This window comes from Nicrophorus vespilloides, unplaced genomic scaffold, assembly GCF_001412225.1.
Source record: "Nicrophorus vespilloides isolate i.1.1-1 unplaced genomic scaffold, Nicve_v1.0, whole genome shotgun sequence".
Taxonomy (NCBI): domain Eukaryota; kingdom Metazoa; phylum Arthropoda; class Insecta; order Coleoptera; family Silphidae; genus Nicrophorus; species Nicrophorus vespilloides.
In genome coordinates this window covers 229,271-371,201 of record NW_017097600.1, presented here as the reverse complement: position 1 = coordinate 371,201, position 141,931 = coordinate 229,271, and the positions used below count along the sequence as shown (strand labels likewise).

At 33.0% G+C, this 141,931-nt stretch overlaps 18 protein-coding genes across 33 annotated transcripts in view; 6 read left to right on the top strand and 12 right to left on the bottom strand.

Annotated features, from left to right (window-relative positions):
* LOC108560534 (guanine nucleotide-binding protein G(s) subunit alpha) overlaps window positions 1-6,372 on the bottom strand; it is a 7,611-nt gene extending 1,239 nt beyond the window's left edge. The window contains exons 1-5 of one of the 2 annotated variants that reach the window (XM_017918118.1): window positions 6,060-6,372; window positions 4,803-5,299; window positions 1,556-1,902; window positions 1,215-1,465; window positions 527-654 (exon numbers count right to left, since the gene is read on the bottom strand). In XM_017918118.1, the coding sequence (XP_017773607.1) occupies window positions 527-654; window positions 1,215-1,465; window positions 1,556-1,902; window positions 4,803-5,072 (996 nt within the window). In that variant the 5' untranslated portion in view covers window positions 5,073-5,299; window positions 6,060-6,372. Of the gene's footprint in view, window positions 1-526; window positions 655-1,214; window positions 1,466-1,555; window positions 1,903-4,802; window positions 5,300-5,588; window positions 5,666-6,059 lie in introns of those variants that run through there. The other variant, XM_017918119.1, reaches the window with a different exon arrangement.
* Window positions 6,373-9,238: 2,866 nt separating this feature from the next.
* Window positions 9,239-13,094, bottom strand: LOC108560542. Of its 2 annotated transcripts, XM_017918133.1 has the most exons (5): window positions 12,890-13,094; window positions 12,364-12,724; window positions 10,185-10,507; window positions 9,492-9,996; window positions 9,239-9,455 (listed from the first exon to the last, which is right to left on the bottom strand). In XM_017918133.1, the coding sequence occupies exons 2-4, from the start codon at window positions 12,611-12,613 to the stop codon at window positions 9,520-9,522; spliced, it is 1,050 nt and encodes a 349-aa protein (XP_017773622.1). In that variant the 5' UTR covers window positions 12,614-12,724; window positions 12,890-13,094; the 3' UTR covers window positions 9,239-9,455; window positions 9,492-9,519. The 2 variants fall into 2 exon arrangements, with proteins under 2 accessions (XP_017773622.1, XP_017773621.1); XM_017918132.1 differs by having other exon boundaries at window positions 9,239-9,996.
* A 1,170-nt stretch (window positions 13,095-14,264) lies between these two features.
* LOC108560540 (altered inheritance of mitochondria protein 3-like) lies at window positions 14,265-19,498 on the bottom strand. Of its 2 annotated transcripts, none has more exons than XM_017918129.1 (8): window positions 19,125-19,498; window positions 18,649-18,707; window positions 17,352-18,057; window positions 17,052-17,257; window positions 16,735-16,991; window positions 15,216-15,789; window positions 14,896-15,156; window positions 14,265-14,833 (listed from the first exon to the last, which is right to left on the bottom strand). In XM_017918129.1, exons 2-8 carry the CDS (start codon window positions 18,676-18,678, stop codon window positions 14,387-14,389), a joined length of 2,481 nt encoding a protein of 826 aa, XP_017773618.1. In that variant the 5' UTR covers window positions 18,679-18,707; window positions 19,125-19,498; the 3' UTR covers window positions 14,265-14,386. The 2 variants fall into 2 exon arrangements, with proteins under 2 accessions (XP_017773618.1, XP_017773617.1); XM_017918128.1 differs by having other exon boundaries at window positions 17,352-18,050.
* A 14,965-nt stretch (window positions 19,499-34,463) lies between these two features.
* On the bottom strand, window positions 34,464-35,929 carry LOC108560508. Its single transcript, XM_017918078.1, has 2 exons — window positions 35,779-35,929; window positions 34,464-35,717 (listed from the first exon to the last, which is right to left on the bottom strand). The coding sequence occupies exons 1-2, from the start codon at window positions 35,779-35,781 to the stop codon at window positions 34,464-34,466; spliced, it is 1,257 nt and encodes a 418-aa protein (XP_017773567.1). The 5' UTR covers window positions 35,782-35,929.
* Window positions 35,930-36,164: 235 nt separating this feature from the next.
* Window positions 36,165-37,036, bottom strand: LOC108560522. The gene is made up of 2 exons (XM_017918096.1): window positions 36,785-37,036; window positions 36,165-36,729 (listed from the first exon to the last, which is right to left on the bottom strand). Exons 1-2 carry the CDS (start codon window positions 36,911-36,913, stop codon window positions 36,166-36,168), a joined length of 693 nt encoding a protein of 230 aa, XP_017773585.1. The 5' UTR covers window positions 36,914-37,036; the 3' UTR covers window position 36,165.
* Window positions 37,037-37,776: 740 nt separating this feature from the next.
* Window positions 37,777-38,911, top strand: LOC108560518 (dysbindin protein homolog). The gene is made up of 3 exons (XM_017918091.1): window positions 37,777-38,467; window positions 38,521-38,682; window positions 38,739-38,911. The coding sequence occupies exons 1-3, from the start codon at window positions 38,011-38,013 to the stop codon at window positions 38,834-38,836; spliced, it is 717 nt and encodes a 238-aa protein (XP_017773580.1). The 5' UTR covers window positions 37,777-38,010; the 3' UTR covers window positions 38,837-38,911.
* A 1,575-nt stretch (window positions 38,912-40,486) lies between these two features.
* Window positions 40,487-42,485, bottom strand: LOC108560541 (UPF0183 protein CG7083). Its single transcript, XM_017918131.1, has 7 exons — window positions 42,252-42,485; window positions 41,936-42,018; window positions 41,752-41,879; window positions 41,506-41,687; window positions 41,039-41,445; window positions 40,694-40,966; window positions 40,487-40,637 (listed from the first exon to the last, which is right to left on the bottom strand). Exons 1-7 carry the CDS (start codon window positions 42,313-42,315, stop codon window positions 40,557-40,559), a joined length of 1,218 nt encoding a protein of 405 aa, XP_017773620.1. The 5' UTR covers window positions 42,316-42,485; the 3' UTR covers window positions 40,487-40,556.
* Window positions 42,486-43,831: 1,346 nt separating this feature from the next.
* LOC108560527 (N6-adenosine-methyltransferase subunit METTL3) lies at window positions 43,832-45,777 on the bottom strand. The gene is made up of 2 exons (XM_017918108.1): window positions 45,093-45,777; window positions 43,832-45,036 (listed from the first exon to the last, which is right to left on the bottom strand). The coding sequence occupies exons 1-2, from the start codon at window positions 45,693-45,695 to the stop codon at window positions 43,993-43,995; spliced, it is 1,647 nt and encodes a 548-aa protein (XP_017773597.1). The 5' UTR covers window positions 45,696-45,777; the 3' UTR covers window positions 43,832-43,992.
* A 1,021-nt stretch (window positions 45,778-46,798) lies between these two features.
* On the bottom strand, window positions 46,799-50,902 carry LOC108560529 (ras-related protein Rab-1A). Its single transcript, XM_017918111.1, has 7 exons — window positions 50,680-50,902; window positions 49,113-49,185; window positions 48,529-48,576; window positions 48,420-48,467; window positions 48,127-48,354; window positions 47,791-48,062; window positions 46,799-47,168 (listed from the first exon to the last, which is right to left on the bottom strand). Exons 1-6 carry the CDS (start codon window positions 50,691-50,693, stop codon window positions 47,865-47,867), a joined length of 609 nt encoding a protein of 202 aa, XP_017773600.1. The 5' UTR covers window positions 50,694-50,902; the 3' UTR covers window positions 46,799-47,168; window positions 47,791-47,864.
* Window positions 50,903-51,145: 243 nt separating this feature from the next.
* LOC108560528 lies at window positions 51,146-53,578 on the bottom strand. Of its 2 annotated transcripts, XM_017918109.1 has the most exons (7): window positions 53,380-53,578; window positions 53,140-53,322; window positions 52,974-53,085; window positions 52,205-52,919; window positions 51,976-52,158; window positions 51,810-51,921; window positions 51,146-51,754 (listed from the first exon to the last, which is right to left on the bottom strand). In XM_017918109.1, the coding sequence occupies exons 4-7, from the start codon at window positions 52,352-52,354 to the stop codon at window positions 51,255-51,257; spliced, it is 945 nt and encodes a 314-aa protein (XP_017773598.1). In that variant the 5' UTR covers window positions 52,355-52,919; window positions 52,974-53,085; window positions 53,140-53,322; window positions 53,380-53,578; the 3' UTR covers window positions 51,146-51,254. The 2 variants fall into 2 exon arrangements, with proteins under 2 accessions (XP_017773598.1, XP_017773599.1); XM_017918110.1 differs by lacking the exons at window positions 51,146-51,754; window positions 51,810-51,921; window positions 51,976-52,158 and having other exon boundaries at window positions 52,325-52,919; window positions 53,380-53,577.
* A 628-nt stretch (window positions 53,579-54,206) lies between these two features.
* Window positions 54,207-60,235, top strand: LOC108560526 (anoctamin-8). Of its 7 annotated transcripts, none has more exons than XM_017918102.1 (19): window positions 54,207-54,564; window positions 54,853-55,096; window positions 55,159-55,400; window positions 55,470-55,586; window positions 55,690-55,796; window positions 55,866-55,904; window positions 56,068-56,253; window positions 56,383-56,535; window positions 56,618-56,753; window positions 57,083-57,138; window positions 57,465-57,539; window positions 57,629-57,883; window positions 58,160-58,171; window positions 58,383-58,580; window positions 58,658-59,191; window positions 59,271-59,387; window positions 59,444-59,633; window positions 59,699-59,910; window positions 59,970-60,235. In XM_017918102.1, the coding sequence occupies exons 1-19, from the start codon at window positions 54,432-54,434 to the stop codon at window positions 60,036-60,038; spliced, it is 3,075 nt and encodes a 1,024-aa protein (XP_017773591.1). In that variant the 5' UTR covers window positions 54,207-54,431; the 3' UTR covers window positions 60,039-60,235. The 7 variants fall into 7 exon arrangements, with proteins under 7 accessions (XP_017773591.1, XP_017773589.1, XP_017773595.1 ...); XM_017918100.1 differs by having other exon boundaries at window positions 56,356-56,535; XM_017918106.1 differs by lacking the exon at window positions 55,866-55,904.
* Window positions 60,236-61,970: 1,735 nt separating this feature from the next.
* Window positions 61,971-66,220, bottom strand: LOC108560543 (centrosomal protein of 104 kDa). Of its 2 annotated transcripts, none has more exons than XM_017918134.1 (13): window positions 65,963-66,220; window positions 65,740-65,904; window positions 65,461-65,684; window positions 65,133-65,349; window positions 64,871-65,082; window positions 64,519-64,817; window positions 63,641-63,991; window positions 63,445-63,582; window positions 63,254-63,385; window positions 62,990-63,203; window positions 62,617-62,939; window positions 62,314-62,561; window positions 61,971-62,260 (listed from the first exon to the last, which is right to left on the bottom strand). In XM_017918134.1, the coding sequence occupies exons 1-13, from the start codon at window positions 66,000-66,002 to the stop codon at window positions 62,109-62,111; spliced, it is 2,715 nt and encodes a 904-aa protein (XP_017773623.1). In that variant the 5' UTR covers window positions 66,003-66,220; the 3' UTR covers window positions 61,971-62,108. The 2 variants fall into 2 exon arrangements, with proteins under 2 accessions (XP_017773623.1, XP_017773624.1); XM_017918135.1 differs by having other exon boundaries at window positions 63,641-63,967.
* A 685-nt stretch (window positions 66,221-66,905) lies between these two features.
* LOC108560530 (bifunctional glutamate/proline--tRNA ligase) lies at window positions 66,906-73,533 on the top strand. 2 transcript variants are annotated; one of them, XM_017918113.1, is made up of 19 exons: window positions 66,906-66,974; window positions 67,044-67,121; window positions 67,184-67,534; window positions 67,595-68,173; window positions 68,226-68,397; window positions 68,455-68,688; window positions 68,741-69,133; window positions 69,197-69,401; window positions 69,513-69,740; window positions 70,061-70,342; window positions 70,397-71,030; window positions 71,091-71,512; window positions 71,571-71,864; window positions 71,921-72,073; window positions 72,133-72,517; window positions 72,573-72,814; window positions 72,871-73,031; window positions 73,096-73,239; window positions 73,295-73,533. In XM_017918113.1, the coding sequence occupies exons 2-19, from the start codon at window positions 67,085-67,087 to the stop codon at window positions 73,455-73,457; spliced, it is 5,079 nt and encodes a 1,692-aa protein (XP_017773602.1). In that variant the 5' UTR covers window positions 66,906-66,974; window positions 67,044-67,084; the 3' UTR covers window positions 73,458-73,533. The 2 variants fall into 2 exon arrangements, with proteins under 2 accessions (XP_017773602.1, XP_017773601.1); XM_017918112.1 differs by having other exon boundaries at window positions 66,943-67,121.
* LOC108560532 (NAD-dependent protein deacetylase sirtuin-2) lies at window positions 73,526-75,103 on the bottom strand. Its single transcript, XM_017918114.1, has 5 exons — window positions 74,973-75,103; window positions 74,708-74,908; window positions 73,963-74,512; window positions 73,749-73,896; window positions 73,526-73,687 (listed from the first exon to the last, which is right to left on the bottom strand). The coding sequence occupies exons 1-5, from the start codon at window positions 75,001-75,003 to the stop codon at window positions 73,604-73,606; spliced, it is 1,014 nt and encodes a 337-aa protein (XP_017773603.1). The 5' UTR covers window positions 75,004-75,103; the 3' UTR covers window positions 73,526-73,603.
* A 10,810-nt stretch (window positions 75,104-85,913) lies between these two features.
* On the top strand, window positions 85,914-106,806 carry LOC108560533 (RNA-binding protein fusilli). Of its 2 annotated transcripts, XM_017918116.1 has the most exons (11): window positions 85,924-87,083; window positions 96,069-96,441; window positions 97,940-98,029; window positions 98,198-98,252; window positions 100,736-100,846; window positions 101,423-101,693; window positions 101,752-101,967; window positions 102,050-102,283; window positions 102,371-102,587; window positions 105,365-105,585; window positions 106,554-106,806. In XM_017918116.1, the coding sequence occupies exons 1-11, from the start codon at window positions 86,934-86,936 to the stop codon at window positions 106,695-106,697; spliced, it is 2,082 nt and encodes a 693-aa protein (XP_017773605.1). In that variant the 5' UTR covers window positions 85,924-86,933; the 3' UTR covers window positions 106,698-106,806. The 2 variants fall into 2 exon arrangements, with proteins under 2 accessions (XP_017773604.1, XP_017773605.1); XM_017918115.1 differs by lacking the exons at window positions 105,365-105,585; window positions 106,554-106,806 and having other exon boundaries at window positions 85,914-87,083; window positions 102,371-103,393.
* A 5,185-nt stretch (window positions 106,807-111,991) lies between these two features.
* LOC108560519 lies at window positions 111,992-132,157 on the top strand. The gene is made up of 6 exons (XM_017918092.1): window positions 111,992-112,945; window positions 122,453-122,639; window positions 126,794-126,990; window positions 127,317-127,408; window positions 129,931-130,123; window positions 131,602-132,157. Exons 1-6 carry the CDS (start codon window positions 112,072-112,074, stop codon window positions 131,877-131,879), a joined length of 1,821 nt encoding a protein of 606 aa, XP_017773581.1. The 5' UTR covers window positions 111,992-112,071; the 3' UTR covers window positions 131,880-132,157.
* A 4,041-nt stretch (window positions 132,158-136,198) lies between these two features.
* On the bottom strand, window positions 136,199-137,551 carry LOC108560515 (longitudinals lacking protein-like). Of its 2 annotated transcripts, XM_017918086.1 has the most exons (4): window positions 137,439-137,551; window positions 137,067-137,261; window positions 136,788-137,006; window positions 136,199-136,369 (listed from the first exon to the last, which is right to left on the bottom strand). In XM_017918086.1, exons 2-3 carry the CDS (start codon window positions 137,250-137,252, stop codon window positions 136,815-136,817), a joined length of 378 nt encoding a protein of 125 aa, XP_017773575.1. In that variant the 5' UTR covers window positions 137,253-137,261; window positions 137,439-137,551; the 3' UTR covers window positions 136,199-136,369; window positions 136,788-136,814. The 2 variants fall into 2 exon arrangements, with proteins under 2 accessions (XP_017773575.1, XP_017773574.1); XM_017918085.1 differs by having other exon boundaries at window positions 136,199-137,006.
* Window positions 137,552-141,785: 4,234 nt separating this feature from the next.
* The window catches only part of LOC108560537 (neuropilin and tolloid-like protein 2), a 103,169-nt gene continuing 103,023 nt past the window's right edge, over window positions 141,786-141,931 (top strand). For both annotated transcript variants that reach the window (XM_017918126.1, XM_017918125.1), the window contains exon 1: window positions 141,786-141,931. This exon is cut by the window's right edge and continues 281 nt beyond it. The gene's annotated coding sequence lies outside the window, so the exon portion shown is untranslated.

Genomic DNA, 141,931 nt, shown 5'->3' with positions numbered 1-141,931 from the left:
ATCAGCGGGAGAGGATTGGTAGAGATTGCTAACTGTTACAAAGAAACAAGTAACACAAATAACTTAATTTCTCCATAAAAAATATTGAGCTCAGCTCATATTGAAATAATTAATATATATTAAATGGTATAATATTGTATGTATTGTATAGAGTACGAAATGAAATGACCGTTACCGGTGGTCAAGAAAATAAAGTTTTATAATCGCCCGTATTTCTGCCGCACCCCGTACACTACGTCTAATGAAACCTCCGAAACAATTAGTCTGTTGTGGAACATATATAATTAGCAGTTGTCGCTGCCTGCAATTTCATTGTTTCATTTCATAATAAAACCCCTTGTCCGACTTTATCCTCCCCGCCGATCCCTCTGCCACACGTTGCATCAAGTTTATTGGTCCCGTCATAAACGATAATTAAAGCCAAACAGATATTAAATGAAATTAATATAACAATTTCATTTCCGAACTTGTTCAACAAAAACAGCAAACAAAACAGATAATAACTAATAACGAAATCAGAACTCACCAAAAATTCGTCCCGAATGAAGTACTTGGCTCTTACTACCTCCGGTGGCTCGTTGGCATCGTTCGCCGCGTCCACTGGTGTTTGATACCTTTTGTAGTCAGGAAAATATTCTTCTAATTTACTCTTTCCTAAAAACAAGAAAATAAAAAATAAAATTAACGCATGCATATATATATATATCAAACAAAATGTAAATAGTTTTGTTTCATTCTTGTTTAAATGTAATAATCATTAAACGTATTTTAAATATACTTAAAGCCTAGTCATATTGCAGATAATTGGTCATGTATACAATAAATTATGTCTAACATAATTATAGTTAGTATTTTTCAAAACAATATCTACATATTGTAAGAGTTTGTTAAATGTAGTCTTCTTGGCCCTAATGGCTTCAATTGATTATCTACTGAAATGCCATGGTATAACCTTGAATATATAAATTGACACAAATTAAAATACATTAAAGATTTATATATATATATAATATATAAGATCCATGAAAGTTATAATACAAATATTGACGTATATTTATTTTAATGACAAAGAAAACAAAATAATCTAAAAAAATTGTTATTTACGATAGTAATGTGTGAATAATTCTCCGTGAACTTTTTGGGTTCGTACCAAGTATGAAAGTTCAGATTTTTTGTTGATGACGGTATAGTGTGTTCTACTTGCTTATGCTTACCGGCGAGTATCTTCTCCGCTAGCAGATCCTGCTTATTAAGGAAGAGGATGACGGAAATGGTGCGGAGCCACCTGTTGTTCCAGATGGACTTGAAAAGCTCAAGACTCTCCCGCAGCCTGTTCTGAGATGGGTCCTCCCGTAACACCATATTGTAAGAGCTGCACGCCGTCACAAAGATGATGGCTGTCACATCGTTGAAACACTGGATCCACTTGCGTCTCTCGTCCCTCTGGCCGCCCACGTCGAACATACTATAAAACAATAACAACAAGAAAATAGTTAATTTCCCGCACAGATAGACACTTTTCAATTAAGAAGAACATAAAGATAAAAGAGCGTACTGGAAGTTGACTTTGTCGACTTGGAAGCGCGTCTCGAAGATGCCGCTGGTCAGGACACGGCACCTGAGGATATCCTGTTCGGTCGGTGTGTAGTCCGACTGTTTAATGATGTGCACCTGGTCCAGAAAGTACTTGGCACAGTCTATCAGCTGGTACTCGTTACTCCGCTCGTATGTAGTTTGAATTCCTTTGTCTTTCCACAGAGCCTCTGTGTTCTCGTAGAACTCTTGAGGATAGTCGAAATCCGGGCCTGTCGCGCAATCCTGGATCCAGTCAACGCGAGCTTGATTTTCCGGATGCTGTAGCTGAACAGGTGGAGACAGCGTCGACATCGCTCCAGATATTGTCTGGAAAAAGAATACAACTTAAATTAAAAATGTGTCTCCATAGACTTTTCAAATTTTGATCCTATAATTTCAGATTTATAAATTAACAGATGCAACTTAATAGACTGTAAGAAAAAATGTTTTTTTTTTTATAATAATTTTAATTATGAATACACATATTGAGACTGAACTTTCATAGAGTTTATTATATTTTTACATGAAAACTGGCACTTGCGAATGACATACAAAAAATAATAATTTATTTTAATTATGAAGAAAAATTAGCTTTTTTTGCATGAAAGGTTCATACCCTCGTTATGCATTATTTATTTATATGTGTGCATGTAGCAGAATTGTTCATAGCTCGTCCTAGTGCATTATTTTTAAGATTTGTTATCCATGAAAAATGCAATTATATAATTATATAAAATATATAATTGAACTGTGTAGAGGTTATAATAATAACAAATAAACTACTAATATCTTAAGGATGATGAAACAAAAGTTGAGACAGTTTTATTTTACATTAGAGGTAATGAGTATAGATTTCGGTTAGAAGAACTTTTTCTCTTTTCGAGGCGATTAACTTATCCAATGGAAGTGTAATGATATTGCGGCGGGAAATGTCAATTTAAGTTGGGAAAAATGATTTGCACATTTAATGAGTTGGAAAGCACTTGCTTTTCTTTTAATATACTTTTTCAACTCACGGCGTTAATGTTTTAATCATCCAAACTATGTGCGATGATGTAATATACATGTTTTATACCGATAGCGGACACTTATTTTAAATAAGAAACGTAGGACAAAATTTTAAAAATACTAAATATATCTTATATAATGATATTTGTATATATTTAGTCATCAAAGTCTTAAAGTTATGAGTTTTATAATTGTTATATATATAGTAAGAAAATTCCATGTATGTACATACATTTATTTAATTGTAAAATTGGAAGATTTAAGACTATTAAATCTTCAAACGCAACAATGTTTTTTTTAAATTTTAAATTTTGTTAATTAGCTTCATATACATGTCCATACATTGTCTACCTTTCGTACTTTTCGAATACCTTTTCCGTCCATTTTCGATATTGTGTATTTCCGCTTTTAACATACTTTTGTGGCGCGACGTTAATACGAACGGCAAACACGAAAAACTCCCATTCAAATGTAAACATGATCCGCGCCAGAGATAAAATATTTAAAACATTCCTTAATTTACTCTACGTTTGTTTCAATATAGGTTTCTTTCTATATGCAATATAGAACCCTTGATTTAATTCATTCCATTTACCACAATGCTTTAAATGTATATTAAAACTTCATTGAGTTTTTCCAAAAACCAATATTGGATATTTGCTTTCAAAATTATAAATGATATTTTGAGTCACAGCTTCTTACTATGAAATCTGTTTTAAAATTACTTTTTACTTTATCTTTTCAAGTGTGTGTGTGTGTGTTTGTGTGTACTACTGGGTACTAAAAATAAACCACAAAATATTTCATGGCAATGTGTTAAATTTATATTTTATTTCAAAATAGCCGCATTTCATTGTATTGCAGATTAGATTTCGTTTAGTGGTTTTTAACAATAGCGTAACATTTTTAATCAATTTTCATCATCTTTATCAAGAAAAACAGATTTTCGTGTATCATTTTATTAATACTTTCTAATTAAAGCTATCAAATCGAAATGAATATGGAATTATTAGTTAAGTATAGATTTGGCACTTAAGTCAAAACGAAATGAGTACTCATTTATTTAATTAAAATATATAGAGTATTTTGTAAATTAATTGCAATACAAATTCGTTTATCAAGTTACTGCTGACCGTTGACTTACCATTCATTAAACTTGACTAAACAACATTTTAATTTCAATTTAATGGGGTTGCAACCCTTACATTTTTAATGGGTGGCGAACTGATAGCTGTCAAAGTGAGGAACTGTTGTAATACTGTTTCCAATTGGTTCGCAGTACAACAAATAGTTGGGTCGTGTGGCAAAAATATTGAGACACGCTGCTTGTTATTATGGTTTTCGAAATACGAACAAGCGACTATGCGTACAATATTGTAACGCAGGCGGATACTTAAAGCTATTCGCCAGCCTAATGCACATTATACATCTTTGATAATAATTGTGTTATGTCAATAACGTAGTTAGCGATCGAAGGAGCATATCGCTGGCACAGTTAATATCAAAAGTAATTGACTTAGTCATAAAAGCTCATATAGGTATCAAGTTGGAAATTTAAAAATATACATGCTATATAGACTTGTAACTCTAGTTCAGTTTACCTTTGTGCCACGTAAATCTGTTTTCCAATATATTTACAAATATTCGAACCAATTTAATTTACTTAGACGTTTAAATAATATTATATGCCGTATTAATTATCAATAATTATCTCTAAACTTTGCGAGTAATTGTCCGAAATATACGGTATTTTATTCGGCACACAGTAGCAAACTTAATTTATTGTGAAACGTGATCTAATTTATTAAAAGATGAAATCGTAGTCTATATTGTAGACCTTAAAAAAAGAATATAAAACGCGGATATAAAATAAGTCGAGTAGATTAAATAGGAAACCGCAACATATAATAGTTAACTTTCGTAAACTGTTAACAAGAACAACGAGCGATTGTAGCCAGGATAATTGACAATATTTTTTTTTTAGTTATTGCAGGTGAGAGAATTATACTGTGTACCGCAATTTCAGTAGTATCATGTCAAGTTGACAGCGAGTCCCGTCGGGGCCAGCGTGTTCTTGGAAACAATAGCAAAGTATTACATTATCAGCAAGTCAACAGAGATTACTGTGTATTGTTTACATCTTTATGGAGCGAGCGCAAGGATTAGTTGGGTTCGAAGGTTAGCGAGCGAGGTGCTGCTATCTACGGTATACTACTTACAATGATGGCATCGCGGATGTTCTTTTTGATGTCTTCGATCTTCTGGTGCTTCTCGCGATCGCTGAATCCGTTTACGTGCAGGATCCGCATTTGTTTGACTATGGTAGACTTGCCGGACTCGCCAGCTCCGAGCAGCAGCAACCGATGGGTGGCTCTATACACCTGCTTGTCTTTCTGCAGTTGCCTGTTGATCTGATCGCTAATGCGCTTCTGGGAGCGACTGTCGTCGGCGCCGCCGGCCGGCGTGTCTCTATTTCCGAAGCAGCCCATGGCCGCCAGGGAGGACCACCAGCAACCGGCGCCCTTCTCGGCGGCCCCGGGGCCGCACTCCGGGCCCGTCGCCACCGTGGCTGTCGTCGTGTCCGTACCACCTCACACCTTCAGAGCATTCATGATATCCCACACACTCACCACAACCACAAATGCGGATAGGTGGTTACCCGAGGAGCCCTTCAGTCCCGCCCGAAGGGTGGACTCTCTCTCGTACTCTTTTCGACCTGGTGAACAAAGATATCATCAATTACTACTACATACATACATATGCTTACAGAAGATATAAACAAAAATATAAAAGTATATAGAGAGAGGGAGGCAGAAAAAGTAAAATTGCAGTGGAATATGGTTCCCTTGCCCCAAAAATCTTCGTGAGAAGGTTATGTTGATAGTGGCGCTGCGCGCGGGGGGTCAACATCAGTTATGACACCTCATTGAGATTCAAAAATATACCATAAATATGTAAAAATGGCTCCACAATTTACTATGTTTAGATAGAACTGACACACTCACAGGTTATTTATACTTTATGATCATCGAAAATAGCATAGACCAGCAAGGCAGATAGACAGATATATATGTATTTACTGGTGGTACACACATAACACCACACATACTAGTATGCACACTCACACTAAGAAGTCCCATTTTAAAAATAGAACCTCTGCCGATTTGCTCTCCCTATACATATATACTGTAAACACATATATAAACTAACGTGTCTGTATGTGTGTGTATGTGTATTATTATGATTGTGCTGTTGGTCCACTGTTTCCCTTGGCCCATCTCTCCATCTCACTCTACACACAGAGAGGAATTGTCTCGAGTGTTACATTTCGTTCGTCCTTTTTGGAGATCTCGTAAAATGTGCATTGCTGATGATGATATACCATCACTTGCTTGATATATTTCCCTGTTACTCTCCCTCTCTTTCTTTTTGTATGTTTCTATTTCTTTATTATATATATATATACATTTCCTTACACTTTTATCGCGCGGCTCGTTCTCGCCTCTATCGGTGTATCGAAAAACTACTCTCGATATACACCCTGACGAACGTACGAATGGTCGGGCCTGGCCTGGGCCTGCACAAATCTCTAAGGTTTTCCCTTCAATTTCCACACTCGCGGCGGCACTGGGATACTTCCGAACCCATAGGATGGGACGTCCGTGTTCTTCGCGGCCACTGATTTCCACAGCAAAACACTCTTCACGGACACATCAAACGGGATTATCGCCGAGCCCTGATGACAGCGGACAGGTGAACTGAACATGTCCGACCCGCCGAAGTTGAGATCGTTCGTTTCCGTGTCGGCTTCGGCCCGAGCGCCATTTACACATGTTGCCAAATTAACGAAATATTCCCACTCCGGTCGGAGTTCTAACGATCCAATTGCAACTGCATCCCTCGCCATCCACCGCCCCTTCCCTCTCTCTCGCACGCAACTGCCGCACCTGTACACCTCACTCCTTTCCTCGCACCATCCGAACTTCTTTACTCTCCTACTCGAACTCGAACCATAACTCATTATCTTCTCTCACTCACCCGAAAACACCCAGGATCCACCCCTCCAACGACCCAGTGAAGGCGCACATGTCTATGAACTCTAATCGATCTCAGCTTGCACCCTACGCTACGCACCCCTTTCCTCTCAATTTTTTTTTCTTACACAGCATATACATTTATTCGTTTACCAGCAAAATCACCCTCCAACTTACACAAATTACGTTATCAATCACAAGTAAAGCGTCCTTTATTCATAATTTTATCATCCCCTTAAACATATAAAGTAAATCGTTATAAGATATATTAGATTATTTTATCGCAAATATTTTGCATGCAGTAGAAATCCTATTACAAGTGTTTGCCATCAAACACTAACTCTGCACCAATTCGCGAGTTTTAATATCCGTTCTTAGATGGAAACCAATTTCCTTATTTAAAAAAATCTCGCAAATTAATTCAATTATAAAATTTCATTATCGTATTTATTTATTTCATTTAGCTCATTGTTATCCAATAAATGACAGTAATTAATTATTAAATTTAATAATAACATTTATTGAAATAATTTATAAACATAATATTTTATTATTATGTATCGTTCTTTTAATATCTTTACTTTATTCATATCTTGAAATTATCTTTGTAATTTGTGTATATCAATAATAACATCTGCATCTTTAACAATTGTATTCAAGTATTTTTAAAACTAAAATAACTTTCAATATAATGTATAGATCTAAACGTTTGAAGCTCCTGTTTAAACAATGTAAAGTGATTTGGTAGCAAGTTAAACGGTGTCACATTGAGCCATATGAGTCTATGTGTTCATTGTATGTGCATTTGGCGATCCCCAAAAGCCACTATCACAATTGCAAATGAGCTACGTCTAAAAAAAACCTTGCTGGAAACTGAAAGGGTTGACCTGCTTCGTTAGTCAAACAACTGATGTTTATGTTAATGTTTTGCATATACTCGATTTATTAAAAGTTTTTTCAATATAATTATTCAATGGACTTATGAAATAGGAAGCAATGAAAGACCTTTTGCAGAATAATATATATTTTTTTTTTTGAAGAAACCATTTTCGGATAAACATATGCTATGCATTCATTTGTATTCCTTTCCGTTGTTTTTCTTTTTTATTATTTTCACCTCTATAGATATATATTATTTTGTTTTATACAGAAACAAACGAGAATTAAGTACAGACTAGATAGTGACGCATGGCATCTTAACTAACAGCAAAGTCCATTACATGGATATCTTTATATCATCTAAAATCTACAGAATACTAATAATAATAATCGTATTAATAAATCAAAATATATATCAAAAAGAAAAAATATATATAAAAAACATAAAAAAAGAAATAAATATGCACACAAAAAGAAAATCACAACATCTACACGTGTAACCATAGTAATTATTATTATTATTGTTTTACTAGTACGAGTATAAAATGTTACATGTAAAAAAAGAAGAAAATACACTATTACGTTTCTTACACACGTACATCATATTCTCTTACAATTACACATTTAAACGACATGACGTTGTTTCCTCTCTTTCTGTTACATATTTTTAGTTTGCAATATTGGGGCAAAAAAAACGCAAAACACATATTCTTATCCTCCGATCACGCTAATAATAAAAACATTCACGTACACATTTAATTACATTATTGCCAAACACAACTAATTACATATATTATATGTATGTACCTTATGTTTTTTCTCTCTTCGATTATATGTATTATTATTTAAATTATATCAAATATAATTGCAATAATAATAACAATAATAATCATCGACACTATTATTATTATTGTTTTTCTTTTTAAGATCATAATAACATCAGTTTTTACTTTGTTAATAACAAATAAATTAATAATATTCATCTTGGAACAAATCATATCACATATTTTCAAAATAATTTTGGTATTTATAACAAAGTAATATATCCCCTTTCCGGCGATTTGCACATTTATCCAGACAGCTAATTCTTTAAATATTTGTAAATATAACATATTGATGTAGTGGTGTAACCAAACAAAATACTTTTTATATAAACACTTTGTATGCTATAGTTACATCACTGCAATAAACTCGTTATAGAATTTTGAAAAACAATTTAGACTCATTTTTGATTATACATTTTTGAATACTGCTTAAATTGAACGCAAATGAAACCAATATTGGTCAGAATAAAACGATGTTCGCTTTTGTTATAATGATCATGTAGGAAACTCATCCATCGACTTGCATTTAATATATTCATGCAAGATATTTATTAAAAAAAACATTGTAATATATGTTACACTTAGTTTTGATGAACCCTTAATTATTTCATTGCGCTTTGAGAATAAATGTTTTACCTATAACATGAATAATATGAAAATTTCGATTACTACTAATAATAAATAGACTTTGAATATAATTTTGTAACAAAAACAATTTTGATTTACATAGCAATAAGGAATTTCCATCCATATAATAATACTGCTTCAACTAAGACAACAATAACTGATGAGGATTTCGAAACAAAGAAATTGATAAAACTCAGATTTCGGAGTAAAAGCAAGTAATTTTCCTTTGATCCCAAACACATTTCACGTTATAGTTAAATAAATATATTTACAGTTAATTTTTTTTTTAAAAAATCTTTAAAGGGGAGTTATTGATATCATTTTCAAATTTTCGTAGCTTTATTATGTGAATAGAAGTATTCGCTTTGATTATAATTGATTCCTGTCTAAAGTGTAGTGTGAAGATGATTTAGTTTAATTTTCTTTTTCGAGTGAAGGTATTAAAGGAATGAGCTTTCCTTGGGAGAATAAAGGGGACTGAAGGTGCTACTGGTGGGCGTGGATGAGGACGTGGTGGAGCCACTTCCATCTTCGACAACCAGCCTCGCCAGTCGCTCCTTGAGATGCATGTCTCACAACATCTGCGACTTGCGACAATTACATAACCATTTGATGATCCTCGCGTTTCGTTCGACAATGGAAGGCGGCTCGCTTGGCCTATAAGTGCTTGCAGACTGGCAATAATCTGCGCCATTGTCGAGCGGTCTGCTGGAATCGATCGTGGATACGTCGGAGAAGTACACCGGACTATCCGAGGAGCGGCTGAGGCTGAGCATGTCTTCGTAGCTGTCGCCTGTCAATCCTAGTTGCTCGAAGAATTGCTCCAAGTGGCTGATGGGTGGCTCTGGTGGCCTCCAATATCTGTCGCTGATGTCAGATTTCGAACGCAAGATGGGACGATCTCGCTTGTACCGTAAACACTTTTGTCGTTTAAACGTTGATGGAGGCGGTGGATAAGCCTGCCGAGATCTGCATTCTGGCTCTTGACAGCAGTAGTAAGAACTGCCGCCGCTATGTTGAGTGCTTGACCCCGAATCTCTTCTAGTCTCCTGAAACACCACAGAAGAAAACACACAAGTTTAGTCGTTTGATAATACATTCAATTATTAAAGATTTAATCGTCAACTTTAACAATGTTATAGGATTATAGAAAGCAAAAATCTTCATACGTCCAAATGCGTAAATATGACTAAATAAATATTATTTGTAAACAGATTTTACACAATATTCAACTTACTTGTCTCGGTGGTGGTGGTGGTTCGCTCCTCTGAGTATAGTGACCGCTGGAGCCGCCGCTATCTCGATTTGAGAGGCTCTTATTGCTGCTCTTATTAGAACTGGGCTCAACTCTGCAGTGCAGATCCGGTAAGCTCTTGTGACACCGCTGAGCGTACTCAGCAGGAGGACTCAGCGGTGCCATCTGCTCCACGCTCAACTCCTCGGCACTGTCGCAAACCAACAGCTGCCGCAGTTTGTTCTGAAGGAGATCGCTGCTCCCCGAATGCACCGATCTCCGGTGCGACAGCGGCGGCAAGGACCTCGACGGCGATACAGCCATATCTTCAAAACAAGAATAACATCAACAACTCGATTATTATTATTTTGCTTGTTCTCTACGCCGTCTATAAAGAAAATATATCATTTTAGAACCTCAAAAAATATCGTAGATATTTTATATTTATGCAGCTAACATTCCACATTTCTAAATAAAATAAACATTTCATTGTTAGCTTAAAAATAGTGCCTTACTAACTATAAATTAATGTAAATTACAATAATTCTCGTTGAATTCTAAAATCTTACTCTTCATTACATGTTTTAAAATACAGAAATATTAATATTATACTTAATTAAGTTGTGTATTTCGTCTCATTATTGCTGAAGGTATACTTCAATTATCCCAAGTAAAGTTTCGAAACAGGAACTTTCATTAAATTTTGTTTGTCCGAGATGTAATTTTTGCCAGGCGCATCCACCAACAATGTGAGTATAAATTGGCAAATATAAATTTGTGTAATTAATTATGTAAAGTTTAATATATATAATTCTACAAAAGTGTATATAAATTGTTCAAACATTCGTTATCTAAGCACAATTATTGAAATCAATTGGACGATGTAATAGTGACTCTTCGCTGATTGCAATAACATTGTGCGCTGTTGTAGGCGACGACTGCAATAACAATGAGCGTGGCTGTTAATGCTTTTAATATATGAGTAATGAATCCGTGCCGATTTCATGTTATATCTTCAGCAGCTGTTTTTGAACTCTGTAAACCGCATTCGGACAGGTCGCGACCTTCCCCTTTCATCCCATTCGAACACCATCCAACGAGCACGTCGAATTATACACTCGATCTATTAATAGAAACCTTACAAACAAATCATTTACTGGTAAAATCATAGAAAAAAACATTAAATATTGAAAATCAATTGACAGTTGTTAGTGCTAATTTAAACCAATGGGCTAACAACTTTCTGTTTATTAATCGATTCTCTAATTTAAACGTGTTTCAATTATATACAAAAATTGAAAGCATAAACATAAAACTAAGGGATTAAAACAAATATGAAATTGGAATATTATTAAACATATAAGATGAAAACAGTCTTGCTTATCCATATATGAAATGCAATATTTTCATTGATAAATAAATTCGATATCTGCTGTTTCCTGTTTAGACTTCATGAACCTTGGCGATTAACTTTATGTACAAAAAGAAGAAATTAAAATTGCTTCAGTGCATAAATTTACAGTTGATTATCGTCCATTTATTAGGATTTATTATATTTTAATCTTGAATAAATTAAATCTCTCATTCCTAAATAATAACATTTCATAAAAAAATGCATTCAAGTAACAATAACAGTAAAATCTAAACAATTACTTTTAGAATACCTTCAATTTACCAACTGTTTGTCATTGCATCTCTTATTTTGTAAATAATAAATATTTTTCAATATGTAACTGTTTCTATATACATTTACATTTTTTGATTACCATTTAAATACCTTAATCAAAATATATTTATTTTTCTATTTCAAAAGTCAATCATGATAAATTTAAACACAGAAAAATAATAATTGTAGTTTGCAATTAGTTTTTGTAGATTTGGAAATTATTAAAACAATATTTTTTGAAATTTTAAATTAAATAAATAACTAAAATAAGTAAATAAATAAAAAGAAAATATCTTGTCCGCAAATTGAAAGAAATAAACGTCGATTTTGGGTCAATTAATTTTGATTTCACGCTCTAAATTGAACGCGGTTTAATGACAGGAAAGTGCGCTAAATAAATCTTAAAAAAAATAGCTGGAGACACGAATAACTGAATGTAAGAGCAAATTATGACTAATTAAATTATTTATTCTCAATTATTTTAATTAACTAAGTGAGTATCAATATGTGACTTACATTGTGGAAGAGTGGTGGGTCTATAGTTTGTTGTGTGACTGGTGACATTCACTGACTTGCTCCTTGTATATGTCCCATATCCGACAGCAAAGTTGGGTGCAGGCCTAACTGGCAAGACCTGTGTATTGTCTCTCACAATCTCCGACTTCACATATAGGGGTTTACTCTCTGCCAGAAGCTCCACGGCTGATTTGCGTTTCGATCTCATGCTCTGAGATTTGGTCAGAGTGGGATACATCATTGTGGCCATATCCCAAATATATGGTTCTTTATGAATGCTTGTGAATTATTTTTCTTAAATATTGTGCATTGTATTGTTCTGAAGTTGTCTTCCAAGCAAAATGAAAAAATGATGGATTTCCTGTAAATATGGTAGAAGGTTTGCTTAGAAATGCGTAGGATTGTAAAGGTCATGGATAAGGAGGTGTTTGTGTTTAATTAACACAACCCCCTCGGTCCAAAACAAAACAATAGCGGCGCAGGTGTATCAGTTTGTTTTGGGATTGTGGACAGAATTATCGCTTACCTCTGGCTCCTATCTATTCGAGTGATTTTGTGCTGAATTATTGTTGACATTCGTCAGTTTTATTTATCACATTGTTTCTTATTCACTATCGCGTTTTCGCAACGAAAGACCACCAAACCAAACACTACTGACCGACTGACAGCAGCCATTTCACATTCGGCCCAGCTGATTGCGTGTCACGCATGACACAACTGTCAAATTTGCTGAAAGCTGCATGGGAGGGGCGATCCATTGCGAATTTTCATACATTTACATGACAACTGATGAAGACACTTTCCCGTTGCACAGAGCCCAAAAAACATTCATTTCTTACATTCTTCCGGGATTATTTTCATTTGCCGGAAACACGGATAAGTTGTATCCGTTGGTTCATAGCGGTATTTTGACCCATAAAATACTCGAAAGCAAAACAGTTTATAAATTGGCTTCTATCATACATTCAAATTTATTTACAAAAAATGTATTTTTGAGGATTATTGCTGATGAAAAGCAACTCAATGTAAATTTAGTCAAAGTACTGCTCTTCTACACAATAAAAAATATTTTCTGAAAATTCTTCATATCTGTTTTCATTACTGTAGACCAGCGTTTTCCAAACTGCAAGGCGCTCCTCCATTGGGAGTAGGAATATTAGTCACAGTTAGCAATTTTCCAAATAACTGCTAAAGTTTTATGTATTTTATGAAATGGAAGGGGGAGGGAAGGCGCCAAATGATTAAATATTTTTCAGGGTAACATCGAGTTTGGAAACCACTGCTGTAGACACTATAGTCAGTTTTGATAGGAAGTAATTTATGATTACTTGCTGAATTCTATAACTGTACCATATACAAATGACCTATTTACAAAGTTTTATTTAGTGTCTTAAATGTATCTGCGCTTTTTCTCTTTGTAATATAAATTATTTCAGTATTAAATATTTTGTGAAAAAAAACAATAATTTATATGTAATATTAAGTTTATTGAAGTTGGGAATATGAAATATTAATTTTTTAAATTTTTAATATTTTTTTATTATATTTGATATAGCCATAATGTACACTATATAAAGATCATTGCTTTTATTTCTCAACGATTTCTTTTTGTTATTTTTTTTTTAAGAATGATATTATTCGTTATATACATTTCGAAAAAAATAATTAAAATAAAACCTTAACATTTAATCGTATCACATTTTTCTCGTAAAACACATTGTAACAAAAAATGTTTCATTTTTGTTTTATCGTCGCTCTTACAAATAAATATATAATATTTACATATATATTTAAATTAATATTAGTTGTAGTTTACTTTACAATTTGTACAAAAATATTTAGATTCTACTTAATACAAAAAAAAAATGAACATCAAATTTTCATAAAATGAAAAGAATCAACAGTAATAACGGAACATAAAATCAGTCTCTCTAAATTTTCCATAAATATATGTTAAATAATTTAAATAAAAGTCTTTCATTTTATTGGCATTACACCTCTTGCGAATATTCATTTACTTGGCTTATTTGCTATTGGCTTGCGTCGCCCTGAACATTCGGATTGGTCCTAGAGTGAGCACAGAAGTAGCACCAATTGCATTCAGATTGCCGTTCTTATAAGTGTTGGAGTTAATTATCGGCAAAGCAAAGGTCGAGTCAGGATTTGCGCCAGGCAGAGGGATGTAATTGTGTATACCTAGGCTAGCCAACCTCTGCATTATCCCTGGTGTTCGGAGGTCTATCAGAGGAACACCATAATCTGCTGAACTCCCAGTCTTGTGAAATGTCTGCCTGTGCTTCGATAAACTGAAAGAATTTGGATACTTTGCAGGACATAGATCACACTGGAATGGTAGCACTTTATTAGAAGATGTATGCTGCTTGGGTAAATGTTGCTTTGGTGCTGACGGAGGTGGTGGTGGAGGTTCAGGTTCTTCAGTTAAATCAACTGTAGTCATCTTTTCACTTGGCTAAAATAACATAATGAAAATTAGTAATTACTAACATTTTTTAAGTCAACATTTATAATTACCTTCTTGTTCGTTGGTATTATGCACACTGAACTATTTAGATTGATTGCCACTGGAGGTTCTGTGGTTTTATCATGTTGCTTATTCTCTTTTGATTTAGGAGTGGCTGTGACAGTGATTCCCCTGGTTGCCAAAATGTTGGCAACATCTTTTGCATCAGACTTCTTAGGACTTGGTGGCTTTTGAGGAGGATTTCTTACTGATAAAGTTATTGAATCTGATAGATGCATAATGTTATTATCAGTAGGTTCTTGACAATTTCCCTATGAAAGAAAAATAAATTAATAATAATTATAGTGAATTAATAAGTATTGTTAATTACTTGTATGCTCTGTATTTGAGGAAGGCCTGTATTTTTTGGCTGCACAGCTATAACTTGGCAGTCTGCATCGTCATGTTTGTCAGGTACAAGTACGTCTATCTTCTTGCGCTTAGCTTGCATATTCTGCACGATATCTGGAGATCGCTTCATCATTCTTGGTCCGTTCTGTGTCATAACTGCTCCATTCGGTAGTGGCATTCGAGCGCGAGGACCGCGGATTCCTGGCATTAAACCGCCTCCACGACCACGAGACATAGGTGCGCGTTGCCTGGTCGCCATCGGTTGCCTGGTACCGTAGCCGCCTCTTGGGCCCATTTGCATGCCGCCACGTGCCATGCCGCCTCTCGATCCAGGACCCCCATGTCGTGGTCCCATCATCGGTTGTTGCTGTCTAGGATGCGACTGCATGGGTTGCCTATATTGCACTTGCTGATTGTTTGCTTGCTGCTGCTGTTGTTGTTGCTGCTGCTGGTTTTGAGGAATTTGTTGACCGGGTGGCGGCATCTGGGGCCTCGGCGGCGGCGGCATGTGAGAATATGCTGGTGTTTGAGGATAATACATCGGATTTGGAGGCCTGTTTTAAATATAATCAGTGTTAAGTTGAAGATATAAAACTACTGTTGTCATCGCTAAATTACTACTATAGATGGAACGATACCATCCTTTTTTCTCTACAGAATTTGAAAACTTTCAAAACATTCGCAGTGGTTTTTATCTTTATATTTTACATTTTAGATTAAAATTCATATAGTTTCGCTTGAAAAATAATTAACATCTGGAAATGTTCAATTAATCTGTGGAGAAGACATGACATGAAACACAAAATGAATACCAAAGAAAATATTGTTGATCTGAAGAAATAGACTGCAGAAAATAATGATACAAAAAGGAATTTGGTCTACATAGCATTGAAAAAAATCGACCAAATCATCGACATTAATACATTTAGAAACACATGTTAGAGTCGAATTTGCGAATACCTGCTGTTCGGTAGTTGTCTGCTCACCCGGTTAGTTTTATAGCAGAGGCATAGAAAAACTTATGAAAAAAGGTTGTAAATAAAAAAAAAGAAAAACATTTTTGTTAAATTCTTTGTTGACAATAGATTCAAATATTGGTTTATTCGAGTTTTAAGTTTTCTTGTCTATTGCTGATGATTTTTAGTATTAAATTTTTTTGACTGTTGCAATATAGATTATTATTATTCTTATTACGCCACTGCTCGAAAAAATGTGAACATTGAGTATTGCTTTTTATCGTAATTTCTTCTTTATGGTACAATATAAATAAATTTCGCCAAGATGTATATATCACTAAATGTGAATAATTTTTGAATAATATTCAAATATTAAAGTTGCTGTTTTTAGTGTTTCCTTGAATTATGATAGTGATAAATTGTATTTTTAAGTTTCCATCTATTATGACAGATATGACAAAGTTTGGTACATTATTATTATAGTGATAAACTCAACATGTAATATAGATAGTAAATCATAATAAAACCTGAATGAATACTTACTGGTATTGATATGGCTGATGATACATGGGTTGCGGTGGATGCGGCGGGTACATTACTTGTTGATACGGATGCGGTTGAGGTGGAGGAGCCTGTGGAAATTGCTGAATGTTTATTAAAACATTCTGCTGGTGCATGCCATTGTTCCCGCTCGGCTGCAACCTTGAAACCTGCTGTGCCAATTGTTGCATAGGTAAGTTGCTGAGGGTGTCGAGAGGGTTGTTCGACGACGTCGAGTTCGTCGTCGAGTTAAAAACTTGCTGTTCAATTGAAATAGATGACATAAGAAATAGGAATAATAAAATAAAATAACAACTAACCAAAGCATTGTTAGAGGAGGTTCGACTGGATGATTCCAATGAAACAAACTCCGGATCACTGGTAGTGAAACCTAGATCTTTAGCCCTGTCATTGTTGTTGGTAAAGAGGTTCGATAGAATGCTACTGTCATTCTCACCGGTTTCCGGAAGCCTCAGGGGATCTTCTAGAGAAGGCGTCGCCCAATGCGTGCATTCAGAATTGTACTCTGTAATCAACATGCAGAATGGTTTACATTAGTTGGTGTTTCCGCCATCAGACTGCATCCTTGAAGCATATGCAAAATGGGTGGCCTACGTTACCTGTCTGATTATAATCCCCGTTGGGATTATCGTCGGTGATCTCTGTAATGGTCAACGGCTCTTTCAAGAGACCACTCTTAATGCGAATTTTCGGATATTCTGGTGATGGTTCCGGTGGCGGTGTCGGCTCCGCCCCAGGTATATGATTGTAGTCTGTTTGCTTCCCGACTTCTTCGTCCTGGCTGTTTTCGCTCTCGAGGCCGTCTCCGATAAACGTCGGCGAGAATCGAACATTTGTCATTATTTCCGAACCATCTTCGTCCGTATTCTCGTCCTCTGGGATTCCTTCACTTTCATTGTTTGCGGACGGCGAAATTTCTCCTAGCTCTTGATCCGCGCTATCCTCGTCTTCTTCTTCCTCTTCCTCGGTCTCCAGTTGTTCGTGTTGCTCTTCGTTTTCCTCGTCCTCAACCGAGGACTCTGTGGCCTCATAGGCCGTGTCCTGGGGGTCGTCAATCTTCGGAGACGCCTGAGGCGACGACACTATTTCAAAATTGTTAGCACTGGTGCTCTTCAGAGTTATCTTTATAGGAGCCAGCTGCACTCTAGATAACGACACCCACGGTTGTTTGATATGATGCAGAAGGTGATTGTGAAGGAACTTCTTTCCAGTAAACTCAACGTCACATTCAAAACATTTCAAGGGTGTCTCATCGTCATCTGACGAGGAATAATACGAGTCGTTTGGTGAGTCCACATCTTCATCCAAAAAAGAGAAACAAACACAAAAAATAAACGTAAATTAATGATGTATATCGAACGAAATGTTATTTGAACAATTACCAATATCGAATTAATAATCTCACGCCACTGTCATAACATTATTTATTTTCAGAAATTAATATTAAACTCGACTCAACATAATATAAGTAAACTCAAAAACTTTTTTGTTATAATATGTATTAAATGATATGCATTTAATATTTTAGAGAGTGAAGAAAGAAATGTTTTTTTTTATTGCTAGTCCAATACATTTTTTTAATTCTCTAAAACTTGACAACATTTTAAACAAATACTATGTTCAGTTAGACTGTAGATATATTTTTTTTATTGATTTGAGAAATATAACTTGCAAAGTTTAGTGCGTTTGGTTTAATAAGAATTGTAAGTAAAATTAGTAACTTGCTAAATTTAAATTTAGCTTTTATTTATAGACTTTTTATGTAATTTAATAAAATTTAATAAAAAAGAGTATTGTTATTGGCATCGTGTGTATTTGTGTTATTAAAAATAAAATAAAAATAAATTAATTAAAAAATAAAACCCTCGTGTTATTGTTTTTGGAACCTAAACCTACCATTAGTAATGCCGGGTTGCCCCAAGTCATGTTCAACTGCTGGTTCCGTCATGGCTAGCCTAGATGTCAAATTGAAATCAAACAAAACAAAAAACAAAAACTAGAGTAATCATCAGATTGAGGTGGTCGAGTTGTTGTGGTCTATAAGAGCTTGAGCATATCCGGAGAAGGAATAAAAATATTCAGCGGTTAATGTTGAAGCTTAAGCTTATTAATATAGAGTTGTGGTGGTTATTCAATGTCTTGAACGAAAATTGGTGTTACTGGTGACACGGATCATAGATGGCATGCGTCGGTATTGCGAACATTTGAATACGAATATTCAAATTTGCGGGATACGAGCATGGGAAGCGAAGGTGACGCGACAAGGATTGCGAATAGTCATATTGTAAGTTAGTAAATACGGAAAAGTTGGTATATTTTTTAAATTGCTGCTTTTATTGCATTGGGAGTACTGAAGTAGGCGGCGTACTTACATGCATGGTAAAACGATCACAAGGCAGCTCGACTGTCAACAAACGTTGCGCGCACAATAATTCCACTTGATACTTCTTCCTGATCCAAGTTCTAGGCGCCGGTTTTAAAAGATAAGATAGTTTAAAACAGTGCGCGCGATACACGCGCTTTTACTTAAAAAACAAAAACAATGCGAGCGATGTAACTTACTAGGTAACTTCAACAAAATAAAACAAACAAACCGTTTGAAGTAACATGTATTTAAAGTTCGGTTGCCTTTGTATTTTGTATTGTATAACGCGCGGCTCCCGAATTAGAGCGAGCGAGTGATCGAGCGCGGGCGGGCTAGCAGAGAAGCTCACAATACGGATTCTAAGGTTCGAATGCGAGGTTGTTTTCATCTAGAATGAGAATGGTGGGGGGCGGCGGCAATAGTGCTTGAACCATTCGAAGAACCCGCCGCATTGGTGCTGCGGCTGCGGCCTGGAGGGGGAAAGGGAGGATTTGAGTCTATATGTTGGGGACGACGATGGGGGGTTAACGCCATAGCTGTAATAACATTTTCTGTATGGAGGGAGTTATTCCACAGGATGTAGTGGTGGTACATTGAGGGGGTAGGGGTTAGTTACCATGGATAACTTATCCGCATCGTGAGGGGGTGGAGGGGAGATTTTGCAACCCTCCGAAACCGGTTAATTGCGATTAAAGCCCGACTTAGCCACACGAGCTAACAATGATAATATCAGTAGGACAAACCCTTCACCCCCTCCTTATTTGACTGCAGCTGTTTAACCCCCCCCCCCTCTACACACTTATCTCAATCCATACCGGAAAAGAACTTTCCAGCAATCCCTCTCCAACTCCAACTTGAACCGGAAATCTATCTGTGTACTCATTTCTAATTAACTTTGTGCTTAGCACTTGCATGCAGCCAGCCTAAATCATGCTGTTGTTTAGGATTATGAACACTGAAGATTCGGGATAACAAAAACATTTTGATTGCTCTGGATGAATTGAATCAATAACGGACGTATGGCAACGATTAAAACCAGTCAAACCTCCTCCTTTCCATGACCCCCTCCTCCACCATTCTCCTTGCTTGGTTCTCCATTTTCCATTCCATAACTTGACTACTGTATCGACTTTCTCATTTCCCCTCCAACTTCATTTATTATTCATGAAAAGTTTCTCTTCACGCTAGCCATAGCACGAAAGTTGAGTTTCATTAGGCAACTGTTTTTTTTTAAACTTTTTTTTTGACATCTGCCATTCAATTTTCTTTATTTTGTAATATAAGATAAATCTTATGTAGATATAGAACATTGAGTATGCTAAAACTTTCATTTTATTATTTATCATTTTTGTTAATTTAAATGTCAATATTTGCAACAGAATGCAAAATGAAATACATATTTTGTATATTTAAACATTTAACAACAATTTATTTGCATATTTTTTATGATCAATTACAATCTCGCAATGTGACGTTCTCGTTTGTATGTCATAAATATTATACAATAAATAATAGTTCTATCTCTATTTCAATTATTTTACAGTAAACCCATAGTTTTTATTAATTAAAATTCATAATTATTAGCTTTTTTTTTAATTAAAAGGTTAATAAGATATTTTTCCAAATCCAATTAATCAAAATAGAAAATAATATAGTCCAAAGAATACTCCCAACTTCACAGATTGAACTAAAGTACAAAAGTTGCTAATCTGCTTTCAAGCATTTCGATAGTCGGTTGTAATATGAGATCCTCACGTAAAGTGACCTCTATTATTATATATTTTAGCTTACACGACTAAATTGTCCTTGATGATCTCTATTATCTCGACCTATTCCGATTTCTTATTATTGTTGCACTAAATTAACGAAATTAACTGGAGGTCGTAAGTTGTAGGGAATAGTTAAGTATCATTCTAGACGGCGCTGTTATCGCAAGCTTTAATAACTTGTTTTTTTTTTTTAATTATGTTATTATTTCTTTGTAATATTATGTAATTATGTAACACTTTATGTAATGTAATTATGTAACACTATTGGGGTTTGTTATATAAAATATATAATAATTATTTAGAATTAGATGACAAGTACCTAAATAATAATGGGAAATATACAAATGTTTAAAAATTAAATGATATTTATCTTTATGTGATGGGAATTTATATTTTCTTAACGATATTGTACCAGCCGAGAAAGGTTCGTTTTTTTAGTAAACTCAGGTAGAAATTTAGTCTACAAGAATCGGTACTTTTTTTTTCCTACTTTTAGAATCCATCTCTATAAAAAATAAAGAACATATTTATTTTTTATAGAGATAACATTTATTCAGACATTTAATATACATCTAGACTCTGGAACATAATTTTAAGATATAATTATTGATATTTTTTCAGTTTTTAGTTATATCAGTAATATGATTATCCACTTAATAATACAGCAATTGATAATGTGTAAAAGTTAAGACTTTTTACTCTACCAAATGATTATATTACAAGATCATTATTCTTAACTTTCGAAACATATGAAGTTAAGGAGTACTTGATTATTTTTTTCAAGTTGATCTAAAACTAAGTCGTAGGTATAAAAGCAATGAAGCATCCTAAATATAATGTCTTTGAGAATGGGGAGTCGAGCATTTGTTGAATACCGAAGCATTGGAAATGCGACGAGTATTAAATTTGAGTTCTATTGAACATGTTCATAAAAATGAAAATATTGAATAATATACATTATGAATAAATCTGATAATCAAACACTTTTTTGTTGGTTGTTTTAATAAAAACTAAATTAATTTATTATGAACTATTCAGTAAATTATTTTTCTGATAATGTCAACTTATAAAATATATGAAATCTAGAATGCCGTGGATGTTTACTGGAGATAACTGAAATTGTGAACAGTACATTAAAAAACAAAACGTTATCTCTCAACCAAGTATAAGAAAGATACATTTAGTAATCTATTGAGTTAAATTATCTGATTTATTTTTAAACTCCAATAAGAATTTGTGATTTTTTTTTTATTTTCTTTATTAAAAACATTACTTGTTATCATCTAATATTAAATTGAAAAGATTGTGAAAATAAAGTGCGATTTTTTTTGGGTTGAATTTATACTTTCAAAAATTTCATGACTAGATAGTAATAAAATTAGTTCTTTTAACGCATTGACCTTCTACGAATGCCTAATGTATTTGATAATGTTTGAAGCAATAAAGTATAATAATGAGATAAGACAGAAGCTGTAACAATGGAAAATATTTTTTTTTTTTGATTATTGAAAGAGGTAAAATTCTGGGAGATTAAGATAAGAAACTAATAATGGAAATAGTGGTTTGTTTCTGATGAGAAATGAGAATATCGAAATGTTGTAATAGTAGTAGTTTGTTCGAAGTGGGATAGGATGGAAAGATGGATGGATATATGCGTTGTCGAAAGTTTACGAGGCGACACGCCTTTGGCTCGCAAACCTAAAAGCGAAGACCTTGAAGGACCTTCGTAGGTAGGTAGGCTGCCTGCGCGCCGTCAAACGACTTCTGCGCTCGAAGCAGTCACTTCAACGCGACCCCACGCAGATCCGGACCCCTCCAACCTCGGTCCTTGTCTTCACCACATCTTTCCTCTTCATCTTCCTTTTAGCCATTATTATTTTTACGTCCATCCATCTGCCATGAAACCCTCCTCACCTCACCTCACCTCACCGCCGTCGCTTTACCAAGCGAGCCAACTTGGAATTCTTCAACGACCGACAGAAAGGATCCACTGAAAACAATTTCCTGCGCAACAAAGCACGCTGGATGTATACGTTAAGATACAAGGAAGGATTCGTGATTCGGTCCCTTGATACTAATCTCACATGAATTTACGTATTCGCGCAATAGATCATCATATTCTTGAGTCTGTCACAAAATAAATATCCTAGTAACCGAGCTACGCACATATATAAACTAACGACATAATAAAAATAGTCAAAGTCAGATTAAAATACTCGTACATCTTTCAAAAGCTCTTTTGATTCCAATTGTATTATGAAGTTTAAGAGCTCTATCGAATGAGTTCGCCAATTTTCTCTATATCGATTTCTCTATAGATAATTGTTTTACGGAATTGATTTCTAATACCATTTTCACTCTACTGCTTAAATTTAAAACAACCAGAAATCTACAGTGATACCTCGCAAAGCGCGACTTCTATCAGTCCAGATTCACTATAGTACGCTTTGAAAAATTAAAAACAAACTAAATTTTAGCAAAATAACATTCTAAATTACAATATTATTTTTTATATAATACATAAATCATTGTTTCTTTTTTTGACTTTTATTCCGTTTTCAATCAGTGGCGAAATTGTACTAATGTATAATAAAGTATTTGTGTGAACTTAGAATAAATATATTTAAAGACTAATTAATTTCTAAATGTTTTAATTTATTTTATATGTTGTGATTTTGTTTCAATTCGGGATAAATGGAAAAACGACATAATTTACCATAAATACTCCCACTGTTAAAGAACTTAGTGATTGATGATAATTTAGAATGCAAACTTTCTAGCACATAGAGTTACAGCATATTTTTATTAAATTCTCATATTTGTTCAAAATTAAACTAGAATTAGAAGACTTTCTTTATTTATCTTCGATCTTTTAGAAACCGTGAAACATTGTTGACTATTTCGTAATATTTTTGATCATACTTAATAAAATAAATGTAATCGTACTATTGGGAGTTATAAAACTAAGAAAAATATATTTTTATACTCAAAAAAATTATATTTTTAAGATACAAAAGTATATAGTCATGGATATTAAGAAATATAAAATTAAAAGAAAACTTACATTTCCTTATTTTAAATATATAATTTTCAATGAATAATGTTAAATGTCAGATAAATAAAAAAGTTTATTAATTAGAAAATCATCAGCAATTAGTAAATTCTAGAAATGTTGAAAAATGTCAGAAAGCTATAGTTTAGGCCTCTGTGTTGATTTATCATATGAAAAACTGTTTAGAAACGAATTGGTCTAGAACAGGGATGGCCAGACTTTTTGCACCTAAACTTTTTGGTATAATAACTTTTTTTAAATCTCATTCTAATATAATATATATAATATTTGTGTTTTTTTGTGTCTCAACTAGCCACAACAAGACTCTTGAAGAGCCGCGAGCCACAGTTTGGCCACCCCTGGTCTAGACTCTAAAGTCTAGACTCAGGTACTTATCTGCCCTATTTTATGACACCACTTACTTAAATGTCTGCCTATTTAACAAATATTTAATTTGGTTTTCGGAACAGGTTGGGTATATCCATATTCTATATATATTTTAAATTTATTAATTGTCGGAAATTACGAAAAACCTGAATTAAAGTAAAAAAAACTAAATTTTATTATAAAAGAATAAATACATTTAGAAATGCAATATTTTGAATACTTTTATCTTTCTATAATTGTCTAGACCACACATATTTAGACATTCATCAAATAGACATAATTGTTAGAATACCAGAAAATATGACAATTGAATGTTACATGCCTATGTTACGATGGACCCACAGTCAACTTTCCAAAAATGTACCTAGGTAATTCGATAGGCGGTTGGACCTAACTTGATATGTATAGGCAATATGCACCATATGATAACTAACCTAGGTTGCCTGGAGGTAAAGTTGCCTAATACAATCACTTCCATGCGATAGCATCTCGCGGACGGAGTAGTTATTAAATAAGTATTTTCTTCTGGTAGTTATTAATTACATATTTTCTATAAAGTAAGTATACAAATATGTCAAAATTGAGGTTAGTCTAATTTTAGACAACAGGCAATTGTCTAAATTGGACTTTAGAGAAAAAAAAACTATCTAACTATTTCAGTGAAAAAAAGAAGAATAAAGTGAAATCATCAAAATCGATTAGACTAAGAAAAAAAAAGTTACGACACAGTTACGATTGTCTCTACAAACGCTAAGGTGAGTTTTGTTTTTCATATAGATTTAATGTTAAATTTGACGTCGAATGCAGACGTATTATAATTGCAGCATCGCGAAATAAAATAGGAAATACGGTCAAAAGTATACGTAATTAATTTCCATTTATTTGCGCACTTTTTTTTTTCCATCATTTAATTAATAATTTATTAATTCACAGAACTGAAAAACGCAATAATAATAAATGTGTATGTACATTTAATTAAATTTCGTATATTAAAATTAAAATCAATTTAAATAAATATAATTACAGTAAAATTGAAATGATTTTGATGGAAATTCAGAGTTCAGTTTCAGAGTTGCTTTCATTCCGTGCATAAATATAGAGCGAAACGCGAACAGCAAACGAAAGCAGCGGACGAAACAACAACAGAAAAAGAAAGAAAAAAAAAAGAAACCGCGGTGAATGTTGCTGTAAGCATAATTATTTTAGCCGTGAAAGATAATTACCATTCGTGTCAAACGATAAGGTGCGATGTATAACGATTTCCATTTGATAGACAGAGATGGGAAACTGGAGAATGGAAGCAAAACAAGAACAACGGCAACAAGAGAAGAAAAATATGTTGCCATAGCATAAAGTTAGAGTGCGATAGCGGTGAGCGCGGAAAGAGATGGGAGGCGGCAGGCAGCTCATGTTTCGTTGTCGCCGTTCGTTCCAACGAGGCGTGCAGCCTTTTTAACCTTGATATTTTTCTATGACTCATCGTTTTTAGTAAGTAACTTTAATGGACACGTATTCAGCATTCTTTCTGTGAATGTTATGTAAATGAAACCCATTTAATTATTTACCACTATATTGCAATATTCCGACTCCATATTTTTTTCGGAATCATAAATATTTTGACTACGAAAACTGAATGTCGACATTTGTCAACATGTGATAAACAAAACTTAGATAAAAGAAAACATATCTTATCTTACAATATAAATTAACTATCCAGTTTCAAGTTTTAACCACAATTAATTTATTTATTTATTATATTATTAAAAATGTTGAAAAACTATATTTAATATATATAGAGGGAGAACTGGCAAAGCAGCTCCAGTGAATATACCTAACTTATGGGTTGGTATCATGTTGAATTCTATAGTACAGAGTCTAAACTTTAGACCCTAACGTCATGAATTGCTTATTATTGGGACTACTCTGTATACTATAGAAAATTAATGGAAAACCCAAGTCACGCAATATTTGAATTAAGTTTTCCAACTACTAAGTAAACCTTTGATTCATCATGGTGAATCATCATACTATTATCACGAATTATTTTTCACTTGTTTTTTTCTACTACATCTAATATTTGGATAAACGTACATCAGTACGTCCCAACCTATGTGAAGCGATGGTACTGGCGACCTTATTCATGCTTGTGAGGTGTGCCGTGACGTCAAAAATGTTTGGAAGTAATGTTGTACTATACGATACAATGTCATTAAATATGGTCACTTTATATAATTAGATAATTAGGACAATTATGTGTGTTACATTTTATAATAAATTTACTATTCAATACTTTACAAGTATTGAGTAACATATCAAGTTTATGAAGTTGACAATGTCAGAAAAGTGTCATATTGGGTTCAACTGTGGATTTGACTATAAAAAGTATAATGATTTCAGATTTGAATTCTTCCCGTTACTTTCCCACTTCTACATTTCATACAATGTCATTAGTAAAATAGTCATAAAAAGATACAAAAATAACAAATAAAAAAGATATCGATGTGCTGGTACAAAGCGCATTATACATTCACATTCTGATGAAATCAACAGCGTTGAACTAATTGCCAGATTCAAAATGAACGGAGCATGAGCGTGGAAAAAAAACATTCAATTCAATTCGGAGCGACTGAAAGGGAGAAAGAGTGAGAGAAAATGCTTCTATTTCCTGTCAGCCGTGCCACAGCTGTAATTTAGGTTTCCGTTATACTTCTATATATCATTGCAGACCAGCATTCGATGGAGATATGTAAAAAAGAGGGATGCTTTAATATATATCTCTGGCTGGAATAAAAATATATGGAAAGCATACACAAGGGGATGAAAGAGAGAATGAAGATACTGCGCTGTGTGTGGCAGGAGTTAACAATGAATGTCGAGAAGAATGCTGCGTATAGAATATTTATGAGAGTGAAAGGCTAAAAGGTTAATTAATATTCATGGTTAGATAGGTTCTGGTAAGCGCATGCGTTTCCGGTTTTAGCCAGACCCACACACGTCTCATTGTACCTTTTTTCACTATATGTATCTCACTCTCTGCCACACTGTCTCTCTCTCTCTCTCTCTCATTCCATTTATTGAGCAACGGACGAAATTCATAATTGACCTACTTTAGGCGGCGACCTAAAATTAATCATCCATCAAAAGGCTAAAGGTCAATAGCCGGCATGCATCAACCACCGTCTATTGATCCAACGGAATGGTTTTAATTGATCATGTCGACAATGACATAACCTAGATACCAATGAAATAGCAGATAAAAAATAAAAAGGAGGGGGGGACAATAAACGATTGGAATGATGAAGATAAATTCAAATTGATGGCGTTGTTAACCCGTAATGACATACTGAAAACAGGATGGAGCAAACAAATTGCAAAAAAAAAGTGGACGGGAATGTGCCTGGGTCTGGGTGATTGGTTGAACCGCAACTATTGATCCAATTTTTAGCCAACCGCGTGCCGCCATTCTGTCGTTCTCTCCCAGCCCTGACAACTTTTTTTTGTTTTCTCTTCCTCTTTTTTTTATGTCCGGCTTTGTTTCGATGCTTCGAAGAACTTTTGTTTGCAGAGATATCAAAATGAATAAAGCTGCAGCAATTGAAATATATATATATATAATAGGCATCAGCATGGAAATGGAAAGAATGTGAATGTGTATTTAGCATTTTATGCTGAGCGCGGCAGACTGGCTATATTGCAGACGTCATCTGCGTCATCATCATCATTCTAGAATTAATGCCTCGCAGCGTGTGTTATATGTATGTATTGTATCTTCTAAGGCTCGACGGATCGTGCAGCAAGCAGGCAGGCAACAAAATCGACCCGGCGAGGTCGTTTCTCTCGTGCGTCTTCCCCCCCATACCAAGCAGAATGGTTCAGTCTGAATAGATTAAAACTCTCCAACTTTCCACACTACAGCTATAAATACATTTACAGCGTCCGTTGCTGCCAGAAACCTACCACCTCGTCCCGCCTCACCTCTTCTTCACTCTATCCCCGCTCTCATCAAGGCAACCTTTCCTGAACACACACATACAAATAAGTATGCACATAGTAGAATCATACATTTGTGTGTGTGTGTAGACAATTTGGCCTGTTTTGACCTAAGTTGTAGCCTGGTTCAAGATTAGGCGAAAGCGGTTTTGATGTTCCATGTTCTGTTCCACTGCCAATGATACAAGTTTGGTAGCGTTGGCGACTGGGCGTTTCCTTTAGGATTTGCTTGATAAAGACAGAGAGCGGAAACGGTATCTAGATATTATTTGAACAATTCTGTCCCCCTTCATCAGTACGATTATATGCATTATGTTCCATTCACTATTTTGTTTTTACGTGACATAAAGAGCTTACAAAACAGGATAGGATTCAACGAAAAGCAATTGAATCGTACAAAGGTTTGACGGTGGTAGTGCGCGCTCGAAAGTAGGAAAGAAAGATCGTGTACGCGGATAGACGGAGCGAGAAAGATAATGGCCTCGGTAGTCAGATGAGCCTAGTAAATATATTTATATATATATATATCTCGAAAGGCAAGTATGGGAGCGAGATAGTATCAGGCTGCTGGCATGGTTCGTGGTCCGGGGAGAGGAGAGGGGGTGACCGGTTAATAGCGATGAGGGGCGGAAGCGGAGGCGTTGGTTTCGATGGTTGGGTCTGTTGGAGCGTTGCCGACCGCGTTTAGCCTTGGATCGATGCTCCTCTGGCAGCTACGCCGTATTTCGTATAGCGAACGATGCTATTATAGCATTGACGACACTGCTGGCTATGTATGCTACATAGCATCTCCGTCCGTCCATCCTACTCGCGCCCCCACCCAAACACCATTCGTGCTCAGGGCGTAGCGCACATAAAGCGCGTGCAGCAGATAGAGTGAGTGAATGAAAGAGAAACAAAGACAAGGAGACTGTAATTCTAACCACCCCCCACCCCCGAGACGTAAGCATGCCAAGACCCATAATTTAGTTAGAGAGAGCATTACCACATGAACGAGGACATAGAAACAAGTTTTGATGTTCGCTCGTTCTCTCCCTCTTCAACGGCTTGCTCAAAAAGGACAAAACATCCAGACTGTGGTATTCTGTTATTATGGTCGGTTCATGTAAATAGCAAGCGATGGGCTAAAAATACACGAATACCACACGAGGCCCTCTCTTTTTCCACCGGACTCGTTCGTTCTTTAACTAACTCTTTTATTAAGCGCACTTATCGCCATCTCTGCTTACAAAATTGGGAAACCTTGACACTATTATTAATATTACTTTCAATGCTTTCAATTCTCGCCTCGTCCGCACCAACTTGATACATTGATGTGCGTGTTACTATTCTAAATTAGAGACGCATCTATATTTTCCTTCTTTTTTTTGACATTCCATAACCCTAATGACATATTCCAGTAACAATGTCATCAAACACATATTTTATGTATTTTTATGTAACATTATTAAACAATTAAGTTGTAAAAGCAAAATAATTATGGTTCATATTTCGATATTACTATTTATATGATTAAATTTACTGATATAAATTTATACAAGATACAGTGAGATAGTGAATATTTGCAGATAACATAGATAAGGCTTGCCTTTTTGCAATATTGCTTTTTATTTATAGTAGTTTAAATACTACAAAGATATTTAGATGTATCACATGAAACAGAAATATCTGGAATCATCAAGTACGTAATTTTCCATTGAAGGAAAAATAATATAAATCAGTGGTTTTCAACCATTTTTTTAATCTCCGGGACGCACTGGAACTTATAGTTAAACTTCCGATGAACATTTAAATGGCGATGAGTTTGTAATTTCTACATGTATTGTGTGTTGGATTTCTTAGAAAACTAATGTTATTAATGTCTTAAAATCACTAATCTTAGTCATCCAATTTCAGTTTCAAGTAAATATACTAAAAACACATATAATGAAACCTCGCTTCTCGAATAATATAAATACATCAAAGTTCCATCTTAATATTAAATACAATTTAATAACAAATATCAATAATAAAGAAATACACATATTTAAAACAATAATTAAATATTATTAAATTATGTTTACGATAATAACTACTTATATTTTGATTCTTTAAAACTGATGTCTGACTGAAAACTGATTTTAAATATTTAACAAATAAATTCGAGTTTCAATTCCCCTTTTTAAAATTTCTCTTTTTAATCTGTAAACATTTAAATTGGTAAAAAACTTTTATATTTGCGTAAAGAGTTTTTTTCTCTAATACGAGTTTAGTAAGAGTTTAAATTCTCATTAGAAACCTTCGATAAATACAATAATAGAAGATTTAAAAAATGCAGTTATAACTTTAATTTACAATTCATATAACATTGTATTAAATAGAAATAATGTGAGGAATTATTTTATAATTGAGGAAGCAAACTTAACTTTTCATATGATTGAATAAATTTGAATCAGAAAATATTAATATGCGAATAGATTGATTTTGTAACGCGATTTATTTTATTCATTTATGTGTTTGTAAATGTCACTTTTTATAGATACATGACGTTTGATTATTTTAAAATGTCAAACAGAAACATAATCCAACTTTCACCGTTCGTATACAAGAAAAAAAAACTATTTATCCAAAGGTTACAATCACTGCCAGCGTTTTGTTGCGTAACATCAATGTGCAATTAAAAATTATCATTTTGTACGTTTGAAATGTTGCAGAATTAATAAAAAACAACAACTTAGATATGGTGGGTAAAAAAGGTCAAGATAAAAGTAAATTGGAGATAACGTATGTGTTTAAAGTTTAAATCAAACGAACAGGAACGATTTAGTATATCTCCGAGCTGCAATATAAGATATACGATCATAAAAACCGGACAGTTTTTAACAAGTAACTTAACGTAAGTCAGGTTAAGGAGCAATGACCGGGCTACCTCCCTTCCATGTCTGCAATGAAAGCAACTGCGTCTCTCCAACTTAATTAATACCAACTTAGAATCTAAATTAATGTTTTTTTTGCCTCTCCCTGCTAATAGCTTTCAACTTAATCTATTTCCATTCACTCAGCGCTGCTTAACCTTCACTTCATTAGCGTTATTTTTCTTCATTTAGCATGTAATTAGGACGTAGACCTTCAAGTTTTGCTACATGTCGCCTTTGCTTTTAGTTTCGAGATAAAAATAGAAAATAGCTTGTATTATTATATTGCTGGAAGCCTATTTCGTCCGAAATTATTGCTTTTCTATTACTCCGTTCGACCGAGAGTCGAGGTGTGCACGGTGAAAACTCGACGTTACGGTGATGTAAGTAGTAATATGTAGTAAGTTGGAAAGAACAAGATTTCGTTCCTCTCGCTCGCTGCACACTACAGAAGCTTGTTTGAAACTTTATCGATTCGTGCTGGAATAGAGAGGAATGGAATGATTCTCTCTTTCATCACATGACGATTTCCATTAAAGTTGTTGACGACCAACAACAGTTGCTAGGCGCTACTCAACTCGACGCAACGAGACACGAATGAAGACCTACTTCATACAATCATACTGAAGCTTTCAAATCATATCGAGACACGAAATGCATTTTTGTTTTGTCGCACCAAATGAACATCAAGAATTAAAGTGATTTTTCTACCCACGTGGCGAAAAGCTTGAACCATTTCCATCTTTCTTTAATCGATTGTAAAATTACTAGTAACAAGCCTCATCCTCCGATTGAGCAAATAAAACTTGATTTAAGGCGTTACCAGGACGACAGATTGCGGGGATTATAACAAAATCCCGTTTCCATGTTTTCCAAGGCGTTTGTAATTCTGATGTAGCCAGAACTGGGAGCGATCGATTTCGAATTATTTAGAACTGTCGAATTTTAGGATTTTGATGGCCGAGACCTTGAACTCCTGGGAATTGAAGGAAACAAGTTTGAGACAGTTTACAGGCAGCCAGTCGAAATTCCTCAATCGATTTCTGTCCCTTTTTGCCACTCCAGACTGCTTCTTCAGCTTTCCAGTTGGTTCTCAACACATACATATATGAAAGAGAGAGATAGATAATAAGATAGTGCGAATGTGAGAGAGACAGAGGGAAGGAGAATTTCTGGCTAAAAACGGATTATACTGAGAAGAGATGAAATAAGTATTTAAACTGTAAAAAGAAATTGCGTAAAGAAAACAACATTTTTTAATTATATAGGTTTATTATAAATATATATATTTATACACGTATATTTGCTTTTTTTTTATATTATTATGTCTACATAATGAATGCGCACCAATAATAATAATAATAATAAATAAATATATGAATATAAATGTAATTTCATTTCCGTTTTTAATTATTAATTCGTAACTGTGTGTTCGTTTTATGTTTTATTGTGTTTTCAAATATTTTACTATTCAATTACGGAAATTCGTTTTATTATTGACACAATTTAATTTTTAATTAAACTTATATTAGCATATAAAATATATGTATATTGTAGCGCGAGTGGTGTGGGGGGGGGGGGTTGTAAAGGTGGTATGGGGAACGGCCGGTTGTGAGCGTGGATGGAACAGGATGGGGGCGGGGGGTGGATGCTAGTAGTAAACTTTTTAATTTTTATTATTTCAATCAAAATTTTAATGAAGTAATTAATTCTTGGGTCATGCGCTATTTCCAAACCGACAATGTGTACCACCAAAAATAATTGTTGTTCGCTCGCATTTCATTTGGATTCTCTTTACAAATTGAAATATTTTGTGTGATCTAACCAAATTTATATATAAACAAGTATTAAATACTGATAATAAGACAACTTATTTCAAAAACATATTCAATTATCAAGTTGTACAATTTTATAGTGGACATTAAAAAAAATTTGATCTTGATCCTTTTTATTTTAAAAGTAAACTATACTCGTACAAATCTGAACTTTATCTACATTTATACAAACTGCACTATAATTGTTAAATTAACTTGCTAAACCAGGAATTCGAAATGCAGCATTGATATCAAACTATTCGTAACAATAAACTAACGGCCAAGTAATTTAGTGCATTCAATCGTAATATTAATTAATTTGTATGAACATGATACATGATATACATAATTTGTAATATATTATATATGGACTAATAAATTCAAATACAAAAATATGGATGATTTAAATGTTACAGACATTATTTTTGTTTTCTATAAAATGCTAAAATGTGAAAACAATGCTCATTAATTTTTATTTTTTTCGATTTTGAACGCAAATTACAGTCAAATCGATTAAACCATAGCAATGGAATACTCGATACATTCCCAAACATCTAGCTTTCAAATGCATTTTCTTGTAACGGATTCTTAATGTTACAGAATCAAGGACCGAGAGAACATATACAAACTCACAACAATAGAATTTCAACTACTGATTCATACAGCGCAAAGTGATCTAAAAATAGTACATGTACAATTACTTAGTTGTAAGTGCTCAATCAATTATATAATTGAGAGGATTAATGAGATTTAAAGTTGAATGTGCCATTGATAAATCTCTGCATCTTGTATATGTACTTATTTCAATTGATAAGTTTACGTAAAAATTGCAATTATATCGTATTTTGTATCACGTTTATTTTAGTTAATAAATAATTTGATAGATATTTTTCTCCAGTATCTGCTTATAAAAGCGATGTATTAAAGTTTTGAACAGTATTTCCTAATATCAATCTGTGGAAATCGTATTCGTTATATTGAACGATGCAATCATATTATATTACTACAAAACCAGGGCCGTGGAAAGGTAAAATATGTTTTCTTTTTTAAAATTATTATTTAATTTCGAAGAAAGTAATAATTCAAAGTCTCATTCAATAGATGCCATATTTAAAAATGTATCACTGGTCCAAAATACTCTCTAGCTACGGCCCTGCATGATGTGAATATGAATTATATTAGGTAGCGCATTCGGAATTTAAGAAGATATGAGGTGATGAACTGATACAAATATTTATAATTAAAAAATATCTATTATTTATCTTCATATTACTTTAGAGACGACACATTTAAATGTTGATTGTAGAGATATAGAAGGTGATAAACAAAATATATTCGAGTTATTAATAAATTTATTATATTATCATTTTTAGTTCTCATCTTAAATATATCCCTATAAATAATCATTTTAACAAAAGTCAAATGTTAAAACAGTATCTATTAAAATAAACAAATGTAGCATGTATTATAAAGCAGATACATTTGCGGTAGACGCGCCGGATGGAATGCAGCGGTTGTGATTTGGGAACGGTCGAGAGGCATGTGATGCTGACTGCAGTAAGGTAAGAGACGCCCCCCGAGACAGAGGCATGATTTAGTCGGGGGGCAGCATGAGTTTTCCGGATTGCCATCGTACTGCTCTTTAGCTTGACGCTCAATCTCCGTGAAGAACATATCATTGGAGGATGACTGGTATTCCCTTAGTGCGATCTTCTCTAAATCATCGGAGGCGCTGCAAGCTACCGGAATCTCTTGTTCTTGCACGACTTCCGACTGCCGAGTCATCAACTTATAATCCTGCTTCTTGTGTGCGGCGGTTGTAGAGCTTGCACCACCCTGAACGGACGGCTTCTTGATGAAAATTGTCTTGTTCGCATCCGGTTTCGTTTTTACAAATTTTGTCGTTATCGGCGACGGCACCGTTTTCTTCGTTTTAGCTTTCGGGGGATCGAAACTGGAACAATTCGGGACCGGTTGTTGTGATGTTTGAGCTGTTTGATACAAGCTCTGCAGATTCCAATTTTGGCTAGCATTTTGAAATATCGTTTGAGGGGTAGTCGGCCTCGTGAAATTAGTCCATTTATGTTTCGTGGGCATTTGCGGTAACAGAAGCTGTCCCAAGAAATTACCATAACCGCATATATTTTGTGATCTGTACGTTGCTGGCAAAAACCATTGAGGACAAGTAGTTAGAGTTGGACGTGTCGTAGGCACAGGTGTGGTGTTGCTGTAAGGATTGCCGTAATTCATACGGTAATTGGTATTATAAACCGTGTTGGAAACAACTTGCAGAGGATTGCAACCATTGCTGCTTCTGATCTCGTTATCATAATCTTCTGAATCATGCAGAAATAAGGAACTGCTATCTTGTATTGTCATGGGAGTATTCAGCACCTCTGAATAGGACGTCGTTGGAGCAGTAATCGCCTCGGATCCCTCAAAATTGCAATTCAGTTTCATGTCCATCTCCGAAATATTGATCAGAGTTTCAACAGTCTTCAATTGCTCATTGTTATCTTGCTTCGTAGGCGATGAAACAGCCTCTTGCTTTGTTGGCGATTTGTTGCCCTGCACAACATCCGAGTAGAGTCTGCGTACTGGAGGAACCATCATTGTTTCCGGCTGGATCTGCACGATTTTCGCTTCGATTTTTGGTAACTTCTCGTTCAAACTGACAATCGAATCGACCAAATTCTAAACGCCCGTTTGTCTTTTATCAATACCTCAGAAGCTAACTAATGTTTTTTTTTGTTACCATTTCATTAATTACCTGTAAATTTTTCTCCGTGTCGTTCGAACGTAGGCAATTCACATACTTAAAATTGTCTTCCTCGACGAAGACGTTCTCTAAGGATGTCTTGTACACCTTCAGCGCTTTATCATAATTCTCTAACTTGGGTCGATTCCACAGCTCCTTAACGATGTCTATAAAACAAACATGAGTCTCTAACGTTTCTTATCTTTATATAATATAACTTTTATAGATAATTCGATACTCTTAAATTATAATTTCACAATTATTACACATATGTTATATGTTTTTCATTGAATTTCGCAGTAGAAAATGTTGTATAGGATATTATAGGATTTCATATGTATAAAAGTTGTTAAGCTTAAATAGAAGAGGATATAAATGTATATATTATGTTTTGAAACCTGCTAGTATTTTCTTCCTAAGTAATACATCCTCGTATTCCTTGACGTTAAAATAATAGGGCAAGTAATTTTCCGCTTCCGGATGTTTCGCGTTCCTGAGCTGTTTTGTAGTTGTTCGCTCGAAGAGTTGCTCAATAACCGGATTGTAATTGTAAAATTTACGGAATTCGCCGCCACAACAAGCCGATACAAGCGACGGTAAGGGCATATCCTCGATGACCGAAATCTTGTCCAGATGTTCTAATTCAGCCTCGTAGATGTTGAAATTCAATGAACCGGCGTAGATGGTGTGCCTAAAAATCTGCTCGACCTCTGGCGTCGTCCACGATTCGACGACGGTTGCAGCGGGTTGCTGAGGTCCATGGTAGCAGATCGTGGATGACGAGATAAGAGGCTCCCACCAACTTGGAGTGTACGCCCTCTCACGTACTTCGTCGTACGGGTACGGCCCATACCTTGCTAGATTACTACTTGGTATCACATCCCGCACGTTTCGCACCCGCTCCACTTCCGGATTCTCTTCCAATTTTTTTATTCTAGCATACAAAACCTGCCAAAGTGACACATTTAGAACAGGAAAGTATATGAAAAAGGAACGGTATCACCTGATTGGCTTTCTTATAGACGGGATCCTGAGCGAAATCATGGTCAGAGATAAATATTATCTTCCTGTAGGCCTCCTGCAGCCGTTCTCTAACCATAAGATGTTCATTTAAAATTGAATTACTGCTCATACTCGCGCCATTGTTTTATATCTATCACAACCTACTTTATACGATTACACATAGATGGAAACACATTCGGAAACAAACAAACAAAAATATTTTCATAAAGCGCACCCTCATCTACCGCTCATCAAAATTGCAGACTTACGGAATACAACACTACTTCCTCAGATTTTAAAATATCGGAGAAATATATAATTTTTGTGTATTTATGTATTTAGATTTTTCAAAAATGTCAAGTATTTGACGCTTTACTTCAAAAATAATACTTCATTTATAATGTTATTTAAATGTGTATATTTGTTTCATAATTAGAAAGTACTAGGTTTATTTTAGAACCACCATAGAATAAGGAAGATATTTCTTATGGACAACATCAACTTTCAAATCAGTATCTGCCGTATGCTGATCAAAAAATATTTAATAAACTATTTTATCATATACTTTGTAATTGTGAAATTTTCAAAATTATATGAAGATGATGATACATATTAGGTAGTCGATTTTCGTCCGTTTCTTCGCTCCATCCTTCCTGTACATACGCCGCGTTGTAGCCGTCTAACATTAACTATGTACATAAAAGGAATTGATATGAACTAAGTGTCATTGTATCTTATTCTTGAAGATATGAGTTCATAGTACGGAAATAATAATAAATAATTAACGCAATAACTGCACAATATTGTTTATTTAATAAAAACTTGAAATTAGTGGCGATTAATTAATATCAATAAACTATTGACAAAAGCAATTCCATCTTATTGCTTCTATAGTGAAATCCATAATTTTCATACTATTATAGGCAGCCATTTAAACATATATTTAAGTATTAAATACTCTTCAATTTAGATGAGGTCAAGTTGAAAATGTAAATAATCTATATTACATGAATAACATGTTATGTTATTCAAGTGATTAGTATAAGTACGATGATAAACGACTGATAAACAATCAATAATTTTACTAAACAAATAGCTTCGAAAAGTAACTACTGCGCGCAGCTTAGTGTTTCAAGGTTCAACTACAAAGTGGATAAATAAAGTAGAAATCATATGATGTTGTTGTGATGTGTCTGCACCTAACCTCATTCACCGTAATAGAAAACAATGGAAGTGTTTAACAACATAAAAGACTTTCTGAATGCCAAACACCTGCTCACGCAGAGCGGAGATACATTGAATACGATAGACGGTTCATGTGTTGATTGTGAAGCGGGAACCCAGATTCTGCAGCACTTCCAGCAGGAATGGGAGGATCTACACAGGAAGAACGAGGAGAATGCCGAGAGGGCGGAGCAACTGGCCGAAATCATTTCTGAAACTCATAGGACCATCACCAATAAAAACGCGTATATCACTAAGATTAACCAATTGATTGGAGCTACACCTTGCTTGAAGGATACCGTCGAACAGTGCGCCCGACAAATCTCCGAACTTCATCAACTTTTCGAAGACGTGGAAAAAGCTCTCGTGGATTTCGAGGATGTGATAGAAGAAGTAGAACTGCAGCATATGAAGAATGAGCATCGGTACCAATTGGCACTATATCAGGAGAAACGAATAGGTTCATAGCATGAAAATAAATTAGAAAATTACTTACTTGTTTCTTTTTTTCAGCAAATCTAGAGACGTGTCGTCTCGATTTAGCCAATAAGCACGCTCAGCGCGTCTCGGATATAGAGCACAAGAACAAACGGACGTTGCAAGAGAGGCAGCAAGTATTTCAGGAGGCATTCAAAAATGATTTAGAAACCTATAAGATTTTAGGAGCAATACCAAGTGAATACATTTCAAATACAAACTATATACATTTTCTAAAATATAATTCGTTTCAGAAATTGAAGCAGTAAAAGCTCAGCCAAGTGCTTTGCTTGAGGAAATTCAACTCGACATGGACGATACGGAACTTAACAACTTTCTAGATGACAAATGATACTTATTATATATATATATATAGTTGACTAAATTTCTGTATATTTTTATTAAATATATTTTTCCTTTATTATTATTCTTATAACATTTAGTCTCCATTATTCAAACTTATATATTTGCAGGATTAAGGTAAACTAGGGTGAAATTAATAATGTTAATTCGACTTTAATAATTTATTTATTTCTGAAGTCTGAATCACAATGTTAAAATTATAATTAAAAAAATATATATTTTAATTTTTCCGCACACACGTCCTAAAAATCCATATCATTTTGTATAACTTTAATTAGCTTATGTATTTATTTGCACGTATATTTACAGAATTAAATCGATGAGATCTAAATTAAAATGAAACGAAAAGTAAATAAACACAGTAAACGAGAAAAACACAGCGAACAAAACTAAACCTTGGTCATATCTCATATCAACTCAATAAAAGATATTTACAATAAACAAATAAACAATGATGGCTCGCAGAACTACTACAGAAATTAAGTGTGTGTTTAACTCGTAGAAAATATAATTAAAATTAGTAATAAAAATAAAACCTAATCACGTAAACGAAAATCAATCCATACAGTTCTTTTGATTTTTCATTGTTATCTAATTTTTTTTGTCATTTTCTTTTAAAAAATAATTTGTTGTTTTTTTCTTTGTAATTAACGAAGCACCCTAAACACATTTGAATCAAATTGCTTCTTATAATAAAAAACGGTCGCCACTTTTCTTCCTTTCATAACACTATAATTTCAACAATAATGAAAATATGGCAGTTTTTTTTATCTCGAATATTAAGTAAATATTTAAACGTTGGCTTAATTCTTAACTCTAACTCAATAAACGCAGATCTCAAGATTTCATCTTTAAATTCTCTCGGTGTCTCTCTTTCTAAATTGTATCTCCTAAAGAAACGAAAATGTTAATTGTTTTTGGTAACATACGATTACACAATATTTGGTGCACAGTAGTAGCACACTTATTATACGAATACATATTATGTATAATATAATATTACTGTTACAAGTAAATCCGAATGTTTCTGCTTACATTTTTTTGATACTATGCGGACTTTCCGGCCAGAATAATTATTGTATATAGTAGTAACCAGAAAAATAGTAAGTTTCAGTGTTTCCTCATAATTTGTGTCCTTTTATCTGTTACATTTTGTCTGTGGTCTGTGATAGGAGTTTTCGTAATTTCTCTATTCGACGATGAAAATGATACAGATAGATGCTACCCCAAATACAGTATAAAATATCGTCGTGGTCTGGATACACTCTGGGTAATACATATCACATAACTTATAACACAATTGTAACACCGGCTGTCCTCGCTAATTGTTTGCAATAGAATTTATCATGACACTTCGCTGCATACGCAAAGAAGAAAACTTGGTTTAAACGGCGCATTTTGAGTCGTTCATAACATCACATTACAACACACCCTGATCCATGATTCTTATTTATCTATATCTTTTCTGCTATCAACTTCATCTGCATGGGTAGCATAAATCCTTTCATATAAAATTGGCTGAGAAGTTTTCATTTTTGTTTCTTTTTTTTGTTTGTTTAGTATGTAATTATTAAACTTCTTTTTATTTACCGTAAGCTTTTTCTCCCTTTTTTTTTGTAAAATATTTCTTTTTTTTTCATGCAGACATTTTATGTTTATGGTTGCCAGTACCTGTTAGCAAGGATAAGGTAAGTGGCAGACAGCCTCTGTCACGCAAGGTCGTTCTCGCCCTCGCACGGCTTTCCGTCTCCATAAATACTTAACGATGCTATATAGTTGTTCGGCATCACCTTAGAAATTAATTGTTAATATTGTGAAGTCAGGAAGGGTTACGATTAATACTCACTTCGAATATGATGTCTTGGTAACCATAGCAGAAGGTACTACCAAACGGATTGGTAGTGTTTGTTGAACTGGCCCTGTTGAGCACGACCGGTCGTTCACTGGGTGTCAACTTTTTGCATAGATCGTCCCATCGACAGTAGGCTGTTACGTCCATGGTTTCCAGCAGTACGCTGAACTCGCATCTTTGGTACATATTAAAATTATAATGACCTGGGTAATTGGTGTGCATCACCACCTTCTTCACCAAGTGGGTACGTGCATCAAAAAGAATGTCCTGAAGAAAGTAACACCACATTTAAGGTTTTAATAATATTATAAATAAGTCTATTGTGATTTAGAAACGTACTAATCCGAGTGTGAAGTAATTGAAGAAGTAGTCGCTGCGACAGGCGGCCACCCTCCTATGGGCGTTCGGACTGTGGATCCGCATTTTATCCTCACTCTTGTAGAACACCTTACAAGGCGCGCCCAGATTAGAGGCTACGTCTTGTGCGGAATTCCCAAGCATAACTTCGCGTTCAATCTGCATCTTCGAAGAGTCTATCCTTCGGGTGTTGGCGCCGACCAGCAGGCTCAACTTAATGCCTTTAGTATAACTGTCTCCACGAATCACCTCCGCCTTTTTCAAATACATCTGACCGTGGAAACACGAGAGCGGAAGTTCGGGTGCACTTGCCATCTCCACACTTGCTCCACTGTAAATCGCCATTCGAGATACTAACGGCGATGAACCAGGTGGAAAATGTAAAGAACCTAGAATCCGAAAAATTAAATTAGTTAAATAAGTTAAAGCTATTCCAGGCAAATGTTTACCCAGATTGTGGGTGCTACCAGTTTGGAATCTAGATTCCACAGGAAAATAGAAAGAAAGGCCACGGAAATTTAGCACAAACAATTGTTTTTCAGAATCATACACTCCTGGATGTGTAGCCCCAAAAGAGTGTTCTATCTGTTCAATTGAAGGCAGAACTTCAGGAGAATTGAATGCCAATCCACTGTAATAGAAAAATATAAAAAAGAGCATAGATTATATAAAATAGATAAATATAATTTACACACCAATATTTTAACTTGACCATTTTCATATTACATATCTCTATGATCTTCAGCCTCTGCACAACTGGGTCAAAAAATAGTCTAATCCCATCTTGCGACAAGTTGATTATTAGGTCTACTTCTAGCGGGTTCTGGAAATAAAAGTTGCATTCATTTACCGTCAATTAATATTGCGATCGTGACTCACTGCATCGTTATAAAGCACTTGGACGCCTTTGATGTTGCCGACCTGCGACTGAATTATAGCGACGGCCTGCGAGAAATGCATCCCTGCGAAATAAAAAATAATAATCGAAATAGTACATCAACTGCAATTCACAACATCCCTTCTTACAAACAGATACAAAATTCCTCAAGGTCGATCTCCAAAAGATCGAAAGTCAAAATAAAAAGTGTGCGCAAGGATATAAAAAGAATAAACAATCGGATGCAAAAAAAAAAGGAAAGACAACAACAAATATTGCGCCTTATTACAAAAGCTAATAAATATCCTGTGGGCCTACCTAAGACTAACTCCCATTGTTCACAGCCTAACGAACGCTCGGGGACGATCTCCAGGTCCAGCATCTTGCAGCCAGATCGGTATGGGTCAGATAAGCTCAGGGTTAGCACAAATCAACAATGATAGAAGTCAAATATACGTTTAAACGACGGGCACCTCTTTGTCTAAATTCAGACGGACGCCATCTTATATTTGTCAATTGTCATTACTAACAGCTGATTTCCACAGCTGGGCATGGGCCCACGCGATTCTGAGCCTTTTTACAGCGTTACGTATGAATCAAATCCGGTCCGACTTCAAACACGAATCAAAATAAAGCCCCCTTCCATATACACACATACAAAAAAAAAAACTTGAAAAACAAAAAAAGAATAAAAATAAACAACAAAACATTAAACTGGTCCAAAATAAGGCAAGAAATATTATTTATTACAATTACACAGCTTTTACAATATTCTTACCATTTATTGAGAAACGGATCAGACAACAACTAAACAAAAACTACAGACTTATTCTTATCACAGCATTGTCAGTGTCAACAGAGAACTGTTTATTTATTTTTTTTCTCTGATCATAAAAGAAGTAAAATTTAAACAGAGACCTTGAAACAAAAAATAATTCGCAACTAAAAAATCAGTCAACTTAAGAAAGTTGCATAAGTGTATTCTAATTATACCATAAACCTATTTGGCTAATAAACAACTTATGTACAAATAGTTATTTTGATGACATCAAGGAAATTGCATTCTTAAAATACAACAACGCGTTCGGTAAAGTAACTGCGAATTTTCAATAATAAACAATTACATTGAAACATTGTTTCAAAGGTTCTTTGTATGTGGTTTATAGTATATAGCCTTGGCCTATCCAAAGTTTTTGCGTTCTATACAAATAAAACATGCCAACTAAATTTGCGCACTTGATCGAACATGGCTTTACTAAAAAAAAAACACACTTCTTCGAAAACTATTCTTGTCAACATTTTTTACTACAATGTATTATATAGATTTCTTAATTATATTAATTTCTGATTTTATAAATGATAAAAACACGTGTACATTTTTATGTATAATTTTTAGAGGTATTTTTTATTGTAACATACCAATATTTTTGTTGCTTGATTTGTTTTTTTTAATCTTGTATACATTATTTTTCTGAATTTTATTAATAGTTCAGAAAATGTAAATGTTTTTGGCGGTCGTTTTAATTTATAAAAAGCAAATTTACACAATTCGTTGTGCAGTATTTGAGTTATATATGTTTAGATTAGGTAGAGCTGTATGGTACCATCCTAATATCTCAAAAATAATTTATTACATTTATTATCAATTAATTCAAGTTGGGCGAAAAGACTGTGGTCAATAAACTTGTGTGCAATAAATTATGTTTAATTTAAATTATTCTTCACTCTTCAAACGTATACTTTTGCCTAATCTTTCAAACTTTAACAAATTTATTTGTACATATATATTAAATATCCAAACAAATAATATCGAATTTTTTACAAATACACGAAAAACGAATCAATTAAATATGTTTTGGGAAGATTTCATTTAAATTAATATATTTTATCTACTACAATAGGTTCAACATCATTTATTTTCGAGCTATAAAGCTCATGTCATAACTTGAATAAGAAAACTTAAAACATGCATTTTTTTTTATAATTTGCAAAATCGAAAATCAATAACGAAAAAACGATTATAGATAGGATGGTACACATTTTATAACTACTGCTTAACTTAATGTGAAGTGTCCGGTGGAGGAGCCATGCAGTTGCCATCCGGGTACCTCTTCTTAAAGCTCTCAATCAATTCTGGATCGACCAATCGAATACCATCGACCTGGTTGCCGAGTGTTATCCAGTTAGGCTGGATATTATGGGGCCTCCCAAAGAGTTCAATTTTCCGAGTGCCAGGAGAGAGACGCTCGATCATTCCGTAGATCTCATCTGGTTTGTGACTTGTTGCCCGCACCTCAGCCACTATCACATCCGAATCTAAGCCTCTGTTCAAGTTCTGCGGGTTGCCCTTCATGCCAACCAAACAGTGCTCCTTGCCATGATTTAACCAGTGTCCCGTTCTTCCTGTTCGAATGATTCGCTGCAGCTGGTTCGTTTTCACCCAAATAATTTCATCTACTCTCTCGTAGCCCCACAGTTTTAGGCACTCCCTCCCAAGTTCCATAGCCCTACCGGTGACCCAGAGGAAGATCAGACCTTCGTCTTGGAGTTGCGGGATGCCCAGTTGCCTCATTTCATCGTCCGACATTGTACCGTATGGAAGTTCCATATGTATATCCCAAGGAGGATCTGCCATTATCACAGCAAACTTTCCTAATGCTGTCATATCCAAATATCTTAAGTCACACTGCACCCACTGAGGTGGATATAGCGTGGTACTATCTAAACAAGGCACTGGTCTGTTCTGTGACATTTGTACCGTATCCTTCGCCTGTCCTGACCTATCAACCTCGTAATGGACATATTTACAAGTATCCATATGGAAGCACGTATTTAAGAATGAACAATCGCCCAGCGCCTCGTCCGTATGCTTTTGTATTATCTTCTTGAAATGTAACTTTTTGCAGTGCGCTGTTCCGGCGTTCCTTTGGCACTCAGCCTTCGTTCCATGTGGACAAAATTCCATGACTTGTGCTCCACCCTGCGATCTGAATCTCTCTGCTAAAGACCGCTCTTTTGCTGTTGGTTTACTTAAAAGATCCAATATTTCCTCTCCCAATTTTTTGCTCTCCTTTTCTTTTGTGGAAGGCATAGATAAAAGTGACTACAAATAATTTCAATCAATATAATATAACCAGTTCATCATACAAATTTACATACCAATATATCTGTTGCTTTTGGATCCTTCTTATCTTTTTTACGTTTATCCTCTTCCTCTACAACCTTCTTTTCAGGACTTTCATCTCGTTTCCTCTTTAATGTTTCATCCTTTACTTCTAACAACTCATTATCTTCCACCATCGCATTAAGCTTTGTATGTTCTACAAATATAACATCTAAAATATTCTTACCATCTTTAACTGTCTCTTTAACACTAATCAACTTTTGTGTTGTAAACTTTTGCAGTAAATTGCAAATTGATTTATGTGAAATATTTGAGTCATCTTGGAGCAACATCCCAAGTAAAACATCTGATGAAATCGGTATTTGTAAAGTGACTTCATTCAATTTCTTCAAGAGGCCTCTTTCTAGCTCAGGGTCTACTCTTATAAGATCCTCATCATTTAATTCATCCTGTTTGCACTCTTCTTTTACTGCAATTTGGCTACCTGTATCTATAGAACTTTGTATGGGAGAAGATGAACTAGCACCCAAATTTGACCCCAGAATATCCTGTCGCTCCTTTTTTCGTTTTTCCAATTTTTCACGTAAACTCAGCCTCTTGTTTTTAATCGCCTGGATTTGCTCCCAAGCATCAGACATTGTAGTCAATTTTTTTAAAAAAATTATTATAAAATGTAAACAAACTTATTTTTAGTAAACCTATAGGTTTGAGGTTAGAAAAACGTCAATACAAGAATTCAAAAAAATTCCAGGGAAGTAGCCTCTAAGACCGTATTTCTCCCACCTTTTCGGTGTTAAAAAATGTTATCCTCTGGAAATCATTCCATAAGAAAATTTAACAAATTTACAAATATTAGCAATTATTTTATGTAACGATAAGTATTTTGAATACGTTCTTTTTTAAAAATATTTTTGTTGTAATGAAATTGTTATTGGTTATTTTGTAATTCGATATTATTTTAATAATAATACATTTTATTACTCATACAAATATATGTACTAAAAACAAAAGAGAATACACTACACAATAAACTTATTTACCTTAATTTTAATTTAAAAAGTAATATGAATTATTTAATGTTAATTTCAGAGAAATTTGAGATGGGAATAATAAAAGAATTAAAAATAAATGTTTGATTGATTACCGCACAATTTGTTCAGTTAAACAAGATGATTCTTGAAACTCATCATTGAAATTTATTTGGTAGTAAAACACAAAAAAAAAAGTACTTCCAATTGATTCAATATTACAATGTTGTGTAAATCCCAACCCTATTCTATATAATTATCTGCTACATTACTCTACCATATAAACAAAAAGGTTATCAATTTAATTAGAATGAATCACATAATACCACAAAATATTCTTGTCTTATTTTACACAACGAAAGCTTGTTACAATTTTATCAATCGACGAATTTCGCTTCACCAACTAAAAAAGGAAAACGGTAACATAAAACAAACTAATCATATTTAAATTTTGAAATAAGAAAAAAAAAACGAACGATTCGATATTATCTATTTCGTTTTAACTAAAGCAACGTTCTAGCTCTTTATACTTACACCTTCTTATATAGTTCTCAAATTTCGTGTTCTTTGAAAAAAACGACGTGACAATAACGATAAACTAAAAAAAAACAACACATAATTTCTTCCATTTATACATATTAATTTAAAATAAATATTTTTTTTTTATTATTAGTATTGGCTATTGAGAAACGAACAAATTAAAAGAGAATATATTAATTAAGAGAAATCAGTAAAGAAATATATTGTTTAATAATTAGGCTACGTATTATAATGTAAATTGTTGCTATTTCCTTTTAAAAATCCTTCATCCAATCTATCCGTGGAAAGTAAAATGGGAGTAGAGTAGAAGCCCAAAAGAATATTTGCAAAATAAAAATTGGAGCAATGTGAAGGAAACTTCGAATGCAACGAATTATCGATGATTTTCAAAACGTATATATGTTTTCTATATATATATATATGCATATATAGTAAGACAAGATTACTATATATATATTTATATTATTATTAGATATATAATTATGGTAGCCGTCCTAGATGTAGGTATAAAATAATGTCCATGCCATGAGCTGCACCATACACCTACAACAACAAAAAGTATACATATCACAATTAATATATTTGCTCGCAATTAATTGTAAAACCTATTTTAAGAGATGAATAATTGTTATAGCTTGTATGCTGTTTCGATTGATCTTCATTTATTTTCAACAAATGAAACAAAAATATTGGTGCTATAGTTAGTATATACGTTAAATTCATCAGTCAGGCTTTGGAAATGATAAAATGAAATGGTAAGGGTCTTCACATCATGTGTTGCGACAGTACTAATATAAAAATAAATCAAAGCACACTGAGCTCTATGTAAAAGGAAATAGTCATACAAATAAATGAATGCGCGAATTTAATTTATGCTTTAATTTTGGTGATGTTTTCACAGTTCTACTTAATAGCGTTATCTCAATGTTACTGAGAGCCCAGCGTTGCATTGATTCAGTTTCAAGGTTTTGGTTTAGAAATACGATTTTATTAGTTAAACTTTGTTCATTTTCTTCTTTAAGTTTAGTTTTAGCAACAACTAATTACGACACAGACACATAAAATAAAGAAACTTAAGACACTCCTCGGGATGTTAATTATTGTAATTCTCTTGGTTGTTTCGCAAGTTTTTTTGGGTGCAATTATTTTTAAATCCGTGCAGTACCTTTTTTGAGAAAATGTAACTTGGTTCAAAAGAGGGGGAGGAGAGTGGGCGGTGGCGGAGACGGTGGTTTTTCTTCAGCAGCAGCCGGACTTGGTGGACTCGATGGGACGACCCTGATCGATCTTGACCTTGCTAGCCTGATCTGCGGCGGATGACGGTGGCCCCACGCGGTTCTTGATCTCCGCCGCCATGGTCATAAAGGCCTGCTCTACGTTCGATGCGTTCTTCGCCGAAGTCTCCAAGAATGGTATGGCCAGCTGATCGGCGTATTCCTGAAGAAGTGCAACAACCATATATAATACCAATAAGGATGTTAGTAGTTCATTGGTTTTGTACCTTGGCCGTTGCGTAGTCGACTACTTTCTTGGTCGTGAGGTCGCTCTTGTTGCCGACGAGCAGTTTGTTGACATTATCACAAGCATAACGGTCGATTTCCTCCAGCCACTGTTTCACGTTGTTGAAGGAATCCTGGTCCGTGCAATCGTACACTACAATGATGCCGTGTGCGCCGCGGTAGTAGCTCGACGTGATGGTCCTAAACCTTTCCTGCCCTGCGGTGTCCCACTACAAAAATGATCATCACATTGCGACTTCCGAAAACGCCCACCTATGTACTTTTTTATACTTACAATTTGCAATTTAATTGTTTTACCATCTAAATCAATCGTTCTGATTTTCTGTAATACAGAGTAAATTAAAATAATTTTTCGATCATAAATTGTTATATGTAATACGTACAAAATCCACTCCAATGGTACTGATATAACTTTCTGTATAGGTGTCATCCTACAAATAATAACAAACAGGAATATTAATATATTTCAAAATACATGAACATTTCTTCCAGATATATTATTGAATTAATCAATTTCCAACTATGAAAAAGGGCGTTAAATGAATAAGTATATAATAACACTATAAATTTAGTGCAAGTTTATATTTAGTTTAATCAAATTAAAATGGGTCAAGTGCAATTTGACTCTATTTTAAGTTTACTACTAACCGTGATATACTAAAGCTATTAAACTGAACTTAACAGGTCAATTCGATCATATGTAAATGTAAAAGTTAGATACTATTTAAAAAAAAAAACATTTTTTACATTAGAATAATGAACATTTTAATAATGAAATTTAGTTTATTTGAATCAATTTTGCGATACGTTATTATGTAAATAAGAGATAATTAAATCTACAAACAAAATGTTCAGACACTGTTTGAACAATAACAAAATATGATTGCTTACATTTAAACTGTCTTTATTTTATTACATATTAATATAAACAAAAGTCCAGATACATGTAAACTTAGTATTTACTTACAGCAAATCTGAGCAGTAGACACGATTTTCCTACACCGGAATCTCCAATCAGCAACAGTTTAAATAAATAATCACTGAAAATAAAAGGAAAAAATCGGTATAATAATTGCTTGCAAGAATTGAATAGAATGTATACAACCAAAACTGTTAACTGTGGTAGTACGTGCATGGTGATACAATTTTTAATTGTATCTTAATTTCTAGAAAATTTCCAAGATGAATTACCACTATCTAATTAGCAAATTCTTTAAAAGATTGCATTGATTTTTTTAGGCACTGTTATAAATACATTTTTTTTTGTGTAACCACTTAGGACTAGAAATTTAGGATTTTTTGGCCCTTCAAAGACTTAAAGGATGTTTCTTATCAAACAATAATACGATATATCTACAAATAATTCAAATGTACAAATATTAACGTTTGTAACTTATTTTTTAAAAGAACAATCAACAGTGCTTTATTCTCATGATATACGATACACGAGGGTGCGGCTTTGTTTCATATGGGCTTATTGAAGATAACAGGATGTTCTCAAATTGAATGGATATTCTTTTATACTAGTTTCTTATACAGTCTGCTTCTCCATACAAATAATAAATGCAACAATATCTAGTTTTAGAGTTCAAGTATATGTCAAATTGCTAAGATTTCAAATTCATTAAGTATAAATAAATGAATGCCAAAAGTATGTATTATTATGTTGCTTTTGATTATTTTGATGAATCAATTTTTTTAATACATTCATTATATTTTCTCAGCAATAAATATCTGTATCTTGCATTTACTTAATTAATGAAGAAGTATGTATCACAATATAAATTTCTGTTTCTTGAAAAATACACATGAAATATTTGTTGCTTTATAAGGACAGCTGTCATTGACATTTTGATTGATTTGACAGCCATTTTAGCAGTTTTCCTCAATATTCCTAATATCAAGATTATCATCATCATAAACATATAAAATCTGTTGTTTCATGTTTATAGTATAAACTTAAATTATCAATAAGGAAACTAAATTTGTACACATCACTAATTAAATGGTGTGTACACTTACAAAGAACTGTGATCTTTAGATTAAGTGTTATTTGGATTTGTGCATTGAAGCATAAAGAGTAAACTTCGTTTGCCAATAACTTGTAAACAATTGACATTTTTGTTTATGTTCAATAGATGGCTGGCTTTGTGCTTATAATCATGAATCTCGAAGCAATTTTGTAAGATGAATCAGCATAACGAAACGCAAGAAAACGATCGAAGAAAAAAAACATGTATCCAGAATTAAGATATCGCGTATTGTACACATTGCAAATAAATGTATGATTAATTTGGAATGGAAACAAGTTGACTCATGACGTTGACACCCAGAAACATAATATTAACATGTAGTGTTCGATAAAAGTGGGTGGTTTTCAGGATATAGAGTACACGTATATGTTTTGTTCTTTTCGAGGATTATTGTTGTTGCAAAGATGTGAGAGATGATTTCGTGTAATTTTCCACTCAGTTTTTTCGCATCTGTCGTCCTACCATTGTGTCAAAGTGGTCTCTGGAATCAATAATACTCACTATTCTGGATTCATGTTTGGTTATTTGCTTTCTGTTTCCTTTACGATATTCTGGTTGATTTACTTTGCGTTCCCGCTGGCACCGGTACGGTTCGCACTTCCGTTTCCGAAACTCAAAAAAAAGGAGAAAAACGGGATCTTTTCACCGCACAAATAAGCAAATTTAGGACAATGGCTGCGACAAGACACGGCTCGTAACTTTTAACATTGACGTAACGTTGCCAATGTGGCAAACGCGCAGCCATTCGGCCCCACTTCAAACCACTCGCGAGGAGAGCGCTAAATTCAAATTTTCGATTCCCAGGATTCATATTTTTTCACACCACAACAACCACCTCATGATAACTCTCATTAAATACACGATTGATATATGAAACCTAATTAAAACAATTTTATTTAATTAAAATATTTATTATCGACAATCACAGTATATAGTCTACCCAACAATCATACTTAACTAATATTTATGAATATATTTAAAAATGTTGTGGTCGGCCAAATACTTGTCATAATTGTGAGGAATAAATAGGATTTTTTAATAGTATTCAACCTATAAATATATTTATAATATTTACATTAGTTAATTCTTTGCAATAAATCTTGAGTAGAGCATATCAAATCCTGTGTGCTCTCTGATGCTGTGTCCATAATATTTTCATCATTTGGTTCTACCACTCTGTCCGTTGTTTCAGTGACAATAATAGAAGAACTGGCTACAGCTTGAGGTTTTCTAAATGGTACTGATTGCATCTCGCATTCATTTTCATCAAGAAGGGCGAATACATCATCATCGTTATTCATGTCTTGATCTTGCGTTTCCTCAGCGATCTTCTCGCTGTCATCATTATCGTCATTAATGCAAACGTTATCAGCAGATGCGATCTTCTCTGAAGTCCTGAGCATTTTAGCTCTCTTCGTGTTAATTTTGATATTATCCCCATTTATAATATCCATTAAAAATTGAATTCGTTGTTTCTTCGAGTTAAGCAATTTTAAGAAAGTCGAGTTTGTGTTTTCTTTATAATCTCTACTTTTTTGCGCAAAATCCATAAGAGCTTTTGCTTTCTGGGCTGTGGCTAAAAATGTGTTTATTTGTTGTTGAACAGTAAACAGTTTAAAAGTGATAAATACCTGCACTTGAATCATTTTGTTTATTTATCAAACCCTCATATAATGTTTTTAGTTCAATATTTTTCATTGATATAGAATCAATCAATTTGTCAATAGTTGATTTATAATCAGTCTATAAGATTATTAATTAAAATACAGAATATATTAATTACATTATTTATGGTACCTCAATTAATGGGACACTGAAGTATTTATCGTATTTTGATTTGTAGATATTGAATTCACTCTCAGTTATATTTATTGAAACATCTGAATTTGTATTGGTAAAATATTTCTTCAGAGATATGAAATATTCCTCATCACTAAAACCCATTGATGTTGCCCAATGATTTATATGCTCCTCGGATACCTAAAATGTTCAATTAATAACATTTATGAAACTATGTTTTTCCTACCTTTGCAGTATATGCTAGGCCCTGTTGTAAAATTGTAATTTCAATTGTTCCATCCAAAAACGTTGTCACAATTTTATAAGATTTGTTGTCTTGTGTTAATGTAATAATTTTCGCCATTTCTGTCTGCTTGTTTTGATTAATATAAAACATCAAGGCAATTTATATACACAAAATAAAAATTGGTTGCATATCCATTTGTTAAATGTTTGATTGCGATATTCTTTTATAAAACTTTTACAGCCCCAATAATAATTAGTAAAATGTTACACTTGATCTTAATTTTAGATAATAGCTTAATTTTGTGGAGAATCATTTAGAATCTCACCATCTACAAATTACATTTCATATTTTTTGCATTCTGAAATGACAGAATGTTCTTCATCAGTTAATTCATCATCCTCTACATCCATTTTATTTGAATCTGTTCCATTATCAATATGAATGGAATTGTTAGATTCTCCATTCCCTAACTGATTGATACCAGATTTCACAACTTTATTCTCATGTTCATCATCTGAATCTGAAAGCATGTTATCAATTCTTTCAGGATTTGCCTCCTTGTTGTCAGTATCTTTCCCTTCTAATGTATCCATTAAGAATTGAATTCGACGTTTTTTCGAATTTAGTACCTTACAAAAACTTGAGTTGTAGTCTACTTTATATGTCTCAAAATCGTTAACTAAATCTTGAAGTTTTGCATCATAATATTCCGCATCTGCAATAATAGCTTTAATTTTAGTATTTATTGCTCATAATATTACCATATTACCAGTTTGGTTTTGGTTGATTGCTTTCTCTAAATTTGCGCAAGAATTTTCCAATTCTAAGCCTTCCAGTGCTAATGTTTCTATGATGTTTTCAATGGTCAAATCATAATCAGTCTGTAAAACAGTTTACATTTAATATATATGAAAATGTATTAAAAATGAAATTACCTTCTGCACAGGAGTGTAGAAATACTTCACCTTCATATTCTTATAAACAACCAGCTCATTGTTCACAATATTAATTGCAATGTGAGGATGAACAATTGAAAAATACATTCTCAGGGAATCAAAGTAGTCTTCAAAGTTAATTTCAAACTTTGTAGAGAATTTTTCAATATCTGCTTTTAATACCTTATATTATTTAAAACATTATTAAATATGAATTGAAATAAAAAAAAGTCTCATTACCTTACTGAAATAAGAGTTTCTTTCATTTAAAACAGTAACCTCAAAAGAATCATCCTCAGCAAACTTTGTTATAATCTTATATGTTTCATTATCATTCGTTATTGTTATTATGTTCGACATGGTGCGTTACTTACATACTATAACCACTTGATTTAATAACAATTTTCTATCGTTAAATCATATACGATAAGTCTGTTTGTGATTGTACGACTCAGTACGACTTCTTTACGATATTAAATGGCTTCAACCAATAAATTGGTGATTGGGTTGCATAAGCTTGTTAATTATAATTTGTTTAGGTGGAAATTTCTATACGAATTATCAATGTATCATGTTTGTATTGGTTATTTTTTAATAATATTGTAACATAAAGTTAGGAGATATTTACTGGAATTATTTTTTAGTAAAGAATACTATTTTTTCCATGCATAATTAAATTCTGAGTCATATTTTATCCACATCAAAATATAATAAGAAAGTATTTATTATCATTTACGGTCAGTTCTTTTTTAATGGAATATTATAGTATTGCTATAAATGAAGATAGGCAACCTGTTAAATAATTAATTTAAACCATTTCTATTTTTAAATTTCTTAAAAAAAAACATTTAAAACATAATTGATATAAAATAGAATGAATTCTTAAAATCGAATAAAAATAAAAATAATATACTAATTATAAATTATAATTATATTTTGTATCGATATGGATGGATGAGTCGTGTTTAGATGATAATTTATACATGATTTTGGATAGTATTTTAAAATTCTGCTCCTCTCTTGATATTGATGCGCGTCTTCTTAATGTTTTATTTTGTGAAACCTTGGAGACGGCAATCTCTAATGGGCTTTGGAAAATGGAGGCGGCTCAACGGCAGTAGGCGTACCTAGCTCTAACATAAGGGGTGTAGTGATCGTCGAAATTCTAATATTAGCATTAGCATTCATTGATTGTGTCTGGGGGAGGTTGAGACGGAGGGTGCACGAGTGTGTTTGTGTTGCGTGTCCAGCAGCCAGCAGAGTTTTTCCTCTTTCAGTCAGAGAGAGCTCTAATGTCAGGCGAGGGTGAAATGGCGAGTCCGCCGCAAAAGCAACCGCTGGAAAACACCGACAATAACGCGACTGCACCGTCGCTTGTTCGCAGAAGGAAACTGGTCGAGTGCGCCCAGGATACAATTGAACAAGGTAAAGAAACAACGCAAACAATAACAAAAAAAAAACAACAGACAACAGTAATAGTTTAATTATAAATCAGGTTGCGTGGTTAGAAGCGCTTCATCAATAATACCAGCAAAAACGCGAGCAGCGTGCGTTCGCTAATTAATAAGGGAACTTTTTAGTCCTTCGGGGAATATTAGTAGCTCAAAATCGATAATACGGCAAGAGCTTTTTTTCACTTTGCAAATATTGAGTGGATGCGCCGGTAACTTTCTGATTTTACTATTTTTTTTTCTTTCTGCTTTATTTGTGTAGCTTCCGAATTGATTAAACGAAGGATTCCTTGTGTTGGTCACGTCTTAGCACCCAAACGACTTTGGTTGAAACGGGTCTCAACGCCAAATTGCGACGTAGTCGTCGTCTTCCCACCTAATACCCAGGACTCTGTTCTTCTGTGGCTGCTGTCCAGGTTACGGCAGTCGCCCGGATTGACGGTCCACGTTAGACATCACGCATCTACCCAAAGCAGCGCCTTCTACTTAACAGCTCCAATTGCAATGTAATTTTCATTAGTCTCTAGATACATGATCAAACAAAACACTGATTGCATATTGCTCTAAGTTTGCTAAGGGCCGCAGAAGAATACCACTTGCCGAAATCACTGAAGGCTTCCAAAGGTGGTGGATTGAAAGAGTTTATCGCGCACGACGTGCAGTATTTTGAGGGTTCCGATAACGAGCAGAGCTTCTTCACCAGCCAAGAGCGACAATGGTTGGTTCTAAGACTTCTCGAGAGTATCAGGGCCAAAACTTCCGATTCCAACGCACTATCCGGATTGAACCTCCCTGAAGGCCAACCGATTGGTACTTACATTTTATTGACTATATTAAATGTTACATATATTATCAATGATTTAACAAAACTATTTTTAGTACCCAAATGCCTTTCTGCGGGTATAATTTCTCAAGTATTTCCTCTGCATGAACCATCGTCCCTTGACAAACTTCAAAACACGTGGGTTCGGGATGTCTTCGCTAAACAACCATTGGGTGAGAAAAATAAGTCAATAATAAATTAATTGTTAAGAAAAATATTTAACAAGAAAAATATTTAATACTAAACGAGTATATATTTGTTTAATTGTATTTTCAGATGAAATTGCAGAATATTTTGGAGTAAAAATCGCAATGTACTTTGCATGGTTGGGTCATTACACAACAGCGCTCAGTATACCAGCCGTTGTTGGTTTTATCTTCTGGGTAAGAACATTTGATCTTAGAAATTTTAGATAGATAGGAATATAAATGAATTTTCTATTGTATTAACAGTATAACAACAATGACATCACACCACTAATCCCTTCTTCTGTGAGTGTTATATGATTGCATGCATTTTATTTATTGGATTCATTAAATTGCAATTATTTTCCTCGAGTTTCTAATAAATGTTTACTTAATATAAATATTATTATGCAAAATAACATCTTTCTACTAACGATGATCTTCAAATTATAAATTGTTTTATTTCAAGCTGTGCTGCAATGGTAAACACCAAACTCTTGAGGACCTTGGATACGTGCTGTTCTCTGTGTTCAACATCGTTTGGGTTACAACTTACCTGCAGGCTTTCAAGAGATATTCCGCGGAATTAGCATTTCGGTGGGGCACTCTAGACCAGAGGGATGACCTACTTGCTGAACCTAGGTCTCTCTTTCGAGTAAGATTACTGAATTAGCTGTAGATGTGGCTTGCGTTGCAATGTTTTCCTTTTTCCATAACGTGCTTACCGCGAATGGCTTGATGTGCTGACCTTATGCAGGTCTCACGTCATGTGATCTGTTTTCAGGGTCCATTGCAGGAGAGTCCAGTTACTGGACGCTTAGAACCATGGCAACCAGCTTGGAAAAGGCATGTTTACAGGTATTGCGTGACAGTGCCTATCATTGCTGTCTGTCTTTCGGCCGTCTTTGTCGTCATGATAGCCTCGCTTCATGTCCAGGTAAATTATTTTGATGAATACACATTGCACACACATACATCTAATTTGATGTATATTTACTACTATGTTTGAAATATAATAGGATTGGTGGGATAACTTTGTGCAATCGAGAGGGTACCCCGATTGGTTGGGATACCTGCCCAAGATAATGCTGGCCGTAGTGATCACTCTTATGGACGAAGCCTATTTCAAGATCGCTCTATGGCTTAACGACAAAGGTAATCCTAACTTGTCCGACGACCTTCACCTGTCTTCAACTTCTGTCCATAGCTTGCTAATACAAACACGATTTGATTTCTCTTTCAATGCTTTCTTTTCTCATTTAAAATACAATAACTTAAATGAAGCAAGCTGGACTTCTTATCTTTTTTTACCTCTTTATCTATTCTCTTTAACATTAATAATTGTATTTTGTTTTCTATTGGTTTCTTTTTAATTGTCTTGTAACACAAAACAGTTATACCCTACCTAACTAGTGTACAGTTTTTAAGTAGTCTCGATTAATTTGTGGCGTGTTTTCCTCACGCTGCCATAAAACCCAAATCAGAAAACTACAGGCTTGAAACCAAGTATGAAAACCACCTCATCGGCAAAGTGGCTTTGGTTTGTATTTAATTTTTTTTCTGTTTTTATTTACATTTTTGTGTCTGTTGTCGTATTTAATTCTTTACTCTTTCTCAGTTTTATCTTTGAACACGTATCTAAAATAAAATGAATGTAAATAATTGTCATTGTTTAGATCAGAGCTTTCCAACCATTGCATCAAACTAATTTAAAGGTGTATATGCCTTCAATTGTATCAGATTTATTTTATTTCTTCAATTAATGATTTGGTTGGGAAGCACTGATAGAGATGGTTATATGCATGCAAATACATTAAACTGTGAATAACACGTGCAAGTGACAATATCCTACTTTGTGTTTTTCAGTTTCAATTTATCAATTCTTTCCTGTCTCTATTCTACATTGCGTTTTATCTCCAGGATCAGGCTAGGCTCAAAGAGGTAATACATTTTGTAAAGTTTCTCCTCTAACTATTTACATATGCATATACATTAATATTCATTATATATTTATTATTATTATTATTCAGCAATTAGCGGCGCTGTTAATTTCACGTCAAGTCATCGGAAATTTGAAAGAGTCCGCTATTCCGTACATATTGGAGCACATGAAATTAGCAAAGATCAGTTTTGATCTTTGGGGCGCATTGAGTCCTACCGGGAATAGATTACCACCTGGCGAAGGAGAAGAGGGTCAGGCCAAGAGCGAATCAGAAGAACCAAAAGACTCACCAGTGGATAAAAGAAGCATGAGCCAAGCAGAGCTTGAAAGCTCTTTGTACAAAGTGAGTTAGAAATATACAATGATACGCTGATGACAAATCTATATGGAGTGTCCAAATATATATGGAATAATCGTTTTCCGTCTTATTTATATATTTCAAGAATTCATTCAATTACTTACATATTTTAAAGTACGGTTAAATTATTTATCTTTATTTGAATTTATTTTAAGAAAGAACACAATCTATTCCATAGGTTGAGACACGTTATGTATAGAAATAAATAAATATTTGATGTGCTTTCTTTATTCCTGTGTATTTTTTCGTTGTCGTGGTCAGTTGGGCAGATTGGTATGTCTTTGCTTCGACGGATTGTTTCGTTACATTTTCCATGCATGGACATAGTTGTTTTAGAATGAAACTCAGTAGATTTAACAGCATTTGATTGCATGCGCTGTTAAATATTTTAGCTTCTTAGTGGAGTATTGGAATTAATGAAACATGTAAATTAATGAATTTTAAGGAAGTCGAAGTTATATTAATGAAAGTATTAATTTTATAGTATGATGGCACGTTTTCCGAACACCTTGAGATGACTATTCAACTTGGCTACGTGATTTTGTTTTCCTCTGCCTTTCCGCCAGCTGCGATCTGCGCCATGTTTAACAACATGATAGAGATCAGGAGTGATGCCTTCAAGTTAGCGTACGTTTGCCAAAGGCCGTTTGGACAGAGGGTTCCCAATATTGGAACTTGGCAGGTTCGAGCCGATGATTACTTTTTTTACATGGAATGACACGTTGACATATATGTTGATTAAATCCTAACACATTTTAGCACTGCATGGAGTACATGAGTATAATAGCCGTTTTGGTCAATTGCGCTTTGATCGGACTTTCGGGACAGGTGCATCGCATGTTCCCAGATATGACTGCAACCCAGACTATCCTGTTGATTGTGGCATTGGAGCACATTATGTTGTGTATTCGGTTTATCATTACTTGTGCCATTCCCGATATTCCTGGATGGTTGGCTACGGAAATGGCAAAGATCGAATGGGCCAGAAGAGAGGCAAGCCGCTTGTCCACTGCTACTCCGTCTCCCGAGGACGTTACGTCCAAACTTATCGGTCGGTTCTCCGTATCCCCGAGCCATTCACTGGTCACCCAAGAACCCAAACCAAAGGAGGACAAAAGGAAGGAAGACGTGAATGCCAAGAAACGGGGATCTGCTACGAGTATATCATCAGCTCCGACGCCGACGACTCCGACTTCGCATGTGATCCACAAACCTATATCCATTACACCTGACAGCATTCAAGCTATTCCACCATTTAAACCAAGAAAGTCTAAAGATTGGATGCCTCTCGAGGTGATTATATTACAAATACTTTAAGAATATTAAATCTTAATTATATACATTCATTTCCAAAATTATTTCTTTACTATAGGGTGAGAGTCACCATTTAACCATTGGACCTACCGGAGGAGCAGAATGGGCCAAGAAGCTCAAAGAAGAGAATGACATCCATAGAAGCACGGATTGTATCACACCTAAATTAAGCACTGTATTTCATTTGAATATCATATCTTATAAGGCTTTTACTAATAGATGAACTTTAAGGATGCTTCAAGCTCGGATTCAGATTTGCTGAAGAGCAGTCCAGTTTGGCCTCCTCGTCCAAGGTCACCATCGGGGGCAGCGAGCTCTGCGCCTATAGTTATTAAAACTAAGACGGTTACAACTGAAGCTTCCCTCAGCGACAGCGCTAAGAGTGTTTCCAGTCAAGAAACGGCAGACGAGGCCGCACGAGGTTTGTTTTAAAAAATATAGTATGTCGAATGTATTTATCTATTCATCCTATCTTCCCATCAACAGCTGCCGAAGAACTGGCTGCGAAGAAAACACGTGTCAAGCAGAGTTTAATGAAGAGGGCTAGATCCGTGGCGATTTTTTCTCTTAAACTTAAAGAGAGACGAGCCCGTGAAGCTGCAGAAAAAGCCAATAAAGCGCCGATCACGCCAACCGCTCCGCCTCCTCCACCTCCGCAATGCGGCGGCGGCGAGCTTTCTTGTATTCCAATAGAAAAGGTCAGTTACTACGTCAGAAGTCTATCGAAGATCTAACCTGTACTAATCTTAATCAATAGCTGATACAATTGGAGGATTTGCGACAGAACGCGTTGCAGCGCACCAACCAAAGTGGCTCTCTTTCATAGTGACCTGTAAATTTAGAAAGAGTGTAAAACAACAACAACAACAACAAAATCTTGATGTAAAAACCAAAAACATAGTATTGTAAATCTTTTATAGTTATTATGTAAGCCTATATGAATATTAGTATTAAGGAATCCGTCGCTTCGTTCATAGACTGCTTGAGCAAAAGTGCTATATGGAAAATAGGATAAAAAAAAAATGAGATATTCATATTTTATGCCATACAAGTTTAAATCTGTAACGAAATATACAAGTCGAATTTCACATTTTTTATTTAATAAACGAATTAATTACTGTAAGTGTTGACAAGACAAACTAAGTAACACACTTTATTTTGATTAAAAGAATTAATATTGTATATGTATTAAATAACCAAACGAAGATAAAAAATTAAATGTTTATAAATAATAAATGTGAATTTTATTTATTATGATAAATAGAATAAAAAAAATAAAGAAACAATATTGATTACATATCCAATTGATGCTGTTGAGATTTTACGAATTATATAAGCTAACTATACATTTCAGTTGCGGATTTAAAACAAGTCAATGTATGGTTTACGTAAATTGTATAGGTGTATAATCATATCAGTTTTATTATTTAAAATAAATCCAAATGCAAATTTTAAGCAAAATTTAGTAAAATTCTTGAAATTACTGAAAACTATTAAATAAGTATTTTTTTATTACAAGTATTATCAACACTTTTGTGGTTTTAATGGTCCTACAATAAAACGTAAACCTTTTATATCAATGTTTATTTATAAAACAATAAATTATAAATGAATAATACATGCATATTAGTAAAATAAATACAAGAAGGATGAAAATCAAATAAATAATTATATGTAGTTATATGTAACTTATGTGTAATTGCTTTTAATTAATTATACATAAAAGAAGTAACAATTTGAAAGTAATATAAATGTTAGAACAGCTATGCTATATTCAATTTTAAAAATTTCATATTCTATTGGTATTTTTTGCTGTTAGTAATGACTTTATGTTTGTTTCTAATTTAGGAAATTATTTTTTATACCATTTGCTGCTCGTTGTTGAAATAAATTGGTGAAAATCTTGTGGCCCGTTAATATTAAATGAAACCTCTTCGAAAATACTATATTCTTCATAACTTCCCATCATTTGATTGATTTATGTATCCACCTTATCATAAATCTGTACTTTACTTTCTTTTTGATCGTAGCATGTTACTTTATTCTCTTTGTATTTCTAAAAGAGTGTAAAAATAATTTATTAATAGATTTATCATTCATTTTCAATATTTTAATTACGTTTTTCGTCATAAACACAATTAGAATTGTCAGGATCGACAGCAATGTCAGAAGTTGAAAGAACATGAGAACGGCTATATACTTATCACACATATTCACGAAAAACTGCTAACTGAACCAGCGAATATTGACTGAATTTTGCTTACAATTCAGAAAATTCTACGTTATCAAGGAAGTCAGAGATATGGATTTATTTATTTAAGTATTTCTGGAGATACGGTTTCCTTAATATACCAAATAATATTGCAGAATTATAGCGTTCGTTTAATCAGATACGTGATAATACTAATCTGTACTTGCTCATTACAAATTAGTAATATATGGAAATTAACTAATAGGAAATATGAAAACTCTTCAATTTTATTTTCATCAAATTATTAAGTACACTATAAATATATAGTTTATTGTAGTCATGTTAATAGTTTGACATTAGGAAATTTGAAAAAAAAAGTGATGCACATAAATGTTGAATTTTAGCATGTAAATCAGATATATATAATTATTTGCTATTTGATCAGCCTACGTATAGTAATAACAGTAAACCTTATAGGTGAATGAATTTAATAATCAAGAACATAATCACAATATTCTATATAATGGTAACACAATATAAATAAAGAAATCGCAAGTGCATTGCGAGAATAATAATTATATAAATGTAAAATATTTAACATTAAATTTTATGGACGTTTACATTAGTAATACCTTGTATTTGTTTATAACAATATAGGTAAAACCGCGACTAGATGGCATTTTTGCCAGATTTGTGCAAATCTATTCACAACTTGATTTTGACCTGTTTTGGGAGTGACCTGGTGCGCGTGCTCTTCGCGCACGGTTTGTCTCCCATCAGATGATGCTTCCATACGAATTCTTCATCCTCCAAATTATCATGACATAGAGGGCAGCGATTGCAGCCCTCGGCGATCTCTGGAAGAAGACATTAGTTGGAATTGATGGTGATTGTATTTATCATGTTGTACCGGAACAGTGGAGCGCGTGTATCTGTAACTCAACTACTTTGACGGCCTCCGTACACGACGAACACTGCGTGTAGAAATCACGATTTTCGCACTCCATCAGGAGGTGATCGGTGAGTGAAGCAACTTCGACGACCTGGCTGCACTCCCTGCAGCGCACCAGCATCGGACACGAGCGCCAGTAGTGCGAATTCATTGAATTACTGACCTGGAAGATGCTCGCCTCGGATTGACCGCAGAATATGCAATGTCTGAAACTCCAGAGTTTGAAAATTCTTTTCAAGGTTTAGATGCGATAGCTTGTACTTCTCCTCTTCATCGCGTTGTGAACTATTGCTGGGAGTGGAAATTCCGCTGCTAGCGTTATGTCTCTCCAATGTTAGATCACCGTTATTTGTCGTCTGCATGTTGATCTTTACGATATTACCGCCGCTGATGCTCTTTGTCAATTGGTAACCTGGTTTACGTTCGGTGCCGTTCTGGTCATAGCTGAATGTGCTTGCTATATTAGACGAGCTCTGACACTTATTTATCGTTTGGACGGGAGGTTCGGGGCTGGTACAGTCTGGATTTGTGCTGATGGAGCACTGTTGAATTAGACGATTTCTCTCTAATAGTTCCTTCTTCCTCTGTAATTAATCTTATATAGCAACAATATGTCAATTCGCTAAAATGCTACCTCAACATCGATTTTGTCAAATTCATGGAAGAGTTGTCTATAAAGAAGATTCCTCCTGGTAATGTCATCATCTGGGGGAAGTTGTTTACGCACTAGTCGCGGGTTCACCTTATACACTAAGACTAGAATTCGCTCAGCGACTTTTCTCACAGCCTCAGCAGGATGGTGGATACCGCTCGAACCGAACTCCGACAAAGTTCGACATGTTAAGCCACTGCAATGAGGTGCAATTAGATAAAGTCATTTTCTTTCAAACACGAATACCTTTGTTTATCAGTTGATATTCCTTGATTGATGATCAATTGTTCTACCATCTCAGCGCGACTCAAAGCAAGTCTGGGATGAGTGCTGCTTGTGATCGGCCTGCTCAGATGCACTGGAATCAAATGTAAAGCCCTGAAACATAAATGTACATGTTATATAATATATAATATTATTCAGCTGATTGTAATTACCTGACATCCTTGCAATCAGCCATAGTAAGTATGGTGTGGACGGCCATATGATGGATGCGAGCGCTTGTATCGCCTGATTTGGTGAGTAGTTCTGGTAGGAGTTTATCCACGCTTCTTGATACCTCTGCTGGAGATACTCTAAATCCAAATCGAAATTAAATATATAAAGGCTAATAAATTCTACGTGTCTACAAACCTGCCAGGAATGTACTGTACAAAGTACAAACGTATAACTTCGTTCGCCAGGTTGTAAACGGAGAAGACCTTGTCGCGAAGTGCACGGTGCAGCAAAAAGATAGCTGCTCTTCCAGTCTTGTTGGCGGTGTGCATTCGGGTATGGTCGTAAGCTAGTAAATCATCTTTAAGGCAGTTTAGACCTTCCTCCTTGTCTAGGTAGTGCTTCGAGTAAAACTTCTCAACCAGTTCCGCCCCGAAGACAAGAATTGGTAGCGCTGCTTGCTTCTTCTCACGTTCCGTCAACTTCGATGACGCCGCTCTGTGTTCTATGTCCATTTGGCATTCTCTTAAAAATTCATTCGTTTGAGAACTAGAAATATCACCAAGCTTAGTATACTTAATGATCAATGATAGTCGAAGTGCAACAATTTCTTGTTCTTTTTTTAATTCTTCATACAGTTAAACTTCTAATAACAAAATATATATCATCAAAATTAATGCTACTATTTAATAAAATAAATATAAAATTTATAAAGTATTAAGTTTAAATATTACTTCCTTATACTTATAACTTTATCTTTATAAATATACATATAATGTTATTTAAATATTATGATTTTATTAAAACTATTTTAACATTATAACAATGTCCTTTATTAAAACTTCAAAATAACATTAATCTGGAGGTAGTAATAAGTTTGTAGAAGTTTTACTGTGTCTACCGCATTTATAGGCTCAGTGTTTCATCCTTATCTGGATCCTTAATATTATTTATTTAAACTAAAATTATTGACATTTTACTTAATATGTGTATATGTAGGACCAAGTTAGATCAAAAGTACTCGCATCGTTTAAGCCAATTGGTGTGCGCTTCTTAGGTTTATGGGATCTACTCACTGTCTTAGCGTAGGCAACGGTTTTTCTTCGTATTGTTCGTAAGTCGATTTAACTATGGATCCTGCCGATTTATTTCTCCTCCTGAAGGAATTTCGGTGCTGCAGATTGGTGGGACTACCAGTGCTTGGAGACCCAGTCTTTGGGCTCTGGTGCTTGTGCAAAGGCGATGGTGGTGCATGATATATGTGCGGAGCACTAGGTGAGGTGGATCTCTTTCCATCCGGTATTCTTAAAGCTGACGGTGACAAGGGTTGCTGTTTATCAGTCTCATCCGCAAATTCGTCATTCTTCGGACAAATCTGTCCAAAATGAATAATTAGTAAATGTTACGACACCAAATGGGATCTCATACTCCTTTCATTTCTAAAAGCTGATCAATGTTAAGCTGTTGGTAAATGCCGGTCCTAAACTCATCCATTTGATTCTTCTTGTGGCTGGCTCTTTCGTAATCTTCTAATTCGATGGCGTGCCTCTTTTCCAATTCATACTTACCCAGTTTCCCTCCTGCTTCCTTCAATTGTTCCATAGCCTGTTTCAGCTTCCTCGCATATTCAAAACGTTCGTCTACGAAAATTGATTATAGCAATATTATTTCATCTGTTAATTACACTTACTAATTACTGCCACGTGTTTCTTCAGTTCCATTTCGCGAATAATCCTTGCGACCTCAACGTCAACATACATGTCAAAAGCCAGATCATCGTAAGGCGAAACGTAATCGGGATCATTCAGTATAGCATCGAGCTTATCCAATTCAACAACATCACCGCAAGACGATTTCCGTGGCATTTCCTTTTCAATTCCAAGTATGTTGATAGCAATCAAACTCACCTAAAAAATAGTATTTCTATATTGAATCATATTTATTTGTATTTAAATGTTCAAATGCATATATTTTTTTTGTTTAGAAGAATAATTATACTAATTATATAAGTATAATACCTGGTTATGTATGTTATAAGTGTTGTTATGATTTTTGCTGAGTTTGAGCTTCAAGAAGGAAGCAATTGTGGTGGGAACGTTGGCCGATTTAAGCTCACGACTCTTGAAGCCAGTGCTCTGGTTATCGGACAGAGTTACGTAACCCAAGTAATCCCAACTAATGCCGTTCACGTCCACCACGGTATTGGTGTCTTCGTTACTTGCAAACAGTTCCACCTTTGATGCTGTAAATATGTCAAAACATTAATGTTAAATACTATTAATATTAACAAATATTACGTATCAGATACTGATGCATCAGCAGCTGTATCTTGCTCAGGTAGCATCGCTTCGCTAGTTGTATGATGATTTCCTGAGGATAGTCGCAGTTCTTTTGCGATTGCCATCCTTTGACCGTCGGTCCATGATTGTTTAATTCGTTTGCTTTGAATTTGGGATCCTCATCTTCAAGCAGAAACGGATAAAAAAAATAAAAATTGAGAAATTATATTATTTTCGGTACCTGTTACATAGACCACACTAAACTCGATTTGCTTGGGCATTTTATCTCAGTTGAAACTATAAACACTATTCCTGTGCAACATTTCCTATTGAAGACGTAATAAGTACACTCTTTTTTTTGCTTCTCCCTGTTGAACTATCGATTCTTAATTGCAGCTAGCCATCCGACCTCCTTCACGTGTATTGTGCCTCGTCGACTGCATTAGATAGAACCTGGAGCGCAATTGGATTTTATTGATCCAGACGGTGGCGGCGGCGACGTATGCCGCCCCTCTTCTCTATGCATGTTCTTGCCATCCTTTAGGGATGAAGTTGTACTTTATTATCAATTTAATTGGAGGTCGCACGTTTCAATGTTGAATGTTAAAAAAATTTAAACAAATATAATGAAGTACCGAGTTGCTGAAAAATGAACAAATCGATTTGTTTGCTGTTACACATTAATCGGTATTAACGCGCGACAGGAAAGATATACATTTCTCATACCATTCAGAATATTGGTATGATTATATATAATTCTCTACAAATATTTAAATATATCAAAAAAAATATAATTCTTCATAAAATTTGGTTTTAAATTATATGATTTGAACTTTTCATAATCTTTCAAGCATTCGAAATATACAAAATAATGAAAAGAATTTCCTAGTATTTTAACACAATTATTATACGTACTTCTCAAATTTTTAAATCTATATTCTATTAATTTAATTAAATAAAGTTATATACAGTGACTATAAATAATATTACGCATCTTTTTCAAATAATAAAACAGTTTTGCCAACATATTTCTTGTAATTTATTTTCTTATCATTTATTTTTTTAAATATGAGAATTTCCTATATTTGTTAGGTAATCAAATAATCATATCAAATTAAATCATTAGAATTATTAAAAAATTAATTTATTTTTTATTGTTCCTTTGCTGCTGTTCAGGTTTGAAGTCTTATTTTTTATTCTATGCTGACACCTCAGCTGGGACTGATTTGAACACGTTGTTGGTTGCCTATAGGGTATGAGGTGTTATCTGTCGAGCGCAGAGCATATTTGAAATTAAATATTGCATCATTTTATTTTCACAGAAACTTACTTCAGTGGGATTTCTAATTGGAACGAACATAAAATGAATATTACATGTTCGAAAACGAGTCCACCCGTGGGTAAGTAACGTGTTCCAAATTAGGTTATGATTTATTTATATATTGACTCTCTCTCTGTCCAGGTGGTTTCCTGTTTGCTAAATATATTGAGGGACAATATAAAAATGTGGCCAGCATCAAATGGAGCACAGAGTCTGCTGTCGATAAACATGGTGATAAATATCAATGTTCATCTGATATCCAAATGTGCAGAGTTCTTGCTAAACTCACAGATGAGGATGGATGTTATGGAGAGAATGCCCTGGAGAAGTCACAGGTTGATAGTTGGTTGAACTACTCGACAGGACCATTACTTTCCAAAGCAAATTTCACAGCTAGTCTGGAATATCTAAATAAAGCTTTGACTTCAATGACTTACTTAGCTTGCAAGAGGTTAACAATTGCTGATATTTCAATTTTTGGTGTACTATATGGTATTAATTGTCATAATTTGTTATCTTGCTCATGAGATTTGAAATGGCTTTGTATTACAGCTAATAAGCAATGGCAAGGTTTGGTTTCAAAGAAGGAAGCGCCAGTGAATCTTTTGCGTTGGTATAATTTCATAAAGGGACAGCAAGATCTCGGTCATGCTCTTACTTGTATACCGGAAGATGTTAAGGCTGTTATGAGTCCGGTTTCGAGTAGACAGACAGCGGACAAAAGCGGCCGCGCTCAAGAAGGCAAATTTGTAGATTTGCCTGGTGCGGAGATGGGTAAAGTGATAGTCCGTTTTCCTCCAGAAGCATCTGGTTATCTGCACATTGGCCATGCTAAGGCTGCCCTGCTTAATCAGTACTACCAGCAAGCTTTCAATGGAAAGTTGATCATGCGATTCGACGATACCAATCCTGCTAAGGAGAACGTCCATTTCGAGAAAGTCATCCTCGAAGATGTGGCTATGCTTGAGATCAAACCGGATATGTTCACGCATACATCACAATATTTCGATCTTATGATCGAGTATTGCGAGAAAATGCTCAAAAATGGCACAGCCTATGTAGACGATACAAATGCGGAAATGATGAAAGAGCAGAGAGACCAAAAGATGGAAAGCGTCAACAGGAATAATTGTAGGGATATCTGTTAACTTAATTCAACTATGTAAATGAATACTGTTTTTAGCATACGAAAAGAATCGCGCTATGTGGGATGAAATGGTGAAAGGTTCCGCAAAGGGTCAACAATGTTGCGTGAGGGCTAAGATTGACATGCAAAGCCCTAATGGTTGCATGAGGGATCCCACTATCTATAGGTGCAAGAACGAACCGCATCCTAGGACTGGAACACAATACAAGTACATAAAATGTGATTAAATGCAATTTCATCTATTTATTATATTGAATACTTTTAGAGTATATCCAACTTATGATTTCGCTTGTCCAATTGTGGACGCAATTGAAGGTGTTACTCACACTCTTCGTACTATGGAATACCATGACAGGGATGCCCAATTTTACTGGTTCATAGATGCTTTAGGTCTTAGAAAGCCATACATCTGGGAATATAGTAGACTGTCCATGACCAACACTGTATTGAGTAAACGGAAACTTACTTGGTTCGTCCAAGAAGGTCTCGTCGATGGATGGTAAATAACTATAGTTAATGTTTCAATATAATATTAATTTTTAATTTTGTAGGGATGATCCACGAATGCCGACAGTACGCGGTGTTCTTCGCAGAGGTATGACCGTGGAAGGTTTGAAGCAGTTTATCATTGCTCAGGGATCAAGTCGTTCTGTTGTCTTCATGGAATGGGACAAGATCTGGGCGTTCAACAAGAAGGTCATTGATCCTATTGCTCCGCGATTCACCGCTCTAGAACACGAAAATCCTGTGTCAATTATCGTAAAGGGTGTTAAGGAAGAAAAGACTTCTGTGCCCAAACATCCCAAGGATACTAAAATCGGGAACAAAGATGTGTGGGTTGGTCCAAAGATATTGATCGATGGTGCCGATGCCGAGTCCTTGAAGGAGGGCGAAAATACTACCTTTATTAATTGGGGTAACTTAATGATCAAGAAAATCAACAAGTAATGTTATTGTCTATTAATTTTATTCGAAGAGAAAATTTATACTGTACATTTTATTTGCAGACAAAATGGAAAAGTAACGTCTGTTGAAGCCGAACCCAACTTGGATAACAAAGATTACAAGAAAACAGTTAAACTCACGTGGTTGGCTGAAACAGCGAAGGCGGAGTTCACTCCGACTTGGTGCGTTTATTTCGATCATATCATGAGCAAACCATTGTTGGGCAAGGATGATGATTTCAAAGACTTTGTTGGACACGAAACAAGGGTATGTGTTGATGCAGTTATCCGTTTATACATATTAAATTATTTAAATATATTATAAATCTTGTGGCAAATACAAATTTTATATTTATAATTTATTTATTCATTTTTTCAGAGAGAAGTCAAGATGCTCGGAGATCCAGAATTGAGGAATTTGAAGGAAGGCGATATCATCCAATTGCAACGTAAAGGATTCTTCAGAGTCGATGTACCATACAGTCCTCCAAGCGAGTTCAGCAATGTCGAACAGCCAATCGTTTTGTTCTATATTCCAGATGGTCATACAAAGGAAACGCCCACCGCGAACGTAACAGCTTCCAAAGTGCAGACCACTAATAAACAGGTAAAACTGATTCCATATTGACCTACTATTTTTGTTTTATTAATCTAGAACGAACCGGTGAAAGTCGTGATTGTTCACCAGTGAAAGTAAAACTTCAGTTAAGAGAAAACGTACATCTGTGATCGAAGACAGTTTAACACATATGTGCTTTTATTCAATTTAACATATTTGGTAAATTTGAGTTGAATATTTCGTTATATAAATTTAAAAAAAATCTTTTTTTTATGCTGCAACGATTATTTAGTATTTATTAGTGGTCTTAACCTATCTAATCTATAGACTTTTTATTGCTGCAATTATATTGAATGTTATTTTTTTAGAGTAAGGAAAGTGGATCTAGCAAACAAGGCTCGCCGAAACCAAGCAGAACTGCTGTTGATATTAATGATGAAATTGTGAAGCAAGGTGATACTGTGCGGAACTTGAAGACTCAAAAATCTCCTAAAGCCGATATCGACAGTGCGGTAAAGATTCTATTGGCACTTAAGACTGAATACAAAGAGTTAACTAAATCTGACTGGAAACCTGGTTGCGTGGCATCAGCTCCAACCTCTGGTAACACTGACGATTTAAGTTCAAAGATTTCAGCACAAGGCGAAAAGGTAAGATTGACTGATAGAATATTTAATAGTAATCTAAAATATTTCTGACTTAAGGTAAGGAAATTGAAGTCTGAAAAGGCTGATAAGGGAACAGTCGATGTTGAAGTGAAAGCTTTACTGGCTTTGAAAGCTCAATATAAGGAGTCGACTGGCAAGGATTGGAAACCAGAACCTGCTGCAACTATTTGCCCTGCGTCATCGTCATCGCCAAACAATAGTGAAATATTAGCCAAGATCACTCTGCAAGGTGTCAAAGTTAGAGAGCTTAAATCGAAGAAAGCTGATAAAGCAGCGATCGACGCCGAGGTGAAGCAACTGTTGGCTCTCAAAGCTGATTTCAAAGCTTTGACTGGTAAAGATTGGACTCCGGATACAAAAAGTTCGGGGCCTGTAATCGCCATATGCCCAGCTAAGCCTCCAAGTGGTGAGAACGAATTGCTCGAAAAAATTGCGTCTCAAGGTGAGAAAGTGCGAGATTTGAAGTCCAAAAAGGCGGATAAGGCTGCAATCGATGTCGAAGTGAAGCAGTTGCTATCGTTGAAAGCAGATTTCAAAAGTGCGACTGGTAAGGATTGGAAACCTGGAATGGCTCCAATCAAAGATGTTTGCACTACAGCAGTTAATTCTGAAGACAAATTGTTGAGTGAAATTGCCAAGCAAGGAGATAAAGTTCGTCAATTGAAAACTGGTAAGTTAAAAGTAAAATATTGCTTTTTTAGATTTATATTAATTATTGAAATAATTGCAGAAAAGGCCGATAAATGTGCTGTGGATGTCGAAGTGAAAAAACTTTTGGCATTGAAAGCCGATTTTAAATCTGCTACTGGTAAAGATTGGAAACCAGGTATGCAACCTTCTGCCCCATCTCCAGTATCCCCACCTCCTGCTACTGATTCTGGAGCTTCCGGAGATTCAGCAAAGGATGAATTGACCGCTAAAGTTACGGCTCAAGGGGATTTGGTCAGGAATTTAAAGACTCAGAAAGCATCTAAGGATGAAATCGATAGCGCCGTTAAAGTCTTGTTAGAGTTGAAAGTTCAATACAAAACTTTGACCGGCACTGATTTTCCTGTCGCAGGTAGGACTCCCAGTAAACCGAAAGAGGTTAAAGAAAAGGTTGTAAAGCAGAAAGCACAGCCTAAAGAAAAGAAAGTTGTTGATGTGAACAAGGTGATAAATTAATATTTTTCTAAAAGAGTATACAATAATTTTAAGTTTTCCTATATAGGTCGAAGATGGAGCAGGAAAGAAGCAAACTCGTTTGGGTTTGGAGGCTAAGAAGGAAGAGAATTTGTCAGATTGGTATTCTCAGGTGATCACTAAAGGAGAAATGATCGAATATTATGACGTGTCGGGTTGTTATATCTTTAGACCATGGTCGTTTGCCGTTTGGGAAGCGATCCGAGATTGGTTTGATATAGAAATCAAGAAACTTGGTGTGCAGAACTGCTACTTCCCCATTTTTGTGTCGAAAGCTGTGTTGGAAAAGGAAAAAACGCATATTGCTGATTTCGCCCCAGAGGTACGTTTTGTTTGCAATGTGTTTCACAATCAAATACAGAGAGAATTATTTTATAGGTAGCATGGGTAACAAAATCAGGAGATTCTGATATGGCCGAACCCATTGCAGTCCGTCCTACATCCGAAACTGTTATGTATCCCGCGTACGCCAAGTGGATACAATCTTATAGAGATTTACCAATCAAATTAAACCAATGGAACAACGTCGTGGTATGTACTTTTTAGATATGAAATGATCATGATATATTTAATTACTTTATCACAAAAAGCGCTGGGAATTCAAACATCCTCAACCGTTCTTGAGAACACGAGAGTTCCTGTGGCAAGAAGGACATACGGCATATGCGAACGCTGAAGAAGCCAAAGTGGAAGTGAAGACCATCCTGGACCTGTACGCACAAGTGTACACGGACCTTCTTGCCATTCCTGTTGTTAAGGGCAGAAAGACCGAAAAGGAAAAGTTCGCTGGAGGTGATTTCACGTACACAGTGGAAGCTTTCGTCTCTGCTAGTGGACGAGCTATTCAAGGCGCCACATCTCATTTCCTTGGACAAAACTTCTCGAAGATGTTCGACATCATCTATGAAGACCCCGAGACTCAGGAGAAGAAGTTCGTCTATCAGAACTCCTGGGGTATCACGACAAGAACTATAGGTACATTTTGATAACCATATTTCGTTATTATTTATATCTAATGTACATATTTTAGGTGTCATGATTATGGTGCATGCCGATAATCAAGGATTAGTGTTACCACCAAGAGTTGCTAGCGTTCAAATTGCAATTGTTCCGTGCGGGATCACGGCTAGCTTATCTGAAGCTGATCGCAAGGAACTTCAAGTCTCCTGTGACGCTTTAGAAGTTGAACTGAAATCAGCAGGTGTTCGTGTCAAAGGCGATTATCGTGACAATTATTCTCCAGGTTGGAAGTTTAATCATTGGGAATTAAAGGTTTATTGGTAAATATCTATTTTTCTAGGACTGTTTTAACTTGAATCATATTTTAGGGTGTTCCAATCCGCGTGGAGCTCGGTCCAAAGGACATGAAGAACAAACAATTGGTTGCAGTTCGTCGTGACACCGGTGAAAAAATCACGATTAAACGCGAATCCGCTGCTAAAGACCTGGCTAATCTTTTGGAGGCTATCCAAAAGAACTTATATGATAAGTAAGTGTAAATCCAATTAGGCCACTTAATTTTAAATGAACTTATAAATAACATTTTATTATAGCGCCTGCAAAGACTTGGATACTCATAAAGTGACGTTAACTGATTGGTCACAGTTTGGACCAAATCTCGATAAAAAGAACATAATTTTGGCTCCGTTCTGCGGCGACATCGATTGCGAAGAAAAGATTAAAGCTGATAGCGCGAGGTAATAATAAAGTTTACTCAATGCTCTTGTACATCTTTATCATTTTTGGTTACAGAGATGATAGCGAGACGGCTGAACCTGGAGCACCATCTATGGGTGCCAAGTCCTTATGCATACCATTGGAGCAACCTGCAAATATTAATGCTACGGATAAATGTATCCATCCTGATTGCAAGAAGAAACCGCAATTCTACACGCTGTTTGGAAGGAGCTATTAAGAAAATGGCATTCGTCAATTAAATAATATATTTTGTCGGTTAAACAATAACCTATTTAAAATATTTGTAATAAAATTCATAAAAAATATAAAATAATGCACATTCATGTTAAAATAATTAAAAATATAATTGACTAGTTTTGCTTTTTACTTCTTTGCACTAGCGTCGGTCTTCTGGATATTATCGTCAATCAGTTTGTGTTCTCTTATAATTAATTCTTTTAATTCATCCTATGAAAAGACAAAACATAAATGTATACAATTTATAAACAACCAACAAATATGTACGTACACTCCATCCTAGTTTGTCAGCCAGGACTTGACACTGTAAATCACAGTCGCCTTCCATCAATATATCTCTATAGTTATTTGGATTATCAAATTCCAAATTTCCAGCCTTCTCGTTATTAATTAGCACTCGAGGACAAGAACTAGCAACCCTGTTGTGTAGAAATAAAGAAAATCAATGTTTTGTCATTCAACAAAAAATTGTTTGAAGATCTCACCTCTCTGGAAGCGAACCGAACGGTTGGACTGTCAAAGAAGATCCCATTATAATCAATAAATCACACTTTTTAAAATCACTTTTGGCCAGTTTGAAGAATCTCAAGGGCAAGTTTTCTCCAAAGAAAACGATGTCGGGTTTGACAACACCTGGACAATCTTCGCAAATCGGAGTTTCATCATTGAATATCCTTACTTTCATCCAATCTTGACTGTATTCCTTCCTACATCCTAGGCAGTGACCAGTGTGAAATGTCCCATGAGCTTCTACAAGCTTATCGTTAGACACACCAGCCACTCTCTCCAATGTATCAATATTTTGAGTGTAATGCCTCAGCAGAAGGCCTTTCTCCTCCAATAATTTAATGAAATAATGGCTCTTTGAGGGTTTAAAAGTTCCTGGATATAGCTCCTTTGCAAGCATAAAGAATGGTTTTGAGTTCATGAAGAAATAATCTAGAGTAAATATAGCTTCAGGATGTGGTAAATCATATTTTTGTAGGTTGTCATATAATCCAGAGCCAGGGGTTCGAAAATCTGGAATCCCAGCAGCTGTAATAAAACATCAATACATTTATAAAATTTATACAAACATTTTAAATTGAATATGCAAGTACTTCCCTTGCAAATTAAGGATATTTTATAAATTAAATATGTTTCACATATATAATTTGTTTTCAAAGCATCAAATAAAGTATTTAATTATAATATTTATTTATTTACGTACTATATTTAAATGTTACTTACAAGTCGATATCCCAGCTCCAACCATGGTAACTATATTCTTGCATTTCCCACTTTGAATGAACTTCACTACTTCATCAATTGTCGGAGACTCCAATACATGTTTTTGTTCCTCCAAACTAAATTTTTCACTGAGGAAACTGGTCAGGGCATCAATCTTGGATGCCAAACCCTCTTTGTTTTTTGAATTTTCTTCTTTCTCTTCTGCATAAACATGACCAATAGGAAATTTCCAATAAATATAAAAAAAACATTCATGACTACTTACCCTCCTTGCTGGTCGACGGTATTGATGACATCTTTACAATTCACTTGTAAATTTGAAGCAATTTTAAGTGGATATTATCTAAAGAATTATTTTTATTAAAATTATCAATTTAATAACCTATAATAATAAATATATATATGTATAGTATTACTTGACAATCTGGAATGACCAACTTTACAAAACGAAAATAATCTAAGTTATTTCTAAAATATATTTGGTTATTTTTAAAATAATTTTTGAACAAATTTATTATCGCACATCGGTATTTAAGATTTGGATTTAAAATAAATGCTTATTATAATATGATTTATTACTTTATTATACACATATTGTTATAGAAGTTGCATATTCAATAAAATAACAAGAAAAGGGTCCAAAACTTTCTGAGATTAACTGAACAAGTATTTTGTCTATTTTTATATAGATAGATACCAATAAATAGGATTTGGCTTAACTATGAAGACATTAATCTATAATATATATATTACATATTCAGTCATAAGCTAAATAAACTATTTTCTTGCTTGTAAGTCGATGAAGTAAAGTTTTCTTAATGTTTTACATTTTTTACTGTGGTCTTAAAACTTGTGAGTAGTTGAGAAAACCTGTTTAATGGCATAACCAATAGAAACAACTTACGTTGAATATTTAAAAACAAAACGAAGTATTGTTGAATGATGCAAATTATACAATTTATTTTAAGAAAGAAATAATTATTGCAAAGCGTAGTACTGAGCAGAAAATCGACACAAGTAAATAAGTAAACGGAAATCCTGATGTAAAAGGTGGCCATTCCGAATAAAGCATTTTGCAATAATATAGAATTTATAAAGAAGTTAATATATGATTATAAAAAAGTAGTATATCTTAAAATCAATTTCTAATATATATTATTATAAATACAGGCAATTGATTTGAGTGATAACTATGTTCGACATCTCACAAATAGTGATATACTATTATATATTACATAACGGGTTATGAATAATTAAATTCAAAGGACGATTTAGAGGTTGCCGTTCTATTTAATTATGCCCCCGATTGAGGAAGAATATACTTTTGCTTATATAATGTTATCATCGTCATTAAATTTCCTTGCTCAACAGTATCATTTCATATCTTATAATACTGCATGTGTTCCGTAATTGCTGAATAAAAGCGCATTACATTCCTGGAGAAAGAATCATTTGCTTCTAAATGTTACATTTGCAATTTTAATCGAATGCAAGATATTTACCATAACGTTAACAATTCCATATTAATTATCGTTAATCGACATCCGTGGGCATTGGAATTATATTATTTTAACTGAAGTTGTTATTAACAATTAACAGACAATATCTCAAGTGAAAATATTTAATATTGTTTCAACTAAAAGTTCAAATATTTTGGTAAATTGAGAAGATTGCATTGAGTATTTATTGCTGGCTCATGGCGAAGGATGTAAACATACCTGATGTATTTTCGAATGCAAAATATGTGTGTACCGTTAAAGGCGACACCTTAATATACGAACATATGCGAATCCATTAACAGAAGAAGTGTTAGCGGTTAGATGGATTTAATGTCTGGTGTTTTACAGATGTTGCGCAAAATGGTGCTTCAGCTTTTTACGTTTTAAATTAACGGTTTCCGATCTCTTCATTATATTTGAACTTTAATGATTTCCCATAAACGTTTCTCTCGCGTGAAAATTATTTTTATTTAAGAAATATCTATTTATCATCAATTCTCTTTGCTGTAGTTATTCATTTTTTTAGGGCATTTGAATTTACATTTTTTAACCTAATTACTGAATAACCAGTAGATCCTTTCTTACCGGATTAAACTTGCTATGTAACAAATATTTGGTATGAGATTATTAGTATAGTGCGGTTTTATATAATATTTATCAAGAAATTGGGTTTTGTAATTAATAATAATAATTAGAATAGTTTTGGTCACAATAAATAATTGAAAAAAAAAACACATATTTCACTGTCCAAACATTTTAGATATAGACAAATTTTAAAGAAAAACGTCGGTACAAGTATTGCATGTTTATAGAAGTATTTCAGTGATATAATGTATAGAACTAGAAATAGAAAAGTGGAAAATATACGTAGTTGATGGTGTTCTAGATTAAATCCGGTATCAGCGAAATAACAGTTAAGTCTAATTGAAGTGTGATTCAAGATTTATTTTTTTAAGATTATTAATTGCTATATGTGTATACTCGCTTTTAGAAATTTACTGGGTAACCCCGAAGGAAATGGTGGTGGTGATGATGAAAGATTTCTTGAGCATGTGTAATAATTGATTTGATGCAATTACTGATGCAAACGTTTAGAGTAAATTGATATGAGCAAGTGACTCTAAGAATATACATTAAGTGGCTCCAATACCTAAGCATGAATCGTGCATTTTCTGTACGATTGAATAATCGACCCTGCTCTATTCACACGTGTCGGTTGGCTTCTTTTTTTCACCATTTCTTGCGATGGAAATGTAATTTGTTGGAATCGAATTTGAGGTTGGCGCAATGTTCAACCATCCTCTTCCTTCTTCATCATCGATGTTGATGTGTTCTGGTTGACGGAATAAGATTCAGAAATGGTACGCAATAAAGTCGAAGAGAATGGATGTTCCATGGGCATATATGTGTGAGTGTTTATATATGTATGTATGTGTTGAGTGAATATCCCGGAACTGGGTATTGTCCGCTCCGGTGCGATGGAGGCCCCGGTCAATGGACGGAGTCCGGTCATTGAGCCTGCTGGCATGGTATATCTTGTCAAGTCGACTCTTCTGCTATATATATATACACTAGTTATGTAAACCTGCGCGCCTTTTCACAAAAAGAAAACGAAAACTTTGCTGTGTGCTCTCTCACAGAAGGAAGGAACGGTACCTTGCCCAGGACCGGTCAGTTTTATTAACAGGAACTCACCACTTTTAAACAACCTCTCTCCAACCATCCTCGCAGGAGCGCTTCTTTCGTTGCGTCTCCTTCCTTCCATCAGCCTAGCTCATTATCTACGTTCCATTATACATGAATTAAACATTAACGATGTCGAATGTGACTGGATCACCTTCTAAATCAACCATCATTAATTGTTCGTTATAGAAACAGAATGCACGATGGAACCACGATGATCACTTTTGTACGTGCCCAAAACACGCTTTGCAATTCCGATGATGCGTACTCTTAAAAATGTTTATAGCTTATACATGCAAATCAATACAAACGTAGGAATACGCAGTTATTTCATCCACTATATCTATCTCACAAATCAACAACAATTTCATTAATATTGAACTGACATACTCCTGAAAATTTGTATTCCTCTTCGTCTTAAAGAATTATTATATTTTTAAGTTTATGATTATAGTAAATACATTTATAGCTAATGGTATACCGGACTTATAGAAGTTCACTTAAAATTTAAAGTCAACTAAATCAATTGAACTTATACTAGACATTCAAAATCATACAAGTAAAATAAGATGGAAAACGAAAAAAACATAAATTTAGTATTTAAAGAATATGTGGTTGTTAACAAATGTAAAAGTTTATTTATACGTAACAATTAAACTGAAATGAATACAGATTATGCTTTAATTTGACAGAAGCAACAGGAATTAGTTAGTGAAGGCGTGTGTTCTCGAGTAGACAAAATATATGAGTTTGCATGCGTGAGGGCTGGACGAGCACCTGAAATTGAAGCATCAAATAAAATAATAATAATAATAATGAATGGTATATAATAAGGACGTTTCCGGTCTTTGCACAACTAACCAGTTTTAATTAATATAATTAGATTAATATGCGCTCTTAAAATCATCATCTGTAACAGTTTTTTTTTTTGGCATGTCTTCTATATCTCATAAACTTTATAAAATGATCAGAAACACCCCAATTATGGTGTCTTACTAACTAATTATTTCTATAGAAATGATAAAACTAGTTTTTTTTTCATAGTAAAATAATTACTTTGGGCGATGAGAACATGCATTTATTATATAATTATTTAAAAAAGTAACGTTTGGATAATAAATAAATAATGAACAAAAAGCTCATTAGAAATGTATGTATTTTGAAAATTGTTTTCGTTATCAAGAATTTATTTTAGCTTATTTATTTTAATATACAGTGGAACCTCGCTTAACGAAATTATCCAAATTTTCCGGATTTTTACTCATAAAGTGAAATACTCGTATAGTGAAACATATTCAAAAGTTTTAAAAATGATGTAGCAGACGGGACTTCTTATCTTCACTTGTTATGCGAAACGTCGCTCATTATGCGAGTCATTTTTCTTACAATTCATTCTGCTCATTAAGCGAAGTGCTTGTTAAGCGAGGTTTCACTGTACTTGTATTTTGGTAAAAGAAACTCACCAATTGAAAGTAAATTAGATTAATAGACGTATAGTTTTTTTGAAAATGGACTTCATTCCACGATTTCCAAATTAAATAAGAACAGCATTTTTTTATAAACTGGTTAATATGCGTTTACTAAGAAAAATTAAACCGGTTACAATAAAAACTCCTTGCATCGAAAAACTTCCGATTTCAATTACATCTATAGTAAAATTAAATATATTTTTGCTGTCTAGCTGGCAGAGAAAAGTAAGAAAAAAAATCAGGCGCCTAATCAATTTGCTGTACTCAGATACACGTGGCGTCTAGTGCAATTAGGGTAAATTGCAATTGTCATTAAACGGTCGGGGTTTAGATCGGCGTCGTATACGTTTCTAAAATCTAATTATCATTATCGATAATTGCTGCAACGAAATACCATTAACTTAATTATATAAAAAAAATAATAATTACCGTCATAGCATTAATTAGCACAACAATTATTATGAATAAATCACATTTTCATTTGATTTTTTTTAATTTTAAGAAAACACTATATAATTATAATTATATATAGAAGAAGTAACTGCGAATTGGAACTGGTTTTTAATTCAAGGTTAATTTTCGTAAAATTTTGTACCAAAACATCAAACGATTCGCTTCGATTTAACTTTAGATAATAATTACGTGATCATTGGTACCAAGGTGACATTAACTAAGATTCTGAAATCTACTTGTTATTCTGGTAATCGTTGATATTTAGTAACTAAAATCATTAGCCTAATGATGTTTGTGATTTCCGTCAATTTAATCCTATTAATAGATTTTCTTCATTTAATTTGTAGCTAATGGTTGTAATTAGTCGTCCAAGTGGATAAGCAATTACTCATTAAAAATATTATATAAAATAAATTGGATGATTTTCATTTGTTTTGAGGAAATAAAATACAATTAAAATTTTCAATATAATTAATTAAAAGGTCAATAGGACATTTCAGTTAGTTATATGTTAGTTAATTAGTTATGCAAATCTAAAAAACAAATATTTGGATAATAAGTATATGTGATAACATTATGTTTTCAATTAGTATATATGGCGTATATAGGAGCCGATTCAAATCCTGGTCAAGCCAGGCCCTTTGTTAGCCCTCTCGGTGCTTGCAGCAATAGGGCCATCGTTCATCGCAGATAGACAGTGAAATGAATGAGGTTCAGCATATGGACCTTCAGCCAAGTCGATGGACAATGACAGTGTTAATGATATCAGCAGATTCACAGTGAAAGGAAATAGTGGAATCGCAGAACATTAATAACCTACTGAAGTTCATCATAATGGTAACTATCCACTGGGAAAGATTATCCATTTAATGTCAACCGCGATCTTAAATTTATTCAATGTTCACATTGATGAACTGATTGTGAATAAAATTATACAACATATAAAAAAATAGTATATAGAATGAAAATTACTTTGTTACAATTTACTTTGTTATATTTCGTTAGAGATGTAAATTTATTTAAATAATATCTTTAATTTGCAGTTTTTCAATTGTAAATAAAATTTTGATTTGTTTGTGCTCAAAGTTTATATAAAAATTGAAACAAATAGTCGAACATGTATAAAATACTAAGCTATGAGAAACACAGTTGAACTAATAATAATTATAAACAATAAGGAATATGTATTTGCGGATATAGTCGACATGTTTGTGAAGGTGATATAAAATGAGTGGTAATTCAAGGAAAATATAAAATTTATCCGAGCAATGTTCAGAATTCACGTGATATTTTTACTTTGCTAGCAGAAAGGAATACATGTCAAATGATGGACGGAATGATGAACGTACAGTATTTGGAAAGAGCAGCAGGATGAATGGATGAATATGGAATAAATTTAATTATGAATCAGTTATTACTTCAAAGGGCTGTTGCTTCTGCTGCTGCTCAGTAGTGCGTGCGTAGGGTTTTGAAATTGTATGTGTATTCGTCTGACCTTCGCAGCTATGCAGGTACCTGCCGCAAATGCATTACAAGTGTATTCACCTGCTCCTCCATAGATACAAAAGGAAAATGTGTTTGTGTGTACGCTAGATGGAATGAAATACACGGAATGAAACAACAATAACAACAACAAAAAAATACCAGAGAGAACGAAGTTCCATTTTATTTATGCTTGTACGTACTGGTGTTAAATTAAAACCAGAATTTCACGTGCCCCGTAATCATCTTTCGTATGGCAGAAAAACGTACATATCCAAGCACTCGAGCATGCAACGTACATTACATTACACATTCACAAGCTCCTTTCCCTTTTCCATTTATATACACCGCACATTGGAATTCGTTAAAATTAAGAATATTCACGAAACTGGCTCCCATCAAATCCAATTTTACTGCTCGTAACAAAAAAAATAAACCCACAATGAAAAAAACTACACAGAAACAGGGTCGAGTAGGATTTTCAATCTGAATATTATGCGGTTCACAAAAATATTTAAAAAGATTCAGTTTTATGTTTCTAATAGTCGTTATCAACAATTTTCCGTGTATTTGCACTCAACTTTCTTTGTTGCTTGCAATTGGAAATCGTACGTAGATTACCTAAATATGAAACTTTATAATGCAATAGTCCATTTGTTAATGCAACGCTCTTGGGAAATGCTGAAAGTCTGTTCATTTAGCAATTATATTTCAGCATTTTACACTGATATATTTTCGTGAATTCAATGAAATATTCATTCATTAAGTAATACAGTCGAACCTTGCTTAACGATTTTAATCTGTTTCAAAATTTCCGGATTTTTTCTCGTATAGTGAAACATATTGAAAAATACACATATGTATATACAAGTTTTAAAAACATCTCTTCTCATCGTCACTCGTTATGCGAAACGTCGCTCGTTAAGCGAGTCATTTTTCTTACAATAAATTATGCTCGTTAAGCGAAGTTCCACTGTATAAAATTTCAATTTTTTAGCACCTAAATATATACAAAAATAATGATACATATAAATGAAAAATGCAGTGTAATAATTTTAATAATCAAACTTAAAGATTTTTTTTATTAATGTCTATTTATAGTTTTGTAACGATTTCGAAAATATTATATTTTATTGTTTTCTTTTTAATTTCCTAACAATTACTTTTTTTTTTAACTATTATTACAATGTTCAGTCTAAGTTATAAATTGTTAACATGCTGGAGTTAACTTAGATAATACCCATTTTATTACTATTAAAACGTGATTACTTTAACATAGATTTGATTGGTTGTAAGTCTATAATATTAAAAAAAAATGATTTTAAATATTCTAAAATATAACAGTATAATTTACGAGATGTCATTAAAGTAGACTCAAAAAATAATTAAATTAAAGACGTTTTAAGACTTAAATCTTAAGCAATAAATGTGATATGCTCCAACCAGGAGGGGGCGACGGACCCAGACGCAATAAGGTTTTCTTGAAATGAAAATTTAACCACTTTTGTCAGTGGCGCAAGATTTCTTTGCTGCGACCCTGTCTGTCTCCAACTAATGTTGTAAATACTTATGTCTAGGTAATAACAATAAAATCTAAAGTACTTTTACAATATCCATGATTTAAGGATGATAATTCGTATTTATACCTGTATATTTTTGAAAATATTTAATGATTTCTTTCAACGACTAAATTCATAAGAAAGTTTATATTTATAATCAAATGTTGATTATACATCTTCATGAAACTGAGTCATTTGGTAATATTATTTCTTACTAGTTGTAAAAATATATTCGATTTACGTTGCATAACTTTTATATTTTTTTAGTAAAATAACTAAATCTGTCTTAATTTTTGTCTTGATAATTTATTTAAACGCAATATTAGCCTCAATATATAAACATATACAAGATTTTTAGAAGATTTTTTTTTAATTCATGTTGCTGATGTGATCATTACATTAAGGGTGTAATTTTTCTTTCCAAATAATTAATTATATTTGGTGATCCAATTTAATCATATTAATTGACGATAATATTTCCGTATGGATTAATTGGTTTGCAAATAAGATAACCCGTTTTAATTGATAATGATTTTTTTCTGAAATCTGTAATTTATACTTAAAATAAAAAAATTCTTAATTGCTCGATAAATCATGTGTAAGATATAATACAATAATTCAACTATTTTAATTACATGTGCAAATTGGTATTACTAATACCCGTGCAGCGTTCAATACTCGATGAAAGTATGTACAACCAAGGTTTAAGAATTAGAGAGGTGTTCGTTGCTGTTTCTCTCTGTGTTCATTTTATTATATTATTTTTTTACTGGAAACATATTAACAAGTATAATAAATCGAATTCAAAACGAATGCTCCATGAACTGATTAATGCTCATTCAGAACAAACATAGCAGTTTTACGGAGAGCAACGATAAGGCAATAATTCGTTACGCAATATTTAGTTTAAAAGTGATTAATTCTGATTCCCGCACAGAATGCGAAGCGATTCATATTTATAATAACGAGTTTGAATAATTTTTGTATTCATCTCGGAGGTAATGAAAATGCAAAGATGAGGATGGATGCAAGCTGTAATATTTCCCCTCGGTTGAAATACTCAAGGGGTGGATATTTGTGCGTCTTCTCAAGGGCAAGAAATGCGGTGCCAACCAGCGAGCATTAACTGAACCGGCTGTAAAGCGAGTGCCAATCCCTTTTGTACCGTTTCGTAACGATCATACTATCAAATTGGATATTACAGACGCGCATTAATTTCATGCTAACTGTTGCTTGCCGCGTATCAGAGAAATACGAAACTGAAACTATTGTAATGAGAGCATTCATAAGTAATTGTTTATGTTTATGAAATATTTCAATTTATCATCTGAGCGTATAATCAGAATTTTCAGTAATAATTTACAAATTATAGTTTAAATCTATGATTCTCAATCTTTTAATATAATACAACTAATAAAAAATATAAAAATTTGATTAACTTATATTTTTTTTGACTATTTAAGTTAGTGAAATTAAATTTAAATATTTTAATATATTATATAAAAAAATAAACTTAATGGAGAATATAATATGTTTTCAAGTAGAAATGAATGAAAAATTGTCATCATATACAACTCAGATTTTAATGTGTATAGAGTGCAACTGCTCCGTATCTGTATGAGATTACAGTTTTAGTTAATCTGTTGAGTGAGATAAAGATCGTGATAATAAAAATGTGTCTTTGAGAAGTGTCGTTTTGCTACTAAAATTCGGAATAACTGGTGCATTCTGAAATGGACAAGTATACAGTCTGTATTAAATCATAAATGGATCGAATCAATGATTTGTACTTACAAACATTATCAGTATAAAACAATGAGCGTACAATGAAATGTCTAAGCAGAATTGACATTGAATGTAGCTTTATGAACCACCTGTGAACACTAATTGATGTGCGTATTTCGCATTGCAGATTAATGCTTAAACGCAGGCACAATTCATTCACAAATAAATTAATTCATACAAGAATACATCTATTAATTGTATCAAAGAATTATCGAATATTTGCTCAATAAATGAGATAACTTATTTAATATTGATGCATGTGATTTCATAGATTCAATCAAAATATAAACTTCTAATTTTATTTATTTTTATTTAATAATTTGAGAATGTTGATTGGTAAACCAAAGCTCAAATTATATACATAAATAAATTAGTTTAAAATATATTTATGTATTAGATCAAGAATTATTTTGATATAATATTTATTTTCATGTTTTCAAATGAATTTATATTGAAATTAATTAGTGAACATAATTGTTGAATAGACATTTAGATTGTAGTAACATTCATAGTATTGTCTGCAAATGTTAAGTTTTAGGTAGTTTTTGTAGTTAAAATATTTGATATGATACATTTTCTTTTAATTATTATATATTTTTAAATTCGTATATTTTGTTTCGTATAGTTTTTAGTACATTTCTGATAATATAATAGGTAATGAGATGATTTGTTTTGCATTTGACCATAGTAAAATTGCAAATTTCTTGTACATAACCTCCAAAGAATGTTATGACTGCAGGGTCAAAATAAAAGAAATCAAACTAATGGTAAAATAATTGAATAAGAAATTATGTAAACGGAATTTCTTAAACTTTTTATACTGAATTATGTATAATTTAAAACGTATTCTTTAAGAAATCAACTTACACTTAGCTTACATGCATTAAAATATGTTTATTACTATTATTTATAGATAATTTTCTATTTATATAGAGATTCAAAATTGTATTTCTTCCAAACATGAAATAAAGTATTTCCTCAATTATAATACTTTCTAGATAAAGTTGTTGCATGTTGTTTTTTTTATATATAGTTTTTTTTTAAATAGGAATCATGAATTTGTTAGTTGAACGTATTTTGTGAAAAAATAAAAAGAAATTGACGTTTTTGTAGTACGATTGATGTATTTAAATAATTTAGTTTTAATGGAAAATTGTGTATAAAATAATAAATGAATGAAATGATCGGAGGAACGAAAGAAACTTCGCAGCGCAGCGGCAACAATTTTGACGGATCTCTCATGTTATATAACTAGTATATATGTGATTACAGTTATGGACGCGAGTGTACCTGTACAGGTACCCTTCTCTCCGATTGGTGTGCACGGTTCAGGTAGAACCAGTATCGCGGCCCCTGCGTTTAGTTCACGGTAAAATTGAGGCTACGAAATACTTGTGTACCTGTGTACAGTTCGAAACGTGCACTCGAGAAAATCGCATTTCCCCAACAGAAAACGGATCTGCCGCACGTGAAACCTGTCACAGGGAACATCAGTAGAAGAAACAGTACACAGATATACAGAGAGATATTGCAAGTGAAAAAAAATAAATAAATCATCAAAAGCAACAGGAAGGAAATTTAAATAGAAATAAATAAAACGTGGGGCTGTTGTTATCCGAGCAATTAGACTACGCGATACCTGCTGATCGAATGTCCGAGAGTACGACTTTGTTTGTAATCAATTGCAAATTGTGATTTAGTGTTTCTGTGACGATTAAATGCTGTTTTCTGCGAGTGCGAGTTCGTGCAAATTTTTTAACCAAATAGACCAAAAAAGAGCAACAATCTGAGTAATTTACACTAGCCTTCATACGTAACGACATTGTGATAAATAAATGTATATTTTTCTATAAGTAAATTTAAAGCAAATTCAACTTGTATTTATATTAATATATATATAAGCTACAACTGTGATTATATAAAATTGATAGATAAGAGGTCTGATACGCCGTGCAAACAGTAGACTTTCGTGTAGGAATCGCGCATGGGGTTGCTGTCGTCCCGTATCTATTGCATTGACGGAATTTTCTTCTGCTGAATCTTTGCTAGATTCGTGTATTTTTATTTATTTTTTTTATGTTGTTGTACGGATGAAAAGTATACAATAAATAAAAATTTGAAAGTGAATTGCGTGGCAATATGGCGGACTGAGAGAGGCGAGCCTTGTGTGTTTATATTTCACTTAAGAGCATGGATTCGTGAGCCACCTGTTGCCGGACTGGAACCCGAAACGAACGTTTCGCAAAGATTTCGTCGTTATTGCCATCATTTTCCACTCATTGCGAGAGGTGCATAAATGAGCATCAAGGGCCTGAACATGATTGGGCCCCATCACGTCTGTGTGCTGTACGTCGCAACCGCCGGGCTGCAGGGACCGCTGATGGGTTCCGATGAGCAAGAGATTGTCCTATTGATATACGTCATCGTCGATGTTATGCAGAATAAGGTAAGAAGACAGTTGGAATTTTCAGACACGACCATTTTATATATATATATATTTACAACTCGTCCAACTACGCCCAACCTTTTATGCTAATGTCCTCCTATGTATGTTACTTGAGAAGGAAATTGTTCTCTCTTCATTACGCGCCAATCGCAATAAAATGTTTGCAAAACTAAGCAACTTCTTATATATCAACCCCAAAATGTAACAGAACGTACAAATATTGACACTGTCTATACAACAACAACAAAAATCACATAATTTTACCATAAGTCTAGCATAAAATAGATTTAACTTCACGTGGTTTTAACGAAGCTTCTATTCTATATTTAATTATATAAAAATATATTCCCTTTGCTTATAATTGTGACCAATAAAAAATAGAATTAGAACTTCAACAAAATAATGCATAACATGTTATTTTTTCATTAAATTTCTTATATTTCATACATTAACAATGTTTTAAAATTATTTGCATTTGAATTCCATTCGGTTAACAAAATATTAAGCAACAACTAGAAGCTTGTATTTATTTGCTATACTAAAAATAAACATTACTTCAATATTAAACAAGTTTTAACAAATACCTGGAATATTATACATGTTATAAATATAATATTTAGAAAAGTTGAACAGAATAAAACTGTTGAAATGCATTTTTTTTAAATATTAATTTTCAGAATATTTCAATTTTCATATCTTACTTATTTTGAATCGTTGTTTCTTACATTTAAACTTAAAAAAATATATTTTTATGAAGAAGTAGTGTTAAGTAATAATTATAAGTGAAAAAAATAGTATATAATAGATACAATGAGAATTTTACATTTATGTTTAAAGTATATTTCTTTTTTACTAATGTCTGTATACCGAGAAATTTTACAAAGTAATAAACTAGTAATATTCATCTATTTTCAACTTATTCAAGAACGTAATCAAGTCAATAATCAATGGTGGAAACAACCATTACTGTATAAACTATAACCATTTTATTGTTGTTGTTATTTGATTTTACAGTCCAACTAAAATGTTGAAACTTTAGACAATTAACATACATATTTTTTGTACTGCAAATTCTTAAGAAACATTTGGTTATTAAATTTTTAATTGACTGTAGTAATTTCACAACATGCGTCACTTTTCCCACCCATCTCAGCATGAAATTGAATTATTCTATGAACAAGATTTGTCATCTATTTTTTTTTACCTGTATTTGCAATAAATTGTAAATTTGTTCATGTTAATTAAATCTATTACTTCTAAGGTTATCTGAGCTATATATATATAATTTTAATGTGTAATTTATTTTGACTGTAATAACTATAATTATTTAAGTTAGTGCGCAATAAATAAAACGTGTTTGTGTTTTATTGTAATATTTATATATATATATATATTTTTTAATAGTGAATGATATTGAAATTATATTCGTTGCATAAATGTTATAAACATGAAGTTTTAATGGCCGAATCAAAGTTCTCAGAAATTTTCCAATAGATTCGCCTCGTTTAATGCGCCCCTCTCTCAAGTGACGACACCAAAAACCAGTTTTCATATACATATATATTTATATAAATGGATGCTAATTATTCCAAAATTATACAGAAATCAGATAGAAACCGAAAATTCGTTAAAAAATAAATTATGGATATTCGGACGAAATTTTATTGCGAAAAGAACGCAGATCAATTAATTAATTAAGTTTGTAGCTTGACCGCTGATTGAAATCACTTATGCTCGATTAATTACATTTTCCTTTACGAAACTACCGTCGCCTTATGTAAAAGCTTTTCGGTGTTAAGGTTTATGATAAATATTAACAAATATAATAGCAAACACTTAGATTGCATAATTTAACAATTATGTGCAACTTGTTGAGATTCAAAGTGCAAAGATATAAAAAACGTTGTTTTTCCATACGCAAGTACTTGGAAAGGCTTTTTTCTTTTGCTCAGCTTAGAAAATACGGGTTTTCTTGATTGGTTTGTTTACCGATTGACGCCACGGTCAAAGTTCTCGACTAGTTTTTTTTTTGTTTCACAATTATTAGATGTATGTAAAATTGTTTGTTTATGAATTTAATAACCATGTTTGATGAGAATTTTCAATAAAAATATAGTAATTAGAGTTTAAAAAAAATATGGAAATGAGCGCAATGCAATCAAAGTAAATTTGAAGTGATTAAACAATTTAAGGGAAATGATTTTAATTAAAGCTGTTCCAAGTGAGGTGGAATGGAAGACACGGTGTTGCGAGCAGACAGAGGAATAGAAATAACAATACGCTATTCGAGCAAAGAATATGAATAATTGAAAACAATACGAGAATTTCCATATTTTACATATAATGGTTAAAGGTTTCACCTTTATTCAAATATTTCTTAAGTTTGCGTACGAAGGACGACGCTTCATTTGAATTCCCGATCATCGCGTTTACCTTTTAACCCTATTGGGTCAAATATTCCTAATACAATTTAAATTTAGAAATAATTATGCAAATAAATTCTCTAACTTTGTAGAGCGTTTTCTTTTTTTTCATTTTTTGGTTGAATAAACTAAACATTATTATGTATATTCCAGTAAATGTGAATCTAGTTTAATCAATTAAACTAAAAACATTAAATCATTCAGTGAATGTCTTCGATTTGCGACGAATCGAGTCAAACGTGTCCACGTTTATATATTTTTTTGTATCATCATCTCGTCCGAAGGTTCTTGACTTCTATTCCATCCACGTTGGCATCAACTCTTTTAACTCTCAAACAAGTTTGGTAATTCCTTAATAGGAAACGAATTATCGTGAGATTCGGTTCGGGCACTTGCACCGTTAAATCTGTACCTCGCATTCGACTAATTGCTTCAAGATCTTCTTCAAAGATGCACATTTTCCACGTTCCTCGCGATAATTTCAGTTGCAACTCTCTATTCATCAGCAATCTGTTGCTCCGTCGTTGCGTAGTTGTTGTTGCCTCTTTTTTTTTCTGTTTCCTTCTCTGCCACTTCTTTTCTTTACAGTTAAATTCCCGAGTTACAAAAGCCATTTCGCTTTAATAAGCAACAGGTGGTGAAGCATTGCTGAACTCCATGTGTTGCAAAGACGAAGAGGAATTAACAATTGTTGAATAAAATACTGATGGGAAGAAGATGAAAAAACAAAAACTATCTTTAATCATCCATTGAAAATCGCTAAGGAAAAAAAGTCTAGTTTAGATTTATTCATTGGATTTTTCAATATTTCCATATTACTAACATTATTAAATTACATTAAAACTGTAGTTCTTCTTGTTATTATAGTAGCATGTATTTTAGTATTGAACATTGACTTAAGTTTGCTGACAATTAAAAAGTAATTAAAAGTCTAGAATAAACATCTAAGAATTTCAATTAATAAATTGCAGTACAATGCACCTGTGTGTATGTAAATAATGAAAAAAAATCTCATTGAAAGTAGAACCCACGTGTCTTAAGGTCCGTATCATTCAATTCAAATTCGGAGACCAGTCGAATCGATACAAACAATTGTCGACTGGTTCAAAAGAAGCGTATAACTTAGCAACTTATAATTAATGAATCCAAATGTGTAGGAGATCGCATCTCTGTATAGATGCATTTTCAGTAAGGAGTCAAGGATGCGTGTGTGCAGCACGCGTAACACATTCGTCCTGTCCATAAAAATCCTTTCGTTGCGGATGACTCAGCGCACCTAATGACTACCACTCGTTGGAATAATGGACATAATTCTGGATAGCCGAATTTGGTGTTTGGCACGAGCCACATGAGCAGATCGTTTTTGTTGCAGCGAAAATTGCTATAATCAAAGTTAAATGCACGGACGCGCATTCTGGAACATTGCAGAGCAACTGAACAGTTAGGTTTCAGGGTTCAGGGAAGTTCATCAGCGGCGAATTATCACCATCTCACAGACACTTCCTTCGTGATAATTCCAATTATGAGCATCAAGTATGGTTCTGATGTGCAACAGTATTTAATAAACGGTTAACTGTAAATGCTAAGTACTGTTTAATACTTCTCTTATATATCACTAAGATGGTCATAAACGCTTAGTAATTTAAATTCTATCAAACGGGTCAAGTCTTCTTCATCTCAGCATGGCGTCTTTTGCAGTCAACAATTAAGAAACCACTCAATGCTACTTTTTTAATTTGCATCAGTCAGATTTAATTTTAGATCTTTCTTCTATCATGATAAGTACAATTTTATCATGATAATAGATACTTTTTTTGTATAAAATGTATACTTAACAGAAGTGTTTTAGTGAGGAATTTGAATTCAGCTTTAGGTTTCTTGTGTCAAAGTATGTTGTTGGTTTTTTTTTCATTGTAAATATTTTTATTTCAAATTTTAAATTTAATGTGAAAAGTTAGAAAATTGATTACGGTATTAACCTACAAAATAAAATTACTGGATCCTCGAAATACTATGTATTATTATTAATATAGGTATTGCTATTTGGGTTAACAAGTATAAAACTTGTAAAAATTACATTAAATACGAATTTATAAAATTTACATGCTTCCATACATATTTTCTATTAATTTCTCTAGAATCTAGGTGAATTATGGAGAAACTTCACGTGACATGTAGTTTTCTTTTTCACTATTCATAACTATGGGAAATTGCAATCCTATAGCAACCCAGTTTCAATATTTAAAATTACTTATTGTATTTTTTTTTATTATTATTTTGGAAATACATTTTACCCAATATTAATAAATAATTCTATTATTTACTCACACATTTTGTAATGGGTCTGGAAAATTTTCTACCTAGCAACAAGTTTAGTTACAATATTCAAGTTATTTTGGTGACGACTTGAATAAAAGAATATATTGATTATTACATTTTCGTAATAAGTTCTTACTTGAGATAAAAATAATAAAATTGGATTGGATTATACGAAAGAAGGAAGATCAAATGTATTGTGCATAGTCTGGAGAAGATAACTGTGTCTAGAAAGATTTTTTAATTGGCTTCAACCAGCAGAACGAGGAACAATGGCGTGTGAGGAAACTGCCTAGAAAATTAGATTCTTCGGTCGTGGGTACACAGACTCATAGAGATTTCTCACCAGCAGAAAACCCGCCAGCAACACCACACCAACAACAACAAAAACACGCCACGCCGAAGACAGCATGTTTCTTTTTTTTTTTAAATCTTCTGTTGTTATTATTGCTGCTGCTGCTGCTCAGTACCAATTAGCACGCAAAAATGTGTTTTGCAATGCGCCGATTGGTGGAATTGCGAAATAAGCGCGCGTGGTTCAAGGAGAGTGCAAAGAACTGAAATTGGTTTTTTATTACGCAACGCGTATAAGGAGATGGAGGATTAGAAACAAAATTAAAATAAAAAAGAAACTTTCAAATGTATCTCGCTATTGGCAATATGTGTCACGTGTTCTTTTCAGATATATATTTTTTTTTATGTAACCTCTTCTAAAAGCATTTTGAAAGAGATTATTAAAGGACCAATTAAAGGATACGCTTCATAATATAGAAATAATTATAATAATAATTTAGTATACAGCAATTAATTAAGAAAAAAAAAAACAGAAATATTCTTTAGTCCTCGGTGGGCTGCGAAGCGTAGTTCTCTTCTGGCCTTCGAGTATTTCAATTTGTACTAATGATACACGGTGGCGTAACAAACTCAAAAGAAACATGCTCGTGCGTACACTTTTTTTTTCAAAAAAAAAATGTAAGCGAATATAAAAAAAATATCTTCTTGTATTCAAGGAAACTCACGTTGTTTAAATCAAGGACTATCTAAGACGTTATTAATTCATGCATACAAATACTTTGAATATTCAAGGAGCAGCGCCATCTAGTGTTGAATATGATGTGTTTTCATTGGAAAATTATTGTTAGATTTGTTAAATGTTGCTGCATACACACTTTTTGCGACATAAGATGAATTATTTTTGGATAAAAATCGGATATATACATAGTACAGTGTGCAATTGAAGAAGAAGACAGTTCGATTTTACTGTCATTCATTGACGAACATTCATATCTGTCTTGTTGTTTTTTGACAGAATTAAAATCCAATTTTTAAATTTTTCTGAATTCTTCAATGAAAGATCAAAATTAATTTTATGAATTTAACTAATTTTCACTTACTTTTTCTTTTCTTTTAATTCTTGTTAATTTATATGATACAAAACTTAACCAGGCAAAGATTAACTAATGAAATAAAAATAGAATGTAACTCAAGAGGTATTTGATTTTAGTAATCGTTTCTTGCTTCGTCCCTTCTTCACATAATATGTTTAGGAACGTGACTCGGGTGTAAATTGCGTCCATCCAGCAAATAAATTTGGAAGAGACGAGATGCCGGTTTTAAATAAAACATCAGGACGCATTGAATGAATGGGCTGCCCATGATAATAAGGAATCCATGAAATGGACGAAAAACAAACGCGATCGCTTGAATGGCGATTGTTTCCAATGCGGGGTTGAATATGTTATAAAGCTCGTGAGAGTTCCGGTAGGGCGCAACTTCCTGCTATTAGTATGCACCGACTGATGGTAAACACAATTGTGTATTAAGCTTGATACGATTGCATCTGTTTAAAAAAAAAACAAGTATACACATATGCATATGGCGGAAAATTTTAATACTTTTTTTTACGCAATTTCAACTTAATTAATCGGGATTTATTAAAGAAAATACTCTTATGTAAATCATTGTAGCAAAGTCGTAAAATATGAATTATTTGTACACGAATTTCGTTTCGAGGTTTTCTGAAATGCATGTACGACGGATAACCTTCACGGTGACACAGCAGACAATGTGCACGAAACTGAAAATAAATGTTATTTGTGCGAATGCATGTATTATGAACGATGAATAAGATGCATTAAAACATTCTATTTTCATATTAATAATACGAAACTGTAAGTTTTAACGTCAAAACAATACATTTTAAATTTAACAAGGATGGAAGAAAAATCGCTCTTATAATTATAAATATATTAATAGTTTATCAGTTATTGTTTATATATTCTATCTAAGCTTATCTCAATCTGCATTGTTATATGATTTGTCAAATTTTTAATACATATTACGTGAAACTTAAAAGTCATGGACATTCGTTTATACAAAAGATAGGTCGCATATTTTTAGTGGTTCATGCCTGGTTTTTTTTTTCTATCTACATTATTCTATAGTTTTATAATTACTAAATTAAATGAGATTTATTCGTTTTGAAATCAGAGAGATAAATATTATTACTACACATTTAATTGTTAAAAACTGAAGTTGGCTAAGAAATTTACTAAATCTCGACGAACGCATTTATATGGGAAAATTGTACCACTTGCATAAATGAAAGCTGAACATTCGGTGTCACGCGATTCTGCTCGTTTATAACATAAATGACCAAATACTTTATTGCTTTTACAAGTATGTTAATGGTAATTGCCTGAAACATTGTTAAAAGTCTAAAGAGAAAAAAAAATACAATCTACCAGAATATGAATGGACAATGTTTTAGAAATAAATAACAAAAAAAAAAGTATATTTTTTGTTGCACAAGTATAAAGTGTGTCGTTGTATTAGAAGAGTGTGCGTATGGAAGGAATTTGTGGAAGGAAATGTTGCAATGATCAATAAAACTTGATTGCGGTTAAATTTTGAAATGTTAAATACATCATCGGGTCCGCACCCATGTTAAAAAAAAACTATGTCTCCCGTAACATTGTACATAATATGCGTCAGCATGAAATGCAAGTCTACGCAACAATAATATTCGCTTTACGATCTCCTCCAATATTTATATTTATGACTTATCATATCATACACTTATTGATTGCACAATTACCGGTTAGCATTTCTATTCGCAATTATACAAGTAAATTGCAGTGGAAAGCTCAAGGACGCACGCGTGAAGCTCGAAACGCGCTCTATAAGCTAATTTCATTTCGCATAATTAATGTTTCAACTACTTTCTGTTCGTTTGACGTACGCTTGTTTCAGCGGTAACAAACAACTTTTGTTTCTCTTTATATATATATAACGTCCTATACTTTTATTCGTTCATTATTTTATCATTATTATTCTATTTCTATATGTGAGAAATTTCGTAACAAACAATTGGAATGCTTAGTGAAACAAGTTCAAAACGTAAATCATGTTATTTGAAATATTTACGTCGTTGGATAGTTAAGCTGTTATCAAGTAGATTTATTGCTTTCGCTATTTTTTTTCTTTTAATATCTTGCAGTACCGATCATAATAGAGTTAATTAATAAACGATAATTGTGTAAGATTTGCAAATACTAAGATGTTATTGAATAGTCAATATTAATTATATTTACACATTATTTAAACTTAATAATATAAAAATATTAACTAGTTTCATATAATTAATATGATTTGTAGGTTTTTGCTATCCCCAGCACACTTATTCTCTTATAATTGCAATTTTATTATAACAATCGATAGGCAACCAATCATGCAATGATTCTCAAGAATATGTTCAAATTAACATTATAGAAAGTTTACTCATTTAATTTGATTAATAAATTTAAAGTTAAATATGTTTTAATCATATCGATCAAATTTGAAACAACATATTCACATAAGATTACCATTATAACTTTAACAATCTCGTTTTGCAATAAACTTTACAGGAACTCGTTTAATTTACATGAATGCAAACAAGTTCTTATGATTATTTAATACCTGTTTGAATTTCGAAAATCCAAAGTAACTAATAAACAAAGCACAGTGGAACGAGTTTAATTCGTAACTTATTAAAAAAACATAAGTTATAAAACATCGTCACACGTTATGCGAAACGTTGCGCGTTAAGCGAGTCTTTTTTCTTAAAATTCATTTTGTTCGTTAAGCGAGGTTCCACTGTACATTAAAAAATAATGAAGATATTAAATATACTATTGTAAAGAACAATAATATTTCAGAGTTGATTGATGTTTAAATTATTAATTATTTTATTGTTATGTTTTAGATTGTTGGTGTCCAGCAGTACCCGATTAGGCCGTTGTCTGCGGATTCCGAAGACACAATTTTATTGGAACCATTGACCACGGATTCCGGTCTCACGGATGAACTGATCAAATCGTCGGGTCGTTTGCTGGACAATGCGATTTCCGAGTTCGACGCCTACTGCAACAGTCTGCACATAGATCCACACAATCCTGGTTTCCGGTTGATAACGGATGGACAACTGCCTCTCAGGCAATGTCTACATCCAGAGGCGTGCAGGAAAGAGATCGAACTGCCTTTCTACTACACCACCTTCCATGATCTCAGGAAGGATGCCAGTCGATTCGCCGGAAAAAACGACGAAATGCCGCAGAACATCACCGACATGCTGAGCTGTATCCTTTTCTTCTTTTTTTTTTTAATTTTTAAACACAATCAACATTATTATTGGACGCTTCCTTTTTGAAATGGACGGAAGTTATCATTAAGCGAACTTCCTTCTTGCAGCCTACCTGTAATTGGATTACTAATTATTGCAGTATGCAAATTTATATGCATTCTCACGACTTTGAAAGTAGGAAACTTAAAATCTTTTAACGACATTTTCCGATTTCTTTGCTTTCATTCATTTTATTTGATGTCTTTTTTGCAATTAAGATTGGCTCACTGCGAATCCGTATTTTTATTATCTACCGAGCAGCAATTAATTGATTTTCGTCAGAACAAACAAACATTTCAACAAAAAGAAATAGATGAATATAAAACAAGTAGATGAGATTTAGTGCAAAGCGGGTAATTGCCATGGCGTGAAAAACATTGCACGAGAAATGTGGCAAAAATCGAACACGAAAATTTCTTTGGAACAAAGAAGTTGCATTCCATTGTGTATTTAATGCACATGTAATATCGAACACTTTCCGTGTAATTTTGTTTGCTTATTTACCGGAACTCCTTGTTCAACTAGCCAGCTATATTCTTCTAATTATGAACAATTTTTAGCGGAACAGCAATTTTTTATTTAAAATGTTAGTTCATACTTCAACGCTCTAAACACACAATTACAAAGATTTTAATAATATCATTTCTAATATATTTCATTAACCAAGTGATTTTCAGTAATTTCTTAATAAATAATTATTTTAATACATTCTCGAGTAGTCTTAGAGAAATCATGATAATTATTTATATAGTTAAGTTAATTGGAATAATAATCAGATATGGATTTTACCATATAAATACTTTTAAACATTTCTAACTGAATCAATTCTGAAATATTAGTATGAATTATAACATAATGGATTATTTAAATCCTACACAATTGAATAATCTTGAAGCGTTATGTGAAATCAGTGAAAGATTTGAAGATATTATCTATTTCTTATTATGCTTTAAAATATTTGGAAATGTAGAATAAAGACAACAACCGTTGTTTGTTTTATAAATTGTCATTTGACGAAAAGCGATTTGCATTGTTGAAGTGGATTAATTTTAAGAAATTTTGTTGATTAATCAATGTACTGTTTGTTTGCTCAGCAAATTTGTATACTTTATGATCCGGAGAGGTTCCATCTGTCGCTGAGATTGCTGAACGTTTGAACTTCAACAGTTGCAAACAGATGACAGTATTCTTATCGAATGCAGACACTCACATTAGAGCGATTAAAATATTATCGGATTCTGCTGAAATAACTATGATATAAACAAAAAATATTGTGCTGCGGAATGCCGACGAAAAACAATATTCGCACAAATTTATATTTTTTTTTTTAAATGCTGATGTAGGTGTTTAATTCACCTGTGAATGCATTTCGAGTGCGTCGAATAACGATAACATTGCATTCATGCACATAACATGCTTAATGAGTAATTCTTCCTTAACAAAGGTGTGTACAGGTTTAGAGCTGAATCCGGAGACAGAAAATGAATTCTACAAGAGCGAAGCTAAGGATATGGTCAACATTGTACAAAAACTAATTAAGGAAGGTAAATATCAAATTGCTTTCTTTCGTTCTATTTCAGTTTAATTGCAAGATATAAACATTTCCTGCTGAAAAAAATCAAACAAACAAACAGAATCAGCAGATTTTTGTTTTCATTCGCTGTAATGCGAAGTAATTACGTATTTGATTTTCTTGTCTCTTTCATTTTCAGGGCACAAATTCGATTTGCCAGAGAACATCGCTCTTGTTTTGGAGCCTGGAATATGGTGAGTTTTTTTAACCGGTGCGACGAGATAAAGTTATCTTAGTCAGCGATTACCATTAACGAGTATTCAGTTTATACTAAAGGGCATTTGTAATCCGTCTACTTCTTCGTAATTCCAATACTTGTTCGTTTGATATTATATACGTGTAATATTCATAAACATCCTTGAAAGTAATACAATTTATTGTTTACTAGCGTTCAGTAACTTCCGTTCAGTGTCTTACACGACCTGTCTAGAAGGTACCTTCCATACTTTGAAGTTTCACTTACAACAGACAACACATTATTATTATTATTATTAAATTTGATCATAAATTATTTTCTGTAATGGAAACTTAACATAAAATTTCTCCTATTATGCGTTCAGCCATATATTGCTGTATTTTCTTATCACAATATTTGCGTTTGTTTAATAAACTATTGTTTGATCATTATTATTGTTTTACATTATTATTTATATTATCAATTTTCAATTTTAATCATTATTAAAAGTAACATAAAATATCTTGTACATATTTAAAAACAATGACTTTTTTGCTGAAGAAATTATTATAATTATTTATAGTATACATATATCCACTTTTAAGTATACTTTTGAAACTAAAATCGATAACACAACAGGATGCAGCAATTCAATACAGATAAGCTATCTAAATCAAATCTATAGGTACATTACTTATATAACACTTTTCTAGCTGATAAGTTTTGAATATCAAATTGGATTTTTTTTTCATTCTCATAACTATATTTGTAAACCTTAAATAGTTAATTATTTAAAAAAAGCTATTAAAATCAAATTATACAATTAGCCCTAATACAAATATTATAATTATATTCAAGGTAATTAATATGATGATAAAATGCGTGGATATTTGATTTCTGGTTGTAATAATGGAAAAGTTTTGTGCAACTTTCCTTGTTCATTGCCGCCGAACATTTAACAATGAAGGGCTTAAATTGCGCGGTCCTTTGTATATTAACTATAACCTTTGAAACTTCTGTATGGTTATAACTACCTTAAATTAATCACTATACCATTAGTGGTAGTCCGGCATCTACTCTTTCTAATCTAATGAAATCAATAAAATTCTTTGTGGGTCAACACTATATTGTGTATTATGTAAACAATGTTATGTTAAACACTAAATTAATATATCTATGTGAAATCTAATATTTTGTCAATTGTCCACCTGCAATGATTTAAAAATATTGATTCTTGCATTCAAGTGTTGAGTACAACTAATCCAAATTATCTAATAGAATCATCTAAGTAAACTCTCTAAATTGTCGAAGGAAGCGGTAGATTAGGAGAGTTATCATCATTAGGCAACACTCGAAACGTTTCACGATTCAAAAGTTGCTTTCTTTTTCTCCGGTGACTTCTTAAAACTGTTTTCAGTGAACTTAAAACATGTTATCGTCCTTATCTGCTGCTTCTTATCGTGCATGGGTATATATGTATTGAACGGTACCAATCGTACGTATGCCTTCCCCTCTCCACCCTCCCCACCCCCGCCGAAGAAACACTATCGGCACGGTTTTTGATAATTTTAATATATTCCATGACCGACCGATAAACGAAAACTAAATGCTGTCGTAGAAGTACAGAAAAAAGAAACAAAACCTGACGCGAGCGCGAGTTGCGCTTTTGAACCGATAGGTTTTCGACGCGTTCTCCATCCCATTTCGAAATACTCGATTTGCGATTGCCGCAAATCAACGAAAAAAAAAAGAAAGAGAAGAAATAGCGAGAACGATTTGTAGAATCGAGAAGAAAACAAGCTGGATGGTCAATTGGAAAATCCATAGATAACTAAATAAGTGCGACGGCCAGTTCATTATTTCATAATTGTGCTACGGTGGAAAACAGCTTGCGTTATTTTATTTGAAGGATTACGTTAGTTAAGGTAAAAAAAACTATTACACGTGGAAGCTCTTGAATATATAACAAAAAAAAACAAACACACACACGCATAGATGTTTGCATCGCCCTAATCGCATATTATTTCAACTATACAAGCGTTGATTAAACTTTTCAAATTTATTGATTTGCTTTATTTTATAGTTTCCATTGTTTTATTTGAAATTACCTTTTTAATGTTGTATTGTACATTATATTATTTCTACTAATTTGGACTTGTTAAGAATTTTGGTGTAAGTACTGGATATTTAACGAAAGTCGTTTTTTTTTCGGTATAGGATCATTGTATTAAATGAACAAGAATGTTCATAAATAAATAACAGATTAATTAATGAGTCTGAATCTTTTGGTTTTGATTGGTATGGAATGAAGAATAATCTTGTTTTCATGACATGGATGTTATCAAAACTGGACATGGCACAATGTATCAAAATATGGAGATATGTTTATTGTTGTTCATTTTATTCGTACCACTGAGTCGTGGCTAATGAAACAGTCGTTTCGTAGAAACGATTAAAAAACAATTATTTTCAAGTTATTTAAGTGGATATTTTCTGTTTCAGTTCGAAGGACGATGAAATAGACAGCAACTGTGTGGTAAGAGCAAGAGGATTACCCTGGCAAAGCAGCGACCAAGATATTGCAAAATTCTTCAGAGGACTCAATGTCGCCAAGTAAGTTGAACAACGTATGCATTGGAATTGTCGCCATTTTGTTTTCGCATAGGTGTTCTTTGATGTGCTTTTCGAAATGAGCATAGTTTTTTTTTTATTCTATTTTTTTTTGTATTATTCTTCTTCAATGATGACCGTGCACTATGCTACAATTGATATCAAACCTTATCAGTTTAATACATCTATTATCAAATCAGAGTCTAGTCGTAGCTCATTATTAGGTAATTGCAAGATAGTTTTCTGGTAAACATTAAATTGAAACATATTAATATGTGAAATAGCTGCTGCACTATTGAACATTATGACTTGTGATGCAATAATGAGGTAATTTAGGAAGGTCAACTGTATATCATGATAAGGTTGTATCAGCTGTTCAATATTAATATGTCGGTCCAAAGTCTTTTGACTCGGAACGGGATTCTTAGCAAATAAAGGAATTGTACAAGTGTACGCGGCTGCATGTCAGACATCCTCGGGATTCGTGTGAAAACAGTATAAATGCATCAGTGCATTGCAATTATTTTCTGGTCTATTGGAATTGTTGGAAATACTTAGTTGTTATTGTTGTTGTTGCAGGGGCGGTGTAGCTTTGTGTTTATCGGCACAGGGTAGAAGGAACGGAGAAGCTTTAGTGCGTTTTATAAATCAAGAACATAGAGATATGGCTTTGAAACGGCACAAGCACCACATCGATTCCAGATACATCGAGGTGTATCGGGCCTCTGGTAAAGATTTCTTGTCCGTAGCTGGTGGATCGAGCTGCGAGGCGCAGGCTTTCTTATCTAGAGGTGCGGCTGTCATAATTCGTATGAGAGGATTACCATACGATTGTGTGGCCAAGCAAGTTGTAAGTAATCGTGTTGAAAGTGATTTATATGGTTGATTTTTGTATTTGTTTATTGCAGCTGGATTTTTTCGCGTCTGGAGATAGCTCTTGTACGGTCCTCGATGGCACCGACGGTGTGCTATTTGTTAAGAAGCCGGACGGTCGCGCAACAGGTGATGCCTTCGTCTTGTTTGCAAATGAAACGGACGCCCCGAAAGCTCTTTCCAAGCATCGGGAATGCATCGGTTCCAGATATATCGAGTTATTCAGATCGACGACGGCAGAAGTGCAACAAGTAAGTGCCGTTATCGTTGTTCGATCGAGTTAAGTCCGCAGGGAATATGTGTTTTAATGATGTTTGGTGTGTGCTGTTGTAGGTGCTGAACAGGTCGATGGATCCTAAAACTTACGAGCAGCCAGCTCCGCTAATTACGCCGATGCCTCAGGTTCCTTTACTGCCGCAACATGTGATTACATCGGGAACGAGGAAGGACTGCGTCCGGTTACGCGGACTACCTTACGAAGCGCAAGTGGAACACATTCTCGATTTTCTCGGAGATCACGCCAAGAACATCATCTTCCAGGGAGTTCACATGGTGTACAATGCCCAAGTAAGTATCGACTCACATCCATCGAATGAGGAGCAAGCAATTCGATGCGTGAGGAATTTGTAAAACGAGATCCGTTGATTGTTGCAGGGTCAACCTAGCGGCGAGGCGTTCATCCAGATGGATTCGGAGCAGTCCGCTTTTATAACGGCCACTCAGAAGCACCATCGTTACATGATCTTTGGGAAGAAGCAACGGTATATAGAAGTGTTTCAATGCTCCGGTGATGATATGAATCTCGTGTTGACCGGGGGGATTCCGGCCCCGGTCTCTCCAGCGAAAGCGGCTCCAGCTTTACTCAGTCCCGGTATGTTACCTGCTATTGCGCCCTTACCCCCTACTAATATACCACCACCACCACCTCCGAATACGACGGTGGCTCAGATATCTCAAAACTTAGTGCAACCGAATCCGACACTCAGCTGGGAAAATCCGACTTTGTATGCGCAGCAACAGGCTCAGATGATTGCCCAGCAAAACCTGTTGGCACGTCAGAATCAAGCACAAGTCCAAAACGACATCCTCCTTATGAACCAAATCGCCCATCACAATCTCGCCGTCCTGAATCACGGTCCGCTCTCGCCCAACTCGAATCCAAATTCTATGCTCAAACCACCCCCGGTGGTGCTTCCACATCTTCTGTCGCAGCAGCAGCCTCTGCTCTTGCTTCAGCGCCAAATGACGCCCATGGGTTTGTCCAGACCTCCCATGTATCCACCGCATCTCCTGCAGGCATCATCCGCCCCTAATGTTTACCCTGTTATGCCCCACGTCGCCGTTAAACGCACCTACGGCGACGCATTTGCTGAACAAACCGCGACGCCGGCGAAACGACCTTTCCATCCCCAGGGCACTTTCCCAGTCTATCAACACTTTTATCCGAACATGTAAATATACACATACGTACGCGCAATCGAAAACACAAAAGACATGTAAATACATATATTCAAGTGCCTTTGCTATATAATTCGCTATACATATATATTTTTTGAGATATCTAAGCCAAACGTAAGAATGGGTTACATTTATATATATTTTCTGTTTTGGTTATTGGTTTATACATTTTCTTAACAAACTGTGATTCAATGCATTCCAAGTTTTTTTTTAATAATATTTTTTTATTATTATACAATTTGTTGTTGAGGTATATTTAATTTTTTTTTTGAATGGACGTTGTTTCCTATACTTTGTTGTGCAAAAAGGCTTTTTGTTGTAACAAATTGTCTGCGAGCCAGCAGGCTCTCTAAAATAGGAGAACTTTCTTGAAAATGAAAGTTTAAATAAAAGACTAATCGAGAAAATTGGGACTCGTTATCGTTGAGATATTTTTTATTCGGTATATGAAACATACTTTCAAAGATGACTTAACTCGATTTGTATATACATATATAAATATATTAACTAATTAATTATAGTTAGATGAGATTCATCTATTTTTGTTTATTCTAATTAATAGATACAATACAATAAAACAAAACGTACTAAGTTGTCTTTGGATACGATCTATTATATAAATGTTATTTGTTAATAGCTGGAATGGGAGATTTTTTTATATACGATTATTAATGATATTAGAATTTTTGGTAGCTTTTTTTTTTACGATTATTTTTGAATTTATATGTATATTATATAAGTTTATTCTTTATTTTTCAAAGAAATATTTGGGTTTAAAATTTAAGTTTGTTTTTATCTAGCATAGTTTATGATTATTTAAAGTTTTCGTAATTAATAATTAACGGTTGTAGGAATTATTGTTTACATTTAGTTTAAGCCTCTTGCAGTTTCTTGGCTTTCGCTAGATTTGGTGTGTCTTGGTGTGAGTGTTTTATTTTTCAATCGTGTACTAACCAACATTTGTTTCATATATTCTCTATATATTTTATAATTATTTTTCGTTTAATTATTATTATTATCTTTATTCAGAATCGGCTTACTAACTTAATATTTCTACTCTGGGTTTGTTTCTGCATGCCGCGCCACGGTTGACCAAAGTTCTAGCGAAAGTTACGATAGAGTTATATTTAGTTTAACTCTACCTACACTCATATTTTATTTTATTTAATTATTATTATTTTTTATTTTCTGTACTGTATGCAGCTCTTCATAAAATATGTTCTAATATATTTTTACACTTTTTAATTAATAAATGTTTACGTCACATTAATGCTTTTTGGGTTTAATGTTAGAATCTCTTTCGCAAAGCAACTGCACTGCTCATTATTGGGTTTCGATTGTTTACTTTATTTTATTTTTCGATTTCATATGTCTACGATTTTTCACCTAGTTTAGATTGGGTATATTTATCTCGCTTGGTTATACAATTTTGTCTAAATTAATGAGCAGTGTAGTGTATGTGGGCTAGTTTGTTGGTTGGCCGGGAGTCGGAGTCGTTCGTGGTGTGAGCTGCCGCCAAGCGGTAAATTATACTCTGCTACACTGTGGTGAGTCTTAATTTTATACTTATATACTTTTATTTTTTTAAATTAGATAACACCTTATTCTATCAACTTGAACATACGGAACACTGAGAAGTTCCGTACCTTACTTTTTATTAGGGCTTATACTATATTTTGATTGTTTTATTTATTTTTAATATTTTGGGATTATCTCTGTACCGGATGGGTTTTGATGGATAACTCAATGATGCAACATTCTCTACACGAACGTTGCAACATTGATTCTTTGTTGGTATAAGATTTGTGTGTGTTGTTGTTTCTTTTCAATGGTTGGTGTTTAGTTCCACATTTACTGGTGACGGTGAAGATATTATTTTTTTTTTTGGAGAATCATACGAAATCAAAAAGTCATATAGCTGTAGTTTAAAAGTCACACTAAATTTTTCTTCTGACATTTCTGTATCGGGGTTTCGGAATTGAAACAAGTATTTTGTTGATCTTCCCGAACACCATTTCTACTATTTAACTCACTAATAGCCGGGTATTATTATTACTATCAAAAAGAAAACATTACCAATTAGGATTTTTTTTTATATTATTTTGTAATGAAAGTAGATGAGATGTTTATGGATTCATTTTTGTGTGATTGGGTATGTGTAATACTAATGTGCGTTTAAAACTTTTTTAGGTGGCAACATAATACCGACAGGTTTTCATCCGGGAGCGAATTTTCCAGGATATGCACCCGTTCAGATTGCTGCTGCACCCATGGGAGCCCGACAATTTTTCCCTCCGCCAATATTTTATTGGCCATATCCTAGTCCCCCCGTCTCTCCGACCAGTTACTACGCGCCATCTATGCCACCACCAGGTGCTATGCCACCTCAACCTCAGCTACAGCAACAAATGGTAAACATCAACACTTTAACATTTAAATTGTCACTTCTTAGATAAGATTGGAAGTTTATTAATGCTGCATTAAATAGAATTATTTCAGTCTCAATTACTTATTTTTTTTTGCTTCAAATTCTTGTTGAATTTTCTTAATGTAACTACAATTAATTTAGATTTGGAAATAATGTAACAAATATACAAATAACAAAGTAATAGTATGCGGGACAGAATAATATATTTCGAGAAAATGATCGGGTTTAGTTCATTTCTATCTTAAAATATATACTTTCTGCCAAGAAGAACAAAAATTAACAAATAGAAGCGCATAACAATTTAAAGAATTTATGCGTATACAAACATTAAAGAGCAAAAGAAGCATTTGCTGTGTATACAAATAACTGTAAATTAACTGTAGCATATTTTAAATTTAAGATTTATAGGAGATTCTTCCATATCATCATATGGAATGTAATATTATGATTCATTATATTTTTATTACAATTTGTCCATTTTGTATACTTATTGTCTATATGACTCATATAAATTTAAAAATGCAACGTAATGTCATCAAAGTCCGCGGATTGCCTAGGAATCAAACACTATACTAAAAGAGCGTGTTTGGTGCGAAATTACAATTTGTAATTTGCAATTCCAGTGTATCGATTTGGCAAACATTAGGTGTGCATCACCGACGCGTAGCCAATATGCAGATGAGCTTTAAATTTTGAAGCGTGAATCCCTGCTATTTAATTTTGTGCTGCGTTACTTTATTGTTTAGCACATACGTCGTTATGGTCAAATAAATGTTAAATACATGTTTGTGCAGCTCAAAACGTAAATGTAAATAAATCGATACGTTACATAATACACCAAAATACTTGAATAGTTCATGTATTTTTAATCGAGTATGGAATATTCGAGCTTCAAAAGCACGTATAAAGTGCTTTTATTATAACAACAATTTGTTATTGTTTTGTTTTCAGTTGCCACCGGATTGTATACCAATGCAAGCGATGCCCGGGCCGATTCCGCAGATGGACGGGCGCATCCTCCCTGACCAAATGCCACGACCCGAACACGAAAAACCACGACAGAACTTCAGCCAATACGTCGAACTGATCATTTAGTAAGACATAAAACGGATATAGTCATTAAATTCTATTAATTTAATAAATATCAAATCAAATAAACTCTAAGACATAAAACATACATATATATAATATATAAATATAGAAAAGAAAACTTATTGAAATATCTATTCAAAGTAATTAGTTATAAGTTGAAATTCATATCGTAAATCTTATATAAAGAATATTGTGAATTTAATATATTTATACATATCAAAAAGATTTAATATTTATGTATGTAAAAAATAGTAAATTAAACATATATTATATATATAAACAATTAAAGATATATCTGCAGATGATTAATATATATATTTGAATATGTATTTAAAATAATATATTTTATGTTTGTTAACATATTAAATTTTATATACAACTTAATATAATCTGTTAGCGAATTTTAGTTCTTTTTATTTTCAAGCATTTTATAGCATAGATTGCATTTATAATTTGTTTTGGATTAGTCACGAGTACACGGATAATAATATTTGAAGAAAACAATGATTTGCAAGAGATTAAATGAAATATTAATAATAGGAATATGAAAATAATAGTGTTTTCTATCTCTATCTCTCTAAGTGATGCCGTCAAAACAGGCATTTAATTAAGCAGCAAATATCACTTTGTCTTCCCATTTAAGTTAAATAAATGTGATTCGGTATGTGTCACACGTCGGTCGAATTGTTTAATGAAATTTGGCCACGCGCTGAAAGGATAAGCCCTCGCTTAGTCGCTTAGTTTCCATGTGATTTAATAACCTAGAATTTATTGTTATACTATTATCATATATTATTGCTAAATATTATTCCTATATTTAATGAACTTAATTGTCAACGAAAATAGTCACAATTGTTTATTATTATTAGTACTTTTTTTTTGTTATGATTATAATTTATTTAATCAATCAATCGAATTGAGAAGTTTATTAGTGCAATGATTCCAACACATTAATTACATTACATATAATGTTGTTTTTTTTTTGGTTTATTTTTATTGTTGTTCCCTATGCAAGCGACAGGCTCAAAATTACATAGGTTATGTGCAATAATTAATATATAATCTGTTATTCTTAATTAAGTACATTTTGCCTGTACATGTTTTGAACTTAATAGTCATATAATAATAATAATAATAATATATAGAGATCGAAGAAATTGATTTGTTAGTCTCGATAAGTATACATACTTAAATTAATATATAAACTTTAGATTTATTTACATTTACTAATTTTTTCTTTTGTTATAGATAGATTTTTTTTGATAAAATGACAATTATTATGTTATAAGTACATCTTAGATCTAAAATTATACTTAAAGTATATGTGATTAAAAAATATGTGGCACGAGCAGCGCCTTTCGAGTTTGCCCAAAAAAAAAAAAAAATAAGAATCTGGAAAGAGCCGCTCACTTAAATGTACTATGTTTGTTTTGTTTTTTTTTGCAGAGAATAAATTAAGACAAATATTGATTGTTATACGAATTGTGTTTTATTTCTTATTGTTTTTAGGAATCTTGTTACTATAAAACAATTATAAAAGTTGCATTACACAAAATATATAGGTTCCATATGCATCTTTTGGATTCATTTTATCATCTCTTCTGAACAGATCGACAAAAGAACTGAAGTATGCATTGGAAAGACAGGAGAACGAAGTTCTACAAGACTACCTCAAGAGCCTAACACCAACGCAAGCAACTGACTATTTGCTATGGAGAACCACTAAACAACTAAAACAACCTAAGCAGAGTGTACCACCAATTCGCAAACCAGACTTGGGCAAGAAGCAATAGGGATAAGGCGGAATTATTCGCCGACCACCTCGTTAAGGTATTCCAACCGTTCACTTCATAACTGCCTGATGACGAAGAGCGCAAAATAACGCGTTTCTTTGAGTCTCCGTTCCAAATGTCGCTTCCAATAAATCAATTTAAAGTCAGGGAGGTTGAATTGATGATACGGTATGGATTGAAATATAAAAAATCGCCAGGTTATGATTTAATTACATCAGAGGTTCTGAGGCAGCTGTCAACTGCTGGCCTGAGGAATGCTACACTTATTTTTAATGCCATCCTAAGACTTGGCATTTTTTCAGTACAGTGGAAGGTTACACAGATTATCCTCATTCCAAAACCTGGAAAACCAACTGATGCCAGGCTTTCGATAGGGTGTGGCATGATGGGCTGCTATACAAAATTAAGAAGTGCCTTCACCACGTATACTATTCCATCTCTAAATCATACTTAACGGGGAGGCACTTTCAGGTCAAACACAATGACAAAATGACTACTGTACGACCGATCAGCTCTGGAATCCCTCGGGGAAGCGTTTCGGGCCACTTGCTATATCTCTTTTTCACGGCGGACTTGCCTACATCTCAACAAGTCACTGTGGCCACGTTCGCTGATGACACTGCAATCCTGGCATCGCACACTGACCCAACAACTGCTTCACAAATGCTCCAAGCTAGCCTTATTAACATCGAAAACTGGTTAAAAAAGTGGAGAATTATAGCAAACAAGGCTAAGTCCTGTCCTCCAGTCCTATTAAACGCATCCACTCTGCCTCAGGCAAATGAGGCCAAGTACCTTGACATGCACCTAGATCGACGCCTTACTTGAAAAACGCATATAGCAACCAAGAGAAAATGTCTCAATCTGAGGGCTAGGAAGCTGGAGTGGCTAATTGGAAGACACTGTTGCATATCAACAGAAAACAAAGTGCTCTATAAAGCAATTGTAAAACCGATATGGACCTACGGCATTCAGCTTTGGGGGTCTGCCTGTAACACTAGTATTGATATAATACAGAAATTCCAGTCCAAAACGCTGAGGAAAATTGCCAATGCTCCATGGTTCTTCACAAACAATGACATCCATAAGCAATCTAACATAAGTTTTGTCAAGGAAGAAATAGCAAAGGCTAGCACAAGATACCATCATCGGCGAGAGAATCACCCAAATCAACTGGATACGGAGCTAAACCGCAAGACTTACCCAGCCGATTTTAACAATCAATAAATCAATGTTTGCAAGTGCATAAATTATTGTATATGTGAAGTGGGGTTGCTGGATCTTCTCTTCATTAAGCATTATAGTGTCCTTTTTTGTTTTTTTTTTAACCACATTCATAAAGCTTAATATTTATGCCAGATGATAGATAGCTTTAGTAATAATAATAAAAAAAATATCATTTATAGTTTCTGTGAAAAAACTGCATAAATTATTCATTTAGGGCGACTAATAGCTGAATGGTTTGCCGGTTCTAATCCTGGTCAAGCTAGTCCGTTTGTGAGCCCTCTCGGTGCTTGTAGCATAGGGCTATCGTTCATCACAGAAGAACAGTGAAATTAATGAGGTTCAGCATATGGACCTTCAGCTAAATCGATGGACAATGACAGTGTTAAGTATAGCAGCAGATTCACAGTCAAAGGAAATAGTGGAATCGCAGACCAATAAATTAAAAATCAAATCATCATAATGGTAAACTATCCACCGGGAAAGATTATCAATGTTCAAATTGATGAACAGATTGTGAATAAAATTATACGACATAAAAAAATATTAATTTTTTGCAATTTTGAACGCGAATTACAGCAAAATGAATGAAACCACAGAAGTGCACTCGCTGCATCCCCCAAACATCAATTTTCCGAGAAAAACAATAAAATGTGAAAACAATGCTTTTTCGAGTGTTAATTAAATAGTTTCTGAGAAAATTAATAAAATGTAAAAACACTACTTTTTAGTATCCTACGCGCAATTCAATCTTGAGGGTTATATGGATTTTCATACTTGTGTGTAAAAAGCATTCTATGTAGATGATTGTAAAATATAAATTAAATATTTCATTTGGAATTTGATCTGATTTAATTAAATTCTTTGAAAACGCATATCATTCTTTATAAATAGTTTATTTAAACTAAAATATTGGCATTTTGCGTTTTTAATTAAAGTAATAAAATGGAGCCCATTCTATATTTGTTCTCATTTTCATCTAAATTATTATTATTAAAAAAAATATGATGTCAAATGACATTTATAAAAATAGAATAAAACAAATGAAATTATTGAAAAAGAAGTAACGTATTATAAACATGCTCATATTTACATATTATACCAAGGGTAGACTTTATAAATTACTTCAACGTATTTAGCATTTATATTAGTCGTCAGTAGTTTAAATACAACATTTCCAAATAAATTAGTTTATAAATTATGGTTTGAAACTATGTGTATAATTTGAAATAGAAACGATCGTGAATTGTAATATTGATTAATGAGCGCGGTGAGTTCTGAAACGCTTTTCCTTTCAAATTATTTTCTATTGACGCACCTTTACGACAAGAAAAAGAATTGAAAATCTATTACATTAAGCCCGATTAATATATGATGAAAGTCTGTAATTCATCAACATTTTCGCGTCTACTACGTCTATCCACAGCCCCAGACAAACTCCACAACCGCCCCCACCTGCAGACTCGTTCCAATTCGCAAAATGTACTGTATTAATCTTGTTCTGCACCTTCATATGGCAGCGACAAATTGTACATCAGAATCATTAATTATCTTCAGTAAAGGAACACAATTAATTATACCAGATGCAATTATCCATAATTTGCAATACGCTTTTTTTTACATTTACAAAATGTGGCGGTTACGTTACGATTTCACATATCTCACAATTTCAATAATTAAACGTTGATAGCGTTGTTAATGGGGTTTATTCGATCGAAGTCGCTACCTGTTGCTAAAAAGCGGAGCTTGCGGTGGATGTGCCGGGTCCCTAATGCATGATTCCGGCAATCAATATAGCTTCTTCTTAAAAGTATTCTTGTAAATTTTCAATGGTTTACATATTTTCATTTGTTGAAATCGTAATGTGTATGAGTGTATTAGTTACTGTTAAATCATTACTAAATTATAAATAATTTAACAGTTTAGTGACATATATATTTTTTATATGAAGGTGAACTTATTGGAATAAGATTGTTTCCGAGGTTTGGATATTATGTTAATGCTTCAAAATTTTAAAATTTCTCTTTAGTTTTCAATATTCAAATTTATCATTAATAATTAACCTGTATATGTAGAGGTTAAAATAGTTATTTTATTTCAGCATTACGTTTTTCAGTGTTTTTTTTTGTCGTACAGCTGAAATCTGGTCATGTTTTTAGTATTCGTTTTGTCCCTATTCACGGTCGTATTCCTGCTGTGCTCGTGCGTCTGTGCTTGGAGCTGCAGCGACGCTCTCCACCGTATCCTGCGACGATATCCTCATTGCTGTTTGAGCGTCGAAGGGCTGCTGTGGTGTCGCGCGTGCTCCGCTCCGAAGTTCAAGTTCAAGTCCAACCTAGTGAATTCCGGCGGTTGAGACGATGAAAAAGACGAAGATATTTCGAAATGCATCCCTGCAGTCGAGCAGGGAGAATTCGCCGCACAGGTCCAATTCATCTTTGCCGAGTCCGAGTCCGAGTCCGATTCCGAATAGAAGCAGTGCCAACAATGTGAATCCCAACGACAATTACTTGTTGGAGTCGATACCATCGATATCACCGACCCATTCGCAGATGACACCGTTGTTAAGTCCAAGCGATCACTCGTACAACATTCAAATGTTACCGAGGATCCCAAGATATTTACCGCAGGAACCGGGTACCTCTGCTGGATCTGGAAACTTCTTCAATTTCAATGTGCAGTCGACGAAACCAAGGGGAAGAAAATATACTGAAGAAAAGTACCAGAACACGGTTACAGATTCCATACCGAGTCTGGAGTATAGTTCGACCAAAAAATATCCCAACGGCGACTACCAAGATATCGAATACAAAATTTGCAGTTCCACCGATACCGAGTCATACGGTTCAACGTCTAAGGAGAAGTTGCGCAGCAATAGTCAGACGAATCCTGTGTACGAGCAAAGATACGGATCGCACAGGTCCATGAGCGAATCCAGGTGCAAGTCACGTAGTGCATCGCGACACAGGAAATCCACATCTAATCTCACCGACAGCACTGACGAGGCGGTTACCACCTCAACTTTACTCAGAAAATCCTGCTCTCCAGGACGGAGGAGGTCCGGCAAGAAGGGTCTGGCATATTTAGCATCCAGACGCGGGTCACGAGATTCAGTTGTGTCCCGAGATACATCAAACGATCCTAATGTCTCTGAAGAAGTAATTGCTCCACTTAATTTCCATAATACGAACAGGGGACGACAGAGACGGACTTCTAACTTCTTGGAACTACCGGGTATGTTTATTGATGTTATCAACCCACTCATGGGACAAAACTATATTTAGTGTACAATTAACGTAAGCAAATATTTCTAATTCATGTGTCTCTTCGGTCGCAATCGTATTTTGGGCCTTTATAGCTCAACTTTCAAATGGATTACATATAATCGTTCTCTAAAAGTTGGCCGAAAAGCCAAAAGGCTGTATAAATAGCATTTGAGGTATAGGTGTATTAGTTAACTTTTACAAAAATGAATAAAAAAAACTGACTTGAAAAAACTTATTCCGCTCAAAGGGCCGTACCTTTTCATATATATTTGTTATGCGAGCGCTGACTGTATTCAAATGATTCTTTATGAAAATCAATGTCGTAATATGCAAGTTTCGCAATTATACCATCATTTTGTGTAGCTTTATGAAATGAACAAAACAACTTTTTCAAATGTCATGAAATATTTTTTTTCCATAGAGTACAAAAGCCCTGCAGCTTTAATCCATACACGAACATTACTTTTTTTTCTATAACAATTAATTCACATCACATTAATTTGTTTTAAAAACTTTATGTTTTATATATTTTCTTTTGGTCTTGCACTTTATCGTTTATTGTATTGATATTATCATCCTGTTTACTTTCTACACATTTAAACGTTTAAACATTTCTCAACTTTAATTAAAATCGTTTTTATATTACCTTTATTAATTGTAATACGTCTATTAACAGTTCTGGCTGTAAAATAACGGCTGAAAGAAGGTAGATTTCAAAGAGTTTTTTTTTTCTGAAATGTGAACTAAATATTGTAGTGAAAACTGTAATTTATAGCAGAGTGAGCTAACAGAATTGAATGCAAACTGTAATTAAGGCGATGAGTTTATACATTAAATAGCTCAAACCTAATTCACCAAATTAAAGCACGGTAAAACTATTGTTCAAGTAGCTATTAGAGAAGTCGTCCGTTTCTAGTGAATAGAAGAACATTTCGCGCTGAAACTATCACAAATATGATGAAGCTGAAGTGAATATATGATGCGATATATTATACTGAAAACTTCCAACAGATTTTTGTTTTTAGCAAACAACACACTGGTCGAGTACAGAACTAAATCTGCGTCACATTGCTGATTCAAACACTGTCGAATATATTAAATGAAATGAAACTTTATATAATAGCTATATATTCACGATTCCTATTTTGAATGCCAGGAATCGTGATAAAATGTCCTTCTTTTAAAGTATTTGTGAAATAAATCCCGTCTCTGCTGTAATCGAATTCCTAATTGTGAATACTTTGCGAGCGCGATTCATTTAAATTTCGTTTCACGAAGAAAAAGTTTAATACCGTCAAGTCCTTCCTCTCGATACATTTTATTTAATGGAACATCTCATGAAATTGCATTTTTATATTCACTTATCTAATAATCTAATCATATTTTTTTTTATTGTAATCTTGGGTAAATAACAGATAAATATACTTTTTATATTTGCGATCAATTGTGAGATGAACAATATTTGAAATAAATTGCGCTTCGATTTTGCACTGAGCAGATAATACGTTATCAGGGACAATAGAACTATTTAAATGTAATAATGGAAAAACAAGCAGCATATTCAATACACCATTTACACGTATATACAGGAAGCCCTTTTTTCTTGTAATAATTGGTTTCATTTGCACACAATCCCTTTTTTGTTATACGATTCCAAGAATTCTTGATATTTAGTAAACATGTTTGCGTTTCTCTCTATAGCTAGCTTGTTAAGATCGTTATAATACTTATATCAAACGTTGAATTTTCTGGTATCGTAGGAAATCTGTCATATATATCGACTGAGCGATATTCTAAGAATGAACCTTGAATAAAGCATCCCCAAAGAGGAGAACACAAAAAGGAGAAAGAAGCATAATTAAAAATATGTTTTAGAATAATGCGCTCTAGCGTAGTTTATAAGACGCCAGGCAAGCAGAGTTTTTACGAAAATTAGCAATTATATAAATTAATTATTAAGGTTATATTTAACGGAGTTTTTTAGACGCCACGCGAGTAACGAAAAATATAAAGTTTTTATGTTTCAATAATGTATATTCACAAATTATTAATTTTAATAACATGTTGTTTGTTCTTTAATTACAGTTTAATTATATTTCCTAGAGATAAAAAAAAACACTAATTATTAATAATATGCTTTGGTCTTTCAGATTATTATACAGTATTATTCTTATTTTTAAATGTAAAAATCCAATGATCGCAGCAAAATTTACGAGAAAAATAATCCATCCAAAAACTCAACAATGTTATAGAAAAGCTCATTCTGTTTCTCATACAAAAAATCTCCTTTGTACTCTTTCCATAACGTGTGTGTGGCTGTAATAAGGATTCCACATTTCATATCACAAACACGAATTATAAAACCTTCTTATACTTCCATTCCTTTATGATATAAAAATATAGTGAATAACTTAAGCTGAGGTGGAATTCAATTTTGTAAATATGCTCCAGCATATACGTATTTATACTAAAATCGTTTATTCATATTGAAATAATTTTTCTATTATTTACTATTAAATTATTATAAATTTTAAATATTTGAATATATCTATTAGTGTAAACATTAAATAAATATCATAATGAATAAGATTTGTTATAATTAATACTAAGAGTCGTGGAGAAGATAAGTGTAACAACAGCTCTGACTGACAAGGATATTGATTCATTTGAAGTTTACCCAGTTAAGTAAATGTCACTTTTAAGTTCCGACCAGGCCAATAATCCGGTTTTTAATACATCCTTCTTTCAAGTTTTACATGAAAACAATCAGATTATTCATGCACTTAGAAAGCGTCGGTCGAAGCTATATGCTTGGATAATACAATAAACCGAAGAAAGAAATATTTTCTTTAGTCTATAATTATGGTACATACGGAAGGAAGCAATATTAAAGTGAACTTTCATCGAAAATGTTATTATGAAATATTGTTCACTTCACTATATTCTTGAAACAAAGTGAAACTATTTTAAACAACTCTCAACTTGATATGAAACGATATTTGAGGATGTCAAAAAATCAATATATAGCTCACTTGAATTTACAGTAATAATACATGATTTAATTCTTGGATTTTCCAGCGAATTCACTAAATAATGAAATTAGAACAGCAAAAATATATACAGTGGAACCTCGCTTAACGAGTTTAATCCGTTCAAAAAAAAAAGTATAACTTGGTGCCGATTTTCAATGATTTTGATTTTCATATCTATGGTTCTTTTTATTCTGTGGCTTCTTATTCGGAGACAAGTGTTATTAAATTTTGCACAAAATAAACACAAATAACATGTTTGAACACAAGTTTCGAAATTTTGTGATCACAAACAACACTAAGATGCAACTAGAATGACAACTAACACCAGGAACTGTTTTCCAATTCACACACGGTCAAGTGAGTTTACTTGTATCAATTCGGGTACTTGGTGGAGGTCTCATTATACATAGAGTGTTTATATATTATAATAATGGTTGGACACAATACATTTGTGTTTTGCATTTACAGCAAACACAAATTATATTTCAAGTATAGTCTGTTTTAAACAATGATGACAAGGAAAGCTGGTAAATATATAGAAAAATACACATAATATGTGTACACAAGTTATAAAAAATGATGTAGAAGGCGCGCAATCCGAGTCTTCTCTTCTCATCGTCACTCGTTATGCGAAACGTGGCTCGTTAAGCGAGTCATTTTTCTTACAATTAATTTTGCTCGTTAAGCGGAATGCTCATTAAGCAAGGTTCCACTGTATATATACACGTATATAGTAACAAATGAACGAATTTGAATGTAAAACAAATTAAAAAAACTGTTAATTATTACGTTGCACATTGGATTTAAAAAATACACTCTAAATTTAATGATTCAGTGAGTAAATAGAAAAATCCATACATTAGAATATTTCAAAAAACAACACAATCCACACCTTGATAATAAATTTAATACTGACCGCAAATCCGTACGCATCAACTATTAAATTATGAATTGATTTGCGGTAACTGCGTTCAAATTATGTAGATGATTAATCGTGAGACGGAAATGTGATTCATAATTGCAATATTGCAAATTAATATTACATGTAAACGCTTCAATATTTATTATTAAGTTATATCTTCATATTATTAATATGCGATTGACTATTTATTGAATTTACATAACAATTATGAATTAAAGTTGAAGCAATAAAATTGAATATAATTTAACTGATAACTATTACGGACAAATAAATAAAACACTACGAAAGGGTCAAAATGACCCGTTTATAAAATATTAAAAAAAGAACTAATTATTAATTTATACAACAAATACAGATTAGTTCTTATTATTTAATGAATTTAACATTATTTAAAACTGATCTTATTGCTACTTTTTGAGCAAGTAGAACAGACTAGTTTTTTGCATATATCACAAAACGTTATAGTTTTCTTTAGTCTCACTATAGAAATGTATGATATCAGGTTATTTTTGTCAGGGTCACTTTGACCCATACGTAGTACTTAGGACTTAAGTTTGTGCTCTTTGTTTATAGATAAAGTTACTCTTATAAAAAATATAAATAAGGATTGCTAAGTACTCGAAATAGAAACGTGTGCTTAATAATATTCATAAGATAGGTAAATTCATCTTTCAGTTGCCTAAACGTAAATTACTGTTAGAATCATAAAGTTCCTTCCATTCAAGCCTTATAAATCACTATCTATTAATTATAAAATAAGCTCTTTGTTTGGTTTCGAAATTGCAATAAGTTATTCAACAAAGAAAATTTGCCTCGGTAAATTATGTAAGTTTTCACGAAGTTATCGCGTAAAGTTAATGTTAGCTTCCGATACCAAAATACAATATTGTACCTTAATTTACTAAAACATAAAAATTATTGTTATTATTCCTTTGCACCATGCAGGATACAGTTTTACAGACTAATACTTACATTTTAATTAAAAACCAACGAGCTACGATGTAAAAGCTTAAGTACTTAATTTTACATAAAATAGAATGTAAAATTAAACCGTTTAATCCTTGCTTTTGGCGAGTGTTGAAATACAAACAAAAAAAATACTTCATGAAAATATGCGTCAGTGCTTAGAGTCATTGAGTGGTTGATATATTAATCACTTACAAAGTAAAGATATCATTATTATACAAGCTCGGATGATTCTTTGGACCTCAAAGTTATAATAATTTTCTACAAAACTTTCTGCAACATCTACATAATATCTTCACCGACGAATATATCATCTACGAGCTGCAACGTTATACAAAAGATCAACGGCACATCCCCTGAATGCCAACAACCTTTTACAAGTTTTGTATCCACTAAAACGTAGTTCTTCATGATATTTTGTAAAATTAAAAAAAAAGATGATAAATACAGAGACATACAGGGTGGCCCAATTGAAATGCAACCAACTTAAAACTGCTATAACTTTTGAACCGTTGGTAATGTAGTGTCTATATTTCGCCTAATGATAGCTTATATTATTGGTTACAAGCCTGCGGAAGCATTTGCTATTTGGAAAAAGAAGTTATCAATGAGGTAATTTAAACGTAATAACGTGATAGCCCAATATTTGACCGGAAAATTAAAAGTGGCTACTGTTAGAGCCCTCGAACACCCTAAAGACAATACATATTTCGTATCTCTAATCATAACACGTTATAAAGATGCTAGTAGTATTACAAAATGCTATTTTGGTAGTCGGAAAGTAGTTCCGAAACGCAACGCGACGCAGGGGAAAGTAAATGTCCACTCAATAGAACATATTGAAAATAACCATGCAACGAATACTCAAAGTGAAGCCTTCCAAGTTCCAAAAAGAACAAGATCTCACCGATGTTAAAAAAAACTAGGCTCGATAGAGCGAAGGAGCTGTTGCGCTTGCACGAAATTGCCAAATATCATCTTGTCTGATGAGAAAAAAAAATCCAATTGATAAATTCTTAAACAAACAAAATGATCGAATTTACTTAGAAGAGAATTCAAACGAAAATTTAGACATTCGAATGGTCACAAGAAGTCATGTATCACCGATTTTGGTAGTTTGGAAGGCTGTGACGGTCGATAGTCGCTCTCTGTTGGTGTTTTTGAACCGTGGTGTGAAGGTTAATGCTACGAAAAACTTTTGGAAAATGCTCTGAAGCCGTGGACAACCAAACATTTCAGTCAAAAAGAGTGGACGTTTCAAGAAGATTCTGCACCATCACACTTCATTTCGACCGCACAGTTGCCTCCACTGTAACCGACTTCTCGATAAAGGTCATTTTACAGGCCAATGTCAGCATTAAAAAATACCAAAGTGTCCGCAGGTTCACTTTCATGCAGCGTGTCCGCTTGTCGACCAAATCAGAGCTATAGTTCGCGCTCAAGGTGGCCATATCAAAAATTTGAAATGAATTCAAAAAAATTAATTGTTTTCCAACATTTTTTGCTCGTGGTTCAATGAAATCCAATTTCAAATTTAAAAAAAATACAGCGTTCTGAAAAGTTACAGTTCAATTGGGCCACACTGTATACAAAAATTAAGTATTTAAATATAAAGTACATGAATAAATATTTACACATTTCATTAATATTCTTACAATATTTTATCTTCAATTAAGTAAAACGTAATTTTTGTTTGCGATAAATAAACTCGTGCTTCTACAAACAAGCTGAAGTAACTTTTGAATTTAAATGGGAAATATTGATTGCATAACATTGGTGATACTGCTTTCGGAATTGTGTTATAAAATCAACTTATGTAAATCAATTGTCAAATCGTGACAATGTTTCGCGATTCAACATAATTGTAATTCATTGCTTACAATTTGGCAGAAAATTTCCAATCGGAATATTTACATACGGATACGCGAGTTCAGCATGTCAGAAATGGGTAAAATCAATACTCATACTTAATAAGGTAAAATAAGTCTGTAGACTAATTAAAACAAATATATTTCTTAGTAAAGATAATTGCAACAATAATAACAATACAAAATATTAAGGTTTTAATACAATAAAGAAAAATAAAATAGAAATTCAAATTGAAACAAATAAAAGAATTAATTCTTTGCGAATATTGAAATGAATATAATTTGGCGTTGTTGAGATTGGATGTAATATTAATTACGAATTATTACAATTTCCATTCAAATTTCGTTTCACAATTGTATAACGTTTTGTTGTGACTAAGGCAGTTCCAATACTCAAAACAAAATATATACTGAATATGAAATGGATTTCATTTCGATTCTCTTGTATCCGCATCGAATCGTCGAAGAATAAATAATCCGCGGATTTGCTTATTGTCTATATAGAAAATCTTTCATGTGTGTATGCTTATTCTTCTCTTCTCTTTATTTCATTTCACGTAAAACCCACGAAAATGGGTTTCATCTAAACGTTATGTGTATAAAATTGGAAATTACTAAAATATACCGACTAAAACGAAAATGTTCATTTTTCGTCGTTAATATAATATTTGTCATTGTTTTAATATTACTATTTTGAAACATTGGGAGCAGGAAAAGTTAATTAATTTAAGACAAATTATAAGTTTTTTTTTTGTCTTTTCTGACTTGACAGACAGCAACTGTCACGAATGAAAAAGTATGTAATCTGAATGTAAATGGTTTGCTGTTTATCTTTCTGTTTTATTATATAATAAGAACAAATTGGATTCCGTCCCCAAAGTAAATGAATTCTATATATATCTCAGATGCGACACACCTACAAAATTAGTACATTGGGAATAATTAGAACTATAGAAGTTGTATATTGGATATTTCTTGACCATTTTAAAATTTAACATATTTTATAATATTATACACATATGAGAAATACAAGTCTACCTGAAATACAAAAAAAAAGCCCAGAATAATTAGAAAAATTGAAAAAAATGTTAATTTCGTTATTTTAATTTTAATAATTTGAGAAACTGAATTACCTAAAAAGCTAAATTTCGAGATTTACAGTAATGAATGAAACAGCGGATACTAAACATAAATCAAATCCTAATATGGTCTCGAAATTTAGCACACCTGCATAATCTATAAGAAAATAACAAAAATTAAGGAGATTACAGAAAAATTGTTTTGCAGATCGGGCGTTTTTGTAAATATAACTGATGTTATAATTATGTTTGTGTATGGAATACTGGATGCGCCGGGTAAATGTATTCATAATGATAGAAATTATTGTATATTTAATTTATCAAATTATAAAATATATTTACATAATTCACCGCACATTGTTATATTGTCAATATCTGCAAAACACATTTTTTGATTTTTTTGAACACATACACAAATCACACCTGAGTTTAAACACCTGTAAGAAACACCTGCATTTTGGTTTCAGTTGCAAAGATAAGAAACCACTGGTTTTAAGTGATCTGATTATTTAATAAAGTATTTATATGTAAATATAGGAAAAATAAAAAATATATTTGCAGTTCATATATTTGATTCATGATTTTTTTTTTAAATTAGATATTAAATTTATACTAATATAAAATGTAGGTAAACTATTGAAAGCTAAAGTTGTAGTTAAAAAATGCAATTATTATGGACAAAGTATGATATAAATATATGAATACAAAATGATACTGATTTTTTCTATAACAGAGATTACTGATGATGTACATAATAAATAATAGGATACAAGAGACGGTCTAATGATAATTATAATAGGAATTATTAGAACAAATTGTAGCTGATGATAGCGAGAGACTCTTAGGGTATAGAATTACGAATAAGTGTAACGTTTCAAAGCACTTGTATCTTCCTTTAAAATTTAATTAACACCTTACTCAGTGTTAAATGCAAAAAGGTTAACTGCTAGATAAATTACTAATTGGTCATTAAATTGTGTAACTTCAAAAATCTCACCGTAGATGAGTTAATTGAAATTCCTGTTTCATCATTCAAAACAATGCAATCCAAGGTAGAACGTACACAAAACATAGATGATTAAATGATTACAGATTATATATCTTGTTTACTTGTAAAATTATCTAATTTGGATAAACGAAGCCGTCTGTTTGTTAGGTATTATTGAATATTCAATTTATATATTTTGTTATATAGAGTCTCTGAAATTTAATTAATTAATTTGTAAATATATGAGTTTTGGCAATAAATGAAAATAAATTATTCGTTTAAAAATAAATTAAAATAGAAATGCGGATTCATTAAAAATCAATCAATTAATTAAATAATGATTAAATGAGAATACTGGAAAAAGAAATTTAATGTTCTGGAAAAATTGTAAAAGCTACTCGTAATGAATTTCTTTTTTAACAAAAACTCTTTACGATATTAAATATCGCAGCAATTGGACTGCATCACAAAAAACATCCTTAATAAAATAGCAATTAAAAATTAAATGAAATGATGCATTTTTGCTATAACAATTATTGTGGATGTGATATTAATTATAAATTAAGTAGTTGCCTAATGAATGTAGACTTATGCTCTAATTATGTAAATAAATTGATTAGTTCCAGATCATGAAAGGCCGAGGGTTAGTTCGCTTCCCGAGAAGGCGTTCAATCCGAGAGACAACGAAGACCTCTACAAGCTTCGTACATTCAGCATCACCGATAAGGGAAATGTCGTCAGTCGCGGGGATTCAATAATCAGCCGTCGTTCCAGGTCAAATACGAGTGTCAATTCGTCAGTAAGCAGGTAATATTACATCTATCTGCTTTAGTATCGCAAACGAAAACGGTCGGTTTGTTGGTGAAATAAATTTAACAGGATCAGTTTGTCGCTTCCCTCTTTTCATTTACAACCCTCGTCGAGAAAGGTCATTTCCATCGTCGCCAAATTATATTCTAAAAATAGCACGAGAAATATTACGCACTATATACTAAGGTGAATATATACTTTATATATTTAGAAAAACGGCAAATTACATTTCAAGCCATTATTTAACTGTCTTCATCTTTACTGGCATATATGAAGAATGCGTGACTAACCTTTTTGTTAATTCTCTATTGTGTCCTTTTAACTTCGTTAACCCTTCGTTACTCGCGCGGCAATGCGTCACATCGTTACTCGCATGGCGTCTGAGAAACTTTATTAAATATAACAGTAGTAATTATTTTATGTAAATATATTATTGATTACATTGAGGAAAAACTATGCATGTTTATTTTATAAAAATGTAAAACAAAATATCTTCATCATCACTAATATCATAGGTTTTTGTCTTTGTCTGTTTCCATTGCTAATTATCGTTCATATTCTAAATCAAAAACTTTTATTCGATACATTTATAAACGTTGATTAATTTTAATTTCATTAAATATGTCTTAATCACTAAAGCTTACTTTTTCAAAAAATGGTGAAGTAAAATATTACATATTACAAATACTCGCGTGGCGTCTGATAGACTCTGCTAGGAACATTTTGCTGTTAATACTTCGACAGTATTATTTTAAAAACAAAATTTTACGTGCAAAGAATTAGATTATATTTAAGTGGTAAGTCGACTGCTCATTGAAAGTTCAATAGCATTTTGACAAGTATATAATGTTTCGGTACTCGCTCGATGAATAGCTTCATTGCTTTTTTTATGTCTACGACATTTTATTCTTTCTATATATTTACATTACTCCTTATATTCGTTCAATATTTCTTGGTTTCGGCACAAAGTAACACTGTATATAATAGATCACCGTATGACGAATCCATATAGATAATTTACTAAATTGTTTTGCATGTTATTTAGACTCGCTATTTTTTCTATATGTATATGAAATCTTCTAAACAATTCCTGAAATAAAATCTACTTCTTGTGAAATTTTATTTTTGTTTTGTATCAAAAATATGACGATTTGGCATGTTTACTTTTTCATCTTGTTTCTGTTGTTTCATTATATTTCCTATTTTCGTTTCATTTGTTATTTACATTTAATTCTGTTCATTTTATTCAGTTCCATTATGTTACATTTTGTATGTTCTATTATTTTATTTTGTATATACTGTCTGACTACGCAGTGATATTTAATCAAGTAAATGCATGGGATAATGTAGAGGGAAGCTGGAAATATTGACGTCTCGTGTGTAGGTAGAATTCGGTACTGGTCAGGTAACAAAATATTTTGGTAAATGAAAATAACGACAGTAGAAATTGTATCAGAAATAAATAAAAAAAAAAAACTCGTAAATGAAGATATCGATTTGCCGCATAAATTTGAGCCGTTAGAGCTAACCTGTTGATAGTTTGGATGGAAAGGAACGGGAGCCGACCACAATTTCATCGTTTTGAATAAATAATAATGATGTGGCGGCGGAGGCGCTCGACGTTCATTTACCTTCTCGTAATGGTTCAACCATTACTTTTTTTTTCTGTGTTCATCCCTGAGGCTAACAAAAAATACGCAACCTTAATCCATCGGATTACACCGAGTCCAGTATAAAAGGGAATTATAATTGATTCGGGAATTAAGAAATTTATGTTAACCCGGCACGTCGGATCTAAGGTGAATACGAAAATACCCGGTTACATTCAATGAATTAATTTCTTTCGCCCATCCCAGAATTGAGAATTGCCACAACAACGAAATTTCCCAATCGATATAACCTCTCCATGTTATCCTGGTTTCCTCAACATCCGCCACCTTTTTATTTTTATATTCCCTCGGCACCGTCGATCTCCTACATATTTTATTCATTTTTTTGTTCAAAAATATACTTTCTTCTTTAAGAAATATAAATTCTTAATTTTTACTCGGTTCACTCTTTAAATTATTTATTTCACTGAGACATTTTTCTTCAGTTTATTCAAAATATTTTCCTCGATGCCATCTAATGTAATTCTTTGAATTTACATGTCTATTAGGTTTCTTTCGATCATCAATTTCTATCTAATTTAGAGCAAATATACAATTAGTTAATACTAGTAAATGTCGACCCTTATTGTAGAAGTCAAGATCGTTAACTTTAATTCGCGATTAAATGCTTTTAGCTGCAGACAGGTGTGGGTCATGAATTACTAATTATTATTTTATTTATGCTTGATCATACATTCAACAGGAAACACTGTATTTACTCGCAAACAATAGTTCCAACAAACCCACCTATATTGAATCCCAGAATATGTATGGTTTCATCATTTCCAATATTCATTTATTGTTAAAAGTTATGGAACATATTATATTCATACACTCACCCTTATTTTTGTATTAACAACGAAAATTATAAGAATTACAATATATACGTAAGATAGATTGATTCTGAAAGTTTCTTAAATCGATATTTTTATATTAAGTTATAAGCAGAAAGTCCGACCGGAACGGATCTGTAAACCGAAATTAACCGGAATTTTTAACTGAACCGGAAGGAAAAATTGGTCAATTGAAAAACCGAAACCGGAACGAAATTTTAATTATGGTTAATTTCGGTTCAATTATTATTTTTTCATTAAATTAATTCATAATCGCTTTCTTTCATATATGATCTTTGATGGTAGTGTGCCGGTGCCAGCGTTTTGGATTATTTATATAGACATTCGAAAAAAAAAATTCGACAATGTTTGGGCGGTCTAATAGACCGTGAATCGGTGGTAATCGCAAGCCCGACAACCGAAATACTGTCAATCAAATTCCTGATGTTCCAGAGGAGATTTTGATATAGTCGGGATTATGGTTATCGATATTTTGATATAATCGGGATTTCGATAGACGGTATTTCGGTTGTCTGGCTTACGATATAGACCCATTGTGAATAGAGTATATAAACAAACAATGTATAAGAGACTTCGATGAAATCTCTTTGAATACTTTGAATACCATCAAGGCCGTATTTAGTGGGAAAGCTTAATTATCAATATAAATAAAGCCTTAATCACCATCAATCAACCACCGACTAAAAAGAGAATATTTGAAGAGGAAAGGGCAAGCACAAGTCTTTCGCAACTAACATTAGATCAAACTCAAATTAAAGTGATTAAAAAGCATATTACTGGGAACATGACTGAAGAAACATTACAAAGCGCATGTGTTGAACTAGTGGTTAATTAATTTTTATTTCTTTTATATCTTCAATTTTATAATTGAATACAATAGTAAGGACTTGTACTCGATTTTAAAGTTTAACTAAACAATTTATTTTTTTTTTTCGATTTTGAATTTTAATTTCAACCGGAACAAAATTAATTTCGGTTCGATAAGTAACATTTTCACTCATTCAAATAACTGCTATTGCATCATTTTATATAAATAATTAGTAAATAGGAGAAAAAATTATGTTTTCATCTAGTTACGGGTAAACACGTTTAATAATAAATTGAACTTTTCGTTGATTTCGTTGCCTGGCGCATCCACCGTAAAACACGCAATATTTCAAGAGAATTTCATTAATACACATCAACTTTTGAACTTCTTTAAATACATAAAAAAGTATATAAATAATTATAAACTACTAATCCAGCACTATTAATGTTAGATTATATACAGGAATTGTTTTCTTAGACTTGATACTTAAAGTAATCAAGTTTATGGAAACGTTTCACATTGCTGAGCATAACATTTTTAGTACAAATATGCAGGAATAGCTTTTACAGACTGGGTAGTATCATACAAAAGCGTATAAAATAAGCTTTTAATATTAAAAGCAAACATGTCTGAGTTTTTTGTTTATAGGAAATTTATATCCGCAAGATTGGCTTCTTTTTTTTTTGTCTATAGCGAATATTAAAACCAATTTATTTTGTGAAGAATTCCTTGACAGTGCCTATTGTTTTACATTGCTGGGACAATATATCAAGATCAATCAAGTTTCATCAATTTGAATTTATATCAATTATTATTATTTTAATTTTCGTTTCTTTACAGGCCGAGCAACCGTGGTGGAGATTCTTGCTGTGGATCTGCTAGTCACACAATAGATTCAAGTTCGTTTGAAACACCTGAAGAAGTCGCATCACCGAATTACAGAGTGGTATTACTCGGTGATGTAGGAGTTGGGAAAACATCACTCGTCACCCAGTTCATGACCTCTGAGTACATGAATGGATACGATGCAAGTTTAGGTAATTTCTTTATCTCCCTTTCACGTTGAAAAACACGTGTCCTGTCATTCATTTAACATTCACATCTGTGTTTACCTAACAAAGGGATGTAAATTAGTTATTCGCAAATGTATATCCACGTATAATAGTCTAATTGGACAGCCGCATGACAAGCATTCTGCATCCAAATTCGATATTGTCGTTGCATTCTCACGATAATTATTCATTGGCTAGTAGCACTTAACATTGAAATTACTATTTATTGATAAATTTAAATGTCAAAAATAATTACAATTAATTTAATATTATTGAATTTCTTTCAAACTCAGTATTTGAATTTTCTTTAGATGATGACTTTGGTGAGCGAAGTGTATCAATTTTATTGGACGGAGAGGAATCCGAAATGACCTTCATCGATCATCCGACGACAGAAATGTCGGTGAGTAAATTACAGCTTTTTTTGTAGTTGTTTCTTCAAAATGTTAGAGAGAAAGATATGTGTATGGATATTTTATATTTACATCGATCAAAGATGACTGATACTATTAGCATAAATAATTTAACTTTGAATTGAATATTGAATAGGACAGAAGATAAATGGGTTTCGCATTTTGGTTTTGTTGCCTCAGGTCTTCCACGTCAAGAAAATTTATAAAATATAATAAAATGATGTTACAGGAAAATAATAAATACAAAAATTTTTGTTCGCAGTTGCAAAGTTTCATACTGTTCGAAGTTAATATAATTTAGTTTTAATCAGTCTTTGTCTGATTCCATTGCTAATTTTTATAAAGTCTCTGCATCCGGTTCATTTTCTATACATACAGGGTGGCTCAATTGAACTGCAACAAACTTAAAACTGCTATAACTTTCGAACCGTTGGAAATATTATGTCTATATTTTGCCTAATGATAGCTGATTTTATTGTTTACAAGTCTGCGAAAACATTTGCATCTCAGTTTTTTGGAAAAAAATGTTATCCGTGATGGAATTCAAACGTAATAGTGTGATAACCCAATATTTGAGTGGAAAACTAAAAGTGGCTATTGTTAGAGCCCTTCAACACCCTAATATGAATAAATCTTTCGTATCTCGAACCAAAGCATGTTATAAAGAAGCTAGTAGTGTTATAAAATGCTATTTTGGTGGTCGGAAAATACCTACATCTGTAGTAGAAGTGATTCGAAGCTATTCAGCTGAAAATATCGAAAATAACCATGTAACTAATACTCAAAATCAAACTCAAAGTAATGCCTTACAAGTTCAAAAAAGCACAAGATCTCACCGATGTTAAAACAAAAACTAGACTCGATAGAGCGAAGGAACGAATTTCTCAATTGGGAACCGAATTGAGAAATTCGTAAACAAACAAAATCATCGAATTTACTTAGAAGCGAGGTCTAACGAAAATTTAGTCATTTGAATGGCCACAAGAAGTCAAATACCATCGTTTGTGGTAGTTTGGGAAGCTGTGACGGTCGATAGTCGCTCTTCGTTGGTGCTTTTGGACCGTGGCGTCAATGTTAATGCGAATGTCTATTACGAAAAAGCTTTGGAAGGTGCTCTGAAGCCGTGGACAACCAAACATTTCAGTCATAAAGAGTGGACGTTTCAAACAGATTCTGCACCATCACACAAAGCACACGAAAACCAACAATGGCTGAGAGACAACGTTCCACAGTTCATTTCGACCGAACGGTTGCCTCCACGGTGATTAGATGCAAATCCGCTCGACTTCTCGGTATGGGTCATTTTACAGGCCAATGTCAGCACTAAAAAATACCAGAGTTTTAATGTGTTCAATAAAGCCCGCAGGTTCGTTTGTCGACCAACTCAGAACTATGGTTCGCGTTGAAAGCGGCCATATCGAAAATTTGAAATGAATTCAAAAATTAAATTGTTTTCCAACATTTTTTTTGCTTAATCCAATTTCTAATAAAAACTCATTAAAGCCAAAAGGATCGATAGCCCATAAGGCTAGATATCAATGTAAGATGATAGATTGATTTAAAAAAAATAAAAAAAAATAAATCCAATTTCAAATAAAAAAACAGCGTTCTGAAAAGTTGCAGTTCAATTGGATCACCCTGTATATTAACGATCATTAATTTAAATTATGGTAAAGTAAAATATTATATAACTCGCGTGACGTCTGAAAGACTCTGGTATGATGTGCTTTTACAAATCGTCAGTCAGTATGAAGAAGGTAAAAGTATGTCCCACCCTTCGATTTTTGAAAGTTACTTATGATTTGAAATTAATTAAAATAAACGTTAATTGATTACAAATAACATTTTCTGAAGCGAGCGAAATGTGATTATCGATCAGATTCACCAACGAAATATTAAAAGAAAAATCATCTGGAACACCGAACTTACTGTGTAAATTTGCTTCTCATTATAGAAAAGAAAACGTTTGTCATTTCTCCGAGTCATTATATTTGAATATTAAATTATTAGGGTTTAGATTTATACTTCTCGAGTGAGATTTTATTTCACTTTGCGCCCTAATTGGTAATTTCCACTATTTCTGCATTTACGTCAATTCCCCGGAAGCTTATATTTATTTCCGGCGGAAATTTTGTGTTAAAGGGAAAATAGGTAGGTTGAGTTGCTACACTAACATCCGTTGACATTTGTGCACATACAATAAATACGTTATCCAATAAATGCAAATGTACACTTCAATCTCCTTCATGATTCTATATTTGTTTATTAATATTAGTATATTTATAATATACACAAATGTACACAACATCAGTACACAATAGTCAGTTTTAAATTGTATATTTTAGAAGGCTAATTTAATTTCAAAAATAGTATAATTACAGTGTATAAAGTAATCTAATGTTATTTCCTGGCATTACTTGTCTTAAGAACTACAAAGAGAACTGCAGCTCAACAAACCAAGAGGTGTCTATAATCAAGTACACTAATCATAATATGATCTTCTTTAATTCAGGTGGAAAATTGTTTGAGCACGTACGAACCACATGCGTGCATCGTGGTCTACTCTATCGTGTCCAAACTCAGTTTCGACTATGCCGAGGAAACACTGGATTACTTGTGGCAGGAAGACTACATCCAGGAGAAGAGCGTTGTTATTGTTGGAAACAAAGCCGATCTGGTCAGGTCGAGGGTTATTACAGTGGAAGGTAAGTGCCTTTGTATTATTAAGTACTTTTAATCCGATTAATGCCCGTTTCTCATGTTATTATTTGTCATTTTCAATTACGTTTGCCTTTTAGTTTTTAGACAAAGGTACATCAAAGCTTGCTCACAGATTCACAGATTCCATATACATCATGTCATTATTTGTATAGATATCGACTAAATCCAATTAAAACTTTGCAGACATCATATTTAAATTGAAAAAAAACATCAAGAGCTGTAGTGTAAAATAAATATAATTAACTTTTAGAGTCCAATGTTGTACGAGTGTGATCAAAGAGTAGATTTGAGAAAAGTTAGTACAAACTTATTTAGTGCTTGATTTATAATGAAAAATAACCGTTAGCAACAAACTTATTTACATCACCGAATTTCTATACTTCACTATTACATTATTATTATTATAATGAGACAAGAAAGAGATTTTTTATATTTTTTTTTACAAATTATTTTACATAAACATAAAACATTTTAAATTCAATTTTACTATTTTTTTTGGGTTAGTTTACTGTAATATTTTAAACAAACATATTATAAATTATAATTTGAGTCTGTACATTTGAATAGTTTTGTATTTCAATAAATTTCTATTATTACATTTTTTTTTCATATATTTTTATATCATGGGTCTCGTTAGAATCGATAAAAGTAGAAATGGTAATGCCGTTTTCACAGGTCATTCGGTAATCTGTGGTTATAACAGGGTTTAATCTCCTAAATGTATATAACATTGTACAAATACTCTTGGATTGTGTTTACATAACAAACTAAACATACTCGCGGAGGTCCGCGGCTTTAGCTCCCTGTAAGCTTTTAGCAAACAGCACTTTATTATTAACTTTTCCTCAAGCCTACCAAATGAAAATACTATTGACTATAACTGCAATTGTCTGTGTATGCTATATGGTTTTCTAGTATGGAGATTAAAGAACTTTAGAATACACGAAAAGTAAAATTTAAAATAAAAGAAACGTTAGTCTCAAAGAATCCTCGTAAAGTGGGCATTTGAATCAAACAAATCGGGTGGATTAATCCATACTGTAAACAGCCTTTATTTATAAAGTCCTATTTTAATATATACAATGGAATTGTTTCTTCTTGCTCCAATATTATTGACAAGATTATAACACTATGAACGCTGTTATTAATTCATTAGAGAAAAAAAAATAATAATAGAATATTTCAAATACACTGGAATGAATGATTTCAATAGCTATTTATACATTGAAAATACAATAACGCAAAATTCTATAGATGCGGTTTCCATTCCATTTCCACGAATTTCCAAATTAATATTTTCACTTTATTGATAACATGCAGTGAATAAAAATAAATTAAACAAAAAGAAACATTACAAAAAATATTATTAAATAATAAAAAATCATTAATAAAAAAAGAATTAAAGAAATATGTTTATTCATAAATTTGGTACAAAGGTAACATCATTTTGATATTTTTTCAGATGGAAAGATTCTTGCTGTTACTCGGTCATGTAAATTTATTGAAACATCCAGCGGTATACAGCATAATGTGGATGAGTTGCTCGTCGGCGTCCTCAAGCAAATAAGATTAAGGGAAGACCGAGACAGGAAGAACGCAATAGCAGGCGGTAAGAACAAATATAAATTGTACGGCTCTAGCATTAATATGAACGTCGCTCGCGATGTCCTCCACAAACTATGTTTAAAGGACACCAAAAGATCAAAATCAAAATCCTGTCAAAATTTGCACGTGCTCTAAACTAAAACAAATAAGTCATAAATTCTACCACTTTTATATGTTTTGTATTGCAAATATGAATATATACATTTTCTCAATATATATGTAATACATTGATCAATATAAACTAGTAACAAACACTAGTAACATGTATGCTCAAATATGTATTAGCATATTTGATCATTAAAATCGGTTTATATGCACAAGTGGAAACTAATTTGAGTCATGTTGGATAAGCACATATTGCAGTCCAGCTTCCAATTTATATTACAACTAGTTTGTATTGATCAATGCCTCCACCTCCTTCCAAATTTATAAAAAATATACTTGTTTATATGTATAATTTTAACAAACCGTATTTCTATGTATTTAAAAAGTTCCTGATTTGCGGCACGTTCAAATTATATTATCTCTTCTATATTTCTATTGCATTTATTTACATTGTCATCATATCGATGGCTTCAGCATGGCACCAGATGTATGGAAGTCACTTTTTGTACAGTAAAATTTGCGAATTTATCAATATATTTTTTACCCAGATTATTTGCTGTGATCTAAACTCATTAAAGTATTTTCTTCTGAACTTAAATTTTAGGTTAATAAAGAGCAGAGATGTTTGACCTATACGTACTAGTATTACTATTTACCTGTCTATAATGTATTATATGTCTATACAGATAAATTATGTAAAACTCTATAAATATTTTATAAAAAATATCTCAAAAAAAAGTAAGTGAAAATTAGTTGTAAGATTACATATATTTAATGTATATAACTATTTTCACATACTATTTTTTATTTTCTTAACGTTGTCTACCTTAATAAATATTTTCCAAAATTGTACTAAACTGTATACAGTAAAAACATTTTGGAATAACATACAGATTGATAAATGTGAATGTTTTGGTCTAATGACCAAGTATTACTATTTACCGGTATACATTGTATTAAATGTCTATAAAAATAAATCAGAATTATATGTGATTGTCAATGTAAAAATGTATAAATGTTTATCAAAAAATATACTAAAAGAAAACTAAATTTATGTCTTAATAATGTGCATAGAACTATTTTTAAATAGTTGTTTCATAGACTGCTTTTGATATGTATATTAATATATATTTTCCAAAATTCTTCTAAACTTTCAAATTATATGTGTATATGTATATAATAATGTCTCAAAGATGTAAACAAATATTTTCAAATACTTATTTAGTAGACTGATTATTTTTTTATGTTCATAACGAATTACTAACATAGATATCTATCTCTCTGTTAATATATATTTTCTTAAATTGCTCTAAAACTTCAATATATGTATGTATTGTGTATGTATCTATGTGAAAAATAATAAATTGTAATAAAATTATTGACATGTACTAACTTACCCTTAAATATTTATACGGATTTATAATGTATCAGGGGTCAGAAATCCTATATACATTACCACAGGGTAAAAGTGAATTCTTGGCTTTAATGAGAACGTTTAATAATTATTGTAAAATTCTATGTATCTCAACAAACAACCTCCTCCCCATGTTTATCATCTATGTATCCATGAAAAATATTAGAATACGCACACCCCATCGCTCCCATCATAGTAATGACAGAGAAAATTAACGCCTTTAGTGGTTATGTCGTATATATTCGTCATGGCCTCTTGTATGACGAATATATTCGCATCATGATATATAAATAAATATGCTTATGATAAAATTACGTGGTCATGAATGAGGTTCAGCATATGGACCCTCAGCCAAGTCGATGGACAATGACAGTGTTAAGGATACCATACTTAAATTGGGAAATTCATTTCCTGTTTGGTGATTTTTTAAAGCATTCTAATGGTGACCAATCACATATGCCTTCACAGGAAATGTTACAGAACACTTTTATTTCTTCATAAAGATCATTTCCGTTAATGTCTCCATTGTTGTCATCATCATAATTTAATGCTAGATGCAAATCTATACTAAACTTTTTAAATTTGTCATTTTCTTCATATTTTAAATTTGGTATATAATATAGGAAGCCAAATAAGTCATTATGTTTCTCTAGCTGTTTAAATCTCTTCTGAGTTGAAATTATACCTTGGTCTACTATTTGTAAAAAGCATTCTCGATAAAAGTTAATTTCAGAATCGTTAACTCAAGAATCTTCTCCTCGTCATCAAAATGGCGCTTTCTTTTTATAATACTATTTTTAATTCTTTATTTTTATACTTTATACTTTAATTCTGGAGGAATATCACATTTTTACATATTTTTCAGCTTCGACTTTTGATTCCGCAAAACCAACATTTCTAAAGTGTTTCAAAAAGTTTTCCAAGCCCTTCATAAGAGAAACTGCTGTCGAATGATCGGTTTTTGTAAACTTTTACTAACGGTATTTACGTTCATACCAGATGATAATTGACAGCACAAATTCAAAATTCATTTCGTATTCCTATAATGATATTGATTCGCTTTTTATTTTGGAATCATTTATTGTTTCGCCTATATATAATAGCATTTATAGTATTTATTCTACACTCCCCCCGAGTGTCGCATAGTGGCTTTAAAGTAGTGTCTAGATATTTCTTTAAAATGTTTCATCTTGCAGCTGAGCTAGAAAAAGTTGTGTAGAACCTTTGAATTACACTAAAAAGTGTTATTGCCATTGGAACAGTCGAAGCCATGTCTTCTAATAATAAATTTAAAGTATACGCTGCACATGTCACAAAAAATGGATGTTGATTTTCTGACAAAATTCTTGCTTAAACTCCTTGTTTTTTACCAACCATGTTCGCCCCCATTGTCATAGAACTGTCTTTTACAATCTTGAAAAGGAATACCCAAATTGTCTATTTGAGTTTTTACCACTTCAGTTAAATCAAAACCCGTAGTTCTCGTATAAATTGCTGTAAAACCAATAAAATATTCCTTAATTTCGATATCATTTTCATAAGGCAATTGAACAGTTCGAACTGGAAAAGTTAATTGTTCAACATGGCCAATGTCTGTAGTGCAATCAAATTGCACTGAATAATATTTACTATTTTTGTGATTATAGTTTCTTAATTATTTCAATTTGGCTCTGTGAGGCCCCCCTAGCCCGTAGCCCCAGGAATTCACCCGATTGACCGACGTCTCTGACTAAGGGTGCCACTTCATACAATGCATCAAACTCCTTAAACGGTTAATATATTTTTGGGGTAGTAGGTAATAAAGTTCTTCAGCCCAGGTCTAATTTGTTAAAAAAAAACTTGGATCCTAACTGCTATTGCAAATAATTCGGGAGTAATGAAAATTAGCATAAAATCAAAATGAAAGGTATAATTACAGAAATCCAACACATTTGCATTATATCTGTATGCAACGAATTGATGCAGTATTTATTTGCGATATATATTTGTCTACAATTACAAATACCCTGAATACAAAATTGATTAAAGCTATAGCAGTAAAGAAAAACAAATAAATCGACTGCAGTGTAACTATTCTCTAAACACTTATTTCTTTTTAACAATCCGCATTATTTTTCCATTTAATACGTTCATCATGTATTCATATTTTACTTATTTATGTATTTGAACTTATAATTATTTTCAACAAAATATACCAAATGTATAGGACAAACAAGACTTTTTAGTTGAAACTTGATTGATTCCACCATTATATTTATATACGGATTTACCAATATAGGATAAAGTAATTTACATTTGTAAGAAGATATTTTGTGAAAGCATGATTCATGTTTTTGTGACCTTGAAGGAGAAAAAAATGCATTTCATGCTTGAGTTGGGTCAGAACATTTCCTTTTCACTCAAGAGTTTACTGTTATAAGTCAAAGATTGTATATCTCTTTCATAAGAACTGCATTTACACATGAAATTCGTACGTAAAACAATACGAATCTTATTTGCTAATAACTATCTAATACATTATTTATCAAATGGAAATATATATATATATAATTTAAATAAAGATCTTTAAATAGTATTGACCTTCAGCTCGAATCGTTATTCGCCATAAAATTTGTTTTTTATCAAATATGTGATAGTTAAAAATATACGAATAAATCAGGAACAGTTGAAAAACTGATTAATTCGAATGAGAATCAATTTTTTAAATAGAAAAGTCGATGTTAAGAACGAACAAGTTTGGTCGTCACTAATATTAAAGAGAAAGGGGGTGACGCAGGGAAAATGAAACTAAGTTCAATTTACAACATTATTTATTACAATTTTAATAGATTAATCTGAAAAAAATTGTAACTTAGGAAGCTGATCAATATATATATTTATAAAAAAAAGGAAACTTAATTATTTATAATAAAAAAATATATCTAAAATATGCACAGAAAAAGAAAAGAACAAATTATATCAAACAATCGTGTTGAATATTTGAAATTCAAATTTAAAAAAAAAAAGGAAAGAGTAATATTTACTGTCTCACAGTGGTAACAACTTGGTAATTATGGTATTAAATATTTTCATCTATTACAATTTGTATGTGTCATATGACGGCTACCTGAAACATGAAATGCAAAGTACTAAACTGGAACTGCAACAGACTTGCTCATTGTCATCATCTTGTTATTTGTGGTGAAACACATTTATCAAAAATAAAATTCAGTTTTTAAATATTTTATATTAATATTTTTTTCTTTTTATAAGATTCTTCAGCCTATTTAAAGAGATTGCAACTAAAGAGTCATGAAACAAAAACATCTATTCACAAATTAATTAAAAAGAATTGAAAATAAAAAGTAACTGCCTTAAGTAGTAATTACAATAGACTTAATAAAAGGTCCCCCATTTATACACAAAGTACTATTTGATAATTTAAACCAAACATTGTTATATTAACCAAATAAAATATGTTTTTTTTTTGTAAAGATCATTTAAAATACTGAATGCCAAAAATTATATATATATTTTTTATATACCAGAATTGCTTGGTTAGAAGTCAATTATTATTCCCTTTTGATGGCCTGCGGAGCCTCAGCCAAGCCTTTCACTTTGAGTCGGTCTGCAGTTTTCAGGAAGGCGGGTAATTGTTCCTGGCTCACATTAACTTCACCTGCATACATGAACTCTAAAATTGCTTGCAGATGACTGTACGCCACATCCTTCAATATGATGATTGGATGCTTTGAAGGGTTTTCCTTAATCAGACAATGATTAATTGCATATAATATGTGGATAGATTAAAATTAATGTAATACCTCCAATAATGTTTTGAAGTAAGGACTGCATGCAGATAAGACCATCTTGTGAGCTTTGCATGTTTGACCCTCGCAGGCTAAAGTAACATCAGTGAAGCTTTTCTCATCTCGCAGATGCCTGAAGGATGTGACCATGTTACTTTGAAAGTCATTCCATTTTAAGAAGAATTGTTGCTGATCTGCCATTTTAGTACACTGCAAAGTACGACAAAAAAAAAAACTCGTTATCAAAAATGCAATCAGCCCCTTGACTTTGCTTTGTTTATAATGAAAGGCACATAACCCTCATTACACTAGCCGCTTTATAATTTAATTGAAGAAATACCTTAGAATAATGTAGTAATTAGTTAATAGATAGACTTTAAGACTTACCGTTTTTTTTTATTACAGTTTGTGTTTTTTTATTTTCGAAGAATAAATACAACAATTTCCTTATTCTACTTGTTCCTACTAAACAACGAAATTACGCAAGCGCCAACTATTGCACTTGTCAATACCAACCCACTGTTATGCAGAGCTACCAATGGATTTCCATTGATTTCATCGAATCATTGCACTTCTTTTATTTGTTAGGGAACAATTTGTTTTGTAAATAACACAATTGTCAATATTTAGTTGTCAAGTCAATTTTATTAGCAATATTAATTAATATTACTTAATTAGCTGCTCATAAAAGCTATTATTAAGACACTCTTTAAGACTAAATAACACAAATATGAATTTACGTTTATTTTTTATAATTAACCTAATTTTAATTCTTCAATTTTTCTTCATTATAAAGCTACTATAGTTAATTATTTACTAATTTCTATTACAGCACTATTTATATCATCCTTTAGGTACTTATCGATCTCTATTTCGTTCGATTCATTTATTTGGTCTGTGTTTTGCTTATTCGTATAGTAATTTTGAGATATACGCGATCATAGCTTCAATTAGTCTTCTTCTTCATCGAGAACTGCTTTTTGTTTTAATTACGGACTGATTTATTTCACTTTGTCTTTCGCAGGTAATAAATTAAGAACATAAAATCAATAAAAATATTAGCACAGAAAACATTTTACAGTACATATTTTCAATAGTAGATGGCACTAACAGTATCAACCGTCTATTGAAAGCCCGACGTGCGAAATCCCGAGTGGTGTATCGAAATCCCGACGTTCGAAATCTCGATTATATCGAAATCCCGACTGTATCAAAATCCTGAGAACCATAATCACGACAATCATAATCCCGACTACAATTTATAGAAATTTTCGATATAGTTGAAATTTTGATACAGTTGGGATTATGGTGGTCGGGATTTAGATATAGTCAGAATTATGCAATCCCGACAATCATCCATTTTGAATATTAATTTTATTTTTGGTTTGAGCATGATTCAAAGATAAATAATTCCCAAGAAATAAACAATTATATTTATAGTTGTGTTTATTTTGGTTTATAATAGAAATAATCTCTATCGCATTTATCAGTGGGTGCATGAATAACGTGATTATGCCAAGTATTTAAGAAAATATTTTCTTAGGATCTGGATCGAATCAATTCGAATCTTAGGAATACTCTAATCTACGAAGCGCAGACATTACATTACACCTGTAACTTGTTTATTTATAATATTGGAAGGTATTTCGAAATGTCCTATTCAGCATCTTAATTGAGTCTTCCAGTTTGCATTGAAAGTGAGCAGGGATGTAGTCAGCAGCTAGAGGGATGAATCAAGAGACTCTTAATGAATTTTAAAATCCAATTTCTTTTCATCTCTCCGCCGTTACGCGTATACGAAATATGATATGCATAAAACATATCGAGAGTCTCGCATTTAGCAGTTACCTTCATCCCTCGCACACTAGCATAATCATTTTAGGTGTCTCCATTTTAGAATGCGTACTCAGACAAATTGCTCTAAACAACATTTACAAAAATTGATGACAGAATATCAGTTCTATCAGTTCTGGGAGGGCGAAATTACGAAAATTGTGGGCCCTAAACACCAGTTATTTTTTACTATTTGAGGGCCCTAAACAAATATGTATTGGGGTCCTTCCGCATTGCGGCACTGTTTTAGACGCACGTCGTCGAATATGTTCATATTAATAAGGGTTGAAAGGTGCCCTATGAGAGTCGAGATTCGATTAATTTCCACTTTCTTTGATAATTTTAGGTGTCTGCAACGAGGGGAACCTAGGCTACGGAAATTGCATCGCCATAATTGCGTTTATAATTCCGAGACAGGAATGCCGCTATAATTTACGTTTCGCACGAGAAATGGAATCTGCACACTATAATTTCAATGATTCGTCCAGCATTTTATTACGCTCCGCTCTCAGTGCAATTTGATTTCTGAAAATAATTCCATTTCCATCTCATCTCGATCCACGGTTTATAATTATAATTTATTATTTATTTATTTTTTACTTTTCTTCCGTCGCCCGAAGACTATATGAATTATTCATTGGAACCTTTCCCTCCTTCTGCAGAAGTATACTATAGAGTTTGACGAAGGTTTACTCTCGACCTCTGGCAAACTTTAAATACCATGTGAACTGTGCTTAGACCAATTGTGGTATAACTTTTGGGTTCCCTTGCTATGTAATTTCAGATTTCTAGAATATTCGAACGCATTGTTTTATTGTTATTTAATTATATTAAACGTGGTTAATTTGCTTACAACAAAGGCTAATTCGAAATTAATGTATCATGTAATAGTGATTAATTAATTGTTTGACAGTTACACTAGACAACAAAGATTATAAAGAATTGATTTAATAAAACGACGATAGTCTATACATATTTTTATTGTATTAAACATATACAAATTAGTAATTAAGTAGTTAATTAACTTGACCAGCATACCGCGATAATGAAAGCAAATATAAATAAATAAATAACTGTGCTGATTTGTTATTGTTTAAATCCATATTTTTTTTATTACAGAACTTTTAATTATATCATATTTTGCGGATCAAACAATTTATTCTAAATATTTTTACAATTGCAAAATCTTCATTGTTATTCTAACACGATAGTAACTTTTTTGTTATTGTTTAAACTGTATATAATTGTATTATTCTCGAAATCTTAATATACCTTATGAATTGAAATACGCAACAATCACCCTTCTCTCAGTTCCGTTTCGTTTTGTTTTCTGCTCGTTTCAATAGTATTTGAATTTGGTTCATAGAATTTATTTTATATAAAATGTTATGATATTTCCTATATTGTTATGATTATCTCCTAATATGATTATTATTATTTCATTTATTGTGACTTGGGCCTTAGGGCGTTCATTGGCAGATGGATAAGATCTTGCGTAGTATGTGGGCCGTTCCCACCTGTACAATCTTTTGCACCTGCTCAACGCTAACTCTACATGGTAGCTCTTCCAGGTATTTCTCGAATCCGATCTTCAGAGTTTCGAGAGCTCCAACCACAACCGGAACCACTTTGGTCTTTGTCTTCCACATGCGTGCAATCTTAATTTCGAGGTCTTTATATTTGCACCTTTTCTCGATGTCCTTGACGGCAATGTTTGCGTCAATTGGTACGGAAACGTCGATTAAGGTGCAGCGCTTTTCCCTCTTGTTGTGGATGATGATGTCCGGTCGGTTAGCTCCTATGGTATTTCTACGACCGGGGTAAACTGGTGATCATACCAATGCTCAGGAACTTGCTGGCCAAGTTCTTTGAGTATTTACCAGTGTAGATAGCTAGCGATCTTTTTGTGACGGTGCGTGTACTCCGTTGGTGCTAGTACTGTGCAGTCAGCAATAATGTGGCTGACAGTTTCGTTCTTGTTGCATCATCTACACTTGCTGTCAACGTCAAGGCCAATTATCTTTTTCTGGTGGTAACGAGTGTAAAGTACCTGATCCTGGGCTAAATGAACACAAATACATAACAATAACATACAAAACCGAATTATTGTCCATTCCATTCAAATTCAATTTGTCCGAAATTGAAAAAAAAAATAAATAAATGCAACTACAAAAGCAATTCACTTGAAATTTATAAATATACAGATTTTAAAAAAGTTTTTCAATAAATTATTTAATGAATTCCTTTCCAAATATGTTACAAATATTTTTCAATACATATTTTTTAAGTATTTGTTATTGCAGGAATCAATTTATTTACATGTTATGTTTCTATACTCCTAGAAAAAAAACAAATATTATTCCTAAATTCAATGCTGCAATTTAAATCTCGAGATTATTGCCCTTTTCAAATATAGTGTATAGCAGTATTTGAAAAATTAAAGAAAAGTCAAGTAGTCTTAGCAAAAACATATTCGACAGACAACTTTATAACATTTTTATTAAGTTGACTATTCTCAATTATTTCATTAATTGTGCTAGAAAAGGTAATAAAATATAATTTTGGAACGAAGGTAAATAAAATAAATAGAGTAATGAACTTGAAGTGGAAGTAATTAGGATTAAAGTTGAAGTCCAAGGTTGTTGCGGCATACATGTTTCATACAACCATTCGAGCTACAGCGGTGATTTCGACGGCCAGCAGGACCCAAAGATACAAAGAAGAGACCCTCTGCTGCGTATGTTTTATATATTTTTTTTTTGTCATCGGTGCGTTGACAATATTAAAAATTCCATTTGGTAAATGTCCCAAGCGGCGTCGGCGTCGTCAGCGTCGTCGCTATAGTACGTTCTATTTCGATCCTCCTTTCGCGTATATATGTATACATACAGATGCGGACGCAGTAGCTGGATCTGTGCTCAACGCGGATGCGAATGCGGAGGATAAGCGTCGCGACGCCAGTCAGTGCCCGCCGTACCTCCGTTGGACTCTGTTCCTAGAGGCCCGTCGCGATGCCATGTGGACCAACGCGAAACGAAACAATTCCA

Bases quoted from the DNA above. Each gene is read 5' to 3' on its own strand.
- LOC108560541 (XM_017918131.1), bottom strand. From the start codon at position 42,315: ATGCTGGACCTGGAGATCGTCCCCGAGCGTTCGTTAGGCTGTGAACAA. The intron at 42,019-42,251 runs GTAGGCCCACAG...TTTATTTCGCAG, and splicing joins ACAATGGGAGTTAGTCTTAG to GGATGCATTTCTCGCAGGCC. The intron at 41,688-41,751 runs GTGTGTAAATTA...TTTCTATTACAG, and splicing joins ATGGTCAAGTTAAAATATTG to TGGATTGGCATTCAATTCTC.
- LOC108560540 (XM_017918128.1), bottom strand. The intron at 15,790-16,734 runs GTAAGTATTCAT...TATTTAAAACAG, and splicing joins CATCAGCCATATCAATACCA to GCCTCCAAATCCGATGTATT. The intron at 15,157-15,215 runs GTAATTAACAAT...TTTCTTTCATAG, and splicing joins CTCAAATACAGAGCATACAA to GGAAATTGTCAAGAACCTAC.
- LOC108560529 (XM_017918111.1), bottom strand. The intron at 48,577-49,112 runs GTAAGTAAATAC...TATTATTTGTAG, and splicing joins GTCTACTGCTCAGATTTGCT to GATGACACCTATACAGAAAG. The intron at 48,355-48,419 runs GTAAGTATAAAA...TCATTTTTGTAG, and splicing joins AAACAATTAAATTGCAAATT to TGGGACACCGCAGGGCAGGA.
- LOC108560527 (XM_017918108.1), bottom strand. From the start codon at position 45,695: ATGTCTGATGCTTGGGAGCAAATCCAGGCGATTAAAAACAAGAGGCTG. The intron at 45,037-45,092 runs GTATGTAAATTT...AATTATTTGTAG, and splicing joins CAAAAGCAACAGATATATTG to TCACTTTTATCTATGCCTTC.
- LOC108560519 (XM_017918092.1), top strand. From the start codon at position 112,072: ATGAAAAAGACGAAGATATTTCGAAATGCATCCCTGCAGTCGAGCAGG. The intron at 126,991-127,316 runs GTAATTTCTTTA...AATTTTCTTTAG, and splicing joins TGGATACGATGCAAGTTTAG to ATGATGACTTTGGTGAGCGA. The intron at 127,409-129,930 runs GTGAGTAAATTA...TCTTTAATTCAG, and splicing joins ATCCGACGACAGAAATGTCG to GTGGAAAATTGTTTGAGCAC.
- LOC108560528 (XM_017918109.1), bottom strand. From the start codon at position 52,354: ATGTTTTATATTAATCAAAACAAGCAGACAGAAATGGCGAAAATTATT. The intron at 51,922-51,975 runs GTACCATAAATA...ATAATCTTATAG, and splicing joins TCAGTGTCCCATTAATTGAG to ACTGATTATAAATCAACTAT. The intron at 51,755-51,809 runs GTATTTATCACT...ACACATTTTTAG, and splicing joins ACAAAATGATTCAAGTGCAG to CCACAGCCCAGAAAGCAAAA.
- LOC108560543 (XM_017918134.1), bottom strand. From the start codon at position 66,002: ATGCCCAAGCAAATCGAGTTTAGTGTGGTCTATGTAACAG. The intron at 64,818-64,870 runs GTATGAGATCCC...CATTTTGGACAG, and splicing joins AGCTTTTAGAAATGAAAGGA to ATTTGTCCGAAGAATGACGA. The intron at 62,562-62,616 runs GTACAAGCTATC...CTGGAGTTTCAG, and splicing joins CAACGCGATGAAGAGGAGAA to ACATTGCATATTCTGCGGTC.
- LOC108560533 (XM_017918115.1), top strand. From the start codon at position 86,934: ATGAGCATCAAGGGCCTGAACATGATTGGGCCCCATCACGTCTGTGTG. The intron at 98,030-98,197 runs GTAAATATCAAA...TTTCATTTTCAG, and splicing joins ACAAAAACTAATTAAGGAAG to GGCACAAATTCGATTTGCCA. The intron at 101,968-102,049 runs GTAAGTGCCGTT...GTGCTGTTGTAG, and splicing joins CGACGGCAGAAGTGCAACAA to GTGCTGAACAGGTCGATGGA.
- LOC108560515 (XM_017918085.1), bottom strand. From the start codon at position 137,252: ATGGCAGATCAGCAACAATTCTTCTTAAAATGGAATGACTTTCAAAGT. The intron at 137,007-137,066 runs GTATTACATTAA...TGTCTGATTAAG, and splicing joins ACTTCAAAACATTATTGGAG to GAAAACCCTTCAAAGCATCC.
- LOC108560542 (XM_017918132.1), bottom strand. From the start codon at position 12,613: ATGGCCACAATGATGTATCCCACTCTGACCAAATCTCAGAGCATGAGA. The intron at 10,508-12,363 runs GTAAGTCACATA...CTTGTTTTGAAG, and splicing joins ACCCACCACTCTTCCACAAT to ATATGGCTGTATCGCCGTCG. The intron at 9,997-10,184 runs GTAAGTTGAATA...GTGGTGTTTCAG, and splicing joins CACCACCACCACCGAGACAA to GAGACTAGAAGAGATTCGGG.
- LOC108560532 (XM_017918114.1), bottom strand. From the start codon at position 75,003: ATGTCATCAATACCGTCGACCAGCAAGGAGG. The intron at 73,897-73,962 runs GTGAGATCTTCA...TCTACACAACAG, and splicing joins TTCGGTTCGCTTCCAGAGAG to GGTTGCTAGTTCTTGTCCTC. The intron at 73,688-73,748 runs GTACGTACATAT...GTCTTTTCATAG, and splicing joins CTGACAAACTAGGATGGAGT to GATGAATTAAAAGAATTAAT.
- LOC108560518 (XM_017918091.1), top strand. From the start codon at position 38,011: ATGGAAGTGTTTAACAACATAAAAGACTTTCTGAATGCCAAACACCTG. The intron at 38,468-38,520 runs GTTCATAGCATG...TCTTTTTTTCAG, and splicing joins ATATCAGGAGAAACGAATAG to CAAATCTAGAGACGTGTCGT. The intron at 38,683-38,738 runs GTGAATACATTT...AATTCGTTTCAG, and splicing joins GATTTTAGGAGCAATACCAA to AAATTGAAGCAGTAAAAGCT.
- LOC108560522 (XM_017918096.1), bottom strand. From the start codon at position 36,913: ATGAGCAGTAATTCAATTTTAAATGAACATCTTATGGTTAGAGAACGG. The intron at 36,730-36,784 runs GTGATACCGTTC...TCACTTTGGCAG, and splicing joins TCTATAAGAAAGCCAATCAG to GTTTTGTATGCTAGAATAAA.
- LOC108560530 (XM_017918113.1), top strand. From the start codon at position 67,085: ATGAATATTACATGTTCGAAAACGAGTCCACCCGTGG. The intron at 68,689-68,740 runs GTAAATAACTAT...TTAATTTTGTAG, and splicing joins GAAGGTCTCGTCGATGGATG to GGATGATCCACGAATGCCGA. The intron at 73,240-73,294 runs GTAATAATAAAG...TTTTGGTTACAG, and splicing joins ATTAAAGCTGATAGCGCGAG to AGATGATAGCGAGACGGCTG.
- LOC108560526 (XM_017918100.1), top strand. From the start codon at position 54,432: ATGTCAGGCGAGGGTGAAATGGCGAGTCCGCCGCAAAAGCAACCGCTG. The intron at 56,254-56,355 runs GTAAGATTACTG...GACCTTATGCAG, and splicing joins AACCTAGGTCTCTCTTTCGA to GTCTCACGTCATGTGATCTG. The intron at 57,540-57,628 runs GTAATACATTTT...ATTATTATTCAG, and splicing joins ATCAGGCTAGGCTCAAAGAG to CAATTAGCGGCGCTGTTAAT.